The sequence below is a fragment of the Dipodomys merriami genome, unplaced genomic scaffold (assembly GCF_024711535.1).
Source record: "Dipodomys merriami isolate MVZ:Mamm:240054 unplaced genomic scaffold, mDipMer1.0.p SCAF_175, whole genome shotgun sequence".
Classification (NCBI taxonomy): Eukaryota; Metazoa; Chordata; class Mammalia; order Rodentia; family Heteromyidae; genus Dipodomys; species Dipodomys merriami.
This window is the reverse complement of record NW_027203104.1, coordinates 684,868-829,046: the sequence shown is the minus strand read 5'-3', so window position 1 is coordinate 829,046 and position 144,179 is coordinate 684,868. Positions and strand designations below refer to the sequence as shown.

Genomic DNA, 144,179 nt, shown 5'->3' with positions numbered 1-144,179 from the left:
GAGCTTCTGCATGGCAAAGGACATAGCTAGCAAGATCAATAGAAAGCCCATGGACTGGGAGAAGATCTTTACTAGCCATACAATGGACAAGGGTCTCATATCTAAAATATACCCGGAACTCAAAAAAGTAAATCCCCCAACAACAAATCTTCAAAGATACAACTGTCCACTAAAGAAGTGGACTAAAGACTTAAAGAGAAACTTCTCTGAAGAGGAAAGAAGAATGACCAGTAGACACATGAAGAAATGCTCAAACTCATAGCCATAAAAGAAACGTAAATCAAAACAACATTGAGATACCACCTCACCCTAGTTAGAATGGCTGTAACCAAGAACTCTAATAACAACAGATGTTGGAGGGGATGTGGACAGAAGGGAACCTTACTGCATTGTTGGTGCGAGTGTAAACTCGTTCAACCACTTTGGAAAGTAGTATGGAGGTTCCTCAAAAGACTCCACATAGAGCTCCCCTATGAACCAGCAATCCCACTTTGGGACATTTACCCAAATGATCACAAAGAAGACCATACTAAAGCTACCAGCACAACTATGTTTATTGCAGCCTTATTTACCATAGCTAAGCTATAGAACCAACCCAGATGCTGCTCAGTAGATGAATGGAAAATGTGGTATATATACACAATGGAATTCTATGCCTCCATCAGAAAGAATGACATTGCCCCATTTGTTAGGAAATGGAAAGACTTGGAAAGACTTGAGCCAGGCTCAAAGAAACATAGGTCCCATGGTTTCTCGTATATGCAATAACTAGTATATGTCTTAGACAAGCAGAAAAGGTCAGATAAGTTGATGTTAAGCAAAATGAACGCCAAGATAAGGACTCAAATGATTTTTCTTTCTTGTTATTGTTTCTAACATATTCATAAGATGATTTTTTGTTGCTTTATACATTCCTCCCCCACAGTATAACCCCTGTTTTCACTCTATTTGGTGTTGTTATAATTTGTGAAGGGGAAGGGAAAATATAGTTTAAATAGGGATACAGGTAGACCCACTGAAACAATGAGATGTACAAGGTTATGTTGAAAAACTAACTTTACAACTTTGGCAGGGGGAGGGGGGGAATTGGAAGGGGAAACAAAGGAGGAGGCAACAATGCTTGATAAGAAATATACTCATTATCTTGGCCATGTAATTGTAACTCTTCTGTAAAGTATTTTCACAATAAAAAATCATAAAAAAGAAATGTACTCATTACCTTGCCCATGTAAATTGTAACCCCTCTGTATGGTATTTTCACACACACACACACACACACACACACACACACACACACACACACACACACACAATATGTCATTTGTGAAGAAATGGCTGGATCTGGATGGATCTGGAAGAAATTATCTTAAGTGAAGTTAAGTCAGGCTCAGAGAGACAAAGAGCACATATGTTTCCTCATACGTATATATTAACATAAATTAAAACATATATAATGTCATGTGCATGTATGCAGAATTGTAAAATGGTATACACAGGGGTGAATTCCTATGATATAACTCCTTTGAACAGTTACCTGACAGTGTCACAAAATTAATTCCAGAAAGCTGAAACATGTTTTATTTTTCCTGAGGATAGTGAGGCTCAAGGGGGAGGGAGGCAGATAAATGGTGGAGGAATTGAAGTCATAACACACAGTGTACACATGTGAAAATAGAAACAGTAACCTGAGGGGAGAGGTGGGGTTGGAGAGTTGGAGAAGTATGATGGAAGGGGTGACATGGATCAAGATGTACTGGGGCCGGGAATTAGTGGTAGAGTGCTTGCCTAGCATGCATGAGACTCTAGGTTCAATTCCTCAGCACCACATAAACAAGAAATAATGATAACAATAATATAAATAAGTAGTACAACTACTTCAAGACAATTTAAGAAAAATACCCACCTCAAAGGCAGGGACTAAAAACATGTGCATCATTCCTGAGCTTGATGATTGACATACAGTAAGAACTGAATAAATGAGAGATAGGGTGCCCCAAACTCCTTTTTTCTTATCCTGACTTAGTCTCTGTGCCATTTTCACTCTTTCCTGGTGTATACACTTGGATAGGGAGAAGTTGATCCAGTTCTATGAAGGATCAAGACGTTGCAAATAACCAGGTGCTGGTGGCTCCTGCCTGTAATCCTATCTAGTCAGGAGGATTTTGGTTCATTGCCAGCCCAGGCAGGAAACTCCATGAGACTCTTATCCCCCATAAACTACTCAGAAAAAGGTGGAAGTGGTGCTGTGCCTCAAGTGGTAGGGCGCTCACCTTGAGCAAAATGAAGCTCAGGGACAGTGCCCCAGACCCTGAATTGAAGCCCTAGGAATGGAAAAAAAAAGTTGCAAACACATTCCTCTTTGTCTGTAGAGATGGAGAGGTGGGGCTCAAGGAAGTGAATCTGGTCCCATCCAGATCTCATGGTGGTATTTAGAGGGGGGGCATTTTATTTTTTTAATTTTTAAAAATTTCATTGTCAAGGTGGTGTACAGAGTGGTTATAGTTACATAAGTAAGGTAGTGCATAAGGTTCAACATTTCTTGTTGAACTTGTAACCCCTCACTTTCCCTCCCCCCAAACCTCCCACAGTTGTACAGATCATTTTCAACATAGTGTCTGGTGAATATCACTGTTGTATTTGTTCCCTTTTTGACCTTTGTCTCTTGGTGGTATGACGGTTTTGGGGCTGCAGTACAGAAAATTTGTTTCATTGAAGCCATTCCCTTCTGAGTGGAGCTGAGGAACTGCAATAGGGAGGTGCTTTGAGCATGGCTGTAGATTAGCACTTCAGTGAGCGATGGTAATCAGAATTCACAGCAAGATCTGATCAATATTCTCCTGGAATCTCACGAGAAGCCACTGAGCTTTGTCCAACTTTGTGTCCTTCCTCCGCCCCCAAGAGTCCTCTTCTTTATCTTTTATTTCTTCCTTTCCTTTCTTCCTTTCATCTCTCCCTCTTTTCCCTTCCCTTTTCTTCCTTCCTTCCTTCTCTCCCTTCCTTCTCTTCCTTTTTCTTCATTCCTTCCTTCCCTTTCTTCCCTCTTTCCTTCCTTCCTTCCTCTCTCTCTCACTCGCTGTCTCTGTTTCTCTCTCTGTCTCTGTCTGTCTGTCTGTCTGTCTTTCTCTCTCTCATATCTTATGCTAGTAGTAGGGCTTGAACTCAGGGCCTCAATCTCTCACTTGTCTTTTTTACTCAAGGCTGACACTCTATCATTTGATCCACAGCTCCACTTCTACCCTCTTGCTGATCAATTGGAAAACAATCTCTCAGACTTTCCTGCTGGGCTGTCTTTAATCTCAATCCTCAGATCTCAGCCCAGGATTACAGGTGTCTAGGATTACAGTTGTGAGCCACTGGTATCCGACTAAGTTCTCTAGTTTCTTAACTGTTCCTCTCAGTCTTTCAGAATACCCCCACACACCAATTCTTCCATCTTGTATCTTCATAACTTCCTGAACATGGAGGAAGGCATTGATACTGTATAATTATTTTTTTCATTTACAACACATTTACAGTAGGTAAAGCAAGATGGAATCCTCATTCTGAAGGAAATGCACTAACAAACCATTATTCAGTAAATGCTTTCCTAGAGGCAGGGAGTGAGTAGATGTAAGAAGTACCAAATTATGGCTGTGTGAAAGAGAAAACACTTTTTTGTGTGTGTGGACATGGGGCTTGAATTCAAGGCCTGGGAGCTGTCTGATCAATTTTGCTTAAGGCTAACATTCTACCACTTGGAGCAACAGCACCACTTCTGGTTTTCTGGTGGTTAATCAGAGACAAGAGTCTCATGGCTGGCTTTAAACCTCAATTCTCAGATCTCAGCTTCCTGAGTAGCCACGATTACAGGCTTGATCCATTGGTGCCCAGCAGGAGAAAGCTATTCTCGAGAAGCATATCTTGAACATGAGACAGTACAAATATGTCTACTTATATACAGGTTTCATTGCCTCACACCTGTAATCCTAGCTACTCAGGAGGCTGAGATCTGAGAACTGAGACTGAAATCAAGCCAATCAAAAAAGCAAACCAGGCAAAACGGAAGAAGTCAGAGCTGAGGTATAGCTCCAGTGGTAGAGCAATAGCACCAGATACCAAGTCCAAGTCTTGGTCTCAGACAAAAAGGCAAAAGTGGAGAGAGCTATGGCTCAAGTGGTAAAGCACCAACCTTGAGTGAAAAAGCTAAGGCATAGCACCCAGGCCCTAAATTCAAGCCCCAGAACCAGTGCAATAAATAATTAATTAAAATAATGGATTCATCCAGTCAACTGGTTAGTTCTTAGTCTTTGTTCAACTAACTGTTACTTAAATATGAATTCGTTATTCAGAAACCAACATTCCTTAACTGAGTTGTTTGGAGCATATATATGCATGTCAAATCTTCACTTTCCTACCGAAGGTCAGTGGCCCAGTAGAAGGAAAAGGGAATTTCTCTCATTTGTGTCTTTTAATTGGATGACCATAGTGGGAGGGAGTAAGCCGGGAAGGGAATTGAACCAGAGAAGACTCTTCACCTACAATGTCTATAGAATGAGAGCCCTGTGCTTTAAGTCTCCAATGGTGTGTGTGTGTGTGTGTGTGTGTGTGTGTGTGTGTGTGTGTGTGTGTGTGTGTGTGTGTGTGTGTGTGTGTCTGTGTGTGAATCTTGGGCTTAAATTCAGCATTGGGGCACTGTTCTTAAACTACTTTTTGCTTAAAACTAGTGCTGTAACCAAGTGCCATTGGCTCATGCCTGTAATCCTAGCTACTCAGAAGGCTGAGATCTGAGGTCGTGGTTCAAAGCCAGCCTAGGTAGGAAAGTTAGTGAAACTCTTTTTTTTTTGTTTTCGTTTTTGGGTTCAGTCATGGGGCCTGTACTCTGGGCCTGGACTCTGTCCCTCAGCTCTTCAGCTCAAGGTAGCGCTCTATCACTTGAGCCACAGCGCCACTTCCGGCTTTTTTCTTTTTTCTTATGTGGTACTGAGGAATCAAACCCAGTGCTTGAGGCATGCAAGGAAAGCGCTCTACCACTGAGCCACTTTCCCAGGCCTGGTGAAACTCTTATCTCCTATTAACCACCAGAAAACTGAAAGTGGTGCTGTGGCTCAAGTGGTAGAGAACTAGCCTTAAGCAAAAAAGGTCAAAGACTGTGCATAGACCCAAAGTTCAAGCTAAGCCTCAGGACTGAAAAAAGCAAAAAACAACAGTGCTTTCTCACTTGAGCCACAGCTCCACTTCTGTGCTTTTGGTGTCTAAAATTAGAGATGAGTGTCATGAACATTCCTGCTTATGCTGGCTTTAAAATGTGATCCTCAGATCACAGCCTCCTGAATACCAAGGATTACAGGCATGAGTCACCAGCACCCAGCAAGTCTTCAACATTTACCCTTAGTACTAAGCTTAGGCTTCCAAATAATCTAATGTTTCTGTCCTACATCCTTTCCCAATTCCAGATAGGCCCTTGAGAGCTCTTCTTTCCTGTGTCCAACCATTGTTCAGGCTTCACTCTAGAAAAATCAGTGCCTAGAACAACTGGAACTATTTCTGAGTGACAGCTCTCAGAGCTGGCATGTTACCCTTAAGTCACATTTTAAAACTTTCCAGGCATGTCCTAACAATGCTACCTCCTACTTTGTCTCTGGAAAATCACTGGCTTGGAGAAGGCAAATCTTCACTCACACATGACCATGTGACTACATGGTGATTAAAGAAAGATGTTCTTTTTCTTCTAAAATCTTTAGGAAATCCAGGAAATGTTTAGTTCCATTTTTTTAAATTCAATATTATGCCCCAAGTGATCGAGATGTAAGAGGGCTGGGAATGTGGCTTAGTGGTTGAGTGCTTGCCCAGTTTGCATGAAGTCCTAGGTTCAATTCTTCAGCACTACATAAACAAAAAAAGCTGGAAGTGGCAATAGAGTGCTGGCCTTGAGCAAAAGAAGCTCAGGGACAGTGCCCAGGCCCTGATTTCAAGCCCCAGGACTCGCAAAAAAAATGTAAGAGGACCACTTTATCTTGAAGTATTAAGGTATTAATGAAACAAAACCGGGCACACATCTGTGATCCTAGCTACTCCTCCACAGGCAGAGTTCTGAAGATTACAGTTCAAAATCAGCCTGGGCAGAAAAGTTTGTGAGTCTCTTAGTTCCATTGAACTGGCAAAACCTAGAAGTGGAGATTTGGCTCAAGTGGTAGGATCAGAAAGCTAAGGGAAAGAGCACAAGGCCGAGTGTAAGCCATAACTCACAGTTGCATGCATTCACACATACACATGCATGCATGCATGCAGTTTAGTGAAACAAAACCCACTCTACTCAGTGGGGCTGAGATCTGATGATTGCAAGTTCAAAGCCAGCCCATAGGAAAGTCTGTGAGACTCATCTCCAGTAAACCACCAGAAAACCAGAAGTGGTGCTGTGTCTCAAGTTGTAGAGCACTTGCCTTGATCTGGAGGGCTGAGGGACAGTGCCCAGGCCCAGAGTTCAAGTCCCATGACCGAAAGAAAAAAATAAAAAAAGGTCTCATGGTTACATCTTTCAGGGTAAAGACACTAAAGACTCATTTACTCGCTACTGTATTCCCTGGGTTTGATATATAGTAGTGATTAGCATGTTGAAAGAATCAGCCTTTTCAGTAACACCATATCTATTGCTCCCCACACACACCACCATAGAAGGGTTTTCCATCTGTCCCTTCTTGCACTGCCATCATTCATCATGCCTCCTCCTATTTCTCTGGAAGTTACCTTTTTTGGGGGTCGGGGGTCGTGGGGCCTGAACTCTGGGTCTGGGCGCTGTCCCTCAGCTCTTCAGCTCAGGCTAGCACTCTACCACTTGAGCCACAGTGTCACTTCCGGCTTTTTTCTTTTTGCTTATGTGGTGCTGAGGAATCAAACACAGGGCCTCAGGCACGCAAGGCAAGCACTTTACCCCTGAGCCATCTTCCCAGCCCAAGCTATCTTTTTCTGTTAACTGTATTTTTTTGTCTTTATTTTTGGTGCTGGGGATAGAACCCAGCACATTGCACTTTCTAGGCAAGCACTTTGTCACTGAGCTACATCCCAGCCCTCTGTAAGCAACCTTGAATGCTCCATCCTAATTTCCTCTCTGAGTAGATCTCTCTACTGTAGATGAACCCATTCAAACATTTTTCATTCATTCATACACTCACTCATAGCCAAGAATCAATCTTTTTTTTCCTTTTATTGGTCAGTCATGGCCCTGAACTCTGGGCCTGGGTGCTGCCTCTCAGCTCTTCAGATCAATGCTAGCACTCTACCGCTTGAGCCACAGCACCCCTTATGTGGTATTGAGAAATCGAACCCAGGGCCCCATGCATGCAAGGCAAGCACTCTACCACTGAGCCACCTTCCTAGCCCAAATTAATCTTATACTGTGTGCACAGTGTACACAGGCCCATCTCCCAATAAGTGTTAGGAATGCAGAGATAGGACACACATGGAAGTACTGTTGAAGATGTTACAGTCTAGAGAGAAGCTAGGGCCATAGATACCTAAAATCAAAAGCTGGATCCTCAGTAGGGATGAAGAAGGGTAAAAGCAAAAAGAACATTCTCAAGGGAGTCTCATCAAAAGAATTCAAAGTGAGCTGGGAATGTGGCTTAGTGGTAGAGTGCTTCCTAGCATTCATGAAGCCCTGGGTTCGATTACTCAGTACCACCTTCACAGAGAAAGTCAGAAGTGGTGCTGTGGCTCAATTGATAGAGTGCTAGCATTGAGCAAAAGAAGCTCAGGGACAGTGCCCAGGCCCCGAGTTCAAGCCCCAGGACTGGCAAAAAAAAAAAAAAAAAAGGAATTCAAAGCAATGGGATCATTTCATTTGTGTGTATTAGGACTTAGGACTAAGGAGTGTGGGCCAAGGAAAGAAGTGTGAGTACAGAGGCAGCTTTGTGTAGGTGAGTGCACAGTTATCCCAGTTGACCTTGGCTTCATCCTAGTTTGCCTGGCAATAAGCTACTTAGGACCAGGATGATCCATCCTTTACATCAACCAGAAAGGGTGCACCCGAATTCAATTCATGGGGCTGGTAGGAGGGCCTTCTGGTAGGGAGGACCATAAGTTTCCATGCACTCCAAAACAAACTGCAGGGCAGCAGATGTCCCCAGAATATTCCTATAAGTGGAGGGTAACACAAGTGTGGGTGAATGGTTCTCTATCACCTATGTGTTCCACCATTTCCTCACTTGGACCCTGAACTCAGGAAAGACCCTAACTACACAGAACATTTAAGCCTATCTCAGTGGGGTATGGAATTCACCAGCTTTTTCAGTTTTTCATTTCCCTAGACTCCCTCTCTTTTCCTTCTTTCATTCCCTCCTTCCTTCTTTCTTACTTTTCTTTTCTTTTTTTTTTTTTTTTTGGTCCAGTAATGGGCCTGAACTCTGGGCCTGGACACTGTCCCTCAGCTTTTCAGCTCAAGGCTAGTGCTCTACCACTTGAGCCACAGCGCCACTTCTGGCTTTTTTCTTTTTGCTTATGTGGTGCTGAGGAATCGAACTCAGGGCCTCTGGCATGCAAAGCAAGCGCTCTACCACTGAGCCACCTTCCCAGCCCCCCTTCTTTCCTACTTTTCATCCTTCTCTTCTTCCTTCCTTCCTTCTTTCCTTCCTTCCTTCTTCCTTATGCACACACACACATGTGTGTGCATATAAGTGTACATAAACATACACATGTATACCTTACATGCACATATATATACACACACATACATATGTGCATATACATATGAAAGTGGAAGCAGTTAAATTTAGTTGAGTGGGATTGGACAGATAGGAGGGAGAATGCTAGAATTGGTAATGCTGACCAAAATGTGTTGTGCTTATACATGAACATACTGACATATCACATATTGAATTGAAACTGCTTTGTATCCTTATTTAAAGGTAATAATAACTGAAAGATTAAAAATTAGAGTTACATTTTACAATTGCTAACTGCTGGTTTTGCTTCTGTAAACTTGCTTACGCTAACACTGACCCTTTCCCTCCCTAAAAATAAGTAAAAAGTTTCAGAGTCCAGATGCTGCCCCGGGACAAGGTCTGTGGTTAAAGATAAAGAACAAAAGAGTAAGGTTTTCTAAGTTCTTGTTTAAAAATTCCCCAAATGGGACCCAAGATAAGGACCATCTGGCGAGTCCAGCAAACTAGGTCAAACGTCAACCAATCACAAGCCTGTAACTATGTGAACTCCCCTCCAGGGTGACCGCTCCCCCAGATTTGCCCTGAGCCAACCATTTTACGAAGAGCGTTTCCCGCATAGCAAAATGATTGCTGGAGTACACAGTGACTTGTAAATGGACCAATCCCAGGGCACCTGGTGTCATATGCTAATTCTGTGGTTTTTGTCTTTAAAAATGCCTGTAACCGCTGCTCGGGGCTCTCTCCTGAACTGAGGCAGAGAGTCCATTTGCGCAAATGCTGAATAAACTCCTCTTGCTTGTTGCATCTACTGGTTTGGAGTCTTGCTTTCTGGGGCGCCCTCCCGTAGACGAAAGTATCCCAGTGAGTCTGGGGTCTTTCAATAACAATAATAATAGTAATATGAAATTGGCTTAAAATGTTTGGAAGTGAACCTAGGGCCTCTATTTCTTTGTATAACTAATCTGAAATTGTTCAGCATCACTGTGGCCTCAGAAGACTGTTCCAACTCTAATACAGCATCTGGAACATAATTGACATATGATAAATACATATTGGATAAAGAATCTTTAGGTGGTCTGTTGAGAAAATGTAGCCCTTCTGTCCTTGTTGTACATGTTATTTTCCACCTGCCAAGACAAACTCTCCTTTAGTAGGGAGTACCAGAAAGCCCAGCCAAAGGAGGCTTGAATGAGAAGGAATTTCTTGGCTCACATGAATAAATTTGATTGGGGACACGAATTTTTTCCTTAGGACCAAATTCCTTTCTTCTCTCCCATATGACCACATTCCCAAATAGATTTCCTCTAGGCTTGCTACGAAACTACCAAGGCTCCCTGTCTCACCCCTTTGCAACTTCAAAAACTCTCAATGTCAGTCACATTGGCTTTCATCATAAATTTGTCAAAACCCATAGAATTCACAATGCCACAAGTGAACTCCTACATGAACCTTGGGCTTTGGGTAGTTTTGCAGTGTCAGTATGAACTCACTAATTATAACAAATAGGTCACACAAATCAGAGCCACTGGTGTGGGAGGGAAAGAAGGGCATATGAAGACTCTCTGTACATTCTGATCTATTTTAACAACTTGCTCTAAATAGCAAAGAAGTCTATAACTAGTAAAATAGTAGGAGGAAAGCTTGGTACCAGTGGCTCATACCTATAATCCTAGCCACTCAGGAGGTTGAGATCTGAGGATTACAGTTCAAAGGCAGCCAAAGCAGGTAAGCCCATGAGATTCTTATCTCCAATTAACCACCAAAAAAAGCCAGAAATGGAGCTGTGGCTCAAGTGATTCCAAGCCAGTCTTAAGCAAAATAAACTCAGAGATCATGCCCAGGGCCTAAGTTCAAGTCCAAGGACCAGTAAGCAGGGGTGGGGAGAAGGTGGGGCGGGGGTAAAGAGAGAGAAAGAAAATGAAGACCATTACTTAGGGCTCTCTCTGGGTCTCCCACTTAAAAGCTGTAAGACTTTAGGCAGGTTAGTTAACCTTGGCTTCAGTTTTCTCATCTCACATGGGAAGCTGTTAGAACAGTAAGAATTATCTTTTCTGTCAAAGTGAGAATTGTTCTTCTTTGGAGCTAGAGAAATCTAGGGCCTGCAAAGCCAAACTAAACATCAATAACTTACTTTAGGGTATCCCACCCTATCTCCTGAGGTTTAGCCAAGCAAAAGCTTCAGAAGGCTTTGTCCAGTGGCCAATTGACTCCAGTATTTACTACATCTATTGTACTTATACCATATGTCTATTACATTTTAATTATGACTCCCTGTTACAAGTTCATTGAATTTTAGTTACTTCCTGTTCCTTACCAACATCCTGTTAATTTGTTTTTACCTCTTCAAACTAGCAGACAAGACTGTGAACCGAAATTCTGACCAATTGTCATGAGGGCCAGTACTATGTTAGGGAGAAAACCTGTGTAGACTGTCTTCCTTACTTGCAGGCATCCTTGGATTCTTGTCAGTTGCATCGCCTCCTGCAGAAGTAAATTTTGCCTCATCACATTCTAGTTGGTCTTTATTCCTCCATGGCACCCCAGTTTCCGGAGAAGTTCAACAATTCTCAACATAGGGAATATTGTCCTTCAAAGCCAGCACAGGCAAGGAATCCCATGAGACTTTCATCTCCAATTACCTACAGAAACAGCAGGAAGTAGAGCTGTAACTCAAGTGGAAGAGCACTAACTTTGAGCAAAAAGAGCTCAGGGATAATGCCTTGGAAGGCCTGGAATTCAAGTCTAGGAAGAGAATAAGAGAAATGGGGTGGGTAAGGGGAAGAGAGTGAGGGTTAGAGAAGGAGAGACAGAGGAAGAGAAAGAGAGAAAAAGAGAAAAAAAGGCAAAAAAATCTCAAAATATTTGTCATCTAAGGCAGGAGGCAAACGACAAAAGAAATCAGAAATTGGTGTAGGACACAGAATGGTAAATGACATTGACAAAAATGAGTGGATTACAATAACCAATAGTATTTAAAGGGTAAAATAAAAATATTAACCATGAAAAGGAGAAGCAGGCAGGTGCCAGTGGCTCATGCCTGTAATCCTAGCTACTCAGGAGGCTGAGATCTGATGACCATGGTTCAAAGCCAGCCCTGGGAGTAAAGACCTTGAGACTCATCTCCAATTAACTACCATAAAACCGGAATTGGTGCTGTGGCTCTAGTGGTAGAGTGCTCGCCTTGAGCTTAAGAGCTAAGAGACAGTGCCTAAGCCCAGAGTTCAAGTCTCATGGCCAACAAAATAAAAAAAAAAAGAGAAACATTGGTGCAATCTGAGAACAAATCCTGAGTGATTGCAACAACATTTTTCTGTATTCTGAAATCCTCTACTTTTTCACTTAGTCAGTGAACACTCTCTGGTCTTCTAATTTGTGCTGGGCATAGTTTTAACACTTGAAGACTGGCTTTTCCATGAAGTGCTTGTCTAAACCAGTCCCAAACTGTGTGATTAATACCTTCTTTCTTGCATTAGCATATGGTTATCATTGGACTTTATCTTTTTAAAATTACATTTTTATTACCTTTAGGTGTGCAAGGGAATTACCATTTAGCAAATCATTTTATAAATACAGTGTATCTATCTTTATATATATGTACACACACAAACACACATACACATATATATAACTAGATGGAAATTTTTGAGAGCCATGGCTAGTAATTATTACCTATATACCTTCTCCCTAGTTCTTAATCTCTTACATAATGAGTTCTCCATAAGAGAAGAACTGATATCATTCATTCTTCTTTTATTGAACTACTCAAATGTTTTTGAATATCTTATCTGTGCCAAGTAACATGCTAAGACCTGGAAAATGATGAACAAATAGCTATGTTGGAAGTGAACTATACAACTTGGTGGGGGGAGTGATTAGGAAGAATATAGGGAGGAAGTGACACTGTTCAAAAAGAAATGCACTCAATACCTGACTTATGTAACCCCTGGGTGCATCACCTTTAGAGTAAAAATAAAAATTCCAAAAAAAAAAATGAACACAAAGGAACAAATGAGCATAATCTCCGCTCTTAGATTGACACTCTCTATTTTTGTCTAATTAATCTTCCTTCCTTCCTTCCTTCCTTCCTTCTTTTCCCAGTCCACTGGCTTGAACTCAAGGCCTAAGCACTGTCTCTGAGCTTCTTTGAGCCACAGCACCATTTCCAGCTATTTCTTTTTATGTTGTACTGAGGAATCCAACCCAGGGCTTCATGCATGCTAGGTAAATAAATACTCTACCACTAAGCCACATTCCAAGCCCTTTATTTCCAGTTTCTGGGTGGTTATGTGAAAGTAAAAGTGTTATGAAGCCTTTTCTGTTGGGGCTGGTTTGAACCCAGATGCCCAGATCTCAGCCTCCTGAGTAAGCAGCATGACAGACCTCATCCACATACACATAGGCTGTGACAATCTCATCTCCAATTAATGAGAGAAAAAGCTGAAAGGAGAGCCTTTCTAGAGAGATATCCTTGACTCCAAGAGCTCAGGGTCAGTGCCTAGGCTCTGAGATCAAGGCTCATGACAAAGAAACAAACAAAAAAACTTGTATGCATAATTCACCCAAACACAGTTCAGTAAAATAAATTATGCAAGTATAAATAGATATTAATATAGAATTATCCTTAAGTATCTATCTATCTATCTATCTATCTATCTATCTATCTATCTATCTATCTATCTATCTATCTATCTATCTATCTATCTATCTGTGTATGTGTATATGTACAGACACGGAGAGAGAGGAGGGAAGGGTGTTGCAGGTGCAGGGAAAGCCTTAGGCTATCATTAGGTTAAAATAGTGATGGGAAGGGGCAGGACAGCCCACAAGAGCACTGTTCTCTGCCCTCTGGGAGTTGGTGTTTTACTCTGCAGCTGTCAGATTTGAAGACACTTCTAACTCTGCAAGTCCATTTTCCTTCCTTGATTCAGCATGTACGGGACTTGGTAGGAGGGAGCCAGTTGACCTGTCTCAATGCAATTCGCCACTCCAAGTAGAGACAGGGCCCTTTCCCTGCTGTCTCCTTGGCGGGCTTTTTCTCAGGCTGCCAATGATTAATGATTAGGCTTCCTCAGCCCTCAGGTTAGGGAGGCCTCAGGCCCTTTTTAGGTTAACAATAGTGAGCCAGTTTAGGGTGGGGGGAAAACAGGGCAGAAGATTGCTGCTCTTGGCCTTAGGGAATGGGTTTTTGACTCTCCAATTGTCAAATTTGAAGGCCCTTCTTCTAACTCTGCAAATCCATTTTCCTTTCTTGATTCTCCACATTATTGGAATTGGTGGGAGGCCATATAAACTGGCTCATTGCAAATCCCCACTCCAAGAGGAGAGGCAGGGCCCTTTCTCTGCTGCCTCCATGCACCTGAGTTAGGAACCTGGCTCTGCCCTCTTGGTTCTGGGGCCTTACTTAAGCTGCCTGAGAAGAGGAAGAGAGACTGTCTGCGTGCTCTGTGGCTGTGTGAAGGCAATGCTGGTGCCAGGCATGCTGCAGAAGGCCTCAGCCCTGGGAAGGGATCCCTTCTTTTTTCCCAAGGTCTGTGACCCATTTTATGTGTACTTTCTCTAATTTTTCAAGATGAATGAGAATTTTATATACATTTAAATAAATTTATGTATTTTCTGAAATAATTTATCAGTACTTTCTCTAGTACAAGGGAAGATATCCTTATTCATAATATGTTAACCAACACTGTCTAGTATATTTTAGGGAACCGTTGAATACTGTGCTATGTTTTGTGTTTCTTGTTTTTTGTTTTTTGGTCATGGGGCTTGAACTCTGAGACTGGGAGCTGTCCTCAGTTCTTCAGATCAAGGCATGTGCTCTACCACTTAAACTACAGTGCCACTTCCACTTTTTTGGTGTTTAATTGGAGATAAGAGTCTCAAAGATTTTTCTGCCTGGGCTTGCAGAAAAGTGATGATCCTCAGATTTCAGCCTCCTGGGTAGCTGTGCGATATTTTTATTGGATTTTTCTCAGTAATGATTCTCTTTTATATAGCTCTTACATAGATATTGTTATGTATATTTAAAGCATTATGAAAAATCTTCATGTTATCCTTGATATGTAAAATCAACTTTATACTTTGCTGACTGCTGAGATATATATTTTTGAAAGTGACCTCTCACTGTTATTATAAAGGGTTACAGTTGTGAGAGTCAGGTCAAGAGTCCATTTATTTTTGGACAGTGTTACCCCTTCCCTCACTGTCTCCTGGTTTTTCCCTCTCATCCCCTCCCACAAGGGATGTGTATTTGGAGCAAAGATTTTCCACATTCATTCCTAAATGAGTTTATTTTACAGTATGAATTCCCTGATGTTGGATAAAATGTGAAATACAGGCTTTGGCACATTATTAACATAGCTGTGTTTTTTTTTTCTCCACTACAAATTCTATTAAAACCAGATTTAGGAACTGTTCTAGAGTTTGTCCTCTACATGTATAGAGCTTCACTCCCACAGGAACTCTGTAGGGGTGAGGAGCGTTTGTCCTGAGATAAAAATCTTTGACATTATTTTTCATGAGGGCAGCTCTAGGATGAATTTGGGCTGATGTTCTCCAATGCATCCACTTTTGCCCCTCTTATAATTGCAGGCATTCTAAGATGATTTCAATGTCATGCAAGAAGTATTGAGGGGTGCTTCAAAGCTTTGTCACAGTCTTCACATTTTTAGAGTTATTCCCTGGTATGAGCTTTCTCTTATCTATCATTTGACGCTTCCTACAGGGCTTTTTAAAAAGTAGTTTATACTGAGAAGCCTTTTCTTGAGGATAGGAAAATTGAGGGATAAAATGTAAGGGTTGGGCTGAGAATGTGCCTTAGTGCTAGAGCGTATACCTAGCACACATAAAGCCTTGGGTATAATTCCTCAGTGCCACAGACAGAAAAAGCCAGAAGTGGTGCTGTGGCTCAAGTGGTTAGAGTGTTTACCTTGAGCTGAAGAGCTCAGGGACAGTGCCCAGGATAAGTTCAAGCCCCACAACCAAAATAATTAAAAAATGTGAGGGTTAATAGAAGCATTTTTCCTGTTTGCTAATTATGAAAACCTCTGGAAAATGAATGCTGACATACCCCAGAACTGGAGCCAGAGTTCAAGGTTCAATGTTGCAGACCCATATGCCCAGCCTCTCAGACTCTAGCATTATAAACCTTGTATCCTACAGGGTTCTGAAAGGTCAAATGTTTAAAAGATTGATATGCTCCCTAAGCCTTTTGGGACAAGAAGTTAATTCTATTTTAAATATCATTACAGTTCTTAGCAGAGCACCAGTAGCTCAAGCCTATTACCCTAGCTCAGGAGGTTGAGATCTGGGGATCACAGTGTGAAGCCAGCCAGGTCAGGAAAGTCTCTGACACTCTTACCTCCACTTGATCACAGAAAAAGTGGAGCTGTGACTCACATGGCAGAGTGCTAGCCTTGAGTGCTTATGCCCACAGTTAAAGCCCCAAGACCTGCAAAACATTTTAAGAAAGGAAGGAAAAAAAAGAAAGCCAGTAACTCTTTTTTGTTTGGATCAATCTATTTTTATCTTGGAAACTCCTGAGTAGCTACCAGGAAAGGCACCAAACTAGGGAATTGACTATGAGTGGAGGCAGAGTTAAAAGGGTTAAGTGTAACAGATCCATCTGCCCAGCCTCTCAGCCTAGTATTGTAATAATCATGTGTCCTACAGTAGATTACTGGAAGGTCAGATGTTTTAGAGCTTCCTGTGCTTCCTAAACCCTTGGTGATGAAATTACTTGCTTTCTAAATGTTATAAGAGTTTTTAAGCTATAGAAGCATGAAATAGACAACATTGACCAATCCTGGGTTCAAATAAAGTTTTCAGGATCCATCCTCTAGCTGTATTAGCCAACTCTTCAATGTAACACTTTATTTGAAGGACAAAAAACCAGTTTCAAAATTCAGGATAGGTGCAGAGACCTATACCTGCAGGAGGCAGAATGTAGACTCAACACAGAAGTGAACTGCAAAAACAATTTAATTAATTTCAAGCAGAGCCAGCAATGGGAAGAAAAATGAAACATTTGCTTCACCAGGGTCAGGCTTTTTCTCAGCCTGTTAATAATTAGACTTCCTGAATCTTCAGATGAAGGGAGGCCTCAGGCTCTCTTTAGGTTAACAATAGTGAGCCATTTAAGGGAGGGATGGGGACAGGGCTGAAGATTCCTGCTCTCTGGCCTTAGGGAATGGGTTTTTGAGTCTCCAATTGTCAAATTTGAAGGCCATTCTTCTAACTCTGCAAGTCCATTTTCCTTTCTTGATTCTCCATACCATTGGAATTGGCTCAGTGCAAATCCCCACTCTAACGAGAGAGGCAGGGCCCTTTCTCTGCTGCCTCCGTGCACCTGAGTTAGGAACCTGGCTCTGCCCTCTTGGCTCTGGGGCCCTAGGCTGCCTGAGAAGTGGGACAGAAACTGCCTGCCTGCTCTGTGGCTGTGTGAAGGCAATGCTGGCACCCGGCACACTGCAGAAGGCCTCAGCCCTGGAAAGTGATCCCTTCTTTCTTCCTGAGATCCACAGCCAATTTCATCTATCTATCTATCTATCTATCTATCTATCTATCTATCTATCTATCTATCTATCTATCTATCTATCTATCTATATCTATCTATCTACCTACCTACCTACCTACCTACCTACCTATCTATCTATCTATCTATCTATCTCCATTTGGCAATCCTGGGGTTTAACTCATGGCCTGGGCACTGTCTTCAAGATTCTTTTGCTCAACTAGCACTCAACACCAATTCTGGCTTTTTCTGTTTATGTGGTACTGAGGAATTGAACCCAGGGCTTCATGCATACTAGGCAAGCACTCTACCACTAAGCCACATTCCCAGCCCCCTCATCTTTTTTTTAATGGTTGTTTTTAAGTAGTATGCTAACATTTTACATCCCCAAGTTTAATTTTCTGAATACTGGTTATTTCTACTAACCCTGAACTTCTCTTCCCATGCCTGATTTGTGACTGTTCCTGTCTTTGCCTCATAAAAAATGTAAATAAAGACTGCTGAGAGCATAAGTGTACCATCATATAAGGATACAGGCCTGTAACACTGGAAGAGAAAAGCATTGGACCTGAAATGAAGATAATGATGCAGGATGAAGAATGACCATTACTGAAAAATAAATCAGTGAATAAAACCAGAGACATTGTATACCTTCTGTTTGCACTCAGGGAGGTAATACATACATAACTAGGTAGTTCACTCATATATGAGTTGGCCTTCTCTTCTTTTATTTTTCTGTGGCAGTCCTAGGGCTTAAACTCAGGGCCTGGATGCCGTTCTTGAGCTGCTTTGCTCAACTCTGATGCTCTACTATTGCCACAGGTCCCATTTCTAGCCATTTGGTAGTTAATGGACATAAGACTCTCACCATCTTTCTTGCCTGGGCTGGCTTTGAACCGTGATCTCAGATCTCGGGCTCTTGAATAGCTAGGATGCAGGTGTGAGCCACTGGTGTCCAGTATAATTTGTCTATTGTTGCATCATGTGTGCAGTACAATGTTTGGGGCTTGGAGGGTCACCCATTTTGGAATGGTAGTAACATGAAGTAATTTGCAGGCTGTTTATCTTCCTCCTGAACTGTTCAGGGTCTCTGCCTGTAATAACTTCACTCTGCCCTACCAGGGAAAAGATTTTGCATGCAAACCATTTGTAGCTCAAGCTGTGCTATACCCAAAAGTATAGCAAATGGAAAGAAACAAAACACTACCCAGATGCTGGTGGCTAATTCCTGTACTCCTAGCTACTCAAGAAGCTGAGATCTGAGGATGGGGTTTGAAGCCAGTCTGGGTGAAAACCTCAGTGAAACATTTACCTCAGAAAGAGCACTAGCCTTGAGCACAAAGAGACTCAGGGACAGCCCCAGGCCCTGAATTCAAGACCCACTACCACCAAAAAAATGCTCCGGGAAAGTACCCTGGCCCAGAGTTCAAGCACCACAACCAATAGCAACAACAACAACAAAAAAGCCTAGATGGTCAGTGTGCCCTCATGTGCTCACATGAACCCTGAAAAGCAGGGGACAACAGCACTCAGTCAGATGTGGCAGAAGAGGAAGGAGAGAAGTTCAGCCCTGGGAAGAGTCTGCCATGTTTTGACAAGCTACTCATGGTTCCTGATACAGGAGTGCAAGGACAGGAGAGGCCTCCAGAAACTATGGGTAGCCTAAGCTGCAAGCCAACTTTGTGAGCCTCCCTCTCTCCCCCCCAGCCCTGCCCATTCACCCACAGGGAACCAGAATCAGCAGGCAACTTGACTGAGCTTGGATTTCGCACCCAACCTCCATATATGCTCTTTGAATATTATCACTGGTACAAGTGAATAACATACTAGCTACCTGGCACACCCACAAGAGAAATACTACCTTTCTGGATGCAAAGAGGGGTCCTTCTCTCAACTGAATTCTTTTTTGGGGAGGGGGGATTGGTTGTGGGGCTTGAATCCTGGGCATGGGCCCTGTCCCTAGACTCTTTAGCTCAAGGCTAGCACACTACCACTTGAGCCACAGCACCATTTCTGGGCTTTTTTTTTTAATGTGGTACTGAGGAATCAAACTCAGGGCTTCATGCATGCAAGGCAAGCACTCTACCACCAAGCCACATTCCCAGCCCCAGGTTCTATTTTGAACACAACAGTACTCTTACAGGTCTACCAAAGGATTATATCTTCAAATTCTAGCACTATACTATGATTTCCCCCACCAAAAAAAGTGAAATTGGAGAGAAAGAGTATTCTCTGATAACATATGTTTACAAGGTATCACTAAAGCCACATTCTGTCAGGACTATTAATCAGCAAACATTTTATACTTTATTCCCAATTAACAAATACATACAACTGATGATAGGAGGATTGGAGGATTGTGGCTTGATACTGAAAGACCCTAGTCCCCTAGGATACTTTCGTCAATGGGAGGGCGCCCCAGAAAACTCAGACTCCAGGCCGGGAGATGCAATAAGCAAGAGGAGTTTATTTGACGTTTGCGCAAACGGACTCTGTTCCGAGCAGACAGGGAGCCCGAGCAGCGGCTACAAGCTTTTTTAAAGGCAAAAACCACAAGATTAACGCATAACACAAAGCATCCCATGATTGGTCCATTTAAAGGTAACCATATGCACCAACAACCACTTTGCCACGCTGGAAATTTTGTAACACTCTTTGTAAAATGACTGGCCCATGGTTGGTTTAAGGGGGGTTTACATGGTTACAGGCCCATGATTGGTTGACACTTGGCTCAGCTTGTGGTCTTGCCAGGTGGTTGTTGTCAAGGTTTGTCCCAGGGATTGCTTAATTAATATGGAACTGAAGAACATGTACTATCTATAACCGCTGTCCTTGTCCTGGGTGGGCTGATATCCGGACATCTGGGGCGGCCAATATCCTTGAGTCACTGCCCAGTTTTATCTCCCAGGGAAGGGGATCTGAATGCAAGCATATGTATAGAAGCAAAATCAGCAGTTAGCAAATTAGTAATGGTAATGGTAAAGTGAGGTTTTTAATTTTTAACCCTTCAATACCAGTCCAAGCAGAAAAATGTTCATGAGAATCTTCCATCAAAGACCAAGCTGAGCACGATGGCACATACTTCTTAGAGGTGACATGGGAAGGGTAGCTGGGATCATGGACCGAAGCCAGTTTGAGCAAAAAGCACAATACCATAGCTAACAAGTATATGGGAACAGAGAAAGGAAACAAAATAGGAGGTGTCGGGAGCCAAAAGTTGAGTCTCTCAACCTAATAGGCTTGACTATCTCACTGGAACATCTTGAGGCTGAGTTTACAGAATCCTACCCTCATCCTGCCCTAAGTAAACATCCTGCAACTGCTAACGACCACCCTTCCCCCTGCCCTAAGCAAACATCCTGCACTGCTACAGCCAATGAAAAAGCTCCCTTATTCCAAGCATATAAATACCCCTGTGTGAAAAATAAAAATTTGCAGCTTGATCAGAATCCCTGTCTTGCTGTCATTTTTTGTGTCTCTTGTCCCTTCATTCCTTCTTGCTTAGGTTCACTGCCTTTGTTGACGTCCTGCGGGTCGGGACAGGAGGAAAGGAAAAAGGGCTAGATACATTGGTGAAGTGGTAGTGCACTTGCCTAGCAAGCAAAGGGCACTTGTCTAGCAAGGATGAAGCCCCGAGTTCAAACTCTACTATCATCAAAGAGCAAAATAACCAAAAAACAAAAAAATCCAGCTGGGCACCAATGGCTCAAACCCATCATCATCTTGGCTATTCAGGAGGCTGAGATCTGAGGATTGCAATTCAAAGCCAACCTGGGAAGGAAACTCCATAAGTCTCTTATTTCCAATAAAATACTCAAAAAAGCTGGAAATGGCACTATGGTTCAAGTAGTAGAGTGCTCACCTTGAGCAAAAGTAGCTGAGGGACAGTGCCTAGGCTCCAAGTTCAAGCCCCAGGACTGGCAAAAATAAATCAAATCGGTTTCAGAACACAAGGAAGTTTTTATCCAAGATGTCTTGGTCATTATGTTGTTGATATAGATCTATGCATTTCAAAATAGTATTAAATGAGAAGAAGGGCCCTGTGTCAACTCTCTGGTAAAGGGATCAAACCCCAATTAAATACCAACTTGACAAGAATACCCCCAAGTTCAAACAAGGAGATGCAATATTGACTCCAATTTCTAGTTGCTGTGGATATATATATATATATATATATATATATATATATATGTAATATATATAATATGTATACATATATATAATATATATATAATGTTATATATTATATATTATGAAAAATATACCAAAGAAAATTAATAAATAACTTCTTCCTATATAAGTTTTGTTTTGTCATTTGTGGGCCTTCAACTCAAGGCCTTGGTGCCATCCTGAGCTCTTTTGCTCAAGGCTAGAGCTCCACCACTTGAGCCATAACACAGCTTCCAATTTTGAGTGGTTCATTGAAGGTAAATGTCTTAAGGGGACTTTACTGCTTGGGCTGGCTTCAAACATTAATTCTCAAGTCTCAGACTCCCGAATACTAGGATTATAGCTGTGATCCATAGGTACATGGGTGCTTGATGATTTTGCTAAAATGTGGGATTCAAAAAAAGGAATCACAGGATTTCTTTCACACACATCCTAGCTATTCAGGAAGATGAGATCCGGAGGATTATGGTTCAAAGCCAAATCATGTAGAAAAGCCCACAAGACTCCATCTCCAAAATAAGCAACAAAAATGCCAACTGGAGACCCAGCTCAAGGGATAGAGTCCCAGCCAAGTAACTAAGCTGAGCAAATACAAGGTTGAGTGCAAACTCTTGAACTATTCTTTAAAACAAAAAAACAAATTAAAAAAAAAAACCAAACAGGCCATTACAGCCAGATGGCTCATGCCTGTAATCCTAGCTCCTCAGGAGGCTGACATTTAGAGAATCCCAGTTTGAATTCAGCTGCAGCAGGATTTTTATTTCTAATGGAACAAAGAGAAAGCCAGAAGTGGGGCTGTGGCTCAAAGGTAGAACAAAAGGAGGTCAGGGACAGTGCCTAGGCCTAGAGTTCAAGCCCCAGAATCTGCCAAATAGAAAGGAAAAAAAAAGAAAACCAGTAATTCCATGTCTTTGTTTATCTATGGATGTATTTCTACTGATGAAGCTCCAGAATAGGTATGATGAAAGGCACCTAGCTAGGAAAATCAATATAATGATTTTAAATCCCAGCACTGCCAAATATATATAAGTGGAGTAAGTAGACAATTTTTACCTGATTTGTTTTTTGTGTGTGAAAGTCTGGGGCCTTAGGTATAATATTATATATACATATACATGTGTATATATGTATATACATATAGGCATATATAGGTATATATTATATATAGGTGTATATTATAAATAAATATATATATATATATATATTATTTTTGCCAGTACTGGGGCTTGAATTTAGGCTCTGGGAACTGGGCTTGAATTTCTTTTGTTCAAGGACAGTGAGCTCCCATTTCACCTACAATGCAACCACCAAGTTACCCAGCTCCTGAGTTCAAATCCCAGGGATGGCAGAATAATGGCAGGAATTCCCAGCCAGGGCATTAATTAATTAATTGATTGATTGATTAGCTAAGCACAGGGCTTGAACTCAGGTTGTGGCAACTCTCCCTCAGCTTGGATTACCCTAGGTTGGAGCGCAACCTCGACCCTCAGCCAATCCTGGTGTCCTAGGACCCAAGTTCAACTCCCAGCCTGACCAAAAACAAAACAAAACAAAACAAAACAGGGAATTACAAAAGCAGAAAGTTCCAGACAGAGATTTTACATTTTTTTTTCTTTGCATTGTGACCGGGCCTGAATGTTACAGCCTGGAAGGTGTACATGACCTTTCACTGCTGAAGGCTGGCCACCTACTAGTGAAGCCATAGCTGAACCCAGCATTTGAGTCCCTCAATTCGAATACCAGGACTGGCACAAACAAATGGTGGGAGATCCTAAAAACTCATTGCTATATCTATGAAGGCTAATGGAAAGTTACAAAGTAATAAGTACATTAATAGTTAATGATTCTATTATTAAATTACACAATTATACACAATAATTATAGAACATTGACTGATTTTTAATCAGTACTTTAAGTATTAAACCATGATAATTAAATGGAGGAATACTTTATTAGTTAATAATTGGTAGTAATATATAATTTACTAATATATAAACATCTCTCATTCTATATATATACTAAATCTACATATAAATATCTCTACCTATATATTATATATATGTATTTACGGCAATGTACATATTTATCTATTTATATATTGGCCACTCCTGGGGCTTGATCTCAAGTCCTTGGAACTACCCAACAGCTTAATTTGCTGGAGGCTAGTGCACTACCACTGACCCATTAATGAACTGGGGATTCTAGGCACTGAGTTAAAATCCCAACACTGCCAAAAATTTACAGGTGGAGTAAGAAGCCAATTTTTACCTTTTTTTTATAACTGTCTTGGATCTTACGTATAATATAATATATATATATATGTAAATGTATATTATATATTATAAATGTATATAAACATTATTTTTGCCAGTCCTGGGGCTTGAACTCAAGCCCTGGAAATCGGGCCTGAATTTCTTTTCTTCAAGGACAGTGAGCTTGCAATTCCCCCACAGTGCAAATGAGTTATGCAGCCCTAAGTTCAAATCCCAGGGATGGCAGAATAAAATGGCACGAGTTCCAAGCAAGGGCCTGTTTTTTTTTTTTTGTTGTTGTTGTTTTTTTTTTTTTTACCAGGCACGGGGCTTGAACTCAGGCCATTACAACTCTACCTCAGCTTCCATAGCCCAAGCCTGGGCCACAACCTCTTGACCCACAGCTGAATATGGTATCCTAGGACCGGAGCCAGTCTCAGATTCAGACACTCTTTTAATAAATTACCTTGGCATGTCACATCACTACACATTCCTACCTGCTGTTCTTGCTCTGCTCTGAGTCTTCTTCATACATGATCTCCATTTTTTCAGTAACTCAATGGTGTCAAACACCATTTCCTTTCCTCCTAGGTATATTAATAATAAATAGGTTTACAGGCTTGAGTACAGTGCTTTTACTTTATTGGGCTTTTTACTCAGAGCTTTACACTGTTTGTCATACTTGCTTGGCTGGTGCTTTACTAATTGGACCACACTTCCTGGGCCAAAGGGGTGAAATCTCAAAGACTTTCTTGTCCAGTCTGGCTTTGAACTGGGATCCTCAATATGCCAGCCTCCTGAATAGCTATGATTAGAGGAACGATCTCCAATTTGAGGTTAGGTTGAGCCTCATAGCAAGATCTAGTCTCTACAAACAAGCAAATGAAGAAGAAAGGATGAAGAGGAGTAAAGGGAAGAGAAGGAGGAAATAAAAGGAGTAGGAAAGGAGGAGAAGGAAGAGGAGGAGGAAGAGGGAAGAAGAGGAAAACAAGAACAGTCCATAGAGCTGTCTAATAGGATAGCTGTAATCTTCCACTGCTTAATTTTGGAAATGCTATTCCATGACTTTGCCACATTTTTATTGACCAAGTAGTGTCATGCTAGATCAAGTCCATGCTCAAATATAAAATACATATACCCATATACACACAAGAAGATGTATTAGCAATAGCACCTAATTCCACTTGCTCAGTATAAACAAACCATTTAATTATCAAAACAAGAAAAACATCTTCCAGGCAATTTTAAGGTCTGCATTATAAAAGAAAATGTTTAAGCAATATAGACCAGTGAGTTATCCTCCCATTCTGAGGTGGGGATACAAAAACCTAAGTAAACTAGTAATCAAAGAAGACTAGCATTTGCCTTTTCCTTGGTGCTCTGATTGGTTCTCACACTGGTGTACTGTTTGGGTGGAGCTGTCTGCATCAGGCACCTCTTCTTAGAATCCAACATGCTTGGCTTGAATAGCGACTTCATAGATATGTGTGGCCAAGAGCTACACATAACACCCTTTTCATTTCTCTTTCAGTAGTTTTTGAGGATCTAGAAACCACTGGAAAAAAGCGTTTCCCCAACTTTCAGAAGTTTTGAATCCCTTGTCCTGAGCAATGAAGGGGATGTGCCAAGTTGGGATGGTGACCTGGGGGAAGGGTACTTAGGACTAGTGGTCAGTTGTTGAATTATTTCTTGTACATATTTTTAATTATTGTTTCCATGCTAATTCTTTTATTTTTATTTCAAAATTGAAGGTCAGGGAAATGTGTTTCCATTTGCTATCTAATAATGGCTAAATCTAACCCCATTTCCTGGGGACCCACTCTATGCAGAGGAGGACAGCAAACAGTGCCTTGTCCCAGTCTATGGTGTTTTCTCACATTGTTTGTAGCACTTGTGTTTCATTGTTGCTAGTGCTTCTGTAAATTAATGTTACTATGGCCAATAATGTTTCTACTTAATTCCCACAATTTTATGTACTTGGTCCTTAACTTCTCTCATGAACTAAGGAAGGCCGATTCTCACTTTAAATTGTAGACAGAAACATTGCTTATACATAAATGGGAATGGATTCTTTCAGGAAGCATTTTTGTCATTTCTGATGTGTTTGTTCATTTGTTTCAGTTTATGTGGGAGAGAACTCAATCCTCCTGGAAAAATAGAAACTTAAAGGACCCCAATGAACACTTATTCCTTTTAGAGAAATCCATTGCTGGATGATGCTATGTATGCATTATGTTCTCTTCTTCAGAGGTTTTCTTTCTGTAATGGGGTTATTTCAAGCAAATGAGAACCTGTTTTGAATAACCTGTATATTCCCTGGTGTCTTTAGCCTCTTGATACTCTCAGGTCAGATGAATTCTGCAAATAGATCATGACAATATTGCATTCCTTTGATTAGATCTTTTGTTAGAGGTTGTACCAGTGCATTGGGACAAAGTATAATTCCACAAAAACACTGTCTCCTCCGAGAATTGTGGTTCCCTTTTTTTTTTTTACCCCATTCTGTAGCTCATGTTGCATCATCCTACATGTAATGTGGGGCATACTGACCTATGCCTAGTTGTGGTATCAGAGTATTACATTTGGTAGTTCACCTAATTGCCTTTTTGGCAGGCTGGTCTCAATGTAAGAGAAGTCTTCAACTTACAGTGGTGCAGACAAAGTACAGTTGCCACATTTCTAGGCATGACCATAGCTTCTGCTCGTATCAGGGCTTCTTTGGCTTAGTAGATGTTTCCTGAGGACCCACACAGTTGTGCCTTACACCTTGGGATATGTAAGTGAAAAATTTCCCAGTGTCTGGCCTAGAATGAGACTGGCTGGTGTCTAAATATTTGGATACCTTGGTAGATATAAAAGTCACTGCCTGCGTATCTGGGTCTTTTGTGACAACTTGTAACTTTGTTGGCCAAGCTCTTTCGTATATGGCAACAAGACAGTTTTGTCTAATTTCAAAGCATGGAAGTCTGTAGTTAGAGTTGAATTAAGCACATTGGTTGAATTTTTAGAATGTGGTCTAATGATTTTTCAACAACATAGTATCCTTGCTTAGATATTGGAATCAAATATAAATTATCATTGTTTTCCATATGAAAGGAAAGAGAATTGGAAAGGGGCTTAGAGGTAGAGTTGCCTAGCAGGCATGAAGCCCTGGGTTCAATTCCTCAGTACATTCCTCATGAAGAGAAAAAGCTGGAAGTGGCACTGTGACTCAAGTGGTAGAGTGCTAGCCTAGAGTAAAAGAAGCTTGGGGACAGTTCCCAGCCTCAGTTCCTCAGTACTGACAAGAATCATGGCAGGTCCCCATTCCTGTTACTAGAGTTTACTAAGGGATTGTAGACTTTCCGGCAGTTAGATTGGCATGCCTACCTAATAGAATCTTTCTAGAAGACTAGAAAGGAAAAACATAGGTGGGTGCTGCTAGCTCACGCTTGTAATCCTAGCTACTCAGGAAGCTAAGATCTGAGGATACTGGTTCTAAGCCAGCCTAGTGGCAGACTTTTATCTGGAAATAACCACCAATAAAGCCAGAAGCGGAGCTGTGACTGTCCTACAGTAGAGCACTAACCTTTAGAAAACAAGCTCAAAGGTAGCACACAAGCCCTGAATCTATTTTCTGAGACTTGCACAAAATAAAACAAAACAAAAAATCAACTATAAAAACTACCTGCCTCTCCAGCACAGAACTGAGCAGGTCAGTTGACTGGGTTGGCCCATGGGGAGTATAGTTGTTGCTGGTGCTGCTACTGCTGCTGGAGCAGGGGGAGGCTTGCTGCCCTCAGTCTTCCACTCTGTGTCAGTAATGCTGGGTCTCCAGAGAGGCAGGAGAGACACATGAACCTGGTGCCTTTCCTGTCACCCTCCTTCTGCTGCTGCTCAGCATGCAGGAAGATTGCAGGGTGGTGCTCAGGAGCACTGGCTGTCTTGACCTAAACATTTTGGAAGGAATGGTATGCAGTCAAGGAGCAAGGCCCTGGTCTTGCTGCTCATTGAGCATGCTGTACATTGCCCTCTCATTATTAAATGTTCTAACAGGGCTGCCTGAACCTCCCACCTCCCCTAGGTTAACATGATGGGCAGGATAGTGGGGTCTGGTTGGTTCAGAACAGGCTGGCTGGGACTTGGTGATGCTGCCTTAGTTTGCTTTAGCTAGGGATGGCACATCACTTGCCTGACTGAGGGCCTCTTCTTAAGATCCTCTGTAATAAGGTAGGCTAACACTCCTAGCAGTTCAGGGGAAAAGCATTTTTGTATTTTAAAGTTGCTGCCTAAAACCTGCTTTTTGAGTATAATCCATGACCTGACTTTATAGGGCACGTCCCCATGACCATGTAGTACAGCAGCACCTCAGGCTCCAAACATCCAACTTGGGGCCCTGGAAGCTCTGCTGCTTGAACATCTTGGGGCCCAACAGGCCAGAGTCCTGTACTCCCTGTCCAGCTCCTGCCCAGGCAGAAACCGTGTACTCAGCCCAAAGGCACATAACTTGGTTGTGCCCCTGCAATCTAGCAGGATATTTTCTGCCTTGATGTCCCTGTGTGCAATGCCATTGTGGCAGTATTTGACTGCCCTCAAGATCTGCCTAAACAGAGGCCTGGCCTCCTCCTCCTCCAGCCTGTCCACCTTTTGCAGTGGTCCACTAGGTCTCCTCTGTCTAGGTACTCCATCACCAAGTACAATCACTCCTCTGTTTCTACCACCTCGGATAGCTTAATGATTTTCAGGTGCTCCACAGACTTGAAAATGTCCAATGCCATGGCAAAGAAGGGGCTGTCCCATTTGTCCAGGAACTTCACGGCCACTAGGGTATCTGTGGGAAGTTGCTTAGCCAATTTGACAGGGGCAAAGCCCCCCTCACGGATGGTCCTCTGCACACAGTAGTGAGCCCTGAGGAGCTCCTCCTCTGAGGAACTAGCCTCAAAGCCCTGTAGGGACCTCGCCTCTCTACTCTTACTAGTCATCCTCCACAGCATCCTAGTGATGCTGTCTAGGGAGAAAATAAATGAACAAATAAAGAAAACAAAACCAAATATAATCAAATATAACAAAGCAGAATAAAATACAATAAAATGGAACAAAATGGAAAAAATGTAATAAAATACAATGAAATACAATGAAATAAAATATACAAATATATAATGTATATAATATATGGTATAGAATATAGAGTAATAGAATAATTTAAACAAAGTCTATAACTATTATCAACATTAAAATATAAATACATAGTACATGAATAAAATATAACTACTAATAAATATCTATCATGAAACAAAATCTAATGTGTAAATATAGAAAGAATGAATAATGAAAATGCCTAAATGCTACCTTATTGAAAACAACAAAAGTCCAAAAGTCAAAGCCAAATCACAATCCAAATCCACAAACCCCAAATCAAAGCCAGATCAACAAACCAAATCCACAAACCCAAGAAATCACCATGCAACTGAAAGACCCCAGACTCACTGGGATGCTTTCTTCAACGGGAGGGCACCCCAAGAACCAAGACTCCAAACCAGCAGATGCAACAAGCAAGAGGATTTTATTAGGCGTTTGCGCAAACGGGCTCCCTGTCCAAGGCAGACTGGAAGCCCCGAGCAGAGGTTACAGGCACTTTTAAAGACAAAAACCACAGGATTAGCATAAGACCCCAGGCTCCCCAGGATTGGCTCAGCTCTGCACGGGAAGTTTGGTAACACTTGTTAAAAACTAGTTGGTTCCCGGGGGGGGGGGGGGGGGGGGGGGAGGGGGGGGGAGGCTTCTCTGGAGGGGAGTCCACATAGTTACAGGCTCCCTAGTTTGCTGGGCTCGCCAGATGGTCTTTATTTTGAGCCCCCTTGCTGAGAGTTTTTAAACAGGGATTTAGAAGAACATACCTATGTTTGCAGACCTTGTCCCTGGGCCGGCCTGCATCTGGACTTTGTAACTTTTTAACTTATTTCTGGGAGGGGAAGAGTCAGTGTTAGCGCAAGCAGGTTTACAGAAGCAGAATTAGCAGTTAGCATATTAAAATGGACATGGCTCATATTGTAAAATGGACAGAGCCCCAATTTCAATCTTTCATTCCCTCCTCTTGTCTTTGGACTAATTTTAATCTTAAAATTTAGGGTGTCTCTATATTATCTTGTGGGGTGTCAGTTGTTCTCAATGCTTGGTATTTGGGTCTCAGAACTAATAGACAGACTGTGCTGATCTTTTCTTTTACAAGTCTGTTGAGTATACAAGGTCCGATTGTAACAAAAGTAACAGTACCAGAGCCCCTTACATTTTTTTTCCCCACCAGTCCTGGCTCCGTGTATCACAGTTAACTTAATTTTATACCAGCTGTACTTGTAAACTCCAATTTTAAGACATACTCATACCATCTGCAACATACTTAAACTTTCTGAGTTTTGTCTTAAAGACAATCCTTACTTTTCACATCCTTTCTTATCCAAAGGGGATACCAATTTTTCCCCAATTCCTTTCCCAAGACTTTCTTACTACCCCCCTCTCCTTTTCAGTTTATTACTTCCATTGATAACACACTCAGGTTATTACCATACCAGAGCCAAACTAGGCTGTGACCATAGAGTGGATTTCCAGTCACTATGCACTGAATTGCCTAAGGCAAGCAAGCCAGTGATATCCTAGTCCCCAATATCCACTGTGGGAAGAGGGGGTTTCTGGATATCACCTAAAAGAATGTCCCACAAGATCTTAGATTTAGCAGCAGTCAACCAGGAAGCAGACTCAGGTGATGGAATCAGGCAGTAATTCCTCCAGGTGGCTGTCAGACCGTAGTTCCGCAACAGCAGCAGCAGCAGCAGCCGCAGCCACCGGGTCTCTCAGTGGCTCCAAGGGACTGTCACGCCTCATGCTGGGCTGTAAATTCCTACACAGACTGGTTAAAGATACATTGCATAGGCTTGGCAGGTTTTGATCCTGCTGGTTTTTAAGATCTTTAAACAATAGCCCAGGACAATTTACCAAAAGCACAACTTTTTTACTAACAAGATATTTTTTTGTAAATAGACACAGAGGGCTCAGAAGGCTTAGTCTTGTAACCATTTCTGACAGAGGCAGTCTCCACACCTTGCACACCTACAATAGTTAACACTATTTTTATGTCTTTTTTTTTTTTACTATCACAGAGGACTGGCAAGTTTCTGTCTCTTACAAGGTAGATAGTCATGGACATTAGGCATGCTTACAAACTCTTTTTATGACCTCCCGGCTCTGACCAGTTTTGAAGGGCCATGCACAAGTGACTCTAGGATCTGACATTTCTGCCATCCAAGCAGTGGCTTACTGCCTCTGGATGCTCCTCCATTGCTCTTGTCCCAGGAGTGTCTTCTCCACATTGGGATAAATTCCTCATTGGCATTTCCCTTTTGCTGGCTGCTGGACTTGAACTCGGGCTTGAGCACTGTCCCTCAGCTCTACAGCTCAAGGCAAGCACTCTGACACTTTGAGTCCCAAAGCAACTCTGCTTGCTCTTTCAGCACTCTGCTGGCTGAGTAGAGGTGACAGTCTCACAGGAACCTTTTTCTGCCCTGGCTGGCCTTTAACCAGTTTCAGATCAATGAGTCTTATAAAAGGCCATTTTACTCCAATTAAAAGCAACAAGGAGGTCACCATAGAAGTAGCTTTTAAGCATGCTCTTACCTAAAACTTATTAAGAGTCAAAGTTACAAAATTACATCTGACAAACTTTTAAGAATCCTCTGTGCTTTGCTCTGGACTTTGCTGGAAACTTAAAAAAACAACCTATAAGAGCAAACTGGAATAGCAATCATTTTGATAATCCTAATTTTTCCTCTGTGCACATTGAGGCCAATGTTAAGAACAATTTTATTTTTAAACTTTATATCCAGAAATCCATTTCTAATTTTTTAAGGCCTTCCTAATTTTAATGTTAATACATCCAAGGGGAAGTTTTAGCAATACTAATACTAATCAGATCATCATATCACTCATTTTAACCATCATGTTTTCAGTCTGTATCCTCTTTCACCATGCGTGGACTCCTCCCAGGGCTTGTCCCGCCATGCGTGACCAGCTGAACTGCACTTGTGCTTATTTAACCCTTATCCCTAAAGATAGGTCTTCTGTTGGCTTCTAAGTTTTCCCTTTTGAATTTTTAAATTTAAACTCACCCAACTGTTACAGCATGCTGACAATTTTTATCTTTGAACATGTTCACAGACACACACAAAACACTCACACAGATCTTAAAGCGCGCAAAAATCAAAATCAGTCATACGTACACCTTCTAAAGTTTTTTTAAACAAACATTTAAGACAGTATTTCTTTTAAACTAGGTACCTTTGTTGGGCTTTATTTTCCCAGAGCTTGTTTGTCTAGCAAGGCAATTCACTAATTAGTCTTTTGATCCCTTCTGTTGGAGGAGGGCTGGGGGAGGGGGCCACTTTAAACTGGCCAGATTTTTTCTCCAATTTCAGACAAGAGCACTTTACAAATTGTTACATTGTCAGGACTAGCTGAAAAAGTCCAAACCAGGCCCACAGCCTTCTACACCCTCCCTGCTGGCAGCCTCCACAAGGAGAAAATGCAGCCTGAGGCTAGAAGGAATCAAACTAGCCTAGTAACCTTCCATGCCTCACAGGGAGGGTGGGCATAACAGGTCTGTGACCAAGTCCAGCTGGAACTTTTATTCCCCCAGAGATGTTCAATTAAATAACAAAAACACAGATAAACACAAAAACCAAGAATCCACATTTAAAACTGGTACCAATTCTTAAACAGAACTAGACAAGAACTGAAGGCTGAGTTGGGGACTAATGGGCCCCAATTTATCCCTACCGGAACTCTGTGCTGCTCCCACTCAGCAAGCTGAATCCAGAGTCTGCTGAGTGAGCCTGCCACACTCACCCAGAACTTTCCTACCCCAGAAAACATAAAACAAACACACACTAAAGTTAACAAGACAAACAAGTAGCCACAAAGACAAAATCAGGTCTCAGTGAATGGGGCCACATCTCGCCACCATTCACTTACCAGGGTGCTCAACCCCCCCACTCACCTCCGGAGGATTTTTCTCTTAGGTTCCTGCAGACGTTGACCCAGGGGCCTTCCAAGGCGGAGGAGAATTCCCAGTCATCTTGGGGCAAGGGACAAAAGTCCCTAGCGGCCGTCCCCTCAGACTGACAGGTTCTCCCCCACGCTCAGACCCCCCGGAGCCAAGGCCCAAGGCTGAGATCTAACTGGGGCCACTCGCAAGTGGTCAGTGGCAGTTTCATAATTGACAAACAAGCAAGTTACAAAAGAAGAACCAGCAGTTTTTGTTTTTAAATGAACTAGGACAAGGTCTCGGGTGTCCTAGGAGTGGACTTACTTGTTGTCCCATCTCTATAGAGAATACAAAACACTCATTAAAAACCAGTAACACTAAACAGAGACAAACAAAACCAGATGCTGCGCGGCAACCGAGTGCAGATGAGGAAGGAATTACAGATGGGAGTGGCTGGCCTCGCCTTAACTCCCCAGAACAGAGACACTCGGATCTCCTCCTTCCTCCAGACGACCCTGGAGCAGGACTCCAGGGCGGGACCAGGGTACTGGGCACGTCTGCTTTTCCCTCTGGCCCAAATACAGATTCAGACGACCCTGGAGCAGGGCTCCAGGGCGGGACTAGGGTACTGGGCACGTCTGCTTTTCCCTCTAGTCCAAATACAGATTTGGATCCCAGAATGCAAAACGAAAGTGACAAACACAGAAGACAAGAGAAACAAGAGCTCTATCTTACCTCCTACTGGACCTGGAATTTGGGGTCTGGGGGCGCCTGGATCCCGGACGAGCCCCCAACTGAAAGACCCCAGACTCACTGGGATGCTTTCTTCAACGGGAGGGCACCCCAAGAACCAAGACTCCAAACCAGCAGATGCAACAAGCAAGAGGATTTTATTAGGAGTTTGCGCAAACGGTCTCCCTGTCCAAGGCAGACTGGAAGCCCCGAGCAGAGGTTACAGGCACTTTTAAAGACAAAAACCACAGGATTAGCATAAGACCCCAGGCTCCCCAGGATTGGCTCAGCTCTGCACGGGAAGTTTGGTAACACTTGTTGAAAACTAGTTGGTTCCCTAGGGGGGGGGGGAGGCTTCTCTGGAGGGGAGTCCACATAGTTACAGGCTCCCTAGTTTGCTGGGCTCGCCAGATGGTCTTTATTTTGAGCCCCCTTGCTGAGAGTTTTTAAACAGGGATTTAGAAGAACATACCTATGTTTGCAGACCTTGTCCCTGGGCCGGCCTGCATCTGGACTTTGTAACTTTTTAACTTATTTCTGGGAGGGGAAGAGTCAGTGTTAGCGCAAGCAGGTTTACAGAAGCAGAATTAGCAGTTAGCATATTAAAATGGACATGGCTCATATTGTAAAATGGACATAGCCCCAATTTCAATCTTTCACAACCAACCAACTGAACTCCATCCTCTCAACTACCTATGAGGGTCCACCCATTACCACCCACTATATATACAACCATGGTTATTGTTACCTCACAATGATGTCTATGATGTCAGAGCTACCAAGTTACTGGCCTAGAGGACACTTTTTAGATGCATTTGCCTGGACTGGCCTTGCACTTAGGGCCTGGGCACTGTCCCTTAGCACTGTCCCTCAAACTTAATGCTCTACCAGTTGGGCTACAGTCCAAATTCTATCTTTTTGGTGGAGATTATGGGCTCAGGGATTTCCAGTCCAGGTTGCCTTTGTATTGGCATCCTTACATGTCAGCCTCCTGCTTAGCTGGAAGCCTGAAGCTTGCAAGACACTTTGAGTTAACTATAATTTGATTGCAGTCCAACTTTCTTAGTTGGTTATATAGATTGATATAAAATATTTCTGTCAATTGGAATCGAGTGTGGCTACTCCTATCTATCATTCTAGCTGCTTGTAGGATTAGAATAGGAAAGTGCAGTTCGAATCCAGCCTGGCTAAAATAGTCCATGAGATTTTGTAGCAAGGGAAGAAGCTGGCATCCTAGTGCATTCCTCTCATCCAGCTAAGCTGAAAAGTGAAAATAGGATGGGAATCAGGCTCTGCTTACAACAAAAGCAATCCCTTTCTCAAACACTTTACCAAAACCCACACCTGTCCTATTCTGCCTTATGCATATTGTTTCTGCTTTCATACTGCCAATGCTGTTAGAATGACTACACGAGCTACTTTGAACATTACCCTTTTCATTCATTCAGTCCAGATGAAAGTCAATCACACGTATGATATACCATTTAGAACACACTTGGGTTTATTTTTTTTTCTACATTTTCTACCTAGCTGACCCAAAGGCATCCTTCACACTTTCCTAGAAGCTTATTAGTTTCCTTATCAAAAACAAGGGCATCCATGGCTCAAACCTATAATCCTAGCATGTTATTAGTCTGGCCAGCTGACAATCACTCTTTCAGCCAGTCCAGGTAGGAAAAGCCAGGGGACTCATAGGTCTTGAACTGTCACTGGCTCAGAGTAGAAGACTGTTGGCCTTGAGTAAACTGCTCTAAGACAGAGTTCTGGACCTGAGGTCAAGAGAAATGACCCACCCCAAAAAATCCAAGGGAGCCCAGAGAGAGATGTAGTTCAATAGATTCAGCCTTAAACACACTAATTACCAAACCCCAAACTTTGTCAACAGTTGGGTGACCAGCATACAAGGCCTTCAGAAATGAATAATGCAATGTTTTCAGACAAATTGAGGAATATATTTTTACCTATCAATTTGCCCTGAAAAAAAATGGGATGCTCATAGTGAATTCCAGGTTGTTTAGAGCTTTTCCTTTGAGGTATGAAGAAAAGAAGACTCTGGCAATGTTTCAGCAAAATGGGCCTCTTTTTCTTTGCTACATAAAAAAGCAACTCATCATCCAAACCCATAGACAGTAGTGTATTAAGATACCAGTTGCATGCATTTGGCAGCTTATAACTTCACTCATATGGATGACACCCAGGGCCTGAAACATGTGAGACATGCCCTGACCAGCCTCTGCCCACACCTCACCCTAAAATGCTTTTTTAAATCCTGGTTTCCACATTCCCTATGAGGAAGACAGAACAGGGAGTTGACACTGATTTAAAGATGAGCACATTGAGTTCAAAGACACATGGCTACAGCCTGCTGTGGTCCTCCTATGTTTCTCCAAGTCACACCAACCACAGGATCTAGAATGTCAGTTAACTGAAAAGAACCCCTCCAGCTGAGGCTACTTGACAAACTACTTTCATGTTGAGATCATCGCTCATGTGATTATGATGCAGTGTCTGGACTGAGAGAAGACAGCACAGGGGAAGAACGGCTCTGGTGAGAGCATGTGGCTTCATCTTTGTGGGTGCTGGTAGTCTCTATCTCTCCTACGTGGAGCAGGGTCCTTAGTGGAGAAAACAGACTCTACAAATGGGGCTTGGCTAGGAGGGAGAGGTGAGGTCCTGTGTGTGTCTGACTGGCTGTAACTCACAAATCTTCAGGAGAGGCTTTACTAAAAATAGATGCTAGAGTCTAGTTTGGGGCTGTGGTTTTGTCCTTACAGAGTCTAAAGGAAATATCCCTAGTTCAGATAGGGACCTTACTTAGAACAGATCTTAGGGACTTGGGGTAGGGTCCTTGAGCCTTATAACCTCACCAGTGCCCACAAACCACAGGCTCTGGCTGTCCTTGCCTGTCCTGGTGGGTCTGTCCCTTAGGTACACATTTCGCCAGCCCAGCTGTACACACCTCTAACTCTGGCAGGGTACTGCCTGCAGCATTTTTCTTTGAAAACATCCCTTTAGTTGCTCCTTTAACCTCTCTATCATCTCAGACCTGTGTCCTGGAACTTTGTTTCTTGGCATCCCTTGGCTGTCTACCCCAACACTTTGCTGCTTACATTTTTTCATATTTGCTCCCAGGTACCTTGAACTTGTTCACAAACTAGTCCCAAAGAATCCCTTAGAGTCCTCTGTCCTACCTGGATTTAAACCACATAGGAAACAGAATCCTCTCAGTTGTTTCTCCAGCCTCTGTCTGGAGACTACTGATGCCACAAGCTAAATTTGGTGGGTTGATCTTTCCCATGAGGGGGGCATGGCTGGGACACTGGGTGATGAGGATGTGGATGTGGCTCAGTTTGTTTGGACTGCCTGCCTCCCTGCCTGGGAGGTTCTTTTCCTTGACCATAATGGATGAGGTGCTATTAACTTGGCATTTACAATCTAAAAGAAACATTAATGGAGACTCTCTCTTGACAACAAGTATACATTTACCACACTTCAGAGTGTAGTATCTGAAAACAATGATCCTCCCAAGTATCTAGAGTATAGAGCACACAGCAGTCCTGAGCTTCCTATTGCTTTATTGAGTACGATAAAATCTGGTCCTAAACACTGCCACTCTTTCTCATTTTTCTATTTCTCTGGCTCCCATCATAAAAAAGTGTTCTCTCCATTTGAGAAAACACTTTCTGAAATTTGTTCCCATGGGTTACTAGGTAAGAGAGGGGTTGAGTTCAAAATGGAACTCACTCTGCCTCCCACACATCCTAGCAGTTCACCCTTAGAAAAAGTTATGTTCTTTTTTATGTTATGTGAGTACCATATACAATGGAAACCAACTGGAGAGTAGATGTGTCTTAAAAGGGCAAGGGTTACACTAGGAATGAGCAAACAGCATGATTTTGGGCTGGATACCAGTGGCTCATGCCTATAATCCTAACTACTCAGAAAGCTGAGATCTACTTATGACCTCCAGAGAGCAAGACAATCCATCATGGCACAGACAGTGAAAGGTGGACAAAAGAAGTTTATTCACACCAGAAAGGGGTCTTAAGACTATCTTGTCCTGGGCTAGATATGCAGAACCAAAAGCAGCCTCAGCCACCAAACCTTCAAGCCTCCAATAGGCAGTCCTGACCCCTGATCTTTATTAGTTGGTCTGCAAATCTCCAACTCCAGACCTCCAGAGCTCCAAAGCTCCAGAGGGGAAGGCTTTTCCCATTCTAACCTTCCTCCTCCACTGCAGGCCTCTCCACTGTCCACAGCCTGCCCTGCTCTGCTCCAGGGGGTGCCTCTCCACAGGCCTCTCTAGTGGAAGGTCCCTAATGGCCCCAAATGACCTCTGGAGGAGGCCCCAAACGGCCCCTCGAGGAGGCCCAATAGCTTCCTCGAGAAGCCCCAAATGCCCTCTGAGACTGGCCCTGCTCTGGCAAGCTTTCCCTCTCCAGTCGCCCCCTCCGCTCCTACTGCTGTCCTCCCCTGCAGTCGCTAACTCATACTCCTCTCCTCAGGACTCCCGGTCTCCTCTGGACTGTTTTAATCAAGACCCCGGTTTTTTCCTACGCCCCCTAACTCCCCCTAACCTTGCCTCTGGCCACTGGTTTTTCTCCTGCTCCCCCCAGGCCTCAAGCAGCCTATATATACCCAGATAGGCTGGGCGCCTCCACAACTAATGGTTTCAAACCACCATTCATGCTTCTCCCCCAAGGGGCCCCTTCTCCCCTAATCGGCAGCTCATCATCTGGGGGCTCAACCCCACCCCCTCCAATAGCACACCGCACCCCTTTCTGCAGCAGGACACGCCCCTTTCCATGGCATGGCAAGCTCCTCCAGCCGCCCCCCCCCCCCCCCGTGGGGTGGTGACATCAGCCTCTCAAAGCCCTGCTCTGTCCAGTGCCAGGGTCTGTGGAGAGGTGAGGCTTGCCTCTTGATGCCCCGCCCCCTCCAGCAGGCGGGGCCACGGGCTATGCTGACTATTGGGCCTCACTGATTATCGGGGCCCCACATGTTATTACTGTTATTGCTAGGGTTCAAAGCCAGCCCAGGCAATTAAACTAAGAAACACTTATGTCCAAAAATCAGAAGTGATGGTATGATGATGAGTGATACAGTGTCAGCCTGGAGTGAAAAACCTTAAGGATAGTGCCCAGGTCCCAAGGTCAAGCCACATACAAAAATAAAAAGGAAAAATAAGTAAATATTTGAGAAACCTGTGATGCTGGATTAACTGTCCTGTTTCCTTGTTCAGCCAGGGGATGGTGCTGTGTTCTCCCTTCTCCAGCTCTAAGCCCCACTGCTCAAGATTGCAATGAACTGCCCTAGAGCTCTCATTTGGGGGTCTTGTCCCCTGCCCCTTGTTCTACTCAGCAGATCTGGGTAAGTAAAATCTCCCAGGAATTAGAACAGTGGAAGCATGACCCAAAGTTGGTGATGGATTTTACTGGGATGAAAGACAACTTTCACAATTCCCGATACCTGACCCACACAACATTATTTGGAAGGAATGAATAAGCGAGGAGACAGAAGTATTGTTCCTTATTCTGGCCTTTCAACTTGGATCAGGGCCAGCCTAACTGATCCTTTGAGATGAACCAGCTTTGATTTCTCTTGTGCTTGAGTGGCAAATTGGAAGTTGGTTGTCAAATCTGGAATATCATTGATAAATATTCATTAGACGTGGAAATACATGGAGATTATGGCTGTCCACAAGGGATAAGGACAATCACCTTGATCATGCCTAAATAGGACCTTCCCTGTCTAGAATGAGATGAAAAGTGATGCTCACAGATTCTGAAGTAGTCAAGGACTATTTCCCCTCTCATAAATATCTTCTTGCCCATGGAGCATCTTCTGTAATAAAGTCACTCTTATTAGATGTAGAAAGGTACACAGTATGAACACTTTCAGTGTATATTACAGCAGAAGTTCACCATGATAATATATCTCTCTTCAAACAGTCTGTTCTGTAGTCATTGGGGGCACACATGATCAGTCACTGGACAACAGGGGGATTTGGACACAGACAACAAAACTTTGGGCACAGACAAAATATTTGGGAGACAGAGCAAGAAGGAGACTAGGTCTCTATTGCCCCAAGGCTAGAAACAAAGTTTTAGAACTGAGAGACACTGAACGACCAATACAAAAAGTAAGGATGATTGAGTAGATTGCTAATGGAATAGATTTAATTATTCCAGAAGTATATGGATATTGAAGTCTCACATATTATACTCTATAACTTTATGGGCTATGATTTGTCAATAATATTAAAGCAGTTGAAGGGACAATGACATGGGAAGAGATAATAGACTCAAAGTCCTCACCTCCAATAGCAAGAGAGAAGAGTGAGTAATGTTACCAGAACAGAGTTCTCCTCAAAGTTACCCTGTCCTACCCTTCCCACTCCGAAACTGATTAAGATGTGTTGTGGTATCTGAGCACTTTGCTGACCCTTTTCTCTTCCTGCTTCTGTGTCTTACTTATACCTTCTATCTTGTTACTTATAAATAACACAGTATCTGGAAATGCTGGCCCTCTGCAGTGTGGACCTGGGAAGCACTTCTCTCTGTGTGTCACAGGGGCCTCCTTTGTGCCTCCTGTAGTCTTCTTGACTGAACAATGCCCAAACATTGCTCACTTCATTTGCACAAATTGCCCCTCTCAAATGCTTCATTCTAATCTTTGCTTTCTTTCCCAGTGATAACAAAGCTTGACCTAAAGTCTGCTTAACTTTTCATGCTACTCCCACCAATCAACCCAGACACCAACCACTTCCACTTCCTGGATGTGGATGCCATTGACACAGCCATCCTTGGATTTCCAGTGACCATCTCCATGCCGAGTCCTTGGCAAATAAACATGGCTACCAGATGGATGACAATCAGGTAAAAGCACATCCTCCACACTTGTGATATTTCTATAGGTGTGTCATTTTGCTATAATCACCATGGTCTACTATGAGGATTCATGAACTAGATTTATATGTCTTGATAGAAATCCCTTGTTTAAGTCATGAATATATTTAAAGAATGCATTTATTCCAAAGTATAACTTGTGTTACTTATGAGCATCAGATAATTAAACTCTGAGGAGTGGAGCTGCCCTTCCTCCCTCACCTCAGGATCAGAAGTTCACCTAGCACAGTGAAGTTTGTGATATGAAGTGTATGGCTGCCTTATTCCTAGAGATGGTTTCCTTAAATTTAGAGAGGACATGATAGACTCCATAGCCTGAGAGTCAAATATCTACATTTTTGCTCCTCAGAAAGGCCTAGGTGTGTTCATTAAACCTTGAGCGTATGATTTCATCACCCAAATTCCACAGTATTCTCTCTGGGTTTTTTTTTGGTGGGGGGGGGGCATCTGTCATGGGGCCTGAATTTTGGGCTTGGGTGCTGTCCCTCAGCTCTTCACCTCAAGGCTAGCACTCTACCATTTGAGCCACAGAGCCACTTCCAGCTTTTTCTGCTTATATGGTGCTGAGGAATCGAAACCAGGGCCTCATGCATGCAAGGCAAGCACTCTACCACTGAGCCACCTGCCCAGTTGCCACAGAATCCTCTGAAGCCATTTTATTTTTTTGGTTTTTGTTTTTGTTGTACAACATAGCCACAGATAGGGTATTTTTTGATCCAAACATGACACTACAATCATGTCCTGGCAGCTTAACTGTCCAGCACATTTCTAAGAAGAAATCTAAGGCCCCAAATCTTTGCTAAATTCAGTGATCACTGGAAATCCCTAAACAGCCTATGAAGTACTGGTCCCAGGAAGACGTAGGCATGTGTTCAGTGTAAATATCACAATAGTTATATAGAAAAACCTTTCTTTTTAAACAACAAAATGATTTTTCCCATTTCCTGCATTCTTTTTTGTTTTAAACCATGACTCAGGTAGGAAAGGAAAGCATACATTTGGGGAATAGGTTTTGGGTAGGAATCACAGCACTTATCTTCAACATGATAAACACTAGTGTTTTTTCTCCCACCATAAAATGTGCCATAATTTTTATCTGAACCTCACACTAAAGAATTTCTTGTTTTTTTGTTTTGTTTTGTTTTTGATTTTTTTTTTTTTTTTGGTTGGTTGTGGGGCTTGAACTCTGGGCTTGGGCCCTGTCCTTGCACTCTTCAGCTCAAGGCGAGTGCTCTGCCGCTTGAGCCATAGCACCACTCCCAGTTTTCTAGTGGTTTATTGGAGATAAGAGTCTCATGGACTTTCCTGCCTGGGCTGGCTTTGAACCTCGATCCTCAGATCTCAGCCTCTTGAGTAGCTAGGATTACAGGCGTGAGCCACCGGCCCCTGGCAAGAATTTCTTGTATGGAAAACACAAATGAAGAAACCGCTAGTATTGATGAAGATATCTTTTAAGTGGCCAGTCATGCTTTTCCTTCTAAAGATTAATCTATGTCTTCTGTAGTTGTTTTTCCTCATGGAATTCTATGCCTCCATCAGATATTGTCCCATTTGTTAGGAAATGGAAAGACTTGGAAAAAATTATATGAGGTGAAGTAAGCCAGGCCCAAAGAAACATAGGTCCCATGGTTTCCCATATTTGCAATAACTAGTATATGTCTTGGCCAAGCAGTAAAGCTCAAATAAGATGATGTTAAGCGAAATGAACCCCAAGATAGGGACACAAGTGGTTTTTTTCTTGCTATTGTTTCTAACGTATTTATAAGGTACCATGTGATTTTTTTGTTGTTGCTTTGTATGTTCCTCCCTCATTAGGTATAACACCCCTTTTTCACTGTATTTGATGTCTGTGTAATTTGGGGATTGGAAGAGAAAAAACAAAATGTTTAAATAGGGATACAGGTGGACCCTCTGTAACAATCAGATGTATAAGTCACTATGTTGAAAAACAAATTTTACAATTTAGGCAGTTGTGGAGGTGGGAGGGAAGTCATGGTAGGGGAAAAACAAACGAGGAGGCAACAATGCTTGATAAGAAATGTACTCATTACCTTGCTCTTATAACTGTAACCCTCTGTACAGATTTTCATAATAAAAAAACTTATTCAAAAAAGAAAAATGAAAAAAAAAGAAAAGAAAATTTTGGCCTGTGTCAAGGAGACCTAGGGTTTGTCCTATTCCTTCCTGTAATGTTTTCAGAATGTCTCCTTTGACTCTGTCTCAGGTCTTTGATCCATTTGGAGTTGATTCTGGTGCAGGGTGATATATAAGGATCTAGCTTTAGTTTTCTACAGGTGATTAACCAATTTATGGTAACTCCTTTGTACAACCATTTAGGGGCAATAAAATATTTTTTAAGGTTAGCTAAGCAGTGGTGGCTTATGCTTATACTCCTAGCAACTCAAGAGGCTGAGATCTGAGCATCCTGGTTCAAAGCCAGCCCAAGTAGGAAAGTCTGTGAAACTCTTACCTCCAATTAATTATCAAACAAGCCAGAATTGGAGCTGTGGCTCAAGTAGTAGAGAGCTAGCCTTGTTCACAAAAGCTCAATACCATTGCCCAGGCCCTGAGTTCAAGCCTCCAACTGTCATAAAAATAACAAAGCAAAACATATTGCTAATAATGTTGTTTTTATTAAAAGATTTCTCTTGCATCTATTGAAATGATAAGTCTGTTTGTATAGTGAATTGCAAAGGCTGATAAAAAGGATTCATATGTTCAGTTTAAATTCTCTTTGCACCCATCTTGTCAGATCGAATTTGTGAAGTCTTAATAGAAGGCTTATCTCTGATGAATATTTGCCTATAGTTTGGTAAACTATAGGGTTTTTTAATTCACTTAGCATTTTTATTCTTATTGAACTATTGTTTGAATTCTCAAGTTATGGGCTTAAGTGACCCAGCTGCTTTGGCTTCCCATAAAGGTTGATTCTAGGCATGGTAAAAATTAGAAATATATAGCCCATAAGTTTTATTCTTTTTAACATTAATGGAGTTAGAATTCAGATCCTTCTGATTCCTAAACAGATGACTCACCATTGAAGCACACTGCTTGTTTTTCTCCAGTTTTTCTCCATAGTTTTCCTCTCTGGCATGAGTTCTTTCATGACTCTAAAGGTGACCTTATCGACTGAAGGCCTGCACACACTGCTCACACTCCAAGGTTTCTCTTCAGTGTTATTTCCCATCTTTGACAGTCACTAGAGGAAATGAAAGCTCTCCCACACTGCTTGCATTCATAGGGCTTATCTCTCGTGTGAGTTCTTGCAATGAACATTTGTATCAGGTGGGATGTGGGATAATTTCAGGAACAGAGGAGACCTTCCCCGGTCCAATCCAGATGCAGCCCTGGAATTGTATGGCCCGAGGTCCATGTCAGATATTTAGAAAGAGACTACCACCCTACTTCAGCCATATAGATGAACAAGGTGACTCAGTTTAAAGGACAGGATCCATCGAAAGGTGCCTTAGTGCCAGGCATATTGCAATGCCAGGCTGCCTGCCAACCACAGAACTGTGGTGCAGCTGTGTGCTAGCCTCCTCTGCTGCTCGAGCTCTCACTTGTCCTAGGTCTGGGGGTACCACCTGTGTGGGTCGGTGGGTGCACAAAAGACCTGACTCCAGGCCCAACTTCTCCACTCAACCTTCCTGACTATAGGCATCAATGATGCACAATCAGAAGCCTCAGTTTCGTGGTCTGTGCAAAGGGAGGTGGACTGGGGCTCCTGCACGGGCAGTGAGAAGCCAGGTTGCATTGGACACAGGGCCATGCAATGTTACCATTGTGATTAATCATCACTGATGACAGGAGGCACACATGCTGCCCACCCCTGCAGCCATGAGTGCCACAATCTAGCCTGCCATCGATTTTGACATTCTTGGCATGCCTGTCTTCCAAGGAACTGAGAGGTTCAGACAGCTCTGGAGACCAGAAGCACCCCCCCCCCCCAGAGAGTGCAACAGAGACCAGCCACATCTTTGAGGACAAATCCTAGCACTTACCTAGGTCATGGCCCAGCTGGCCTCATTCCGTGTATATGCACCAGCAGCATCTATCACAGGGCTACCTCCTTATGCTGTTGTAAGAGCTGCCTAGCCTCCTGTGCCTTCTTCAGCAGCTGCACTGGAGCCACAGTTGTGCCTCATCCTCTAGCCTGGCAGCCTGGACAATGAATACCTCCAGGGAGCAGCTGCCACTGCTGCTCATCTGGATGCTGGGACCAGCCCTGTTCCAGCTGTTCACATGTAAACCATATGGCAGTAAATTTTGTTCCCAACTGATACCTATTTGTCCAGCCTAAGATTATTCATAAAAACTAGGTTCAGTATCATGTGTTCTGTGTTCTCTTACTGTGTGTTCTGCTGACATAGGGTATATTGATGTTTCCTTGAAGATATTCTGTCATAATTTTCCACAGGCTATTTAGACATTGAAATTCAAGAGTCCCACCTCTTATACTTGCCTATAATTTGACATTCATACGTCTTTCCCTCCATGTTGATTTATTTCACAGCAATTCCTCTTCCATGTACTTCTCACCAGGGAGTGGTGAAATTCTTCAACTACCCAGTTTTTGATTATCTACATTTTTGTGAAGGTCTGGAACCATTTTAGAAGTCACCAAAGTAGAATATATTTATTTATTTTGGTGGAAAATCAACACTAGTTGAAATCACGCCATTTGGATATATTTTTATTTGTACTACAATTACATTGATCAAGCCATAGTAGTAACACTGAGGCAGGCTTTTCTCTATACAATTCAAGCTCTGAAGTGCTTTGTATCTCAATAACTAAACACATTTGCTAACAGCGTAACACATTATGTTCCCCTTATCTCTACTTTTGTCCCTTTTGGATAATGCCTTCAAGACAAATAGACATTGAAGTCCTGGTTTTCAACTCTTTGAATAATAAGAAACTGGCATTATCTTTCAATGAGAGATAACAGTTATATAAAGAAATGAACACCAGGGGCTGGGAAGGTGGCTCAGTGGTAGAGCGCTTGCCTTGCATGCTTGAGGCCCTGGGTTTGATTCCTCAGCACCACATAAGCAAAAAGAAAAAAGCCGGAAATGGCGCTGTGGCTCAAGTAGTAGAGCGCTAGCCTTGAGTTGAAGAGCTGAGGGACAGTGCCCAGGCCCAGAGTTCAGGCTCCATGACCGGACCCCCCCGCAAAAAAAGAAATGAACATCAAATATAACATTGTTTAACTTAAACTTTTCCATCAGTGACTAATATAGTCAGTGTTATAGTTTTGTTTCCTGTTGTGTAGTTTATAAGACCAAGTAAAAACAGGCAGAACTGATTGGTTGACAGCTCAACAGCTCTCCTTTGCATTCTGTGGTGACAACAATGAGAATTTGAGAAATGCTGATAAGACAAAGAAGCAAGGGATGTTGGGTGAGGAGTGATAACCCTGGTCTGTAGAACTAAAGAGTTGATCCTTCTTTAATGGGATATTCATTTTTTTATTTGTATTTTTTCAATAATGACATTAGTCACACATAGAAGGAGCACAATCGGTTTATTTTGTACTTTAACATGAAAGCACTACAAAACATTTCTTAGAGGAAATGTACATGGATTTACTTGTTCCTCATCTATTTCTCCTTCTGGAAATGCCCCTAAACATAGCAGGCCAGGACACCTGAAATGACCATGGCAAGCAATCTGAGAATGATACCAAGTAGAAAACCTTAGGCTCCAATCAAATAAACCCAGATGTTTCTAATCTGTGCAAACATTTCCCTTTTCTTAGAGTAATATGAAAGGGTTTTAATTTTTCTTTAAAAAAGGAATGTTCTAAATAACTTTACCTTCCTGAGTGAGGGAGTTGAAAGAACTAGTAAGGTCTCAGAATCTACTGATCACTCATTCCCACTGGAACTATTTTCTCATTTGCGTCTACTATCTCTATCCCATTCTATTGTAGCTTTTTTTTCCAGGGCTGAGGACCAAACCCAGGGCCTTGCATGCGCTATGTTGGCACCCTTCTGCTGGGCTAAACCCCCAACCCCTCTCTATCCCATTCTAGACTTAACATTTTGCTTGAGATCAAGTTTAATGACTATAGGGAAACCCAACTGGAAGAAAATTCATATTTTTTTCTCTCAATACCTTCCATTCTGTTAAAAAAAATCTACTCAATATTCTAAAAGATCAATGTGTCCATTCATATAACAGTATTGTGATTCAAATATAAAAGCTGAAATAAAACTAAATTAAATTTCTTTCCACCTGATCTGCCTTGTGAAAGTTAAATTTTGTTTGTGACTCTAAGTATCACTATTCCACAGTACTGTGAAATATGTTAAATTTATGTAATCACCTAATAACATTTAAAGAAAAAAAGTAAGAGAAGGGATGGATTAAGAGAGATGGGTAACAATGTTGTCAGACACTTTGTACTCATATACTGTTTTGTAAAATGGGAACTTCTTTGTACAACTACTTAAAGATGATAAAATAAATAAACATATATTCCAAAAAACCTAAATTAAATTTAAAAAATCAAGCCAGAAAATGTGCCTAGCAATATCTGACATTAAAAAGATTCCACAAAAAAATTAAGCCACTAGACTAGAAAGACAAGAAAAATGCCATTTTTTCAGATAAGAATGACATATAAAGCTGCTATTAGCCCTAAATAGGGAGAAAGAAAAGAAATTAGAGTTAAATGTAGAAGAACAACTGCACTCATGCAAAATGACATACATTTGAGATTCTGTGCCAGATTCTGTATAAACATCTCTTTTAATTCTCATAAAATCATCTATTTTCACTTACACAGAAACAGGAAAAGGTACTTAAAGACTATTCAATTCAGAAAAGCAATGTTTGTCACTTTGTGATTGATGGCTTTGTTGATATGGAACCACACAGGGCTGGTGTGTGATGTAGGTAGGCCTCTACGGAGGCAGTACTGATGAGCAGAGCTGCCCACAGTCCTGTCACTTGTGAGATAGGTAGTTCTAAGACTGGGAATTGAGAAATATTTGGGGCTAGGTTTGAGGTCTTCTAAAATAGAAACTTCAAGTCTTGTATATACAATCGTTATTTTTTTCTGTAAAAAAAGCCATATAGTAAATTCAGTGACAACAAGGTTTAGTAGAGGAAACTGTAAAACAAAGAATTTTCAAGATGTAATGTGTTACAGGTTAGAGTAGAGGTGCATACTTCCATAGTAAATGATGACGGTAGGGGAGTTAATAGTTGATGACATACACTCCTGGTTTCTGAGACAACTGGCTGACAGAGCATTGTTGTCCACTATTTGTGAGCATATGGGAAAAGTACTTGTGCAGTATAACAGGAATATTGGGAGTTTTACATTTCTAAGTAATGCTCAAACTCTTTTAAAAATCATATTTTTAATCAAATTTTTCTCTTTTTTTTCCAAAAATGATCTGGGAAGCTGCTGGTTCTTTTCCATATGGGAAACATTATGAATACACTGGTAGAAGATGGGAAAGGAGGATGTGGCTCTGTGTGTGTGTGTGTGTGTGTGTGTGTGTGTGTGTGTGTGTGTGTGTGTGTGTGTGTGTGTGTGTGTGTGTGTGTGTGTGTTTATTTTTCTAGGTGCTTCCCATTCAGTTAGCTTGACTTCACACCTTCCATAAAATCTAAAATCCATTTGAGAATTTTCACCAAAAATTAAGATATATGTTTTAGAATGCTTGGTGACTATTCATTACCAACTGATTATCCAGTCCAAAAAATTGTTGCATGTAGGTTTCAGATAATCTAATTTTTTGTTTCATTGATGGCTCAATGCACACATCATTGTAACAAAGTCATAAAACAAGGTCAGAGTTTAATTTCACAATAATTTGGCATAGAGTCAAGGAGAGAAAAAGAACATGTCCCCTTAAGAGAAGCAGGCAGGTCCAAATCCCCAGGAGGGCTTTTTAAATAGTCTGCATCCAAGGCTTTGCTGATTCCCTAAAGAAAGTAGTACCCTTTTCTGCCTCCTCAATGGAGGGAAATACATGTTACTGGTGAGAGTAACATGTATTTCACAGTTGAGAATCATTGAGCATGTATATTTGTCTTTGGGACCTAACAACCTACAGAAGGATTATTAGTAATCTGAAATTGGACACAGCCACTGGGAAGATGTTAGGTTGATACTATTCAATGAGTATTTTTACCTTATAAGTGTTTCACTAACATCAACTAACACAATACTACCATAGAAGACTTTCAAGACCACTTTCAATGATAATCATGATTTCTTTTAAGTATCTCAGTAGGTCCTCAGGATAATAAGTAATAAGTATACCATATAATAGTTCCTAGAGCAAAAGGGAAACTGAGTCAATGTTTCTGAATTTGCACATTCTGTGTCTGCAATAAATGAACTTTGCCATGTAGTTAAAAAGCCAAACAATATGAAAATTTTAAAGCAAACATAATTTTTATATATTTATTCAGTGCTGATAGTTGTAGATGTTTTGCTATAGTCAAATAAAAGTCAAGTATACCTGCCTGTTTCTAAACTTCCAGCATAAATGAAACAACAGAGTTGATGTAGAGTATTTTGCATGATGTGAAAAGTAAAAGAACAAATTTGACGAGAGAGTTACAATGCTTTAAAGCAGTGTTTTCTACTCTTCTTAAGTATGAGGAAAACATTCTTTTTTTTTTTTTTTTGCTCGGTTGTGAGGCTTGAACTCTGGGCTTGGGTGCTGTCCCTGTGCTCTTCAGCTCAAGGCGAGTGCTCTACCGCTTGTGCTACAGCGCCATTTCTAGTTTTCTAGTGGTTTATTGGAGATAAGAGTCTCATGGATTTTCCTGCCCGGGCTGGCTTTGAACTGCTCCTCAGATCTCAGCCTCCTGAGTAGCTAGGATTAGAGGCATGAGCCACTGGTGCCTGGCTGGAAAACATTCTTTATAACTAAGAACTTCCTTAGACTCAACCACAAATGTTGTTGAGAAAAGTAATTGTGGATCTTTGTTGCGGTTCAGTGGGAAAGTGCTGAAGTTAAATTCCTGAACCCCTAGGTTCAATTACCAGCACACATGCACACATGCATGCTTGTGCACGCATCCACACACACACAAATCTCTTGTGACTGAATTTTATCAAAGTATATTCTAATCTAACATAGTTTGATTATGCAGGTTGCATTTGTAAATTGTCATCCATCATCCATAACACACACAAAAAGACACACACACACACACACACACACACAAAGAGTCTATTGAGAATATTGCAGCTCAGTGCATGTAAGTGGTAAACAACTTAATGCATCAAAGCTAATATTTAAACTGCACTATAGATTACAGAAACCTGTTGCTGTGTTGCTTTCTGAGTGATCGAACATATCTTTATTTGAGACAGAGACAAAGATTTATAGCTCCTAACAAGCACAAATCACCTAGAAATCCCCATAACTTCTTAGGTTCTTCTCCTACCTAGAAATCATACCTGCTGGCTTTCTCCTGCTCCTCTGAACAAAATATTCCCACCCCTTGAGTATTCTTCCCATTTCCATGGGCCAAGTATCAGCAGACCTAAGCCTAGGGCCTTTATCAATTTGCACAGCATCCTCAGGAAGGACAGGAGGAAGAGAGTTTGAAAGATGGAGAGGGAAGGGGGGAGAAAGGGGGGGAGAAAGAAGATCTTTGAAGTGGAGAAGGGAGGGGAGTGTAGGGAGACAAGAAGAGAGGGAAAAAAGAAATGTGGAGAAAAAGAAGAGGAAGGAGAAAGGAAGAAGAAAGAGAAGGGGAGAAATCTAATTGAGCCCTACATAATACGATTTAACCCTTTGCAAGAGCTCATCCTGATCTTAGTGTGCAGCCAGCAAGTTGGGAATCCACCTCTTAAGACAATGGCAAAATGTCTTAGATTTAGACTTTAGATCCTTCTCCAGCTCTACCTGTTTTTCTTCCTTTTTATGTGGTTGGAGATGGGGCTTGAACCCTGGACCTGGTTGCTGTCCCTGAGCTCTTCAGCTCAAAGCTAGTGCTCTACTACTTGAGCCACTTCTGGCTTTTTCTGTTAATGTGGTGCTGAGGGATCGAACCCAGGGCCTCATGCATGCGAGGCAAATACTCTACCACTGAGCCACCTTCCTGGCCCCCAGCTCTACCTCTTGACCTAGCCTCATCCCAGCTGGTCTCAGAGATGGCTCCATCATCTGCAGACTGGCATGCTTTCCTCCCAAACCAAGAATATAGCCTGAGTGGCCAACATCTGTGTGTGTGTGTGTGTGTGTGTGTGTGTGTGTGTGTGTGTGTGTGTGCGTGTGCGCGCACTCAGGGCCTGGATACTGTTCCTGAGCTTTTAGGCTCAAGGCTAGCACTCTACCTTGAGCCACAGCTTCACTTCCAGTTTTTTGGTAGTTAAATGGAGTTAAGTGTCTCAGAAACTTTCCTGCCTGGTCTGGCTTTGAACTGAAATTCTCATACCTCAGCCCCCTGGGGAGCTAGGATTACAGGTGGGAGCCACTGGCGCATGGCTACATCTTCTTTCTATACAGACCAACCAGATGCCTCTATGAGAAGCTCACAGACACCTCTGAGACTAGGTCTAGATAAGCCCTGTGATCACTCTCAACTCTTAGGCCAACATGGGAAAAATAGCCTAGATGGCTTCACATCCAGAGAATCATGTCTAATATATGCATTCTATGTCTAGTTAATACTGAGCACTCTCTATTCACACCATGGGCATTCTGAACACAAAAGATTTCTGACTGGACCAATTAGAGACATAACATATCTGCAGCTGAGGCTGTTGAGAGGTTGGAAGACACTGGAAAAGGTGTGTGTGCAAGGTGATGGGGTGGAAGGGAGAGAGAAGGTACAAACCACTCCTGTGGTGGGGATATCCTTAATTCATTTTCTCATCTTCAGTCTCCATTCACTCAAGTCAGCTGGAATGGGCTACTTGCAACAAAGATTACATCAATTCAGATCATAAAAACGTTTTTGTTTTCTCTGAAGGGCTGAATGACCATGATCATTCATCTCATTCTAGCTTGAATTTACACCAGCAGTTCCAGCAGGGACACACTTACATGCATGGTAAAGTACCAGGTGCTGAAAATGATCAATGATTCCTAGGCGAGTTACACAATTTAAGACATTCAGGAACTTATAAACTAGTTTGGAAGGCAGGGGTTATTTCAAGTACCTAGATACAATGTAATGTGAGACATACTGAAGAAAAGCCTAACAGGAAGGAGGAAATTTAGCAATGTAATCTGCTTCCTCAAATATTATGCTTACTTGTCCTCAATGCATTTGAAGCTGAAGAATACAAAGTTGAAAGGGAAAACTCAAGCGCCACTTCATAAAGAAATAAAAGTCATGAACTTGCCTGCCTGGGCCAGCCCGGAAGTGGGATCCTTAGATCTCAGCCTCCTGAGTAGCGAGGATTATGGGTATGAGCCATTGGCACCCAGCTTTTGCCTAGCTTTTTATTGGTGGGTGACATGGGGGGAAGGGTCTCACAAACTTTTTCCCTGCAGGCCTTGAACTGCAATCTTCTGATGTCAGCCTTTAGAGTAGCTACGATACAGTTATGAGCCTGTGTAAGTGGATGCAAATACTGACAAGACGTGTGAAACAAACAGCCAATGTTAACTTACAGTATCTACTTCCTGGTTTCTGTGAACTCTAAAACAGTTTTCTCCCTTTCATCCAGCAATGAAATCACATCAGATGGAATTAATTTACAAAAGGTGGGCTATGTTTATTTAGAGCCACAGCAGCTGACTCAAGTGTGGCTCAAGAGCACAGAGAAACCACTTCTCCTGGCACTGCCCCTCCTGGCTTTTCTTCCCATAGTGCTCAGCAGCTCTCCTTGGTGTGCTAAAGCTTAGGGTCCCACTCATAGGTTTACGAGTTTCTCATTGAGGGCGATCTGGGACTGTGTGAGGTTGGCCAGGTAGGTCACCATCAGTAGGTCATTGATATTGCTGTTGAGCATGGTCTCAAAGTTGTCTGGAATGATTTTGGGTACTTGGTTAACCAGACTCATCAAAAAGCGGCCCACAGTATTGTCAGCTGACACTTTTCCAGACAGTACGTCCTCCGCATATTGCAGCCCCAGAACAAGTGTTACTTAGGTCCACACATATATATGCATGGCTTCTTGTCACTGACAGCAGTTAATGTTCTGTAAAGCTTCATGAACATTCATCAGAACCAGAGTTTAAACTCAGGGCCTTGAGTTTTCTGAGCATGTTAACTGACACTATCATTTGGGCCATGCCACCAGCCCAGCTTTTTGCTGGTTATTTTGGAGATGAAATCTCATGAGCTTTTCTCTTGGGTCGGCTTCAAACTGGTCCTCTGGATCTCAGCCTCCTAAGTGTCTAAAATTGCAGGCATGAGCCACCAACCCTGGCTCCTATTATGAACAATGATACTTTTATTCTAAGAATAACTTGCTATTTTCAAGAAGTATTTCTATATTAAAAAAAAAGAAAATAGGATAAAAAAAGAAATGAAAAAGGACTGGGCACCAGTGGCCCATTCCTTTAATCCTAGTTACTCAGAGGCCTGAGACCTGAAGATGGAGGTTCAAAGCTAGTTTAGGCAGGAAAGTCAGTGAGACACTCTAATATCTCTAACCACTGAAAAAGCCAGAAGTAGAGTTGTGCCTCAAGTGGTAAAGCACCAGCCTTAAGTGAAAAAGTGAAGGGACAGTGCCTAGGCCCTGAGTTCCAGCCCCAGTATTTGTATAAACAGAATGGTAGAAAGATAAATTTTTTAAAAAGGCTGTCCTCTGCTTGTGAATGAAGTCAATTGGTACAATTTTCTATCACCTTCCTTTGGCATTAATAATGTAACAGAAGTATGATACTCTTTAAATCCAACGCCTTTTTCATCATTGTGTAGTGCAGAATGTAAACTTTGCTATGATCACAAATAATTAAAAATGTAGATGATTCTACCCTTGAGAATTCTCCTGAATACTATTATTTTAAGAGAGAGGAAGAAATGGAGAGAATGGTGGAGGTAGAGAGAGAGAGAAAGAGAAAGAGAAAGAGAGAGAGAGAGAGAGAGAGAGAGAGAGAGAGAGAGAGAGAGAGAGAGAGAGAGAGAGAGAGAGAGTCTGTAGCTGTCATTCCTAACAGATTGCCTGTGGTTGTTCCTGCTAACTTGTGAGAGAAGAAATATTTCCACTGAGTTTCAATTCTCAAGTAAATAAGGAAGTAATATTGCTGAATTCCATTCTGGTGACTTAATATTAATTTGGCTGAGGAAGTGGCTATTTGCAGAAACAGTTCTGGGATAACTGAAATGGGAAAGAAAAACCACTGATGTACAGATGGTTATTGTTTTTTTGTTTTATTCCAATTATACTGGAATATTTGTTTCCTATAATTAAATATGTGCCAAGCTGTATTTACAACTCATCCAATTCACTCTGCCTGTACTGTCATACTAGAAAATGGAGAAAAAAGCCTACAAATGGACACACACATTAACAAAGTGACATTTTGAATTGGCAAGGAGAAAAGCAAGAAAATGAAGAGCAGATTGTTAGCATGAATCTACCCAATGCCAAGAACAAGCACAGTTTTTCTGCTTGAACCCAAGTAGAGTTACAGGTATTTGTAACATTAAAAAGCTGGTGATAGTCAAACCCATATGACCCATATGACCATATGACCATTTCGAGGAACATTAATTTACAATATTGAGATTAAAATAATCCAGGCCAGGTGCTGGTGGCTCATGCCTGTAATCCTCGATATTCAGGAGGCTGAGATCTGAGGATCTCGGTTCAAAGCCAACCCAGGCTGGAAAGTAAGTGAGACTCTTATCTCCAATAAAACACTAGAAATCCAGAAGTGACACTGTTGCTCAAGTGGTAGAGTGCTCACCTTGAGCTGAAGAGTACAAGGACAGCACCCACGTCCAGAATTCAAGTTCCATGACCGACAAAAAAAAATAAACTAAAAAAAAATAATCCATATGCCTCCAGTAGAATATTGGAGCCACCACACAGTGCCTTACTAGCATTTGGATAGAATCAGCTCAACATATTTTCTGGTACCCTGTGAAAGATCTTCAGCAATTATTTAGAGCTTTGCTTTAAATTTAAAGTTATTTTGATTGTATCTGTGACTTCAATCATTTTTACCATAAATACTTGTTAAATACATACAGCAAGTAAAGGACAAAAACACATAAAACAGGTTTAGATTTATCATCGCTCCACTCGCATTTTTTTCTGTAGCCTGAAATACCTTCCTGTTCTTGAACTCAGTAGATGAAGAACTCCTCATTCTACCTCCAAATTATATGGCCACTAAATGCATTGCTTGCATGATAGTCACACAATTGTGTGTGTGTGTGTGAGGGGGTGTTATGTGTTGGTACTGGGGCTTAAACTCCGGGCCTAGGCACTGCCCCTTACATTTAATCACTCAAAGCTCTAGCATACTCTATCATTTTAGCCATAGCTCTATTTCAAGGGTTTGGTCATTAATTGGAGATAAGAGTGTCATGGACTCTCCTGACTGGGCTGGCTTTGAACTATGATCCTCAGGCCTCAGCCATCTGAGAAGCTATGATTATAAATAGGAGCCACCGGTACCAGGTACAGGTCTACTTTTGTAATCCCATAATCACAGGATCAGGTGGCTAAGTGGTTAGGAAAATGGGCTTCCAGTCAAGTAGTCTTATCACTAGGGCAATACTGAACTCAAATGGCCTTAGTTTTTGCATCTGTTGAACAAGGTTATTATTTTATTTTATTTTTTGGGGGATCCGGTCGTGGGGCCTGAACTCTGGGCCTGGGCACTGTCCCTCAGTTCTTCAGCTCAAGAATAGCACTCTACCACTGAGCCACAGTACCACTTCTGGCATTTTTTTCCTTTTGCTTATGTGGTGCTGGGGAATAGAACCCAGGGCCTCAGGCATGCAAGGCAATTGCTTTCCCACTGAGCCACTTCCCAGCCCTGAGCAAGGTTAGTAACAGTAACTACTTCATAGGCTAGTTCTGAAGTTAGATGGATGTGAGGTTAGATGGATGGAGGTTAGATGGATGCTGTCACTATTATTCCACCTCCTAGATGCTTTTCAATTATGCGCTCCTGTCCCTCACTCACTATCCTTTTAATCTAAATGGCTTTTCCTAATACCAATCTTACCCTTCTTTGCTGTATTCAAACACTATCTATTAGAGACGGTGGTTTTAAACACAAATTCAAGCAAGTCAAACAAATTAAAGTTTATGGGTGGCAGGGCACTGTGGCTTACACTTGTAATCCTGTCTACTCAAGAGGCTGAGAGTTGAGGATTACAGTTTGAAGCCCAGCCTGGACAGAAAAGTCCATGAAACTCTTATCTCCAATAAACTACTCAGAAAAATCTGGAAGTGGTTCTGTGGTTCATGTGATAAGGCATTGACAAAGGCCAGGCCCAAAGTTCAAATGCCAGGATAAGGTGATTTTTTGCTATCTATGTGATAAGCCTAAAATTCCAGTTTAGAAGCCTGGCACTAGTGGCTCACACCTGTAATTCTAGCTACTCAAGAAGCTGAGATCTGAGGATCATGGTTCTGAGCTAGCTTGGGTAGGAAAGTCCATTAGACTCTTAGCTCCAATTAACCAGTAAAAAGCTGAAAGTTGAGGTATGGCACAAGTGGTTAAGTGCCGGCTTTGAGTGAAAAAGCCAAGCAAGAGTGGGAGGCCTTGAGTTGAAGTCTCATTATAGGTGTGCATGCAATACACATACACAAACACTACATTTTAAAAGTTCCAGTTTAGCCCCCATTATTCTCCAGGAAATCCAGATAGCATGATGGGAAGGAACCAGAGCACTGCAAGAGTGCACAAAAGTGCTTGTTGACATGGATTTAGAAGTCTGGTGGTGTCTTGGTGGCACCTGAGTGACTAATTATGGCTGATGTGTTCTAGTGGTGTTAGTTTTCTGACTTGGATGCTGATTATCATTATACTCCCTTTCTGTGCTTAAATTCTGTGCTTAAATTTGAGCTCCTGTTATGACACAATGGATTAACTACATTTGTTTTTCTATTCTCCTTAAATAGCTTTTCACCTGTGAGACTCTTTTTTTTTAAATTTAATTTAATTTTATTTGTGAACATAATGTACAGAGGAGTTACAATTACATGGGCAGGATAATGCGTACATTTCTTACCAAGCATTGCAGCCTCCTCCTTTGTTTACCCTTCACATCCCTTCCCAGCCTCCCCCCTCCCCCCCATCCCAATCCTTCTCCTTCCCCCCCTTCCCCCCCTCCCCCCCCTGCACCAACGTGGTAAAGCTCACCTGTGAGACTCTTAATCTTCAGTGAAACACAAAACAAACAAACAAAAAAGCTGGAAGTGGAGCTGTGGCTCAAGTAGCAGGGCCCTAGGCTTGAACAAAAAGCTCAAGAACAATACCCAGGCCCTAGTTCAAGCCACAGAAATGGGGTAGCAGCCATTTCTAGAATGGCTCAAGCCTATAATCCTAGCTATCCAAGGAAGTTGAAATCTAAGGATCCAGATTTGAAGCCAGCCTAGGCAGACAAATCTGAGACATATCTCTAAAGAACCAGCCTGGGTTCAGTTCCCTCAGCTGACAAAAACAAAAACAAAAAATAAAAATTTCAGGGGAAGGTTTAGGAAGATGGCTCTTCTGAAACCACCAAACAGGTGGAAAACATGGATTATCTTCTTTCCTCTCCTGTTACCCTTTTTGTTGTTCTTTTCTCTTCTTTCTCTCCTTTGCTCTCTCTCTGTCCCAACAAATTTGGATTTTTGGATAAGCCAATTCTCTTTACCTTTGAAAACTTCAATTTTCCTCATATTTAGAACCTTGTACCTTTCTACCTCCACAAGTTTAGACTTCACACATTTATATGGCTCGGGGATAAATAATGAGATACATCTTTCCGATGAGGGCAGGGATCATCTTCAAAACCACAAATCAAAGCATATCACTCTTCTACTTAGAAACCTACCATGATTTCCGATTAAGTTCCACAGTAAAAGTTAAAACCATCCCGAGCTGGGCACTGGTGGCTCATGCCTATGATCCTAGCTACTCAGGAGATTTCAGGATCATGGTTTGAAAAGAGCAGGAAAATCTGTGAGCCTTGCCTCAAACTACACACACATACACACACACACACACACACACACACACACACACACACACACACACACACACACACACACACACACACACACACACACACACACACACACAGAAAAAAAATTATCCCAGCTCATAAGGCTGACAAGGAATTGTGTCCAAGTCCCTGGCCTCATCTAATTTATCTTTTTGCCCTCCCCCCCTCTTTTTTTTTGGTGCCAGTCCCGGGGCTTGAACTCAGGGCGTGGACTCTGTCCCTGCGCTTCTTTTGCTCAAGGTTAGCACTCTACCATTTGAGCCATAGTGCCACTTCCAGCTTTTTTTATGTGGTACTGAGGATTTGAACCCAGGGCTTCATGCATGCTAAGCATGCACTTTACTACTAAGCCACATTCCCAGACCACCCTGCCCCCCACCTTTTTTCAGGATTTTGTTTTCCTTTGCTTGGATTCTAAAATTTGTTAGTCTTCTACAGACTCTGAGACTTCAGAAGTTCTCCCTGTTCGGGTATCACAGATTGCCACTAAATAGAATCTTATTAAAATACTGGGGTTTAAAAATATAGGGGGTTAACCTGGTACCCCAGGCTCACACCTATAATCCTACCTACTGAAGGTGCTTAGGTCAAGATTAACTGCAGATTCCATCTCCAAGTAAATGCCAGCAAAATGCCAGAGTAGAGGTGTGACTCAAGTGGTAGAGTGCTGGCCATGAGCAAACAAGCCAAACATGAGTGAGGCCCTGGTACATTGAAAAAAAACATAGTTGAGGTTAAGAGACTCAAACTCAATGCTAATTTAGTATTGAACTTCCTTTCTTGTTTATAAAACCATAGATAATAATTTCTCAGTTCTAAAAAGGCCTTCGCAGTAATTTCCTTTGCTGAATGTTGCTTACATGATGAAAACATGCAACTGTCTGTCACTCACGCAGTGCATTAACCAAATACTTTGGTAAAGTATGATTCCTCATACTTTGGCTAATAATTAGATAACTTACACATATTATACTCTGGCTCTCTAATTTTTTCACACTTTGTCTTTTACCCCCTTTCATTTACTGGGACAATAGGAAACTGATGTACCCCAGACCAGATGGGGATATTGGGGCAGCTGGGGCAAGTCTTTGCTCTCCTCAGCCTTAGCTACAATAGCCACTGTTGGTAAGGTCATCAGTCATTTCATTATCGTCTGTGCATTTTACAGATTTGTGTTACAAAGGACTTTGTTAATAATTCCCCTTCCACATTTATTCAAGGGATTTATTGTATGAAAACAAGTAATTATGAGGTGATAGACACCACTACTGGAATTAGTAGCATTTTTATTAGAACAAAGTCTAAGAAATTGCTAGAAATATTTATTCTTTAGTGTATGATATATCAGCATTTTTTAAAAATAAAAAACAACCTTTTTTTTTTTTTTTTTTTAACTAAGGAAATAGTCCCAAGGATTAATTACCCTGGCTGTTAAAAATAATGTGTCTTGTAGCCATCATGATTTTAGACATACGCACTTTGATATCTCATTTTGATATTTTAATTTAGTTTGGGTAACAAAAAGCAATGCATTGTTATTTTTCTCAAGAACAAGGTATTTCAAATATCATTGAAAAAACAGAGACTTCCCTTGGGATGCCTAGTCCCAGTGAAATTTCAGTTGAAGTCAAGCATGCCAGAGGTCAGTACATGGAAATGTTAAGTCCTGGAAACTTCGGATTTCATACAAAGGATATGCGGACATCCTAGAGCTGTGGTGTGGTGCCAGTTAGAGATCTATGTATTGTGATTGCTCATGTCTCTCTATTGTGTATCAAAATAATTGCAAAGGACTGCTAGATATTAAAATTATATGGCCTATATGTCAAATATGAGAATTGCTTAGCACTTTATTTGGTAACCAGTAATAGCTGAATTCAACTCTGTCAGGACAAAAAAGCATTTTGTTCATTTAGAGCAATTTTTTCCTTTTCTTTTTTGAATACTGGGCATCGACCCCAGGACACTGCACTTGCTAGGCAAGTGCTTTGCCACTTAGCTGAGCTACATTCTAACTTTCTCTTGCTCTTTTTTTGCATTTGGATTTTCATGAAGGTTTATGGAAGTTTGTCTTGATCAAAAGGAAACCTGCATTTCCTTAAACCATACAGAAAAATTTTGAAGACCGTGTTTGTTTCCTTCAACTCACAGGGACCTTATTGCCTCTTGTTTAATACTCTGTGCCCATCTCTATCATTTTTCTCTGGAAGCAAACTTATTCTACCTCTCTTTCTCCATCTTCAGAGTTATGTTGAGTCTTGGCATACATACCCATCAGACACTAACAGGTTCCACTATCACCACTTGTGGATACCTAAGAGAGAACTGGAATGACCTACATTTGAGTCCCTAGTGCATGAGTCAGTAGACTGGAGAGATACCTTTTTCAGACACGGCTGTATATTTCTCCGTATATGATGCATTGATCTTAATGATGTCATCAATGAGACTACTTTGGCTGTGACAAACACACTATGTGTCTAAAAATGAGTTCATTTTTCTTTGAAGAACACTAGAAATAGACTATTGCATGTGGTTTTGGTGAATGTTGTAGGGTGCTCCGGTATCTTCGTTTTCTTAGTTGGTTTCTTTATGGTTTTGTAACTGTTGTCAGATCATGCTGTGAGTGCAAGTATGGTATTCTCAAACAGATAAGCTCAAATTCAGGAGTTACAGAGACAAGAAGTTTCATTTCTCTTCGTGCCCCAGCAACTTTCCTCTCAGTGCCATTGGCTAGAATGGTTTAATGTCTAACTCTGATGCTAAGAGATATTGGGAGATTAAATTGTTAGCATTATCATAAATTTTATCAGGAGTTGCTTTTAGTGGGCAAGGAAAACAGGAGTTAGAAGTATGTCTGGATAATAAACAGCAGTGTCTTCATAATACTTGAAAGATATCTGTCACTCAGGGTCATGTTTTAAGAGTGGAATGCAAACCAAGGTGAAACCTGGGAAGAGTGGGCTAGATAATAAAATGGCTAGTATTAATGTCTTAACAAGTTAGAGACTTAATGGATCATGAATATGAAAATGTAAGGAAAGGAGATTGGGAGAATATGCCCTTTTTACACCTCTGAAGGCTAGCATGGAAAACAGAGTTTAGGTTTATTATTTGTGTCTCATGGGGAGAGAATGCCCACTACTCAGTGGAAGTAACGTGGGCTTAGATTTTAGTTGAATAATGAGAAGTGTACCAGAATAGAATTGATGACTTTTTTATAATAAGACCTTTCCCATCTCCTAAAGTTCCTAAGGAGGGAGATTAATTTCACTGCCAAGGAAATTGCACCTGACATTAGTCTTTTGGTAACTTCAAGAGGCTACCAAAATTTTGTTATGTTTCTTTAAGGATGTTGTCTTCTGCTTCCCCTGTGTGCCTGGGTGATGTTACTGAACCTTTTTGGTCAAGGCTAATACTCCTTCACCTGAGCCACAACTCTTGTTTCTGTGATGATTACTTCTTTTTTGGTGGTTAATTGGAGAGATGAATCTGCCTTGGCTAGACTATCTTGCCTAGGCTGGCTTCAAATTGTGACCCTCAGATCTCAGCCTACTAAGTAGATGGGGTTACAGGTGTGAATCACTGGCATCCAACTAGCTATCCTCTTTGCTTGCTTGCTTGCATTCCTCTCTCTCTCTCTCTCTCTCTCTCTCTCTCTCTCATGTATGTTCTGGCACTGGGGCTTGAACTCAGGGCTTAACAACAGTCTACATTGCCCCCTTTCTCCCAAAGCTGGCACTTGACCCATGCCTCCGATTTTTGCTGGATAAATAAATGGTGATAAGAGCCTCACAAACATTTTTGCCCTGGCTGTACTTCCATTGTGATCTTTAGATCTCAGCCCCTGAGTAGCTAGGAACACAGGCGTGAGCCACCAATGGCCCAGTTCTGCTTTCCATTAATTGACAGTTATGTGATATATATATATATATATATATATATATATATATATATATATATATATGTATAGTTCAGATTCATACTGAAAAATTTTAACTTACTATAAAGATAGGGGTTGCAGTTACATAAGTCAGGTAAAGAGTACATTTCTTTTTGGACAATATCACCCCTCCCCCTTTCTGTTAGGCTTATTTATAGTTAGTCTATTCTAGCCTTCATTCTTAAGGACTAGTTTATCTTTTCTGCTTGGCCCTGATTCCTCTGAATTTACTCTTAGCCCTCAGGCGTTCGATGAAGTCTGTTCACTTTGGTTGTCTAGAAACCAGATGTTTCAGCCTAGCTTGAGCTCTGGGGATTGTGTTGCTTACTACTCATGTAGTTCCTCTCCAAGCTGTGTGGTTTTACCTAGTGCTTAAACAGGGTATTATTCAGATAAAGACAAAAGGGCACATCTGTAGATTCTTGGAACATTTTACTTACATAGCTGCATCCTCTGAAGTTTTCTGACTTTCAAGTGGTAGCTGCTTCAGCCTTCCCCGACTCCAGACATGATCCCTAACTTCCATTACCTGTGAGTGTTCTGTTGTCTTTAGGTTCTCCTCTGTGTGTTAGGGTTTGGAACTTTTCTCTAGGCAGAAAGGCTAGCTGTAGGGGTAGGGTTGACTTTGTCTTTCTTTTCTCCTGGACCAAAGTCTTGTTCTGTCTTTTCTCCAGTGTCTGAAAATAGTTCTTTCTTCTATTTTGTCTGGTTTTATAGTTGCTGTGTAGGAAGGTAAGTGTAATATCAGCTTATTTATAGTACTTGAAAGCAAAAGTTCTCTCCATAGTAGAGTATTTGATATAATATAGTTAAATTATTTGATGTACTTGTTGATCTAGTAAGAGATGTTTAAAGGCAAAACAGAACTGATTATTTTTGAAACATACTCATCTTTGTAATGTATATTCATTCCCTTACTAAGAATCAGCATATTCTTCTAGAACAAAGTTGAGATACAATTTGTATACTGTTTCTTTTGCTATATGACATTGTGCTGAAAAATAATGGTTATGTTTATACTATAGAATTATAGTTATATATATACTATGTAATCACAGTATATTGTAATACACAAATACAGAATATTTCCTGTATGTATTGGCTTACCTGAGGGAGTTCCTTCATGCCAGTTTGAAGCCACACCTTTGTGTCTGTTCATAGCCTTTTCCAGCCATTGATCTGTTTCTGACTATAGTTTCCCTTTTTGTCACTGAAATTGTTTACACTACTGTTGTGTAGATCAATACGTTTTTTTTTTTTATTTTGCCAGTTCTGTGGCTTGAACTCAGGACCTGGCACCATCCCTGACCCTTTTTGTACTCAAGGCTAGAGCTCTACCACATAAGCCACAGCACCACTTCCAGCTTTTTCTGAGTAGTTTATTTGAGATAAGAGTCTCATGGACTTTTCTGCCTGGTCTGGCTTTTGAAATGCGATCCTCCAATGTCAGCATTTGATTAACTAGGATTACAGGTGTGAGCCACCAGCACCCAGCTAGATCAATAGATAGATAGATAGATAGATAGATAGATAGATAGATAGATAGATAGATAGATAGATAGATAGATATGTATAGATATTGTAATGGGGCTTGAACTCTGGGCCTGGGCACTGTCCTTCAGCTCTTCAGCTCAAGGCGAGTTCTCTACCACTTGAGCCACAGCACCACTTCCAGTTTTCTGGTTGTTTATTGGAGATGAGTCTCATGGAGTTTCCTGCCTGGGCTGGCTTTGAATCTCAGTCCTCAGATCTCAGTCTCCTGAGTAGCTAGGATTACAGGGGTGAGCCACCAGCACCTGGCTAGATCAATAATTTTATATTTGAAATGAAATGAAATGAAATTTTAAGACTGCTTATCTTATTAACCTTCATCTTAAAATATTTTTAAGAATACTGTAGGCAAAAATGGCTCAATTTTTTTTTTTTTGGGTCCAGTCGTGGGGCCTGAACTCTGGGCCTGGGCACTGTCCCTCAGCTCAAGGCTAGCGCTCTACCACTTGAGCCATAGTGCCACTTCCGGCTTTTTTCTTTTTGCTTATGTGGTGCTGAGGAATCGAACTCAGGGCCTCTGGCATGCAAGGCAAGCGCTCTACTACTGAGCCACCTTCTCAGCCCAAATGGCTCAATTTTTAAAAAATAAATCACATAATAATAAAGCAGAAAGGTCAATGAACCTTCCTTTTGTGTTTATACATCTCCCTTTTGTAGGAGAAACCACTGTCAAAGTTAATGAAAACTCCTTACTAGTATCTGTGCCATTTGATGTCCTCTCCACCTTCTCCCTTGCTGATGAGAGCACAGTGAGTAAGAAATGCAAGCTGCTTTACTCCCTTCCATTCCTGTAGTGGGTTTCCATCTCTTTCCATTCTTTTCCTGCAAGAGTCATGGGACTGCATACTATTCAAGGGTGCTAGTCATTTGAGGATAAATCCCTTCTGAGTAGTAGAGTAAAAGCTATATATAAACTTTCCCTAAAAATATAGGAATATACATTGGAGAGTTACAGAGAGACCATGCACATAGCATTTTATGGACCGGAAATTCTGAAGGTTTTTTGGCCTTAGAAAATGTCTGATTTACAAAAATATTTTTTCTCATAATTTTACTTTTTTTGACATGGGGCTTAAACTCTGGGCCTGGATGCTGTCCCTGAGCTCTTCAGTTCAGGCAAGTGCTCTACCACTTGAGCGACAGCACCACTTCCGGTTTTCTGGTGGTTTATTGGAGATAAGAGTCTCACGGGCTTTTGTGCCTTGCTGGCATTGACCTGTGATTCTCAGATCTCAGCCTCCTGAATAGCTAGGATTACAAGTGTGAGCCATGGGCACCAGGCTCTCATAATTTCATTTTTAAGCAGAAGGGAAGAATGATCGTTTAAAATGAGAGATATTTACACAACTGTACATGATTAGAAACATTTCAAGAGAGCATAGAATCTAAATACCTTTCGTACATAAAGGTAGTAGCTCGTGTGTGTGTGTGTGTGTGTGTGTGTGTGTGTGTGTGTGTGTGTGTCCCAGTCTTGGGGCTTGAAACCAAGTCCTGGGTGCTCTATCTGAGCTTACTTCCTCAAGGCTACTCTCTACCACATAAGCAGAAAAAAGCCGGAAATGGCACTGTGGCTCAAGTGGTAGAGTGCTAGTCTTGAGCTGAAGAGCTCAGGGGCAGTGCCCAGGCCCAGAATTCAGGCCCCACAATGGACAAAAAAATACAATAAATAAATTAAAAGGCCATAAGAAAAGATGAAGTCAAAATGTGGTATATATACACAATGGAATTCTATGCCTCCATCAGAAAGAATGACATTGCCCCATTTGTTAGGAAATGGAAAAACTTGGAAAAAATTATATTAAGTGAAGTAAGCCAGGCCCAAAGAAACACAGGTCCCATGGTTTCCCTTATTTGCAATATCTAGTATATGTATGAGTCAAGCGGAAAAGGTCAGATAATGTGATGCTAGGAAAATGAACCCTTAGATATGTATTTTAATGCTTTTTTCTTTTATGCATTTGTTTCTAACGCATTTATAAGATTATCTCTTTGTTGCTTTGTATGTCCCTCCCCCACAGTATAACCCCTGCTTTCACTATATTTGATGTCAGTATAACTTGTAGAGGAGATGGGGAAAAACAAGTCGTTTAAGGATACAGGTGGACCTGTTGCACAATGAGAAGTACAAGTTGTCATGTCGAAAACGAAAACGAGCTTTACAATGTTGGTGCGGTGGGGGGGGCGGCGGGGGGAGGGGGAGGCAGGGGAGGATTGGGGGGAGGCTGGAAAAGGATGTGAAGGGTTAACAAAGGAGGAGGCTGCAATGCTTGATAAGAAATGTATGCATTATCCTGCCCATGTAATTGTAACCCCTCTGTACAGTGTGTTCACAATAAAATAAAATAAAATAAAATAAAATAAAATAAAAAATGTAAAAAAAAAAGAAAAGAAAAGATGAAGTCACAAAAACCCTGAGAATAAAAGAAACTTGAAACCTGTGGTTGAGGCATAGGAAGTACTGCTAAGAAGAATACATTGTTGCAAATATGGCCAAGTAAGATTCAACCATGGAGGAGAAGGGGGAGTAAGGAGGTAAAGCCAGGTACAAGTGGCTTTTCTCTTCCTTTTGTGGATTTATCACATTTGTATGCACAGTTCTTTCCTTTTATTCAGGATTCCCTGCACTAGGATCACTGGGTCACAGGGCATCTCTCCATTCTCTCTCACTTAACTTGGTGGTGAAAATAGGAGCAACACCTGGTGAAAATCCACTTCTGGTAGGAGTTACCAGTAGTCACTACCATCGATGAGGTAAAAGAAAACATCAACATTTCCTATTAGGTCCTCATCAATTGCTTTGTAATCCAAAGTGATGAAGGGTAGGGGCTGGGGAAGTCAGCTCAAGTGCAAGATACCCTGCAGAGGAAGAGGGATCTAGTTAGAAGCTAAAGGATCTCAGTTTGAACTCTAGTACTTCTCTTTAAAAACCTTTAACTAGGGCCTGAGAATGGGGCTTAGTGTTAGAGTGCTTGCCTAGCATGCATCAAGCCTTGGGTTCAGTTTTTCACTACCACATAAAAAGAAAAAGCCAGAATTGGGGCTGTGGCTCAAGTGGTAGAGTGCTAGCCATGAGTTAGAAATCCTTAGGGACAGTGCTCAGGGTCTGAGTTCAAGCCCCAGGATTGTTTTCTCTCTAGATAGATAGATAGATAGATAGATAGATAGATAGATAGATAGATAGATAGATAGATAGATAGATATTTCCATAAATAATCTGTTATAGTTATAGATAGATCTGTTATCTATAGCAGATAGATAATCTATAGTTTATCTATCTATATCTATATCTATTGGTAACTAGTTGTCATTTATATTTATGATTTCATGACACCAAAGATTTACTCAACATAACCTCATTACTGCTTGTATTTCAATCTTGGTGTGTGTATGTGTGTGTGTACCTACACATGCATGCTGGAGCTTGAAGTTGTAGATCTGTACTCTTGTTTGGCTTTCTGTTTTCTTTCTCTCCTTTTCTCTTTCTTTCTTGAGGTGCTAGTTCTAGGCCTTGAAATCATGGCCTAGTTCTAGTCCCTGAGACTTTTACCCAAGGTCAGTGCTATACCACTGAAGCCACAGCTCTACTTTGGCTTTTTTTCTTTCTTGTTGTGGATAATAGGTGAGAAGAGTCTCATAGATTTCCCTGCCCAAGGTGGCTTTGAATAGTGATCCTCAAATCTCAGGCTTCTGACTTTCTAGAATAGCAGGAATGAGCCACCAACCAATACCTAGTTTGTTTGGCTTTCTTGGTTTCCATAGTACTCTGTCACTTGAAGCAAACCTTCAGCTTGGCATTTTGCTGCTTACTGGACATAAGACCTCATTCATTTCTCTGTGTAGTCTAGCTTTTAGCATTGTAAATTTGCTGCCCTTGTTGTGTGTTGACATCCTTGGTTTCTTATGTGAAATTGTTCATAATCTCATTGAAGAAGTCTTGTGTGTGATGAATTGTGTGATTTTGGAGGTTCTCTGTCTTTGATGGTTTAATTACAATGTGTTAAGTGATCACAGTTTGTTCTACTTGAAGTCTCTTGGGCTGCTAAATGCTTGAATATATAGGCTCATGTTATAAATCAAAATTGGAAACGTTTTGGTCATTACTCCTTCCTATTTTTGCCTGTCCTGGGCCTTGAACTCAGAGCCTACCTCTGTGCATGAGTCTCTCTGTGCTCCCCCTCCCCACTTGTCAGAGTTGATCATTTCCATTTTGCTCTGTTCATATGTGTTCTGGTTGCCAAAATTTGCTGCTGAACACCTCTAGTCATTTATTTCAGTTATTTCTTACAGGTTTTCACTTTTGTGAATTCCTGGTTTTACTGCAGTTCAAATGTTGGGCCTGCACAACAACAGGAAATGATACCTGGAAGTTGTGTGAGTGGCTCAGACCCCTTTACTTCTATTCTTACTGCCTTATCCTCTTTCCTGCAATCCACACCTGTGGCCAGTTGGGGCTTTCTTACAACTAGCTGACCAAAGCACAGCACTGGATCTAGTTTACTACCAGTTCTTCAGGCTTTCTCTAAAAGATGGCCTCTGAAGTCTTAGATTTAGAACTCTCTTGGCTTTCCATGCTGTCTCCTCTCTCTGTACCACACACACACACACACACACACACACACACACACACACACACACACACACACACACACACACACACACACACACACACACACACACACACACACACACCAGACATTTAAGCCATGATTTCTTAAGTAGAACTATCTTTTGATACTTTAAATAGTCCAAAATACTTGATGTGGGCACAAAGTAAATAGTTCATATTTTCTTTTTGTTGCCAGTCCTGGTGCTCCATCTCTTTCTTGGGTGCTATCCCTGAGCTTTTGTGCTCTACCATTTGAGCCACAGTTCTATGTCCAGAATTTCATGCTTATGAAGGCCCAGGTTTGATTCCTCAGTACCACATAAACAGAAAAAGCTGGAAGTGGTGCTGTGGTTCAAGTGGTAGGGTGCTAACCATGAGCAAAAAATGCTCAGGGACATTGCCCAGGCCCAGAGTTCAAGACCAAGGACTGGAAAGAAAAAAAAAGGAGATAAGAATTTCACAGACTTTCCTGCCCAGGCTAGATTTGTACCATAAACCTCCTAAGTAGCTAGGATTTCAGGTATGAGTCATGGGTGCCCAGTTTAGGCATCCTACTTTAATAAAGCTTCCTCAGCCATTATTGTGCAGAGCTCCTGTCCCTTATTGTTCAAGAACTTATTAAAGGTTTTGCCACATTCTTTACATTTGTAGTCACTACATTTCTATTATTATTACTTCCCCCCATCACTGCCTCACTCTCTCTACCTTTCTCTCTCTCTGCCCTTTTCTTTTTTTCTTTCTCTCTCTTTCTCTCTCCTTCCTGGTGGGTTTTGAACTCAGGGTCAGGATGGGGTCTCATTGGTTTAGTTCTTTGTTTTCTTAAATCCGATGGCCTATCATTTGAACAACTTCAATTCTGGCTTTTTGATAGTTAACTGGAGATAAGTGTCTCATGGATTTTCCTTTCTAGGCTGGCTTTGAACCACACTCCTCAGATCTCAACTTCCTGTGTCACTAGGATTACAGGTGTGAGCCATTAGTTCCCAGCTTCAAATAATATCATTTTTAGTTTTTTTTTTCCTGAAGTCATTCACAGCTAAGTAACAATGATGCTAATTTTCATTAAGGAATTAAGCCTCTTCAAAGCTCCTTAAATTCTAATTGTTTTTGAGTTTTCATGTTTTCTCCAAAACCTATGGACTAGGCAAAGTATATATGTGTAAATACATATTACCCCATCTGCCTAGCCCAGCTTGGCTACTGCCAACTTACTTATTCTCCCTAACATTTGGGAATGCTGCTTTCCGTGGAGCTCAGATGTGCTAACCTAAGGATTCAAGCATACTCGGTAAGGATAAATCAGCCTTCATGAGGCCTCCTGTCCATGGAAGAGCCATGCTCCAGGGAAGAGTTTGTTCCCAAGAAGAAGGGATGCAGATTGGAAAGAATGACCTGGTGTGCTGTAATTTGCACTGTGAATTTTATTGCTCTTTTGAAAACCACAACCACACAGATAATTGTTCATGAGGCCACTGCAATCACAGCCCATCTCCACTGAATTTTTTTTTGCCAGTTGTGGGGCTTGAAATCAGCCTGAGCACTGCCCCTAAGCTTCTTTTGCTCAAAGGTAGCATTCTGCAACTTAAACCCATCACTACTTCTGGCTTTTTCTGTTTATGTCACACTTCATGCATGCTAGGCAAGCACTCTACCACTAAGCCACATTCCCAGCCTTCACTGATCTTTTTATGCATTCCATTTTTCACATGTTGAGTAGAAACCTTGTACAACACCAGGAGCAGAGTAGAGAGGGACTTATAGCCTATAACAGACCAATGCAATCAAAGTAGTTACCTAGAGGGTGAAATGTGTTTTCAACCTAGATTTTAAAAAGCCTAATTTAATTGGGGTTGGGAAAAGGATTTCCTAAAAAGATGACCTCTAAAACAACAGGCCTTGCTTTAGGGCTTATTAATGTTCAATGTCCTATGGGTGTGGGGTGGGGCTGTGGTTTTAAGTCACAGATTCTGCTCCAAAGGAATTCATAGATCCATAGAAAAAAAGACATTCTCAGAGAATGATGAGAGACTGAATCATTAAGTGCAAATGGTTTAGTACTAAGTGTTATAAATAAAATAAAGAAGGAATTACTCAGAAAAATGAATCTATGAACAGAAAATGGACAAAATAGTCTTAACTGAGTAATGAGATGAGACCTTGGGGGTGTGCCCTGCTTGGGAGGTGAGATGATTGGGAGAGACAAAGGTATGCCATCATGACTAGAACATGAGACGGCTTTGAAACATGTATTCTAAAATCTAACAAACCTGCTCCAACAGTGATGTCTAAACCACCTTAGAGTTGTTTCATCAGTACATCCAAACTATGCTCAGCCACAACCATCCGCTTTAGCATTGGTTCATCAGCTTATGCATTTGTGGTTCCTTTGCTATGGACCAGAGATGGAGCGTGCAGACCCAGGGCAAAGTCAGCAGATCCTAGATGGCTGCTTCTGAACATGCCCTGTGGTTTGTTGATAACTGGCTTACACTTACACCCAAGACAAGCTCCTTGGCTGTAAGCCGTGGAAAGATGACAGAGGCAGGAAAGTCAGAAGAAAAACAGTAAGTCTGATCATGGAAGTCAGGAATCTTCCATGTAGGCACAGTACCTAGGCCGTGGGTTCAAGCCTCAGGACTGGCACACATAAAAAAATAATACAATAGTTGTAGCCAGTTTCAGTGAATGTAGTATTTGGCCACACCTAGTGATTAATGTGGAGACTAAGAACAAAGTTTGGGCAGTGTGCTTGCCTCTTTTTCCTCCTTTGGTGATATTCTACACTTTCCAGGCTTTAAATGATCCCTCCCCCCTGGTGATCACCAAATGCAATTTCTTACTCAAAATGCTCTTTCCCAAGCTTGGGGACTTAAAGGCCTGTCTACTAGACAGCTCCAGTTAGCCAGGCTATCTCTCAATAGTGAAGCAAAATTATTTGCCTAAAACAGAATTTGAGATTCCTTTCCCTGCTTGCTAGAACATTTCTCTTCCTACCATCTTCTCATTGTAATAGTTCTACCATCTATCTTTTTATTTGCTTCAGCCAAAAGCCTACATCATCTTTGGAGCAAGTTCTAATGTCTCATTTTTCAAAACTATTTCCACAAGCTGGGCACTAGTGGCCCACACATGTAACCTTAGATACTTGGAAGGCTGAGATCTTAAGGTCACAGTTCAAAGCCAACCCCTACAGCATAGTCAGTGAAACTCTTATCTCCACTTAACCACCAAAATGGCCAACAGTGCGGCTGTCACTCACATGTTCAGCATTACTGGAGTGAAAAAGCTAAATGAGATTGCTAGGCTTTGAATTCAAGCCCCAGTACCGGCAAAGAGAAAAAGAAAAAAAACAAAAACAACAAACAACAAACACTACTTCATCTATACTTTTTTTTCATTGTAGACATTCTAATTTACACTGACCTGTACGAAATGATGGCCACACAGGGCTCCTGGCTTTCACTCATCATTTATTCTCCACATTGCCACCATGGTGAACCTTGAAAAGCACATATCACATAGTGATTCCTCCTGCTATAATCCACAGTAGAAAGTTCTAGAAGAAACCCACACTGATTGCCCTTGCTTATATGACCCTATGTGACCAGACTCTTCTCTGTGTCATGTGCATCTGCCACCATCCCTCTTCACTCATTTCATTCCAGTGACACTGGCAACCTTGATGTTCCTCAAACACACCATCTCCCACCTCACAACCTTTGCTCCTAGTGTTCCCCTCTGCCCCAAATCATCTTTCCCCAACTCTTTCCTTCATGACTCCTTTGTGGCACTCACACCTTGATTCATTAGTCACCATTTTCGGAAGCTTTTTTTGATCATCTTAAGGTAGCTGCATCCAAGGTTGTGGTTGAGGCAGAACTTAAATATCTCCATTTCTCCATTTTCTTTTGTTTCATAGTGTTTGCCACTGTTTGGATATTTTGGGGGTCATGGGGCATAAAATATGGGCCTGGGCACTGTCCCTCAGCTCTTCAGCTCAAGGCTAGCACTCTACCACTTGAGCCACAGTGCTACTTCCCACTTTTTCTCCTGATGTGATGCTGAGGAATCGAACCCAGTGCCTCATGCATGCGAGGCAAGCACTCTACCACTGAGCCACCTTCCAAGCCTGTTTGGATTTTTTAACTGTTTCTTTGTCATTTAGTATCCTCATCTAGAACATCAGCTCTATGAAAATGAAGTTTCTATACATTTTATTTCCAGGCCATTCCTAGTCATTGAAATAGAGCCTGGTTCCAAGTTTGCCTTCATTAAATAGTTGATGCAGGGCTGGGAACATGGCTCAGTGGTAGAGCACTTGCCTTGCATGCATGAGGCCCTGGGTTCGATTCCTCAGCACCACATAAGCAAAAAGAAAAAAGCCGGAAGTGGTGCTGTGGCTCAAGTGGTAGACTGCTAGCCTTGAGCTGAAAAGCTGAGGGATAGCACCCAGGCTCAGAGTTCAGACCCCACGACTGGACCAATAAATAAATAAATAAATAGTTGATGCATCATCCCCAAAGATGGTGGATACCAATGGCATGAACTTTCATGAAATCGTTGAGCACGCTGGCCTCAGTTTACCTCTTTGTCTGAAGATGAAATTAATATACTATATTTTCAGAATGTAATGGGAGTCATTATAATCAATGGAGAGGCTCAAGTCTTTACCAATCATTGTGACACGAATATTAGAAGACTCTCTTCCATTTGAATATTTTAGTGGATATACTTATCAAATGAATGTCAGTGCTACCTTCTGTGATATTACCCTGGACAGAAGCCTTTTGTTGATAGCATGGAGTATCATTATAAGCCTACACTATTATATCTGAGTAGGAAATAGCAAATGTGCTGTGAAATTATAAAGGCAAATTTTCATGTGCATCATACTTTTTTTTCTCCTCTCTCCTCTGTTATGAATCCCTGTGTAGGACACCCAGCTGGTGCCAGGTTGGCTCCTAAGGATTTGACAGCACCTGAAAAAATAAGGGAATGGGTGGGGAAGCGGGGGGAAGATATTGAAGGGATGACACAGATCAAGGTACATTGTAGACATGAATTGCTTGTTTTTTGGTTTTGATTTTTTTGTTTTGTTTTGTTTTGGTCATGGGCCTTGAACTCTGGGGCTGGGTGCTGTCGCTCAGCTCTTCAGCTCAAGGCTAGTGCCTTCCCACTTAAGCCACAGCACCACTCCTGGCTTTTTTCTGCTTATGTGGTGCTGAGGAATCGAACCCAGGGCCTCATGTGAGTGAGGCAAGCAGTCTTCCACTGAGCCAACTTCCCACCCCGAATTGCTTGTTTTGAATTCCAAAACATTCACTACATAATCTAAAGATTAAGAAAACTGAGGGCAGGGGTGGTGAGAATGGTGAAATGGGAGACATGGTTCAAAAGATACTGCACCCAGGAACTGCTCTGCTGCATGGCCGCATCTCTGTACAACTACCTAACGAAAACACACACAGACACAGACACACAGACACACAGACACACACACACACGCACACACACACACACACACACACACACACACACACACACACACACACAGTGAAAACGAGAATGAAAAACTTAACCTGGGAAAAAGGGGCACAGTCACTTCAGGCCCCTGATCAGAGTAGAGGTTGATTTTCAGGGGTGCCCTTAAATTTCTGAACTGGGCAATTGCCCACCTTGAAAGAATGAACTTGTGTCTTTGGGGGTTTGGGTTTTTAATGCAGGACATGCAGTACACAGAAAGGATCCCCCAGTTAACTAGGCACCACCTTCTGTTCTGCTGCTCTGTTCACCTGCTTCCAGCACCAATAAGCTGGGGAAGAGGAGGACCACCTAGCCTGGAGGGGCCCAGGGCACTGACCTGGAAGCTAAGACTGTGTTTGTGAACTGGAGCCAGTGGCTCACCCCTGTAATTGCAGCTACTCAGGAGGCTGAGATCTGAGGATCTCAGTTCAAAACCAGCCTGGGAAGGAAAGTCCATGACACTAATCTTAAACTAACCACCAGAAAACTGGAGTGGTGCTGTGGTTTACAGTGGTAGAACATGAGACTTGAGCAGAAGAGCTTCAGGACAGTGCCTAGGCCTTGACTTTAAGCCCCAGGACTGACAAAAAAATCATATTTGATGTTTGTGGAACTCAAGTTCAAGGTCCCAGTTGATTGGGTGTGTCTGGCTTTACGGGGGTCCAGCAGGTAGAAGAATTACTATATTGTTCTTTTTTTTTTGTCAGTCTTAGGGTTTGAACCCAGGGCCGGGGCACTGTGTCTGAGCTTATCTGTGCTCAAGGTTAGCATTCTACTACTTGAGACACAGTGCCACATCCTGCTTTTGCTGTTTACTGAGGAACCAAACTCAGGACTTCATGCATGCCAGGCAAATAATCTACCACTAAGCCACATTGTGAGCCCTGAAGAATAATTAGTATAATAATAAGTATATTTATAATATTTTTATACTTCTATCATTATATTTCATTTACTATTGTAGCATGTATATTTTATCTATTATATATAACATATTTATTTGTATATTTACTAGAAATTATATAATATATAATGTATGTATGTTATAGAATATAATATGTAACATATTAATACATTTTATAAAAATGTTTTATATCATTACACTTATAGCATTACTATAGTAATTATATTTATAATTCTAATATTTTATAATAATAATTATTATGCTGGAAGAAAAACTGGGGTGTCTCCAGAGGACAAGAGGGTCCTGAGAATTGAGAGGGGACCCACTGGGCTCCTGTGCTTCCTTCCCATGAGTGACCATCACTGCTTGTGTTGGTGTTTGTGTGTGTGTATATGTGCTTATGTGTGTGTCAGTGTCAGTACTGGGGCTTAAACTCAAGGCCCTGCCTATTGTGGCTGAGCTTTTGCTCAAGGCTGGTGCTCTACTATTTGAGCCATTGCCCCACTTCTAGCTGTTTCCAGTGGGTATCTGGAGATAAGATCTCATGGACTTTCCTCCCAGGGCTAGTTGCAAACTACCATCCTCAGGCCACACCCACCAGAGTCACTAGGATTACAGGTGTGAGCCACCATTGCCTGGCCTGTTTGTTTTGTGATGGTACTTGGGCTTGAACTTAGAGCCTGGGCTTTGAGTTTGTTGAGCTTGTTTTCTCAAAACCAGCACTTTGCCCCTTGAGCCATATCTCCACTTCAAGTTAAGTGTCTCAGCCATTCTTGCCCAGAATAGCTTTGAACCAGGATCCTCAGACCTCAACCTCATGAGTATCTAGGAATACAGGTATGAGCCACTGGCACCCACTTTGTATATTTCTTAAATTAAATCCTATACTCTCTCACTCCCAACCTTCAAGAGCTTCTGTTTCAGAATAAAATCCAAAGTCTCTACCATAGTCTAAGGGACCTTATCTTGGCTAGTGGTTCTCAAACACATCTAGAGGCCTTCTTTGAAGCAGGCACCAGGAGGGCCTAGCCCCTGACTCAACAGGTCTGGGCTGGACCTGCTAAAGTTCCTGGATGAGATCACTGCTTCTGGGCAGAGACCACACTTGTAACTCATTGCTTTGCACGAGCTTCCCACTGCCTGTCCTACAGCAAGCATATCCTCTACTCCACACGCTGATTGTGATACAGCCACACTGGTCTACTGCCTCTAAGACAGGCCAGACACCCTCAACTTTGAGCTCATGACCCTACCTGATTCTGGGGCCTGGATGAGTTGCCTTGATCTAAGTCACTTTACCACATGAGGCTTTTCTGAACTCATACTTCACTGTAAATTGCCAACACTCCTCCCTAGCACATCTCTCAATCTATTTTTCCATCATATATTTAAACATATTTATGTGTATACATTCTCCACCCTCCCCCACCCCCACACACTAAAGCATAGACCTTCAAAACAAAGCTTTTCTTTTTCTCCTTGCTCTAGTGTGTCTAGAACCTAATAAACTCAATAGATACAAAAGAGTGAGCTGGGTACTAGTGTCACACCTGGAATGCTAGCTATTCAGGAAATTAAGATCTAGAATTACTTTTTTCCATTTATTTCCCATTTTGATTAAAATTTAACCATTAAAGGAACTTTAAAAAAGAATTAAGACTTCCTTATTTTCTGCAGGTTTCCTTCACTCCCTTTCACCTAGTCTACCTCAACCTGTGTCCCCATGGGAGCTTTGGCATCCCAGAAAATCTGCAGTCCCCCAGACCCTAGGTAAATTCAGACAGAATCCAGCATTGCCTTTAGTCATGTGGTGGGCAGAGCAGAAGGCATCTACCATGTGTGCTACCCAACACCTCTCATCCACACCTGTGCCACTTCCATACTCCCAGCCACACGAGTAGCACTGTGTCACCATCGCTTACACTGGTCTAGGCATGGGCTTCCATGGTCATCAGGACAGATGTCCTGAAAGCTATTTTACCTGCACCAGGTGACATTTCCCGATCTGGGAAATCACTAGCATTGGAGCAAGCCAGGGCTGCTGCAACCGCACTGCAGGATGCATCTCTCTGCAGCAAAACCTGGGGCCCTTCCTTCCCAGACACAATGGAGATCCTGGACAAGTCCCCTAGATGATTCCATGAATGTGTCCCACAGCCCTCATCTGTCAGAAATGAACAAAGAGTACAGAATTGTTCATTTTCTTTCTTCATAGAAGGGTGCACTATCATCCTGGCCCCCATAGCAAGGCAGCACACCAAATGGGGGGATCCACTTGGTTTTCATCCCAACCCAGAAATGATATTGTCCCTTTTCCTGTTGCTCAGGAGTCAGGATCACATCTTTGTAAACAATCGGTTACCAGGGTAATAGGGTCATAGAAGGAAGACAGAAGGCATTCTAACCATCAGTGGACCATCCCTAGTCAGGAGGCAGTGTACTTTGGGAGGCCATTGCTCAAAAACAAACATCCTCTTTACCTGCTAATGAAACTGCAACTCCACTGCACCCCATCTTTCTCATTACAATAACAAAAACAAAGAAGAAAAAGAAAAGAGTGTTTTGGACTTTCTTGCCAGGACTGGCTTAAAATGAAAATCCTCAGATTTCAACCTCCTGAGTAGTGCCAAGCTTTTCCATGAGACAATTCTCTCAAATTAACCACCAAGAAAGAAGCAAAAAGAAATAGAGAAAAGTCCAGACCTTGAGCTGAGGCTCAACTGGAAGATCATGGACAGCACCCATGCCCTGATTTCCAGCCTATGACCAGCACATCATCATCATCATCATCATCATCATCATCATCATCATCATCATCATCATCATCATCATCATCATCATCATCATCATTATAATGTGAATAAAAAGAATATAAGAGCCTATTAAGTATATTAAAATTGAGTGAGTCAGGCATTTTTTAGTGGCTGACATATAATTCTAGTTAGGAGCATGAAATCTCAGGATAGTGGTTAAAAGCCCACCTGGGATGGAAATTCCATTGGGCTCTGATCTCCAACTAACCAGCAAAATGCCAGAAGTAGAGGTGTGGCTCAAGTGGTAAAGCAACAGCCTTGAGCAAAAAAGCAAAATAACAGTGACCAGGCCCAGATACACAGAGTAGGACAACTAACAATTAATTAATTAAATACAAATACATAAATAAAAATCAGAATGGAAGATGAGCACAAAGAGCCAATTACAGATCTTAAAATGAGCAGAGAATTGGTGGCTCACACCTGGAGCTCAAGCTACACAAAAGACAGAACTTGAAGATCTCGGTTCCAAGGCAAACCAGGCAGAAAAGTCCATTAGGAATTTGTGAATGTGTATCAGTCCTGGGTCTTGAAACCAAAGCTTGAAATAGAAATATTTTTCTTAAAGGTAACACTCTACCACTTCTTCTCTTTGGGGGATTAAATGGAGATGAGTCTAACGGACTTACCTGCCTGGGCTTTCAACTCCAATCCTCAGATTTCAGGTGCTGATATAGTACCCTCAGCTTCTTATCTTCTATGAGAATTTTATCTTCCATGACCTGCCAAAAAGTAAAAGAAGCCAGAAATTGATCTGTGTGGCTCAAGCCACAGAGACTGCTTGCTTTGAGGGAAAACGAACAACAGAAACCCTCATACGCAGTGGCCCTGCTCTGCTTTCAAACCCAGGAAGTGATCAGGCCATATGTTCAAGCCCTAAGATCACCACCACCACCAACAAAAGAATGGCTCAGGGACAGGGACTAGGCCCTGAATTCAAGGTCTAGAAACAGCATCAAAAAGAAAAGAAAAACAAATTCAGAGACTGTGGCTAGGCTCCAGAGTTCAAGCTCTAGAACCAGCACCAGGACACACACACACACACACACACACACACACACACACACACACACACACACACACACACACACACACACACACACGAGAAATGAACAATATAATAAGAAGGAAAAAGAAGAAGAGAGAAGTCAATGAAATATTTTTAAGTAGTGGCTCATGCCTATAATCCTAGCTACTGTGGAAGCTGAAATTTTAGGATTGTGGTTCATAGTCAGCCTGGGCAGGAAGCTCCATGACACTTGGTTTTATGTGTGCCAGTTCTGGGGCCTGAACTTGTGCTGTTTTGCACAAGACTAGAACTATTCTACTTCCTAGCTCTTGGTGATTAATTGGAGCCTGCCCAGGCTGGCTTTGAACCACCATCCTCTGATTTTAGAGCCTGGGTAATGTCTGTGTTTTCCCATGAGAATCTTTTTTTTTTTTTGGTTGGTCATGGGGCTTGATCTCAGCCTGCACACTGTCCCTCAGCTCTTCAGCCAAGGCTAGTGCTCTACCACTTGAGCCACAGTGCCACTTCTGGTTTTCTGGTGGTTTATTGGAGATAACTGTTTCATGGACTTTCCTTCCCAGGCTGGCTTTGAAATGCAATCCTCAGATCTCAGCCTCCTGAGTAGCTAGAATTACAGGCATAAGCCACTGGCACCCAGCTTTTTTTTTCTTTTTTGTGGGTCGTGGGGCCCACTCTAGGTCTGGATGCTGTCCCTTAGCTCTTCAGCTCAAGTTGAGCACTTTACCACTGAGCCACCTTCCCAGCTCTGCCATGAGACACTTATCGCCTATGAATCACCAAATTTGCTTTACAAAGCCAGATGTTGAGATGTGGCTCAAAGTTTACAGCCTGTCAGCCTTGCTCAGGACAGGGGAGAGACTCCCACACAGTGACCTTGCCCTGATTTCAGGTCAAGGAACAGTAATCACTCCCTGTGTTCCAGCCCTAGGACCAGACCCAAAAAATAAATAACTCCCCATTTTCACTGTATTTGATGTTGGCATAATTTGTGAAGGGGAAGGGAAAAAACAAATTGCAGTAGGTGGACCTACTGCAACAATGAGATGTACAAGACATTATGTCGAAAAATGAACTTTACAACTTTTGCCTACGGGGGGAGGGTCGAGGGGGGATGGAGAATGTTGTATAAACAAAGCCATCAATGAAGCTGTGGCTCAAGCTGTCACAGTCTGCTAGCCTTGAGAAAAAAACAATACAAAAAAATGCTTCATTCACAGTGGCCCTGCCCTGACTTCAAGCAGAAGAGTGGCCATGTCATGAGTTTAAGCCCTAGCACCAAAAATAAATAAATAAATAAATAAATAAATAAATAAATAGAGCCAGAAATTTATCTATGGCTCAAGCCATGGAGACTGCTAGTCTTGAGAAAGAAAGGGAAAAACCTCAGACACAGTGGCTCTGCCCTGATTTTATGACTAGCAAAAGTGAAGGCCCTATGTTCACAGCCGTAGGACCAGCAATAAAGAAAAAACAAAAAAATAATACAAAACAACAACAACAACAACAAAAAACTTGGCAAAAACTTGGCAAAAAAGCCCAGATCCTGAGTTCAAGTCATAGGAACACACCTAAAATAAATGCAGAAAGAAAGAAAAATACATAAAGAGCCACAATTTGAACTGTGTCTTGAGGTGGGAAGCCTACTAGTCTTGAGAAAAAATTAGGAACAATGACCAGACCTTGAGTTCAAGTTCTATAACAAGCTCCAAAAAAAACAAAAAAACTCAAAACAAAAACCTCAGAAAGAATGACCAGGCCTAAATAATAAGCTAGATGGCATGAACTTATAAAAAAGAAAAAAGGAATAAAAAATTAAGTGAAAAGGAGGGCAAAAATATTAGAGGCAATTCAAGATTTTAAAAATATGGTTCACACCTATAATCCTACCTGCTCTGATGGCTGAAATCTGAGCATTTGTGTTTTGAATCCAGCTTGGGCAGGAGACTCCATGAGAATTCTTTTCACTTGTGCTATTCCTGGGCTTGAACTTGAGGAGTTTTGCTCAAGGGTAGATCTCTACTGCTTCCTACCTATTGCTGGTTAATTGGTAAAAAAGTCTCATGGATTTTCATGCCTAAGATGGCTTTGAAACTTGGCTCTCAACTTTCAAGACTCTGAATCATCATCTTGGCTTCCTGTAGTACTCTTTTCCTTTCTGTACTCTTTGTCAGTTGTGGGGTTTGAACTCAGGACCTGTGTGCTGTCCCTGAGCCTCTTGTACTCAAGGCTTGTGCTCTACCACTTGTGCCATAGCACCACTTCTGGGTTTTGAGTGGTTAATTGGACATGAGTTTCACAAGGGGACTGGGAAGGTGGCTCAGTGGTAGAGCGCTTGCCTTGCATGCCTGAGACCCTGGGTTCGATTCCTTAGCACCACATAAGCAGAAAAAAAAAGCCAGAAGTGGCACTGTGGCTCAAGTGGTAAAGTGCTAGCCTTGAGCTGAAGTACTGAGGGACAGTGCCCAGGCCCAGAGTTCATGTCCCACGTCTGGACCCCCCCCCCCAAAAAAAAGAAAGAGTCTCACAAGGACTTTTCTGCCTGGGCTGGCTTCAAACTGAGATCCTCAGATCTCAGCCTCCTCAGTAGTTAGAGCCATAGGACATTTATCTCATATTAACCACCAAAAAAAAAAAAAATGATGAGCTATGGTTCACGTTCTAAAACTTATATCCTAGAGGGGGGAAAAACCCAACAACTCAAGAAGACTGGCAGGTCAAGCCCTAGGATCACCATAAAAAATAAAAATAAAAACCAGGGCTGGGAAGGTGACTCAGTGGTAGGGTGCTTGCCTTGGATGCATGAGGCCCTGGTTTGATTCCTCAACAACACCTAAGCAGAAAAAAAAATAAGCTGGAAGTGGTGGTGTGACTCAAATGGTAGAGCACTAGCCTGGAGCTGAAGAACTGAGGGACAGCACCCAGGCCCAGAGTTCAAACCCCATGACCAACCAAAATAAATAAATAAAAGCCAAATACAAAGAAATAAAAACAACAATCAAAAATAAAAAGGAAAAGTTGTGCATTGGCCAAAGTTGTAGTGCCCGCTAACTTGGGGGGGGGGGAGCATGGAGACTGGCCAGGCCACTTTGAAGCCCTGGGACTAGCACAAAGAACAACAACAACAAAAAGGCAGAAAGTGAGCTTTGGCTCAAATAGTAGACTATCAGCTTTAAGCCAAAAACAAAAACTAAACAAGACTGACCAGGCCCTGAGTTCAAGCCCTAGGTCCAGAACCAAAACATAAGAAAAACTTAGCTAGGTGCCAGTGGTTTACACCAGTAATCCTAGCTACTCATACTCAGGAGGCTTAGTTCTGAGGATCACAGTTTAATGAAAGAAAGGAAAGTCCGAGAAATATAATAAACTACTCAGAAAAAGCTGGAAGTGGTGCTGTGGCTGAAGTTGTAGAGTGTTAGTTAGCCTTGAGCAAAAGAAGCTCAGAGAGGGCTGGGAAGGTGGCTGGCTCAGTGGTAGAGCATTTGCCTTGCATGCATACGGCCCTGGGTTTGATTCCTCAGTACCACATAAGCAAAAAGAAAAAAGCCGGAAGTGGTATTGTGGCTCAAGGGGTAGAGTGCTAGCCTTGGGCTGAAGAGTTGAGGGAAAGTGCCCAGGCCCAGAGTTCAGGCCCCATGACCGCACTCCCCCCCCCCCAAAAAAAAAGAAGCTCAGGGACGGTGACCAGGCAGAAGAGTTCAAGCCCCATGACCGGCAAAAAGAAACAAAGAAAGGGCTGGGAAGGTGGCTCAGTGGTAGAGTGCTTGCCTTGCATGCCTGAGGCCCTGGGTTCGATTCCTCAGCACCACATAAGCAAAAAGAAAAAAGCCAGGAGTGGCACTGTGACTCAAGTGGTAGAGCGCTAGCCTTGAGCTGAAGAGCTGAGGGACAGTGCCCAGGCCCCGAGTTCTGGCCCCACGACTGGACCAAAAAAAAAAAAAAGATTAAAAAAAAAAAAAAGAAACAAAGAAAAAAGAAAGTAATTAAGCTGTGGCAAAAGGTTTGAAGCCTGCTAGCCTGGAGAAAAAAGGTAAAAAATGTAAACAAATTAAAAAGTAATTATTCCCAGAACCACACACTCCAGTGCACTTTTCCCTACATCATTAGTGTGCAGACAACCAGCCCAATGCCCCTGCTATATCCTATGTCTCAATGCCAAAAATTTCAATTATTTGAAAACTGCCTTCCAAGACTTCCCACATGGGGACCACATAGAGAATTATGGACCACATGGCAATTATTGACCTCAAAAATATTTATTAACATGATTTCTTTTATTCTTGTGATTTTTCTATGTCCTTCTCATCATTACTTCCCTAGCACCTAGCAAATTACCTAGAATTAAGAGACATAGCTGTTTACTGAACATCTACATGTATATTTAGGATACTAAGCTAGTTTCAATGGGGTCATCAACACTGAACAGTTTTTACAATGAGCCTCATACTTTGTAAAAAACAAAACAAAACAAAACACATTTAACCCTCAAGAACTCTACATTTGTCATTGGGCAGTCACTCATACCTGTCATCTTAGCTACTAAAGGGAAGGAGGTGCTTGTGTTGTTCAAAAATATTGATGTTATAAAGATAAGGAAAAGCTGAGAAATTATTATAGACTAAAAGAGATCAAGTATATACAACTACATATAATTCATGATCATGTATTGATTTAGTACTGGAGAAAAAAATTGATAGGGACAGAATTGAGTCAATTGGCAAAACTGGAATATAGACAAAAGATTAAGGAAAAGTATGGAATTGTGATTAATTTACTGAAGCTGATAATTACACTGTGGCTATGTAATAACGGGACATTTTTGTCCTGAGATCAAGATTAAAATATGTAGGAATAGAGGACTACGAAATATACAAGTTAATCTCAAATATATGTCCACAAAGAGAATATACATGCAAGCATAAGTGATTAAATGAATGAAGAAAAATGTTAACCAATTGAATTTGCATAAAAAGTACAAAAATATTGTCTATATTCTTTTTGAGACTTTTCCTAAATTTGACCATTTTTAAACAATACTAGATTGAATAGTGAAGAGATGCACTTGAACTGAAGAAGATGAGTTCCTGAAGAATGTTCTGAGAGGAGAATGCAAACATTGGGGGATAAGATTAAAAGATCAAGTGTTAATATGAAAATTATGGAAATCCAAACATTCAGACTACAACAATAAAGTACCAAGAGTAACAAAATTCACATGCACAGAAAATAACTCAGGCCTACTGTGGGTTGAGGGAAGGCAAGAGGCATGAATGGTTTAATGGCCCCAAATTTTTTTGAGGATGATGGATATGTTTGGGATAAGATAAAGGTGATGGTTCTACAATACTGGAAATGTACTGAATGTCACTGAATTGTGGTTATAATAATAAATGTATTACTATTTCCCTATAAAGAGTGAAAAATCATCCCAGTTTAGAGGCTACTGTTTCCAGGAAACTCTCTGACATTATATATTCACAGGAAACTGTATTCTTTCTTTCTTACATTCAGTAGATTTTTAAATATGTATTTCTTTAAGTTTTTTTTTTCTTTTTCAAGTAGAACCTTGATAGCATAGGCCGGCCTGGAATTTGCATTTCTGCTGTTTTGTTCCTTGAGGAATGTCTTTCTTCTACCCAAGACATTCCATAATAAAATTTATATTCTAATAACAAAAAAAAAGACCAGTGTTATGTTCCTTACCCTACGACTTAGGAAGAAACAGGACATCCTGACTTACATCAGCTCCCTCTGTCCAGAAAGCATGTGTGCCTGGGGCTTACTGGTTTATAGAATGTCTCCAGAGCCTGGAAAAGATAGGCATAAAAGGAAAAAGCATCTCATGTCTTGTGCATGAGCAGGCAACCAAATATATGTTATATTAAATATTTCTCTGGATATAGAACCTCCCTGCCCACTTTGACCTTGGATATGCACATAGCTCACAAGTCACCAGCGAAGAGCAAGGCTTTGCCAAAGGCTCTTACTTCCGTATGGTAAATGGTCACTATCTCAGTGTCACAAATAAATGAGTCAAAATCACAAAGAAGTAATAACTTACCCTGGCAAGTTTGTCTGGTTTACAGGAGATGTTCAGCTGGGAAAACAGCTCTGTTATCTCTTCAGAAAAAATCTTCATCCCCTGAAAAAAACAAAGTCGCACATGAAAAACATTCCAGCAAAACTGCTGAGGATCACAAGAAAGGTGAGAAGGAAGAGGAGTAAGGCAGCAGAAGTATTCATAACAATTTAATGAGCATGGAATATGAGTGCTTATAGAATTTTTTCCTTTCCTTCTGAAGGTTTTATGATGCATTGTTATCATTATCCAGTCTTTCACTATTAAACTTAAATGTCCAATTAAGACAAACATTTCTGAGACTTCTTCCACCACTGGTTAAGCTGAAGCTACAGGTGTTAGGAATAATAATAATCACTCGGCCTTCTGAGATTTCTGGGCAGACTTTGTGGCTTTGCCAGCTCCAGCAGACTTCTTGTCCACAGCTTTGATACCACACACAGCAACTGTCTCCTATCACAAATAGCAAGATGACCCAGAAGAGGATAGTCAGAGAAGCTCTCCACATACACAAGGCTTGCTGGAACCATATGAACCATGACAGCATCAGTAGACTTCAGGAATTTGGGACTAGCTTCCAACTTCTTACAAGATCTGCATTCAAGCTTCTCTTTCCAGTCAGTAAACTTGCAAGCAATTTAAGCTGAGTGACAATCCAGGACAGAGGCATAGTTAGCACTGATTTGGCCTGGATGGTTCAGGAAGGTCACCTGAGCAGTGAAGCTAAATGCTTCCTTGGGTGGATCATTCTTGTTGTCACCACCACTGTTGCCACTCCAAACATCTTTGGCTGACATGCTTATAGAATTTTTTTGTGTTTGGGGCTGGGGGTTTAGCCCAGCAGAAGGGCTCCCGCCTGGCGCGCGCAAGGCCCTGGGTTCGGTTCTCAGCCCTGGTAAAAAAAAAAAAAAATTTTTTTGTGCATAGCATGTCGATAGATGTTCTTAATGGGCTTATAAGACAGGTGAGCATTATCACACTTTGGCTATAAAGATAATGAAGGCTGAAAGAGGTCAAGAATCTCCACAAGATTTCTTAGCAAAGATTAGTAGTTAAACCTTGGCCTCCACTCTCAATGCTCTTTGCATCACATTATAGAAGAATGAATAGAGAGTATGAAGCAGATATTGTATAAAGAAAATGGAATTCAGGGATGGGAATGTGGTTTAGTAGTAGAGTGTTTGCCTAGCATGCATGAAGCCTTGGTTTTGATTCCTCAGTACCACACAAACAGAAAGAGACACAAATGACACTGTGGCACAAGTGCTAGAGCACTAGCCTTCAGCACAAAGAGGCTCAGGGACAGAGCCCAGGCCCTGAGTTCAAGCCCCAGGACCAGAAAAAAAAAAGAAAAGAAAAAGAATAAAAGAAAATGGAATTCAAGTTGGGACAGTAAGATTCCAGGAGAATCCAGGTTATCCAAGAAAATGGGAAGAGTTTCAGACAGAGAAAATGAGTACCAAGATTAGGGGGTGAAAGCATATCAGGAAGTTTAGTATGATCACAGCATTTAATGTAAACAAAGGAAAAAAGCAACAAAGTAGGATCCAGCAAAAACTGGGCCTTTACACCCTAGTAAGATTTCAAAGTTTCTACTAAAGAGATGAGGAACCACTGAATGATTTTTAGAACAGAGACAAGTAAGATCAAATTTAAATCAAAGGAAAATCATTTTAGTGGCTGAGTAGCAAACTGATCAGCACGAATCTAGGAACAAAAAAGGAAGTGAAATTGAGGCAATAATCCATGATCCAAGTAAGACATGGAGATGTTTTAAATCAGGGGGAGAAAGGATTAATGTTGGAAGGGTGCTAAGGAAAATGTTGAAATTATCCTGATGATGGGAAAACAGAACACCTCACTGAAAAAACATGCAAACCTATGGGTAAGTCAAGAGCAAACTATACAGTATGTTCACAAATAAAATTAAATTAAAAAAAAAAAGAAAAAAAAGAGCAAACTATAATCGACAGCCAAACAAACTGTCAGGAAATATTCCTTCTCTCTTTACACACGTACATCCTATCCATTCACCCCCTTTGAGACCAGCCTAAGGTTTTAGCCTTTAGAATCTATGTATTTCCTAATGAGCAGTCTATAGCTTCAAAGGGCAAATTATTACTGCTTTATCTGGCCATTGTCCCCAAAAATTCCCAGAGTTGGGGGGAGGAATGTATCATGGCTCATTTGTCCTTCTCCCTTGGCATTTAAGAGAAAGAATTAAAATGATTTAGCAATCCCAAGTATAACATGGAATGTGAAGGTGATCTCATTAATACCATCCTTACACATAACTCATTTAAGCAACATTTAACTATATCCTAATATGAAAAATATCTAAAACCTGACTTGTAGGTTGTCATCCAACTAAATCCCACTGGGTGCAAAAAATTAATCTGAAAACATAATGACATACTTATATCACAAAAAATTGACAAAATGATCCAATAGCATGCAGAAATTTTTTCACATATTCATCTCATTCTGTTCTAAAAATTATTTAGTGTATACTTAGAATGTAAATATTATTTCAATATATACATTTAATTTACAAATGTTCAGATATACAATGTTTGAGTGTTAAATAAACTTTTTTGGTAGATGTTATGAACAAAAAGAGGCAGGTCACTACTGTGGCTCATGCCTGTAAACCTAGCTATTTGGGAGGTTGAGAATGGAGGATTATAATTTGAGGTCAGTCTTGGCAGCACAGTTTGTGAGATCCCCTTCTCAGCCATAGCCTGGTACAGTAGTATGTGCTCATCCTCCTACACTAATGTGAGAGGCCAAAATTAAGAGGATCTCACTTCCAGCCCAGCCTGGGCAGAAAATTTTAGGAGATTTCATCTCAACAGAGACGCTGGACACAGTGGCAAGTGCCTGTGATCCTAACAATGACAGGAAGACTGAAATCGGTAATTGTAGTTCAGGCATGCATCCAGGAAGGAAACCAGACTCGCCCTGAAAACAGTCAAGGGAAAGCAGGGCCCAAGGCATGGCTCAGTGGTAGACTGCCTGCTTACTAAGTTTGAGTGTGCTGAGTTCAAACCCCAGTACCATCATAAACAAAGGAAAACAATGGTGGAAGATCGCTAACAAATACTCTCCACAGAATTAAGTATATATTGGGTAGGAGTGTGGTCCAGTATTAGGCTAGGGGTGTAACTCCATGGTAGAGTACTTGCCCGAGGCTTTGCATTGGGTGACTGGCATTGAGGTGAGGAGAAATTGAATTGAAAATATGTAGGATGGTAATGAGCTACTCAGGAGGCTGAGACCTGGAGGATGGACGTTTAAAGCCAGCCAGGCAGAAAATTCTCTGTAGATCTATCTCCACTTAGCAAGAAAAAGACAGACTGATGTCTTGGTTCAGATTAGTAAGACATCAGGTGAGTTCAAGCTGTGGTCCTGGCACCAAAAACAACAATAACAAAATAAATAAATAAAAGAATAAAGTGTTGGCTTTGGAGGGACTTTGGAAGAAGGCAGGACTCTCCCAAAATCGGAAAACATATTCTTAGGCAAAGGGATGGCAAGGACCAAGAATGCTGATAGAAAAAGTTGACCAACACTACCACAACAGCAGGTTCCTACCTTTATCCCCCATTAGCTCTTTCTATTTTTTCAGCTTCATTAAGATATCATTAAATGCCAACATCACTGCTGAATTCACAAAAAAATATAACTGAGAAGGGCTGGCACAGAGTGAGAAGAGTTGGACAGGAGTCTGTTTTCAGAGTCATTTCTGGTGAACGTACTAGACAAAAATAAATGTACTCATAATCTTGCCCATGTAATTGTAACCCCTCTGTACAGTATTTTCACAATAAAAAAAATAAAATAAAATAAATCCAACTGTTTAGAAAATCCCCCAGAGTCCTCTGAATGGTATTTAAAGATCAGGATTCCCATTCCTACACAGAACAGATGCTGATTACATGAACAAATGCAGTTAATTGCACAAAATAGTTTATAAATAATACAACTGTCATATTAAGGACTAATTAGAAAGAATGCAACTATCTAAACACATCACAATGGCTTTATATGTTTCCTAAGTTAAGACTTCTAAAAAGCAGATTTTTTAATCTATTATATCTTTGGAATCATGAAAATAATTACCATCTCTTGCTTATGATTATTATGCCACTTATTGAATACATTATTTCTTTTTTTTGCCAGTCTTGGGGTCTGAACTCTAGGCCTGGGCCCTGTCCCTCAACTCTTCAGCTCTTCAGCTCAAGGCTAGTGCTCTACCACTTGAGCCACAGTGCCACTACTGGCTTTTTCTGCTTCTGTGATACTGAGGAATCGAACCCAAGTCCTCATGCATGCAAAGCAAGCACTCTACCACCGAGACACCTTCCCAGCCCCTGAATACAGTATGTCATTTAGGACTTATTTTAACAACCTGTAAGGAATTAGATTGGGTTGCCTTACAGATGAGAAAAGAGCTCAGTATCGCAGGTCACATGGCTCTAGTAAATGACAAGATCTTCATTTTGACACAGTGGATAACTCCAAAGCCCATCATAGTTAACTGCCATCTCAATACTTCAGAACAACATTAAGAACTATGTTCAAAAAACTTTATTCTTTTTTTAGTGCAAGTCCTGGGGCATGAACTCAGGGCCTGGGTGCTGTCCCTGAGTTTCTTCAGCTCAAATCTAACACTCTATCACTTGAGGTACAGCTCCACTTTGGGCTTTTGGTAGTTAATTGGAGATCAGAGTCTCACAGACTTTGCTGGTGAGCTGTCTTTAAACCCAGATCCTGGACTCAGCTTCCTGAATAGCTAAGTTTACAGGTGTGAGCCACCAGTACCTGGTCAGAAAACATTTTCCAATCAGGAATCATGCTTTTACATAGACTAAGGAGTCATTTAGTAGTAATATGTTATTCAACTGTCTAGTCTGACTTCTTAAACACAATGCTGAAGACAACAAACAAAAAAGAAAATGTCCCAGTCTGATAAAATCCATAGTAAAGGAGTAAGAAAAGTCCCTCACTGAGAAATGTTCGCTCTCTCTGTAGAAAACTTGAAGACTAGTTATTTTACAGTTGATTAGAAATAGAAAAAATCAAATGAGGTTTAGAGGATATCAGTGGCAAGCACATTGACAGTTCAAAAAGTAAAACAGAGAGCCATCTTTAAAAGCACTGACATTTGGAAATTTTTAATCTGGCAGTTCTCAAATATGCTAGTCTCAGGACCTCTTAATACTCTTAAAATTTTGAGAGCTCCCAAAGAGCTAATTAAAAAGGTAAGGTGGCTCAGTGGTAGAGTGCTCGCTTTGCATGCATGAAGTCCTGGGTTCAATTCCTCAGCACCACATAAGCAGAAAAAGCCAGAGATGGCACTGTGGCTCAAGTGGTAGAGCGTTAACCTTGAGCTGAAGAGCTGAGGGACAGTGCCCAGACCCAGAGTTTAGGCCCCACAATGGACAAAAAAACAATGTAAGTAGAGCCAGGAACTGGTGGCTCTCACCAGTAATCCTAGCTACACACTCAGGAGACTGAGATTTATAGATTGCTATTAAAAGCTAGCTTGAACAGGAAAGTCAATGAGATTCTTATCTCTAATAAACTACTCACAAAACAAAACAAAACAGAACCCCAGAAGTACAGCTATGACTCAAGTAGTAGACTGCAGCTCAGGATCAATGCCTAAGTGCTGAATTCAAGCCCCAGGACTGGCACAAAAATAAATAAATAAAAAATAGGGGATACACATGCATGAGCACGCACGCACACACACACACACACACACACACACACACACGAGAGAGAAACAGACACAGACAAATATGTTAAAAAGTAGAATTCAGACAATGAGCAAAGCATCAGGTATTGAGCCCTAGTTTCAAAACCCAAACAAAAGAAAAATTAGAACTCAAGTGCTTATGGTAGCTTTGTAAACTTAAGAAAAAAAAACACTGGGGATGGGAAGGTGGCTCAGTGGTAGAGTGCTTGTCTTGTATGCATGAGGCCTTGAGTTCAATTACTGAGCACCACATAAGCAGAAAAAGCTGGAAGTGGTGCTGTGGCTCAAGTGTTGGGACACTAGCACTGAGCTAAAGAGCTGAGGGTCAGCACCCAAGCCCAGAGTTTACTCCCCACAACTGACCAAAAAGAAAAAAAAAGAAAGAAAAAAACACTTATTAATATACATTTATTGAAAAATAACTGTATTTTCCAAAAAAGGTAAAATTTCAGCAGAATAATACTATTGTTTTACATCTTTAATAAATCTCTTTATCCTTTAGCCTAATGAAAAACACCTGTATTCTCTTATCTGCTTTTATACTCAGTCTATTGGGTTATGTTGTTTTAAGTATATGAAGAAAATCTACCTTACAAAGTCACTTAGTTAGAAAAGGAAGAAGTATTTTAGTAGCCTTCTCAGATTATCAGTAAAGCTAATGCTGGCATATTCCTTAATACTACACTAAAACTCAACTATTGGTCATCTCCTAAAACTTAGTTGTAATGAGATACATAGCAATGGGCCTGAAGCTATACCATAAGATTTTCTGCATGGATGTATTAAATTAAAATCCATTAGTCTTCTTTTGCCTGTACATGATTTGCTAACATCACACATTAAATAATGGGAAAATACTCACACTGAGTCATACAAATCTTCCAAATGCTGACCAACTGTCCTGAAAACAATGAATATAGCTGTTATTATCAACACAGATTTCATCAGCATAGTCTGTAAACAGCACTGGGAAGCTACAAAGCTCAACAGAGCAATAAATACATTCTACAAAATTGAAACTTAGTTTGAATGTGTATCATGACTCATACATAGTTACTTTTCTTGTCATAAAGGCTCATTTCATTCACTTTCAAGAAATGTTCACCAAACAGAATTCTAGTCTCTATGACCACTTGTATACTTCAGAGTGAAAATGTCATTCCATGGCAAAGTAAATAGTTCAATTAAACGCTACAAATGGGCCAGGCACTGGTGGCTCATGCCTGTAATCCTAGCTACTCAGGAAATTAAGATCTAAGGATCATGGTTCAAAGTCAGCCCAGGCAGAAAAGTCTGTGAGACTCTTATCTCCAATAAACTACTCAGAAGGAGCCAGAAGTGGTGCAGTGGTTCAAGTGGTAGAGCACTACCCATGAGCAAAAAAAAGCTTAAGGCAAGCCCTGAGTTCAAATCCTAGGACCAGCTTAATAAAAAAGAGACAAAACTGAATTCATTGGATTCTACTTTCTTAAAATAGCCAATTAACAAAGAATATGTCTTAGAAATATATCTAATTAAATGTTAAAGTAAAACAACCCTTAAGATTCATTTGTCCAGAAATTACATTTTATATTAATTGCCACATTACCTAATTACTGTAAAAAATGAGCAGCTTTAAAATTCATATTTTCTAAGAGACACAGTCTTTAAATTGTGGAGGCGGGGAGGGGGAAGAGTGTCACTCACATTTTAGGTACTACCACCTTTCCTGCCTCAATTCAAGATGGGATTAAGGGTCCCACAAGTCACGAGGTACAGATGAAGTATCCAGAGATATAAAGAAACATCAGTCAAACTGAGGACGAACTCTGAAAAGAGCAATCTTTAACTGTAATCACTGGCAGGAGTATATGAACAATATCAGTATGAAGGATGCTAAGAGGAGTCTGACAGGAAAAAAAGATGACATAAGCAACAGGCTGACATGTCTGAACAACTAGACCGGGGGAAAGTTGCAAAAAGGATTCTACATGAAAATTCTCACTGCAACGAAAGAGAGAGATGCAGGGTACCAGTGACTATCCCGTCAGGCAGCTACTCAGGCAGCTGAGATCTGTGGGTCATAGTTGGAAGCCAGCCTAGGAAGAAAACTCCATGAGTCTCCTATCTCTAATCACAAAAAAAAAACCTGGAAGTAGAGGTGTGGCTCAAGTCCTTAAAGGCCTAACTTTAAGCAAAGAAGCTCAGGGACAGCAAGCAGACTTTGAGTTCAAGCCCCAGAACCAGCACAGGCGTCATGCGCGCACACATACACACACACAAATTACTCTAGTTTACTCAAAGGCAAAATATAAATACACTGCATCTTCCCAATCAGATTCTGAATTTTCATATTGCCTTTTTTCTCTTCTTTCTCTTCCTCATAAAATTCTGCTAGGGAAAATGTGTCTGAGGTATTCTAATTCAAATATTATAGCCTCTAATTCTTCTCCACTCAGAGAATTAAGGACAGATTTCACCTGAATGAAGATAATAAAATATTGTGTAAATATTAATGAAAAATATCTCACAAGGAGAAAAGACTGAAGAGCTCATGCCAGCACAGCTCTGTGTTTGTGTGTGTGTTGATCCTAGGGCTTGAACTCAAGGCCTGAGTGCTCAAGTCTAGCAATCCATTATTTGAACCACAGCATGACTTCCAGCTTTTTGGTGGTTAATTGGAGATAAAAGTTTCACAGACACTCTTACCTGAGCTGGCTTCACACCATAATCATCAGATTTCAGTCTCCTAAGTAGCTAGGATTGTAGTACTCAGTTCTATTGTTTTTGCAGGTCCTGGAGCTTGAACTCAGGGCCTGGCAGCTATCCCTGAGGCTCTTTGTTCTCAAGGATAGTGCTATACCATTTGGAGCTACAACAGATTTCCAGCTTTCTGAGTTGTTTATCAAAAATAACCTGTCTGGCCTGGCTTTCAACTAACCTCAGATCTCAGCCTCCTGAGCTAGGATTAGAGCCAGAACATTTTTTTAATAATCATAACAATAAAGGGTAGATATTATAGAAAAGTAGATAGAATTTGTATTTCCAAAATTAATATAGGCCAGAAGATAACTGAAAATTATCAATGCTTAAGCATGACTTCGAAGCCCAGACAGAAAAAGCCATGAAACTCTTATCTCCAATAAACCACCAGAAAAAAATACCGAAAGTGGCACTGTGGCTCAAGTGGTAAGTGCCTGCCTTGGGCTGAAGAGCGGAGGAGGAGGAAGAGGGGGGGGAGGGGGAGGGGGAGGGGGAGGGGGAGGGGGAGGAGGAGGAGGAAAGAATGGCTTAGATTATCAGAGGAGATGAACTAAAAGGAAATTATATACAAATTAGCAGCTATAACAGGCTTTTTGACAACTAAAAACCCATGACACTGGAGAAAAAACAGAAAATGAAAGACTAAGGTGAAAGAAAAGGATATCTGATATTAAGACCTCTGTTCTTTTTCTATAATTTTAAGAGAAATACATTTGACTTACTCAATATTTCTAACAATTAAACAGTAGGGGATTTTTTTCTATTATAATATTTCCAGCGACCCACATCTCCTTCAGAGACACATTTCATCTTCCAAATATACAAAGTGAAAAGAAACCATGCAACGTTTCTTCTTTGAAGACTCTTTTCAGCTGGGAGTTTGGGATTGGAATTACCTTTTTTTCACTTTCTTGGGAAAGCATCTCTAGAACTTCTAGATGTTCTTGAAGTTCATCAAAGGGTAGCCCACTATGAGATTTCTTATCTGTTTCCATGGCTACCTCATTGGAGGTCCTTAGCTCTTCTTTCTCTTATAAAACCTAAAACGAGATGGAAGCATAGATGCAGCAAATAATAAGAGCTCAAGGGTAAGTTTTAAGAGTGGAGAGAAACAAAGCTGAGACAAGTTCCAGTATAGAGTGCTGCTCTTCATGCCTGGTATAGCAAATCAAATTCACTAAGGATCAGGAGCTGCATGGGAAAAAAAGAAGCTAAACAAAATTTGATGCTAGACAGCATCACCCAAGGAGCCACATGCACTTCTAAAAGTGGTTTCAACATTAACCTAATAAGCAATCTTGATAGCGCTCAGGGTTTTTCACTGCACTGACAGAGGCTACTGCAGAAAGAAAAGAGCTGTTCATTTGTATAAGCATTACAGCTCTCACTGCACATCCAACCCATAAAAAATGCCTTAATTTTATAATGCATTGAAAATTCTTTGCAAGGAAACACACTAACAAAGTCCCAAGGTAACAAAGGAAAAAATTCAAATTAAAAAAAAAACATACCACATGAACAATAGAAAACAGCAATCAAACCAGTAAAGGTAACAGTACCTGAGACAATGTAGAATTCCGGTACATCAGATCCTTGGTCATTTTAAATACAGGATCCCCTTCTGCTATTACATCTATTGTCTTCACAACGAATTCTAAGGCATCTAAACCCCCACTAATAATGTCCTTTCCCTAGAAAGCAACATAAATGTCATTACTACAAAACTGGGAAAACACATTTGCATGTTTTGTGGGGGTTTTGTGTCAGTCCAGGGGCTTAAAAATCAGGGCCTAGGTGATGTCTATGAGCTTTTTTTCCTCAAGGATAGTACTCTACCACTTGCACAACAGCTCCACTTCCTGCTTTGTTTGCTGGTTAATTAGAGAGAAGAGTCTTGCAGACTTTCCTGCCTGGGCTGGCTTTGAACCACAATCCCCAGATCTCAACTTACTGAGGAGCTAGGTTTACAAGCATGAGCCACCAGTGTCCAACCATTTATATGTTTCAATTCTTTAAGAGTGATCTACAATACTAAGCACTGGGAAGAATGTGGAACAGTAAGAGTAATACACACTGCATGTAGAAACATAGTAGGTTCTCCTCTTTGGAAAACTGCTGCCAGTATCTACTATAGCTGCATATGTACAGTGGTTCATCAGAAGACATTACAAGGCTGGGAATGTAGCCTAGTAGTACAATGCTTGCCTAGCATGCATGAAGCCCTAGGAACAATTCCTCAGTACAACATACACAGAAAAGGCAGGAAATGGCACTGTGGCTCAAGTGGTAGAGTGATAACCTTGTGCAAAAGAAGCTCAGGGACAGTGCCTGGGCCCTGAGTTCAAGCCCCAGTACTGGCCAAAAAAATATATGTATATATATATATTCAGAGTAGCAGTATTTGTAATAGCTATAACATGGAAACTATTTCAATGCTTAAAAACTGTGGAATAAATAAAATATAACATAGTGACAAAATGGAATACCACATCCAAAATGCAACATGGTCAAATGATACAAAAATGTTGTGAAAGAAGTTAGATACAAAATGTACTATAAGTATATAAAGTATAAAAGCAAACAAAATAAATATAAGATAAAAGTCAGGACTATAGTTATCTTCCTAGAAGAAGGGGCATACTATCTCTTAAAGAATCTGAACAAGTTCACATTATGAAAATGCACTGTTTTAATTTACAGTATGAAAATTAAGAAAAATATAAAGCATAAAGCTAAAGTATAACCAAGTATTGTAGTACATGCCTATAATGCCAATACTCCAGCGACTAAGGCATAAGTATTGTAAGTCTGAGGCCATCCTAAGCTACATTCATATCCAGTTCAAGGATGCCAGGCTACACAGTGAAAAGAATGAAAAGAGAATCCAAAGACACAGTGTATGCCTGTAATCACAGCTGCTTACAAAGTAGAGGCAGAATTGTAGCCCAAAGCCGGCACAAGCAAAAGCCAGTAATTGGATCCAAAAACAAACTAGCTATTTCTGCTTTCTAGTTGCCATGATATGATTGATTCTGCTTTGCCATGCCTTTCCTGCCATTATGAACTGACATCTCTGAGAACATAGATCAAAATAAATAACTGCTCCCTGTAGATAGATAGATAGACAGAGAGAGAGAGAGAGAGAGAGAGAGAGAGAGAGAGAGAGAGAGAGAGAGAGAGAGAGAGAGAGAGAGAGAGAGAGAGAGAGAGAGAGAGAGAGAGGGGCAGAAGAAAGGACTAAAGATGTGGCTCAAGTGGTACTTCATATTGCCAAAATAAATAAACAAAAGTTACAATAGCCAGGCAGTGGTGTCTGGTGACTCATGCCTGTAATCCTAGCTTCTCAGCTACTCTGAAGACTGAGATCTGAAGATCACAGTTCAAAGCCTCCCAGGCAGGAAAGTCCATGAGATTCTTATTTCCAAATAACTTCTCAAAAAATTTAGGGAATAGCGCTGTGGCTCAAGTGGTGGAGCACTAGCCTTAAGTACATAAAGGGTCAGGGACAACACCCAAGTCCTGAGTTCAAGCCCCACAACTGGCAAAAGAAAAAAATATTGATCTACACATAGTAAACATTTTTCTAAACAAGAGGAAACTATAGTCAGAAACAGATCAATGGTTGGCCAATGCTGTGAACAGAAAGGTGTGGCTACAGACTGGCATGAAGGAACTCCCTCAGGTAATGAAAATATTCTTATATCTCAGTAAGCCATAAAAATATAGAAAAATATTCTGTGTCTGTGTATCACAATATACTGTGATTATACAGTATAAACATAATTATTATTTCTCAACACAAAGTCATATTGCAAAAAAAGTTTTACTGTATGCAAATTATAACTCAACTTTGTCCTAGAAGATTATGCTGATTCTTAATAAGGGAATCAATATATATTACAAAGATGAGTATGTTTCAAAAATAATCAGTTCTGTTTTACCTTTAAAAATCGTATACTAGATCAACTAGTACACCAATAATTAAACTATATTATATCAAACACTCTATTATGGAGAGAACTTTTGCTTTCAAGTACTATAAATAAGCTGATATTACACTTGCCTTCCTATACAGCAACTAGAAAACCAGACAAAATAGAAGAAAGAACTATTTTTTGACACTGGACAAAAAGACCAAAAAAAAAAAAGACTTTGGTCCAGGAGAAAAGAGAAACAAAGTCAACCCTACAGCTGGGTTTTCTGCCTAAAGAAAAGTTCCAAACCCCAACACACAGAGGAGATCCTAAAGACAACAGAACACTCATGCACAATATAAGTTAGGGATAAAGGCTGGCATCAGGGAAGGCTGAAGCAGCTACCACTTGAAAGTCAGAAAACTTCAGAGGATGCAGCTATATAAGTAAAATGTTCCAAGAATCTACAGATGTGCCCATGTGTCTTTATCTGAATAATACACTGTTCAAACACTAGGTAACCCCATACAGTTGGGAGAAGAACTAGTGTAAGTAGTAAGCAACACAATCCCCATAGCTCAAGCTATGCGGAAACATCTGGTTTTTAAACAATCAAGTGAACAGACTTCACTTCACACCTGAGGAATAAGAGTGAATTCAGAGGAATCAGGGCTCAGCACTAAAGATTAACTAGTCCTTAAGATTGAAGGCTACACTAGACTCCCTCTAAACAAGCCTAAGAGAGAGAAGAAAGCAGTGACATTGTCCAAAAAACAAATCGTTTAAATAGGGATACAGGTGGATCCATTGCAACAATGAGATGTACAAGTCGTTATGTGGAAAAATGAACTTTACAACTTTGGTGTGGGGAGGGGAGGATTGGGTGGGGAGGGTGGGGGAGGATGGGAAGAGATAGGAAGGGGAAACAAAGGAGGAGGCTACAATGCTTGATAAGAAATGTACTCATCTTGCCCATGTAATTGTAACCCCTCTGTACAGTATTTTCACAACAAAAAATAAAAATAAAAAGGATGAAGAAAAAAAAGGAAATGTACTCTTAGCTGGGTACCAGTGGCTCACACCTATAATCCTAGCTATTCAGGATGCTGAGATCTGAGGATTGTGGTTCAAAGCCAGCCCTGGCAGCAAAGTCTGTGAGACTCTTATCTCCAATAAACCATCAGAAAACTAAAAGTGGCATTGTGGCTCAAGTAGTAAAGCACTAACTAGCCTTGAGTTCAAGAGCTGAGAGGCAGTGCCCAGGCCCAGAGTTCATGTCCACGACTGATAAAAAAGAACTGTACTCTTTACCCAACTTATATAACTGTAACCCGTATCTTTTAGAAACAGTTAAAAAGTTTTGAAGTATGAATCTGAATTGGGAAAGCAGGACTGGGCCACTGATGACTCACGCCTATGGTCCTAGGTACTCGGAGCTGAGATCTAAAGATCACAATGGAAAGCCACCAGGGCAGAAGAATCTGTGAGACTTTCATCTCCATTTATTTATTCAGCAAAAATCAGAGGCAGGGTTCAAGTGCCAGCTGTGGGGGAGGGGGACAAGGTAGACTGTGAAGATGGGAGTTCAAACCTCAGTGCCAGAACATACACATTAAAAAAGAAAGAGGCCGGGCACCAGTAGCTCACACCTATAATCCTAGCTACTCAGGAGGCTGAGATCTGAGGATCACGGTTCAAAGCTAGCCCGGAAAAGAGAGACTGTGAGACACTTATCTCCAATAAACCACTCAGAAAACCGGAAGTGGCGCTGTGGCTCTAGAGCTAGAGTGCTTGCCTTGAGCTGAAGAGTGCAGGGACAGGGTCCAGGCCCAGAGATCAAGCCCCATGACAGACCAAAAAAAAAAAAGTGAGGAAGAAAGGAAGCAAGCAAGCAAGGAAGCAAGCTAGCTAGCTAGCTAACTATCTGGATGCCAGTGGTTCACACCTGGAACCCTAGTTATCCAGGAGGCTGAGATTTGAGGATCACAGTTTGAAGCCAGCCCAGGCAAGGTAGTCTAGTCCAGGCAGATTTATCTCTCCAATTAATCACCAAAAAAATAGAAGTAATTATCACAGAAGTACAGCTGTTGCTCAAGTGGTAGAGTGCTAACCTTGAGCAAAAAGGTTCAGGGACAGCACCCAGGCCTTGATTTCAAGCCCCAGGAACACCACACACACACACACACACACACACACACACACACACACACACACACACACACACAGAGAGAGAGAGAGAGAGAGAGAGAGAGAGAGAGAGAGAGAGAGAGAGAGAGAGAGAGAGAGAGAGAGAGCAGAAGACAACATCCTTAAAGGAACATGACAAAATTGCAAAAAAGATGACCGAGTGATTTCATTGGTATCTTTTATCTCAAACTTCTAAAAAGACCCATCTCCGATATAATTTCCTTCACAGTGAAATTAATCTCTCTCCTTAGGAACTTTAGAAGATGGGAAAGGCTTTAAGATGAAAATGCCACCCATTCTATTCTGGTACACTTACTATTCAACTAAAATCTAAGTCCATAAAACTTCCACTGAGTAGTGGGAGTTCTCTACTCATGAGACATAAGTAAACACAACCTAAACTCTGCTCTCCATGCTAGTCTTCAAAGGTATAAAAAGGGTATATTCTCCCTATCTCCTTTCCTTAGATTTTCATATTCATGATCCATTAACTCACCAACTTTTTAAGACATTAATACTAGCCACTCTTCCCAGGGTCCTCCATGATTTTCATTCCCCTCTTAAAACATGTCTCTGAATGACAGATATCCTTCAAGTGTTTATGAAGTCACTGCTGTTTACTACCCAAAAATACTTCTAACTCCTGTTTTCTTTACCCACTAAAAGCAACTCCTGATAAAAATTTCTGATAATGCTAACAATTTAATCTCCCAATATCTCAAAGCATCAGAGTTAGACATTAAACCATTCTAGTTGCTGGGGGGCATGAGGAGAAATGAAACTTCCTGTCTCTGTAACTCATGAATTTTAGCTTATCTGTTTGAGAATACCATACTTGTAGTCACAGCATGATCTGACAACAATTACAAAATCATAAAGAAACCAACAAAGAAAACTGAAGATACCAGGACCCTACGTTCACCAAAACAACATGTAATAGTCTATTTCTAGAGTTCTTTAGGGAGAAAAATAAACTCATTTTTAAACACATAGTGTGTTAGTCACAGCCAAAATAGCCTCACTGATGAAAGCATTAAGAACAGTGTCTCATATATGGAGTATTTTGTAGCCATGTCTGATAAGGGTATCTCTCCAGTCTACTGACCCATGCACTATGGACCCGAAGGTATGTCAATCCAGTTCTCTCTTAGGTATTCACCTGTTAGTCTCTGATGGGTATGTACGCCAAAATGCGATATAACTCTGAAGATGGAGAAAGACAGATAGAATAAATCTGCTTCTAGAGAAAAAAGATAGAGATGAGCAAAGAGTATTAAATGAGAAACAATACGGGCTGTGAGAGATGAAGAAAACAAACTGGTCTTCAAAACTTTTCCATACGGCTTAGAAGTTCAAGTTTCCTTTTGATCAAGACAAACTTCCAAGAATAAACCTTGGCACACGCCTAAATTTTCTTAAAAGAGACCCAGAAACACAACAAATCAAAGGAAGTTTGGAAAAATGTGATTACATGAAATTGCAGACCTTCTGCATGGCAAAGGACATAGCAATAGCAATAGAAAGCACACCGATTGGGAAAAGATTTTCACTAGCCATACAATGGACAAGGGTTGCATATCTAAAATACAACTCGAACTGAAAAAATTAAATCACCCAACAACAAATCCTCAAAGAAACAACTGCCCAAGACTTAAAGAGAAACTTCTCTGAAGAGGAAAGAAGGATGGCCAATAGACACATGAAGAAATGCTAAACCTCCCTCCCTAGTCATAAAAGAAATGTAAATCAAAACAACATTGAGATACCACCTCACCCCAGTTAGAATGGCTAGGATCAAGAACTATAATAACAACAGATGCTGGAGGGGATGTGGAAAGAAGGGAACTATTCTGAATTGTTGGTGGGAGTGTAAACCTGTTCAACCACTTTGGAAAGTAGTATGGAGGATCCTCAAAAGACTCTACATAGAGCTCCCCTATAACCCAGCAATCCCTCTTTTGGGCATTTACCCAAGTGATCACAAACAAGACCATACTAAAGCTACCAGCACAACTATGTTTTTTGCAGCATTATTTACCATAGCTAAGATATAGAAGCAACCCAGATGCCCTTCAGTAGATGAACGGATCAAGAAAATGTGGCATATATACACAACGGAATTCTATGCCTCCATCAGAAATAATGACATTGCCCCATTTGTTAGGAAATGGAAAGACTTGGACAAAATTATATGAAGTGAAGTAAGCCAGGCCCAAAGAAACATAGGTCCCATGGTTTCCCTTATTTGCAATAATAGTATATGTCTAAGACAAGCAGAAAATGTCAGATAAGTTAATGTTAGGTGAAATGAACCCCAAGATAAGGACACAATTTTTTTTCTTTCTTGCTATTGTTTCTAACATATTTATAAGATGATTTCTTTGTTGCTTTGTATGTCCCTCCCCCACGGTATAACCCCTGTTTTCACTGTATTTCATGTTGGTCTAATTTGTAGAGGGGAAGGAAAAAAATAAATTGTTTAAATAGGGATACAGTTGGACCCATTGCAACAATGTCAAAAAACAAACTTTACAACTTTGGCACGGTGGGGGGGAGTGATGGAAGTGGGGGGAACGGGAAATGGGAAGAGATGGGAAGGGGAAACAAAGGAGGAGGCAACAATGCTTGATAAGAAATGTACTCATTACCTCGCCCATGTAATTGTAACACCTCGGTATTGTATTTTCACTATATATATATATATATATATATATATATATATATATATATATATATATATAAAATAAACCTTCACCTTCATAAAAACCCAAATGCAAAAAAAGAATAGAGAGAGGAAAGGCTAGAATGTACCTCAGCTCAATGGCCAACCAGTTGCCTAGCAAGTGCAACATCCTGGGTTCAATGCCCAGTATCAAAAAACAAAAGGTAGAAAAATAAATTAACAAAAAACAAAAGGCAAAAAAATAGCCCTAAATGAACAGAAATAATTTTTGGTCCTGTCAGTTTTAAATTCAGCTATCCCTTCTTGCCATATTAATATCTAAGTAATTCTTATATTCAACATATATGGCAATATAATTTTATTATGCAGCAGTCCTTGAAATTACTTGAGATAGAGAGTAGAGAGATATGAGCAGTTACAAGACACAGATCTCTAACTGGCAGCTGGATTCACAAGGCAACACACCACAGCTGTAGGATGTCCCCATGTCCTTAGTATCAAAAATGCAGAAGCTACCTACTCAATCCAGAGTATCCTAGGACTTAATGTTTCCCTATCCTGACCTTCAGCATCTTGACTTCAGCTGAAATCTCACTGGGACTAGGGATCCCAAGGGAAGTCTCTGCCTTTTCAATGATGTTTGAAGTATCTTGTCCTAGGGAAAATCAAAATATGTTGCTCTTTATTACCCAAACTTTCCAAACTAAATTCCAAAAATGAAATATCAAAGTGTGCATGTCTAAAACCATGAAGGCTATAAGACAGGTTATTTTTAACAATTAGGGTAATTAATCCTTGAGAATATCTCCTTAGTATAACATTTTTTATACAAACCCCAGATATATCATCACTAAAGAACAGACATTTATAGCAATTCCTAGACTTCATTCTAATAAGAAAATGCTACCAATTTTACTAGCAGTGTCTATCATCTCAAACAAAAAAAACCTTGAACAAATGTGGAAGGAGAATTATTAACTAAGTCCTTTGTAACACAAATCTGTAAAATGCACACAGACAGTAACAAAATGACTGATGACCTTACCCACAGTGGCTACTGTAGCTGAGGCTTAGGAGAGCAAGGACTTGCCCCAGCTGCCCCAAGATCCCCATCTGGCCTGGGGTATATCTTTGGAAAGTTTCCTATTGTCCCAGTAAATGAGAGGGGGAGGGAAGACAGAAGAAAGTGTCAAAAATTAGAGAGCCAGAGTATAATATACATAAGTTATCTAATTATTAGCCAACATATGGGGAACCTAATAATATTTGCTTAATGCATTGCTTGACTGACAGACAGTTGCATGTGTTCAGTATGTAGGCACCATGCAGCAAAGGAAATTACTGCTGATGGCATTTATAGAACTGAAAAACTATTATTTATGGTTGTAAAAATAAGAAAATAAATGTAATCCTAAATTAGCATTGAGCTTGAGTCTCTTTTTTTTATTGTGAAAATACTGTACAGAGGGGTTACAATTACATGGGCAAGATAATGAGTACATTTCTTATCAAGCATTGTAGTCTCCTTCTTTGTTTCCCCTTCTCATCCCTTCCCATTCTCCCCCAGCCCCCCCACCAAAGTTGTAAAGTTCATTTTCAACGTAACGACTTGTACATCTCATTGTTGCAATGGGTCCACCTATATCCCTATTTAAATGATTTGTTTTTTTCATTGAACCAGGGCCTCACACATTTGGCTTGCTTGCTCATGACTGGCACTCTACCACTTGAGCCATACCTCTAGTGTAGCAGTCTGCTGGCATTTAGTTGGAGATGTAATCTGCATTTCATCTGGACCTAAGCATCCTCAGTAGCTAGGATTACAGGTGTGAGCCAGGAGTACCTGATAAACCCCAATATTTTTAAATCACAATATTTTAATAGAGATTCTAGCTGGGCGCCAGTGGCTCATGCCTGTAATCCTAGCTACTAAGGAGACTGAGATCTGAGGATCACGGTTCAATGCCAGCCCAGACAGGAAAGTCCATGAGACTTTTATATCCAATAAACCATTAGAAAAACCACAAGTGGTACTGTGGCTGAAGTGGTAGAGTGCTCATCTTGAGCTGAAGAGCGCAGAGATAGTGCCCAAGCCCAGAACTCAAGCCCCACAACCCACAAAAAAAAAAAAATAGAGATTCTAGTCAGTGGCTGTCTGTGATACCTGAAAAGGGAAAACTTCTGAAGTCTCAGGGTCCCTGGAAGACCCAACATCTGGTCTTTTCAACTGGACACTACAGCTACCATTAAGTCTCTTGATTGGCATGTTGGTCAACAGATTCAGTATTCTTCACAGACTCAGAATTCTCCACTGACTCCCAGTTTCTATCTTCAAGGATAGGACTTGCTTCAGTTATCACTGGAGTCTCAGGATCATCTTTATCAGAAAGTCCAAGGGAAAAAGTGATTGAGGTCAGATTTTTTTAGTATAAATTATTTGTCTAAATCTATTGACACTTTCAGAGTCACAGGCAGGAACATTAGTAAATTAATACAGGCAAGATCCCACAGATCTTCCCCCAGGTTCTCCTAGTAACAGCTTTCATAACTGAAGCATAATTCATTGTGACAGAATCCACCAATCTTCAGATTTCAACAGATTTCAACTGAAATTCTGTCACTTAAAGAAGTATAGATAGAATTACATAGCATGTCACTTGTTAAGAATTTTTTACACAGCATTTAAGTCCCTCCAGACCCATTTGTATTGTATTAAGACTTTTTTTTATTGTTTCTGAAGAGTCCATGGTATAAATGTACTTTGGGACTATCACAGAAATAAAATGATTCAGAAAGGTTTTGTGCAGGTGTTATGGGAACAAAAGCTTTCTCTGGGAAAAATGTCTACTCAGTTTAGTTTTAAATGTTACTGTTAGGCTGGGCATGTACCTTAGCAGTAGAGTGCTTGCCTAGCATGCATGAAGCCTCAGTACCACATGCACAGAAACTGGCACTGTTATTCAAGTGCTACAGCGCTAGCTTTGAGCTAAAAAGAAGCTCATGGATAGTGCCATGGGACTGAGTTCAAGCCACAGGACTGTCCAAAAACAAGGTATTGTTCTATTCTTTTCCCAAGTAAAATATCATTTTACTTTCCTAGTGGCAATGTATGAATAATCAAGTTCCCCTAAATTCTGATCAATCTTGTGTTGTCACTATTTTGATTGAACAATTCAGATTGGTATGTAGTGGTACCTCATTGTGCCTTTTAAATTGCATTTCTCTAAGGGCTGGGACCAAGGCATCCTTTTATGTGCTTATTTGCTGTGTATATACTCTTCAGTGAAACATTTATTTGTATCTTTTGGTTATTATCGAATCATTCCAGTTTGGTTTTTATCATTATGTAACTACAGAGATTTGAGAATACTGTATTTTTTGAGATTTAACTCCTCTACTATGTGGCTTGCAAATATTTCATGCTAGTTTACAGTTTATCTTTTCCCTGTCTTCCTAGGGTCTTTCCCTGAGCAAGTTTTTCAGTGTGGGGAGGTTCATTATCTATTTCCCCTTTTACTGACTATCCTTTAAAGCCTTTAGTAATCACTTCCTACTAAAACTCTTCCAGAGATTTAATCTATCCAAAAATATTTCTGTCAGAACAGTTTTTTAGGGTTTTGTCCCTATTTGTAGTGGTGGCCCTAGGGATTAAAAGATGTTTCTAATCCTTTTGCTTTTGTTTTTTAGATAGGGTTTCCCAATTTGTCCAGGTGAGCCTCAGACCATGAATTTCTTACCTCTGCCTCTAAGTATCTGAGATTACAGACATAAACTACCATGCTTGCTACCTCGGAAACACTAACTTTTTGTGGTATGCTCTTAAATCTTAATCCTCCTATCTCCTTCTATGGAGTAGCTAGGATTATAAGTATGAAACACTTTTCTGGGCCTTTTGTTAGTATTGGAACATTTGATGTTACAAAAGAGATGACGATTGACTTATATTTTATACTTATTTTTTTTTTTTGCAGTGTGAGCAATAGAACTCAGGACCCCACATATACCAGGGAAGAGCTCCACCATTTGGCTATATCCATTGACCTCCTACTTCAACATTTTTTTTGCCAGTTCTGGGACTAGAACTCAAGGCCTGGCCACTGTCCTGGAGCTTTTTGTGCTCAAGGCTAGCACTCTAACACTTGAGAGCCATAGCCCCACTTCTGGCTTTTTCTGTGTATGTGGTACTGAGGAATTGAGCAACAGGCTTCATGCATGGTAGGCAAACACTCTATCACTAAGCCACATTCCCAGCACCTCAGACCAACTTTTGAGCAGCAATTCAAATACCCAATCTAATTCCTTCCAGAAGAGCTCTTTGGGAATTAAATCAATATCATATTGGCCCTTCAACAAGGAGAAGAACCAAATAGCATGAGAGAATTAATATATTTCCTCCTCTTTCCTTCACCCTCTTCTTTTGTGCTCACTCTCTTCATCTTTCACCCTCCTTCACCCATACACACAGGTATGTATAAACCTGTTCTATAGAGAGATTGACTACATGCAGGAAAGAGCCAATATATGATAACAAATGTTTCAAATAGATTTTTAAAACATACTAACAACTAATAAGGCAGAAAGACCAGCACACTACTATAATTAAGATATATACCAAAAATGCTAACAGAAAGGAAAACATCCATTTGAATCAGAAGACATGATTCATACACAAAGTACCAAACACAAATCTAGAGCTTGGATTGTCAAACCTAGCCTAGAGATGTTTTTAATTTATCTATAAAGTGTCTAAACTTTTAAATGAGTTCCATGTTTAAAAACCAGTCTTCATAAGCCAGGCCCAAAGAAACATAGGTCTCATGGTTTCCCTTATTTGCAATATCTAGTATATGTCTGAGTCAAGCAGAAAAGGTCAGATAAGGTGATGTTTGGGAAATGAACCCTAAGATATGTATTCAAATGATTTTTTTTCTTTCATGCGATTGTTTCTAACACATTTATAAGATAATTTCATTATTGTTTTGTAGGTCCCTCCCTCACAGTATAACCCCTGCTTTCACTGTATTGGATGCCGGTATAATTTGTGGAGGGGAAGGGGAAAAACAAATCGTTTAAATAGGGATACAGGTGGACCCATTGCAACAATGAGATGTACAAGTTGTTATATCGAAAACGAACTTTACAACTTTGGTGCGGGGGGGGGGCGGGGAGAATTGGGTGGGGGGAGCAGGGGGGATGGGAAGGGGTGGGAAGGGGAAACAAAGGTGGAGGCTACAATGCTTGATAAGAAATGTACTCATTATCTTGCCCATGTAATTGTAACCCCTCTGTACAGTACTTTCAAAAAAAAAAAAAAAAGAAAAAATCAAAGGAGGAGGTAACAATGCTCAATAGGAAATGGACTCATTACCTTGCTCATGTAACTGTAACCCCTCTGTACAGTATCTTTACAATAAAAAATATACAAAAAAAACAGTCTTTATACAAAAGTGCAAGTGTCCAATTTCCCTTGAAAACTGGAAACAACGGCTCTATACTGACTGGTTAATAACTACCTCATGCCAAATAGCTACTGGTCCTTTTAGGCAACGCTCCTGCACCTCAAAACTGGCACTCAAGAGAGTTCCGGGAAGATGGCGGAGGAGAAGCTGGAATCTGAACAAGCTCTCACATAGAAAGTAGTTTTAGAATTCCAGTGAACAGTCCTAAGCCAGAGAATCACACCAAGTGTGCCATCACAGGACAGAGAGTTAGACAAGAGAGGGGAAGCCAAGGAAACGCATCAGCTGCCGCTCCGGCGGCGGGGTCGCGGCGGCGACCACCGCCGCGGAGTCATACCTGAGACACAGAGAGTCGGGGACGAAGGAGCCAGACGCAGCAGAGGAGCAGATTCTACTCAACACCAACAAGAACCGACAAGGAGCGAACATCTTCATCCTGCTGCTTGCAGACCAGAGACGACCCAGGATCCAAGACTCGGCGTGAGTACAAGCCCGACATCCTCACTCCTCAGGGAGCAGAGGAGGGAAGGCCACCCCTCCCCCCCCAGCACTGGTGATCTCCATCTTGGATACCGACAAAGCTCGGAGGAGCTGCTAGCTCCAGCTCAGGCCTTGGAATAAAATGAGTCATTTAGCAGGTCACAAGAACTTAACGGCGAAGTGACCTGCCAGACTCAGCTCCATCCAGGGAAAAGTCACCCAGCTCAGGCGCCAGCCATCGGAGTGGCTTGTCTCACTGGGTAACCAGAGCCAGAGGCTGCCCCTCCCTCTAGCAGCCACCACAATCAATTGAAAAACAGAAACCCTGAGAATGGCTCCAGGCTGGGCGCTGTGAGCTTTATCACAAAATAGCCCCAGGGAAAAGCTACTGTTTGTTGAAAGGCCTCAACTCTACCCAGAACCTAGCCTCATCACCACATCCCCCTCTTTTGTGACTCTCAAAGCAGACCACCCTCCCAGAAAACTAACCTGGGAGGGGGATCTCAAAATCTTGGGTAAAGCAGAGCATTTTTCTGCCTCTTCCAACCAACCGACTTAAGAAACCAATCAAGCCACAGGACCTCAAGCTGACCAGAGACTCCAACAAGAGACTGGTTGCAGACAAAAGGGAGATACAGGATTCTCCCCACTCCTCCCCCCCCCCAAAAAAAATCAAAAGACTTTTTTTTCTTTTTTTTCTTTCTTTTTTTTTTCTTCTTCTTCTTTTCTTTTTTTTGCTTGTTTTTTGTTTTTTGTTACTATATATATATATATATATATATATATAAATTTTTTTCCCTTCTAAAACTTTTATTAATCTTTAATTTTTGCCTCTTCTGAAAAAATAATTGTTTTCCAGTAACTTTTTTTTTTCTCATCTTATAATTTTTATTTTAGGAATACGTGAATGAGAGTTTTTCTTTCTTTTCTTGTCTTCTTTCTCTTTTTCTTTCTTTCTTAATTATCTTTTTGTTTTTTATCTAGATCTACTGAACTTCTGATCTTTTCTTCTCCCTTTCCCATCCTTAAAGATTTTCACATCTCCTCTATGTCCCTCCCCTTCTCTGAACATATTCACATTCCTCTCTAAATAGACGGTCTTTTAACCTCTATAATAACATTAATTTTTACGTTTCTATTCTTTTTCTGGTCTCTCTTTATTCCCCTTTCCGTCTCTTCTTTTTCTCTCTCTCTCTACTTGCATCCTACCCAACCCATTTCCTGCACTGTGATTAGGACATAGTTAACTCTCCCTGTGCCTCCCCACACCAATCTATTCCCATTTTTTACCCACATCTCTCCCTAATCCTAATAATTTCTGGTTTTCCAAATTCTTTTCTGCGGTTCGAAGTCCTTTAACATATAGTCGTTTGTTGTTGAATAGATGTATCTGTTTAACTAGATTGTATCTGTAGACTATTGATGGTACAAATGCAAACTTTGGTTGATGGTTGCCTTAAGATAGTGTTCTAGCACAAAACTGGTGCAATCTTTATCTCAAATGGGCCGAGTAAGCCGGAAAAACACAAGAAAAATGGCAAATTCGGGTATCTCAATTCCCAACCTTGATAATCAGGGATTAGAACAGATAAAGAATAATCCAGAGAAGAGTTCCCAAATAGCTCTACAAACACTAATAGCAAACATGATAAATGAGAAGTTTGACAATGTACAAAGGACTCTGTATGAGCGTGATAGGGAGAGAGAGGAGGCATCCCAGAAGTTTATACAGGAATATCATAAGCGTGAGGAAGCTTCTCAAAAACTGATACAGGATTTGCATGAACAACTTGAGAATACTCAAAGAGAAAGGGAGGAATGGCGTGAGCAGGCAGAGAACACTCAAAGAGAACTGCAGGAATCCCACAGAAGGGAGGAAACTAATCAAAGAGTAATTCACGAATTAAGAGACCAGGTAGAGAATACACAAAGATCACTAAAGGCATTCATGGAATCCATTAACAAAGAGCTGAAGGAAGTCAGGGAGACCACAAAGGGAATGCTGAATGGAACCCAACAGAAGGAATGGGAGTCCAAAGAAACCATAACCAATCAACTAAGTGATTTGAGAACAAACACTGAACACCAAATTAAGGAAGTAAAGAAATTCATACAAGACCTAAAACAGAGCTTCAACAAAGAACTTGAAGCCATCAAAGCTGACCAATTAGAAGGAAAAGAGATAAAAAACAAAGTAGAGAGTCTTGACAGCAGGTTAGACCATGCAGAAGATCGAATCTCAGGGATTGAAGACAGCCTAGATATTATAGAGAAAGAACATACAACCATCCAAGACAAGTCCAAGAAATATAATAGGTCTATCCAACACCTGGAAGACACCATCAGAAGGCCCAACCTAAGGATAATGGGTGTAGAGGAGCACCTAGAAACAGAAGTTAATGGTCTAGGAAATTTGTTTAACAGGATCCTAGCAGAGAACTTCCCAAACATACAAAAAGATAGGCCTATTCAGATACAAGAAGCTTTTAGAACCCCAAATAGACCAGACCAGAATAGGACATCCCACTGTCACATTATAATCCACACAGGATCAACCCAGACCAAGGAAAAGATCCTTAAAGCTGTCAAGGAGAAAAGGTTAATCACCTATAAAGGGAAACCAATTAGAATTACCTCAGATTTCTCAGCAGAGACAATCAAAGCAAGAAGAGCCTGGAATGACGTATGCCATGCCCTAAAAACAAACAACTATCAACCAAGAATACTGTACCCAGCTAAACTCTCCTTCATAACTGAAGGCCAAATAAAAACCTTCCATAGCAAAGAAAAATTGAAACAATACATCTCCACCAAACCAGCCCTACAAAAGATTCTTAAAGATGTCCTACACATAGAAAACCAACAAGACCGCAACAAAGGCCAAGAAACTGCACCCAAACTGAGAATCCAAGAACCTTAGGAAGAACCCAGCTTTCACAGCCCCCAAGAAGGTGGATAACATGGCAGGAACTCCCAAATACCTCTCAGTCCTATCTCTTAACGTTAACGGACTGAACTCTCCAATTAAGCAACATAGACTGTCTAATTGGATTAAAAAACAAGACCCTTCTATCTGCTGCCTGCAGGAGTCACATCTTGCCCGTAAAAACAAACATATTTTCAAGGTTAAAGGCTAGAACAAAATCTACCAAGCAAACGGCCCTCATAAACAGGCGGGAGTTGCAATCCTAATATCAGATAAAATAGACTTCAAATTAAAATTCGTGAGAAGAGATAAAGAAGGTCGCTACATACTAATTAAAGGATCTCTCCTTCAGGAGGATATTACAATTCTAAATATCTATTCGCCAAACAATGGAGCACCCAAATTTATCAAAGAAACACTACTTTCCCTCAAATCCCATATAGATCCAAAGACATTAATTGTTGGGGATTTTAACACACCACTTTCCCCACTAGATAAATCAACTCAGCAAAAACTCAACAGAGAAACCGCAGATCTAAACAGCTGCATAGATCAACTAGACTTAACAGACATTTACCGAACATTTCACCCAGCAGCATCAGAATACACGTTCTTCGCAGCAGCACATGGAACGTTTTCTAAAATAGATCACATTTTAGGCCACAAAGCAAACTTGTCTAAATTCAGAAACATTGAAGTTATACCTTGCATTCTCTCTGACCACAAGGGAATAAAATTAGAACTCAACACCAAAAGCCACCAAAGAAAGTCCGGTATCACATGGAGGCTGAACAACACACTGCTGAATCATGAGTGGGTCATGAAAGAGATTAGAAAGGAAATTCAAATGTTCATGCTATTCAACAAAAATGAACACACAAATTACCAGCTCCTCTGGGACACAGCAAAGGCAGTACTCAGAGGCAAGTTTATAGCTCTGAGCTCCTACATCAACAAATTGGAGAGATCGGAAACTAGCAATTTAATGACACATCTAAACCTCCTTGAAAAAGAGCAGCAAGATAAACCCCAATCCAGTAGACGGAAAGAAATAATCAAAATTAAATCAGAATTAAATGAATTAGAATCCAAAAAAACTATAGAAAGAATCAACAAAACAAAGAGTTGGTTCTTCGAAAAACTTAACAAAATTGACAGACCCTTAGCAAACCTTATCAGAAAAAGGAGAGAACACACCCAAATTAATAAACTCAGAGATGAGAATGGAAACATCACCACGGAAACAACCAAGATTCAGAACATTATAAGGGAATACTTCTCAAAACTTTATGCTAATAAGTTTGAGAACTTGAAAGAAATGGACCTTTTCCTAGCAAATATTGACATGCCAAAACTAAACCAAGATGAGTTAAACCAGCTTAACAGGCCCATATCAAGCATTGAAATAGAAACAGCAATAAGAGACCTCCCAGCTAAGAAAAGTCCAGGACCAGATGGTTTTACAGCGGAATTTTACAAGGCCTTCAAAGCAGAGCTCACACCAATACTCCTCCAACTCTTCAATGAAATTGAAAGAGAAAGCTCACTACCGAACACATTCTATGAAGCCATCATAACCCTCATCCCAAAACCAGGCAGGGACTCATAAAAGAAAGAGAACTATAGACCCATTTCTTTGATGAACATTGATGCAAAACTTCTCAACAAAATTTTGGCCAATCGACTTCAACAATTCATCCAAAAAATCATACACCATGATCAAACAGGATTCATTTCAGGGATGCAAAGCTGGTTCAATATACGCAAATCAATTAATATTATTCATCACATCAACAGGAGCAAGAATAAGAACCACATGGTTATCTCAATAGATGCAGAAAAAGCATTTGACAAGATCCAACACCCCTTTATGATGAAGGTTCTGGAAAAATTAGGAATCCATGGAACATTCCTCAATACAATAAAGGCTGTATATGACAAACCTACAGCCAGCATTATACTCAATGGTGAAAAACTAAAGCCATTTCCTCTTAACTCAGGAACAAGACAAGGATGCCCACTCTCTCCACTTCTCTTCAATCTAGTATTAGAATGCCTAGCTACAGCAATAAGACAAGATGCAGACATAAAGGGGATCCAAATAGGGAAAGAAGAAATAAAACTCTCCCTCTTTGCAGATGACATGATCTTATATTTAAAGAATCCCATAGACTCCACTCCCAAATTACTCAAGCTGATTCAAAACTTTGGCAAAGTAGCAGGTTATAAAATTAACCCCCAAAAATCAATGGCTTTTCTATATGCCAACAATGAGAAAAGTGTGGCTGAAATTAGGTAAGCAACTCCATTTGTAATAGCCCCACAAAAAACAAAATACCTAGGAATTAACTTAACCAAAGAAGTGAAGGACCTCTATGATGAAAACTTTAAAATCTTGAAAAAGGAAATCAACACAGAACTAAAAAAATGGCAAAACCTCCCATGCTCCTGGATTGGCAAGATTAACATCGTGAAAATGGCAATACTTCCCAAGGCTATCTACAAATTCAACGCGATACCTATCAAAATTCCACCCTCATTCTTCAAGGAAATAGAGGAGGCAATCCAAAAATTCATATGGAACAATAAAAGACCCCGAATAGCAAAAACGCTCCTCAACAGAAAGAACACTGCTGGAGGAATATCAATACCAAATTTCAAACTCTACTATAAAGCCATAGTAATCAAAACAGCTTGGTATTGGCATAAGAACAGACCTCAGGACCAATGGAATAGAATTGAAAACCCAGAAATGAACCTACAGACCTATAGCCATCTAATCTTCGATAAGGAAGCTAAAACAATAGAATGGAAGAAAGACAGCCTCTTCAGTAAATGGTGCTGGAAAAATTGGTTAACTACATGTAGAAAACTAAAGCTAGATCCTTATATATCACCCTGCACCAGAATCAACTCCAAATGGATCAAAGACCTTGAATTCAAAGCAGACACTCTGAAAACATTACAGGATGGAATAGGAGAAACCCTAGGTCTCCTTGGCTCAGGTCGAAATTTTCTGAATAGAGACCCGGAAGCACAACAAATCAAAGAAAGGTTGGACAAATGGGATTGCATAAGATTGCAGAGCTTCTGCAGGGCAAATGACATAGCTGGCAAGATCAATAGAAAGCCCACCGATTGGGAGAAGATCTTTACTAGCCATACAACGGACAAGGGTCTCATATCTAAAATATACTTGGAACTCAAAAAATTAAACCACCCAACAACAAATCCTCAAAGAAACAACTGCCCAATAAATAAGTGGGCGAAAGACTTAAAGAGAAGCTTCTCTGAAGAAGAAAGAAGGATGGCCAATAGACACATGAAGAAATGTTCAACATGCCTAGCCATAAAAGAAATGCAAATCAAAACAACATTGAGATATCACCTCACTCCAGTTAGAACAGCAAAAATCAAGAACTCTAACAACAACAGATGCTGGAGGGGATGTGGACAGAAAGGAACCTTACTTCATTGTTGGTGGGAATGTAAACTTGTTCAACCACTTTGGAAAGCAGTATGGAGGTTCCTCAAAAGACTTCACATAGATCTCCCCTATGATCCAGCAATCCCACTTTTGGGCATTTACCCAAATGTTTACAAACAAGACCACACTAAAGCTACCAGCACAACTATGTTTATTGCAGCATTATTTACCATAGCTAAGACATGGAACCAACCCAGATGCCCCTCAGTAGATGAATGGATCAAGAAAATGTGGTATATATACACAATGGAATTCTATGCCTCCATCAGAAAGAATGACATTTCCCCATTTGTTAGGAAATGGAAAGGTTTGGAAAAAATTATATTAAGTGAAGTAAGCCAGGCCCAAAGAAGCATAGGTCCCATGGTTTCCCTTATTTGCAATATCTAGTATAGGTATGAGTCAAGCGGAAAAGTTCAGATAATGTGATGTTAGGAAAATGAACCCTTAAATATGTATTTTAATGTTTTCGTTTCTTTCATGCATGTGTTTCTAACGCATTTATAAGATGATTTCTTTGTTGCTTTGTATGTCCCTCCCCCACAGTGTAACCCCCGCTTTCACTATATTTGATGTCAGTATAACATGTGGAGGAGATGGGGACAAACAAGTCGTTTAAGGATTCAGGTGGACCTGTTGCAACAATGAGAAGTACAAAATGTCATGTCAAAACCAGCTTTACAATGTCAGTGTGGGGGGGGGAGGGGGGTATAATTGGGTGGGGGGAGGGGGGTAAAATTGGGTGGGGGGAGGGGGGAGGCGGGGAAGGGAAGTGAAGGGTAAACAAAGGAGGAGGCTGCAATGCTTGGTAAGAAATGTATGCATTATCCTGCCCATGTAATTGTAGCCCCCCTGTACAGTATGTTCTCAAATAAAATAAAATACAATTAAAAAAAAAAAAAAAGAAATGTATGCATTATCCTGCCCATGTAATTGTAGCCCCTCTGTACAGTATGTTCTCAAATAAAATAAAATACAATTAAAAAAAAAACTGGCACTCAAATTCAATTCACTCAATTATGTTAATTTTATTAGCCCCATAGACATCTGCAAATGCCTGTCATGAGAGGTGCATAGGACTATGATAGGTGAAAATGCCAGAGAGAGAGAGTTCAAAGGTATAAAAACAATCCATGAGAAAGCTCAAAGGTATACATGATACCAGGTGCCTGGAGCCATTAAAATACCAGGGAGAAAAACAATCACAAGGCATGAAACCAGAAAACAACTTTTTAAGACACCTTGGAGCTAAACTCTATATATATACGTGTGTGTGTGTGTGTGTGTGTGTGTGTGTGTGTGTGTGTGTGTGTGTGTGTGTGTTGTATACTATGTGTAATTCATGTACTATATGTAATACATACAAAATATATCATTGTAGAAATGTAATTCATGTAACTTCATATGAGATTAGGACATACTCTGAAATAGGAAACAATGGTAATCTCTATTCTTTGGTCATCATCATCTAAATTTGAATCTACATGATTTAAAGATCATCTAGAGGTGCTGGAAAGGTGGCTCAGTGGTAGAGTGCTTGCCTTGCATGCATGATGCCCTGGGTTTGATTTCTCAGCACCATGTAAGCAGAAAAATCCAGAAGTGGCACTGTGGCTCAAATGGTAGAGTGCTAGCCCTAAGCTGAAGAGCTGAGGGAGAGTGCCCAGGCCCAGAGTTCAGGCCCCAGGACCGACCAAAAAAAATAATGTAGAATGTGCTAGACTGGAAGACAATGAGTTTATTTTGTTTATGCGTTAACATTATTAGTAGAAGGAATGTAGATACTCTACTCTCAATGAATTCATCATCTCACAGCAAACATAAATAAGTAACAGGTAGGTGAAAGTGAAATTGCATTATTTAATGGTTTCCTAAGTTTTCTGGGTATTTTATGATGAATTGGAAGAGAATACGCAAGTGAACTAAGAAAAAAATAAGCTAAAGGGATTCATATTTTTAAGGAAGCAAAATGCATATGCTTTGTGTCTTTCACACCTACCACACAACCTCAGGCCACCTTTTCTTTCCTTTTCCCTTCTCAGCAATCAAGGCCACCAGCACCTATCCTGGGACTTACCTTGCTCCTGCTGACCATAACGTGGGGAGTACCATGCACCCAGCCAGCACCACAGCCACTGCTGACACCTCCAAAGCATGCTCCCAATGCCTGGGGAATGCTTCCCCCTGTGGGGTGGGTCTGGCCGGGTATACTTCTGGGTCCTGCTTCTTCTTCTATCTGATGCGGCTGGGGGTCTGGTTTGTTGAGTTTGGGCACCAACTGGGTAGTTTAAATGTTGGCTGACCATAGTCCCTGGAGTGATGTCGGCTGGGAAAAGGAGACTGGAGGTGTCCGACTGCCTTTATGTTTTTGAAGATCTGACCATCTGACAGGTACTGAGTGCCAAGTACCCTCCCACACTATCCCAAGGTCAGGGGTCACCCAAGCCACTGACTTGGCAAGGCCTAAATGGGCAGAACAGGGCCATCCAGGCCAATAACAAAGTGTTTGCAAGGACGCTTAGTTATATGAATGGGACAGGAAAAGGTGAGGGAGGACTAACTAGCAAATGCAAAGGCCTTAACAAATTTTAGCAATTCAAGAAAAGAAAAAGAAAAAAGCTGCAAAAAACGGGGGTCAAGTAAATTGGAATGTGGCTTAGTGGTAGAGTGTTTGCCTAGCATGCATGAAGCCCTGGGTTCGAATCCTCAGTGCGACATACACAGAAAAAGCCAGAAGTGATGCTGTGGCTCAAGTGGTAGAGTACGTTCCTGGAGCAAAAAGAGGCACAGGAACAGTGCCCAGACCCTGAGTTTAAGCCCTAGGACTGGCACAAAAAAGTGGGAGGGGGATTGCAAAAAGATAAATAAGATGAGGTCTGGGACTTGGACACCATGTCTTGTCAGGCTTATGAGACAGGATGAAGTTTTTTTGTTTTATTTTCTGTGTGTGTGTGTGTGTGTGTGTGTGTGTGTGTGTGTGTGTGTGTGTGTGTGTGTGTGTGTGTGTGTGTGTGTGTGTGTGTGTTGTGTGTGTGTATGTATATGCATGATTAACTGGCGATGAATCTCAGATTTCCTTGCCCAAGCTTGTCTCAAACTATGATCCCTAAACCTTAGGCTCCTGAGTAGCTAGGATTATAGGCATTAGCAATCTGCACCCAGCTCAGGATAGTTTTAACTCTTAATATGGAACTTAATGGGAAATGGCAGTAGGTTTCTAAGCAGAAGAGTAAGATGCTTTGATTTGTGGTTTTTAAGATGACCGCCCCCCCTTCCCTCATCAAAAGATGCATCTCATTATTTATCCTTCAGCAGTGTAAATGTGTGAAGTCTGGACTTGTGGAGCTAGAAAGGCATAAGATTAAAAATATAAGGAAAATGGAACTTTTCAGAGAATTTTATTTTACTTTTTGTCAGTCAGTGGGGCTGAACTCTGGGCCTGGGCGCTGTCCCTCAGCTCTTCAGCTCAAGGCGAGCACTCTACCATTTGAGATACAGAACCACTAACAGTTTTCTGGTGGTTTATTGGAGATAAGAGTTTCACGGTCTTTCCTGTCTGGGCTGGCTTTGAACTGTGATCCCCAGATCTCAGCCTCCTGAGTAGCTATGATTACAGGCATGAGCCACTGGCACCTGGAGAGAACTGGATTATCTAAGAATCCAAACATGTGGCTGGGTATGAAACTCAGTGGTTACATATCTTGCCTAGCATGTGCTAGACAGAAAGAGAGCATAGAGAAAGAAGGAAAAAAACAAGAAAAAAGGAGACAGGAGAGGAGAAAAAGAGAATCCATGTTTTCTACTGCTTCAGTGTTTTCAGAAGAGTCATGCTTATAAATAAACCTTCCCCAGAAATTTTGTTTACTTTTATGTTTTTGTTTCTGTCAGGTGAGGAAATTGAACCCAGGCTGGTTATTTAGAGATAAGTCTCCTATTTGTCTGCCTGGGCTGGCTTCAAATCGGGATCCTCAGATCTCAACTTCCTTAGGTAGTTAGGATCATAGGCTTGACCACTCTAGCTCTGGCCTCTTAAGCTTCTGTTTTATCTAGTAGCTGCTACCTTCCTCTTACCTCCTTTCTGGGGCTTGAACCCAGGGCCTGGGCATTGCTCTTGAGCTTTTTTGTTCTAGACTAGGGCCCAGCCACTTGAACCACAGCTCCACTTCCAGCTTTGTGTGTGTGTGTGTGTGTGTGTGTGTGTGTGTGTGTGTGTGTGTGTGTGTGTGTGTGTGTGTGTGTGTGTGTGTGTGATTGAAGGTAAGAGTCTCACAGGTGCAAAGCTATTTAAAGAGAACAGTAAAACAAATGTAGTTAAACCATTGTGTCAGAACAGGAGCTCAAAAGATCATACAATTTAAGCAAAGAAAGGGATTATAATGATAATTGCATCCAAATCAGAAAACTAACACTACTGGCAACATCAGCCCTAATTAGTGGCTTAGGTACCACCAAAGACCCCATCAGACTTCTAAATCCATGTCAACAAGTACTTTTGTGCACTCTTTCAGTGCTCTGGTTCCTTCTCATTATGCCATCAGAATCTCCTGGAGAATCATGGGGGCTAAACTGGAACTTTTAAAATTTCATGTGTGTGTACATATATTGCATATACGCCTATAATGAGACTTAAACTAAGGGCCTCCCACTCTAGCTTGGATTTTGGTACTTAACCACTTGTTCCATACCTCAACTTTTAGGTTTTTACTGGTTAATTGGAGCTAAAAGTCTAACGGACTTTCCTGCCCAAAGTAGCTCAGAACCATGATCCTCAGATCTCAGCCTCCTGAGTAGCTAGGATTACAAGTGTGAGCACTAGTGCCAGGCATCTAAACTAGAATATTAAGCTCATCTCATACATAGTGAAAATCACCCATAAACTTTTTTTTGATGCTGGGGTTTGAACTTTGGGCCTGGCCTCTGTCCCTGAGCTTCTTTTGCACAGGGCTAGTGCTCTCCCTACAGGGAGATTTTTTTTTAATGTTTTTTCATTAGGTCTTGATTACAAAGTCCTCCCCTTGAAGAAAAGGTGCTGGATTCATGGACAGAAGCTATGACTTTCACCTTCCTTAGATTTAACATAGTAGCAGATAAACAGAGACACTAAATAAATGCTGCTTGATACCAGTTCCATTTTGTGTTGCTTATGTTAAACCTAACTCTCTTTGTGAATCTCAGTTTGGAAGGAAACCATCTTGCAGGGTACTTCAAGTGAAGAAAAGCTTATAGGCAAATCAACAATATCAGGCTAGGTTCTCAAACAGAGCTTGAGGTTGAAGCATAGGCACTTCACCAGCTGGGCCATTTAGAGATGAGGGAGAAGATCTTGCTGGGATACCAACCTAGACCATATCCTTCTCAACCATAGTATCTGGTTCCCATCTGTTTCCTAAGTTAAACCTGCACAGAGATACCCTTTGAAGAAAATCTCTTTGCAATTGAACTATAGACTTAGGTTATTTGCTAATTACCATGTAAGAAACAGTGGCCTCATCCTGAAAAAAACTGGCAAGGATCACCTTAAGTAGGTGAGCAAAGATACACCCAGGCAATGAGACATCAGAAACTGATATGAGGTACTGAGCTTTCTCATTCAGTCATAAAACTGGGCATAAAAAACAAACAAACCAATATCAGCCTAGCTAGGTCCCAGTGGCTCACCCATGGAACCCTAGCCACTCAGGAGGCTGAGATTGAGGATATTGGTCCAAAGGCAGCCCAGAGAGAAAGTCTGTGACATTCGTATCTCCAGTGAACACCAGAAAACTGGAAGTGGTGTTGCAGCTCCAAGTGGTAGAGTGATAGCCTAGAACTAGCACAAGGATAGCAACCAGGCCCTAAGTTCAAGCCCCAGGACCAACCAAAATAAAAAAAAAAACACCCACTGAAGTCATACTGGGAAGCTTCCCACAAGATCAGTTTCTGCCCTTTCCAAAAGTGTCAAGCTCATGCTAAAGAAAAGACAGTGGAAAGGTCACAGACTGGAGGAGGCAGAGGATGTCTGACAGATCAAGGGAAAGCAAGATCCTGGATGGAGCCTGAGTGGGGATGCCACTTCTGAGGCTTAAATTCAAGGCCTGGGTGCTGTCCCTTAGCTTTTTCACTCAAGGCTGGCACTCTACCACTTGAGCCACAGCTTTACTTCAGGCTTTTTGATGGTTTGAGGGAGAGAAGAGACTCACAGACTTTTCTGCCCAGGTTAGCTTTGAAACTCAATCCTAAAATCTCAGCTTGCTGACGAGTTAGGATTACAAGCATGACCCAACAGTGCCAGCTGTATTTTCTGTTTTATCTTGCAATAAAAATAAAAAGATTGTGTCCAAAATACATACTTGGGAGGGAACAAAGGAGAGGCTCTCCTTCTACTACTAACTCTAGCCATTTTTGTCTTGTGCTACAGTTACAGGGCAGGGCACATGGATAGGGTGTGGTTCAGGCACAGACTCAGCCTGCCTAAACACGAAGGTAAAACTGAGGTGTACCTAGTACTGGCAATAGCTAGTGGGCTTGTTTGGCCTTCTAGTGTAGAGAACAGAAGAAAGTAAAATGAGGAAATAATAGTTGAGGGCACACTATCTATATCTCATTATGCCACAACAACATTTTTGTTCTTAACCAATCAAGCAAAAGAGAAAAGGTCCATGTTTCTCATGAAGGATTAATACCACCTCAGTGATCACTTCTCACTCCTCTTTACAAACAAATCCTGATTTGTCCCATCATTCATCCTGTTGATTTCTGTGTTTACATGGGGTCTGGTGCTGCAACAGCCAACTTAGGACGATGAACTTTAGCCTGGGGAGAATATACCCAGTATGGCCAATTCAAAAGGTGGTAGGAATATAAATATAAGAAGATAGGCTGGGTGCCAGGGGCTCATGCCTGTAATCCTAGCTACTCAGGAGGCTGAGATTTGCGGATGACAGTTCAAAGCCAGCCCTGGCAGGAAAACCTTTGAAATTTTTTTTTTTTTTTGTCGGCCGTGGGGCTTGAACTCTGGGCCTGGGCGCTGTCCCTCAGCTCTTCAGCTCAAGGCGAGCGCTCTACCTCTTGAGCTACAGCGCCACTTCTGGTTTTCTGGTGGTTTATTGGAGATAGGAGTCTCACGGTCTCTCCTGCCCGGGCTGGCTTTGAACCGCGATCCTCAGATCTCAGCCTCCTGAGTAGCTAGGATTACAGGCGTGAGCCACCAGCGCCCGGCATCCTTTGAAACTCTTATCTCCAATAAACCACCAGAAAACCAGAAGTGGCACTGTGGCTCAAGTGGTAGAGTGCTATCTTTGAGCTGAGTTGCTCAGGGACATTGCATAGGCCCAGAGTTCAAGCCCCATGACTGAAAAAAAAGAAAAAGAAAAAAAAGAAGACAGTACTGAGCCACTGAATTAATGAATTCTACAATCACCCTTGTGCCATGATTATTATTATGTGAAATAATAAATCATCCTATCACTGAAATGACTTGGGCCTTCTATTAATTACACCTAAAAGCAGCCAAAATTATGCATGAGTCCTAAAGGAAAATAAAAGGAACCTAGAAGTAATACGAGAAGAAAAATACAGGTGAAAAATAAAAATAAAGACTAACATACATTAAGTGCATAGGACCCTGAAAAATCTCCCAGGTCTGCAGAAACTCAACTGGAGTTTCAGAAGCCAGCTCCAATTTACATTTATCATCTAAGTCTATCTGCTATCAAGTTCTTACAGGCAGTGATCCCTGGGAAGAGAAAGAAAAACGAAAGGGAAATAAAATTGAACAACTGTCTGTGGAGAAACCAGCTGTACATGATCAATTTCCTTCCATGGAATCTCTATTTATCTGAAGGGAATTTCTTTATCAGATCCCTGGCCCCAAGTCAGAGGAAGGTGTATGAGGAGGAGACAGGACAGGGCAGCCAAGAGATGGAAAGTGACTCATCTGGGATGGAAGCAAGAGCTAGCATGTGGTAGAGACTGAGCCCAAAGCTGAGCCTGACTCTGGATCCAGAACCTTCCCAATGTACTGTCATGCCAGAAATGAAAGCAAGCTGTAAAGCCACCAAGAGCTGCTTCTAAGCCATTCTGAACACAAGCTGGTATTTCTGCTATTAGTAGTAAAGGACAGTGAAACCAGGGTGGGCCACTGTCCTCTGTTCCTCCCCAAATGGCCATCACCTGAGAGAAAAGTGCCCACATTCACCCAGGCATCTCACCGGAAACCCCAGGTATAGTCAAGTGCACTTGAAAGCAGGAGCCCAAGAAGCAAAGCAGGTGGCCTGCATCCAAATTCAAGAAATATACCTCACTCAATTGTCACTGTGGCCAGGCCTGCGCTTTTCCAGCCAGTCCCCTAGACTCTAGCCGAGGACAATACCTATTAGGATGAGACCATATAAGACATGGGTGAAGGCCCTGTCTGAATGCCATTGCCATTAAGAACAGTATTATAGATAGGTGCCAGTGGCTCATGCCTATAATCCTCATAAGGAGGCTATGAGATCTGAGGACCACACTTTGAAGCCAGCAGGAAAGTCAATGAGGCTCCTTATCTCCAATAAAGCAACAAAAAAGCCAGAAGTGGAGCTGTAACTCAAGTAGCGGAGTGCTAACTTTGAGCAAAAAGCTGAGGGACAACTTCTGGGGTGGGGTTGGGGTGGGGGGAAGACTATTACCACAAGTCCCTCTAGGATAGGTACTCTTGCTTTTGCCCATTTCCTTCAGAGCACTATATAGCCCTCACCTTACTGACTTGCCTCTTCCTCTTTTAACACAGGACATTCACTTGGCCAGTTTTCCAGGGCTACCTGGCTATCTTCTAGCCTCCCTAGCAAAGAAGCTTTTTCTCTGGGAATTTAACCAAGGTGCCAATACTGTCTGTGATTGGTTAACTGTGCACAGTCCAGAATCAAGTATACCTGGGGTCCATCTGGCTTGGCCATCTATTGTTGTAGCTTACCGCATATTGTTCAACACCTGTTTTCTTGTCATAATTCTTGCTCATAGGTCATAACGGTCATAATAAAATAACTTATAGGGTTACTTGTGTACACAAGCACACCACACACTGCAACAGTACTACAAAGGAAACAAGGCAACTCAACAGGGAGCTTCAGGACTCAAACATCTACCACATTCTAAGTATTTCCTGTTTCTTCTTAAGTAATTATTAATATTATTCCTATTTTGGTGCCAGTACTGGAGAGTAAACTCAGAGCTGAGGCACTGAAACTCACTTAGCTGGGGACTGAACTATCCCTTAGCTTTTTCTGCTCCAGGCTAGTACTCTACCATTTGAGCCAACCTCCAGTTCTGGCTTTTTGTAGGTTAATTGGAGCCTCACAGACTTTTCTTTCCAGACTGGCTTCAAACCAGGACCCTCAGATCTGAGACTCCTGAATTGCTAGGATTACAGTTGTGAGCCACCCACACCTGGCTACAATCTTTTTTTTTTTTAACTTGAATGTTTTTTTTTTATATCTCTTAGATATGGAGATCAGCAACCTCTGCTGCCTTCATTTTTCTTAGCTATATTTTCTCTTTCTAACTCCTTCCTTAAATGATTCTTTATTTTTTATATATTTTTATTTATTTATTTTATTTTTTGTCGGTCATGGGGCTTGAACTCTGGGCTTGGGCGCTATTCTTCAGCTCTTCAGCTCAAGGGTAGTGCTCTACCGCTTGAGCCACAGTGCCACTTCCGGTTTTCTAGTGGTTTATTGGAGATAAGAGTCTCACGGACTTTCCTGCCCAGGCTGGCTTTGAACCGTGATCCTAGATCTCAGCCTCCTTAGTAGCTAGGATTACAGGCGTGAACAACCGGTGTCCAGCCCTTATACAATTTTTGTAGGAACTTCATTCTGTATCTGGTAAGAGGAACCATAATTTCACCTACTAATAAGTAGGTTGTCACAGATAGCAGTCTGTGAGCATGAAGCCTGCTTACTGAAACAGGCATGTCCTGCAAGGGCAGAGAGAGAGGGGGCCAATGAATGAGACCCCAGGAGTACAAGGCATCTGTTCCCTGATCACACTAAGAGCTCCCTGAGGACAGAGATAGAATCCTCAGATCTATTACCCCACATGGACAATAGGCTGATTCTATGCATGACTTATGTCACAGAGATCTTAGTATCCAGGGTGGCTCCTCTGTGCCAGGACAGGAAGGAAGGAAGAGGACAGGGTGCCTCATAGACAGGCAGCTCCTGAAGCAGCTCATCAGGTGACAAAATGAAGACAAGAGTGTAATGAGGAGACCATCACACCCTCTGGAAGGTTCTCCCACCAGAGGCCAGCAGCAGAGGAAGACAGATAACTCACTGTGGGTGAACATGGGCACCACACTGGGAAGGCCCAGAATGGTGAGCCAAAGAAATATAGGAAGGGGAAAGCTTTGGAGATGTATGGTTAAGACTCCAAATATCAGCTCTAGCTTTTACCAATCTTGAGATTGCTCCTTATGGGCCTCAGTTTCCTCATCTGTACAAGGTGGAAAATTATCGTCTCGACCAAATAAGAGGACAGGGGAGCCCTTGTTCCACAGAAAGAGAGACATAAATGGTAGTCATGTTATGGAGATTTTTTTTTCTGAAGGTAAAAACTAACCTCCTAGCCAGATATTAGTAGCTCACACCTGAAATCCTAGCTACTCAGGAGGCTGAGATCTGAGGATCATGGTTTTCAGCCAGCTCAGAAAGAAAGGTAAGTCCTTGAGATGCATAACTCCAAATAACCCCCAAAAAGCCAGAGGTGGAGCTGGGACTGAAATGGTAGAACACTAGCCTTGAGGGAAAAAAAGCAAACAAACTAAAAATCTCTTGACCTTGCATTTAAGACCTAGCCCTGCATTCACACCCAGCAAGAAAGAAAAAAGGAGGGAAAAAGAAACACCTCTCCTCAAACAAGAACACAACCTATGAGGTTTTCAGCTGAATGCAACTAAAATAAAAATGGGAGAACCAATTGTTTCCTGAGGCTGACTATTTATGAGGCCAATTTTCAAGTGATAACAAGTCCCCACAGCAGCATACATACAGCCTGGAGTCCAGAAGAGAGGGAACACACCCAACCCAAACTTCGTGGAAGCTCCACAGACACTTGTGGCACTCAATCAGAGCAATAATCAGAGCAATAATCCACATGATGATCAAGATAAAGTGTGATGGATGGGAGGAGAGAGAAGATGCAGGTGGAAAGGAATTGCACTTGTTTTTTATTTCCTCAAGAAAAACTTCTGCCTGAAATAGATTAATTCCATCTACATATTAATGTGGATTACTAATTAATGACTTGAAAATGCTTTCAACACAAAATGCTAAGCAAATGCTTAAAAATAAAGAGTCTCTGGGTATGTCTCCAAAAGAAATATGTTAGCTTCCTTAATTTTCTCTCTCTTTTGTAACATTTAAAATATTATGGTTTGAAGGAAATGGAAGGGAATTATGGAAATTCACTAAAGCACAAAACCAGGAAATTGGAAAGCCTGGTCAGGTAACTAACTTCCTTGGAGCCCCTATGAACACTCACTGCACATTCCCCAGTGCGCTGAGAGTACTGTTACACACATCTTAGCTGAAGTTCATTCTTGGGATGCTTAAGCACAGATCATGCCTTGCGTTTCTTCATAGCCCTGCCACACAACATTGTACCAGGTGCACAGCAAACAGCCAATAATGTGTTACATCACCAGGGCTTCTCAAAAGAGATGGGCATGCCTAGCTACTCAGGAAGCTGAGATCTGACAATAGAAGTTCAAATCCAGCACAAACAGAAACATCAATGAGGCCCTTATCTCTAATGAATCAGCAAAACCCCAAATTGGAGGTATAGCTTAAGTGGTAGAGCACCAGCCTTGAATGAAAAAGCTAATAGACAGCACGCAGGCACTGAGTTCAAGCTCTAGTACTGGCACAGAAAGAGACAAATGGGGGGTGGGGGGAGCAAAGTTTAAAAAAGGATGAAAAAAGATTCTTGACATTGGAGAACTATGAAGGCCCATGGACTAGGTGATCAAGGTCAAATTGACCATAAAAATTCATCAACTTTGTGCTAAGAATGGCATTTACTTCTCTAATTTTCTTCTCCCAAACCCATGAACTTCCATCTAAAATCAAAACCACATGAGATGAATCCCAACAGATTCTAAGGCATGTCTGACTAGGGCTCCTCAAACCATCCAAGCTGCCCCAAAACAAGGGCAATCTGAGAAGCTGTCATAGCCAAGAGGAGCCCAAGGAGCCATAGCAATTCAATGTGAAGAGGTTTCCTGGAAGGATTTTACAGAAGTAGAAAAAAGCCTGAGAAGACCAAGAGCCCAGCTAAAGTCTCACAGACAAAGCAGGAACCCCAACCTTCCCTCAGATCCTCTTGGTGAAGACATTCTCACTGACAAGGCCTATGTAAATTTGTCATTGAAATGCAAATCCTCCTTCTCTGGAACACAAGTCCTGTATAATTTGGCACTGAAGCACCACATGGACCACAGAGCACCATGTAGCAAGAGTCAAAACTGAGGCCTAAAGTGGGAACCAGTGTCTTTCCAATTTCTAGTTTAGGATCTGGTGCTCTAGTGAGGTTGATGCTTCCACACTGGCCAGATCCAAAACTCTCCTTGCTATCCTGGACACTCCATGAACCAGTTTAGGACTCTTGAATAAATTTCTGTCAAATCCCAGCTTCTGGTCTTTGCTAGAATTGTGGCTGGTGTGGTGCAAGGAAATATGTGTATTTAGCTACATGTCCTTTTGCCATGGGTCACTATGCCAGGGCTAAACAGAAAGTCCATCCCTGGCAGGGTAAGGATCCAGACATAAACAAACAGCTTCCCAGGGGCTGGGAAGGTGGCTCAGTGGTAGAGTGCTTGTCTCAATTCCTCAGCACCACATAAACAGAAAAAGCTAGAAGCAGCTCAAGTGGTAGAATGTTGGCATTGAGCTTATGAGCTAAGGGACAGCACCCAGGCCCAGAGTTCAAGTACCAAGACCAGAAAAAAATAAAAACAAGCAACAACAACAACAACAACAAAAACAGTTTCTAACTAGGGTGTGTGGAAAAGGCAAAGTTCTGCCAGGCTGGCGAGATGGCTACACTTCCCCTGTGCAGGCCCCATCCATCAGCCTCCCTGAGGGATCTCAGCTACTTGTAGGGCACATTTTCTAAATGTGAACCTGTTTCTGTTATGAGAATCAAAGTACTCCAGCTGCAAGATCATAAATACTCAAAAGTGACTGCTAATATCAGTGGCAGTTTGCAAAATGCCAAATTGGATCAAGAAGTGGATGTCATAAATTACATTCCTTGCTCTCCCATAATCACAGAAGTATTGTACAAGGTTTTGGAGTTTTTTATTTTATTTTTTTTCCAGTGGTTTTCTTTTTCTTTCTTTCTTTTTTTTTAATTGATGAGATCTTCTTTCAATTAGTTCATAGGGGCTCCCTGAGATTTCAGGCAGAACCTTGAAAATTACTTAACAGTAGCCTACAATTCCAAGCCTACAAACAAGTCAAAAATATGCTTAAATTAGCCAGGTGCCAGTAGCTCATACCTGCAATCCTAGCTACTTAAGGAGGCTGAGATCTGAGAATCACAGTTCAAAACCAGCTTAGGCAGGAAAGCCCATAAGATTCTTTTTTTTTTTAATTTAATTTTATTTGTGAACATACTGTACAGAGGAGTTACAATTACATGGGAAGGATAATGCGTACATTTCTTACCAAGCATTGCAGCCTCCTCCTTTGTTTACCCTTCAAATCCCTTCCCAGCCTTCCCCCTCCCCCCCAATCCCAATCCTTCTCCTTCCTCCCCCTTCCCCCCCACTGACATTGTAAAGCTTGTTTTGGACATGACAACTTGTACTTCTCATTGTTGCAACAGGTCCACCTGTATCCTTAAACAACTGGTTTTTCCCCATCTCCTCCACAAGTTATACTGACATCAAATATAGGGAAAGCAGGGGTTATACTGTGGGGGAGGGACATATAAAGCAACAAAGAGATAATCTTATAAATGCGTTAGAAACACATGCATGAAAGAAAAAATATTAAAATACATATCTAAGGGTTCATTTTCCTGACATCACATTATCTGACCTTTTCCGATTGACTCATACATATACTAGATATTACAAATAAGGGAAACTCTTTAAGTCTTTCGCCCACTTATTTATTGGGCAGTTGTTTCTTTGAGGATTTGTTGTTGTTGGGTTTAATTTTTTGAGTTCCAAGTATATTTTAGATATGAGACCCTTGTCTGTTGTATGGCTAGTAAAGATCTTCTCCCAATCCATGGGCTTTCTATTGATCTTGCTAGCTATGTCATTTGCCCTGCAGAAGCTCTGCAACTTTATGCAGTCCCATTTGTCCAACCTTTCTTTGATTTGCTGTGTTTCCGGGTCTCTATTCAGAAAATTTCGGCCTGAGCCAAGGAGACCTAGGGTTTCTCCTATTCCATCCTGTAATGTTTTCAGAGTGTCTGCTTTGAGTTCAAGGTCTTTGATCCATTTGGAGTTGATTCTGGTGCAGGGTGATATAAAGGATCTAGCTTTAGTTTTCTACATGTAGTTAACCAGTTTTGCCAGCACCATTTACTGAAGAGGCTGTCTTTCTTCCATTCTATTTTTTTAGCTCCCTTATTGAAGATTAGATGGCTATAGGTCTGTAGGTTCATTTCTGGGGTTTCAATTCTATTCCATTGTTCCTGAGGTCTGTTCTTATGCCAATACCAAGCTGTTTTGATTACTATGGCTTTATAGTAGAGGAGATTCTTATCTCCAATAAACCACTAGAAAACCGGAAGTGGTGCTGTGGCTCAAGCTTTAGAGTGCTGGCCTTCAACGGAAGAGCTCAGGGATAGTGCCCAGGCCCAGATTTCAAGCCCCACGACCACCACGACCAACAACAACAACATATATATATATATATATATATATATATATATATATATATATGTATATGTGTATATATATATATATATATGTATATGTATATGTGTATATATATGTATATGTATATGTGTATATCTATCTATCTATCTATCTATCTATCTATCTATCTATCTATCTATCTATCTATCTATCTATCTATGTTTAATGGCCAGATGCTAGCGGCTCATACCTGTAATCCTAGCTACTCAGGAGGCTAAGATCTGAGAATTACGGTTCATAGCCAACCCAGGCAGGAAAATCTATGAGATTCTTATGTCTAACTAGAAAGAAATGTAGAAAGTGGAGGTGCACCTTTAGTGGTAGAGCACCAGCCCTGCATGAAAAAAGGTAAATTTACCATTCTTGTACATATGAAAAAATTCAGGTCCCAGGCCACTCAGGTATAGAAGGACAAACTCTGAGATGTGAATACAAGCTAACTTTAGAACTCAGGGCTTGGCTCTCACCCTGCTACACTCCCAGTCAAAGCAGACTAAAGAAAGATGAAGACAAAACCATCAACAAAACCATCCCTATGGCCATGTATTGTGGCACTCAGGAAGCAGAGGCAAGAAGAATACTAAGAGTATGAAGCAAACATTGGCTAGATAGACAGATCCTGTCTTAGAAAAACAATCCTTGTGCACAGGAGCAGCCTGGGAACCATGTGAGTATCACATTATGGGAACCTGTCATTATTAGCTCAATGAACAAAAGGAAAACTTTTAGAAAATAGCCAAGATCCCTATATGAAACTGTGGACACAGAGGCCTAGCTTTGCCACACACTGTCTTTCTGGCCTTCATTCCTTTATCATTTAAATGGCCCAAATACCACCTTCTGGTTGTTAAGACAACTTTGTTGAGATCACATTTGTGAAAAGTTCTTTGAAAACCTCAAAATGCTGTATATATTGTGTTATTAATGAGAATCCCTAAAAATTGTTTGGGTCAAGTTGCTAAAATTCATTCTCTCAAGTCCCCTTTACAGGGGCAGAAAAGAGGTGAAAAGAGATGAAAATAACTTACCTTAAGTTCCAACACTGAAAAGGAATGTTATATACATGGCAGGAAGTCTGGAGTGTCATTTGCTCTTCCTGCACACACATACACACACACACACACACACACACACACACACACACACACACACACACACACACACACACCTCTTCAGCAAACAAAGGTGCTAGACAAGTAATTGCTAGGTCTCAGAAAGAGGACACTAGCACTTTTAGGCTCACTACAACACTACTGTGACCTTTGTCCCGGAGGGGAACTTCCAGTACTAGGAACACAACTCCTCCCTTACAGATAACATTGGGGAAAGGAGAGGGTCAGCAGCCCAGTATTGCCAACAGTCTAAGGAAATAACTCCCAGTTCCTCGTACTTGCAGAATCCTACACACTAGACCATTTTCCTCAGTCCCCATCTCCTCTATTTTCTGACATTCAGTAACATTGTGGAAGGATAAGTTACAGAATCCTAGAATCAGGGATCATAGGAACTCAGATTCTAAAGACTGCCTACTCTAACTCCTCCTATCTGGCACTCCAACTTCCTCCAGTTTCAACTTTGAATTCTTCCAAGGATGGGGAGCTCACTACTTCCAGGACCAGCTGACACTCTCCCCCACATACCCATACGGCATGTTACAGCAAGTACCTAATGTAGCAGGGATGAGGCACATGGACCTTCCTCAGGACTAGCTACAGAGTAGAGGGGCCCAGTGCAAAGGGAAAACAGCACCTTTTGTTCAAATATTAATACTTTCCAGATAGCAACAGGAGAAGGTTAAACTAAGAGTAAGCCTTTTCATGTGTCAGCCCTAGAAATTGAACTCAGGGCCTGGGCACTGCCCTGGAGCTTTTTTTGTTCTAGGCTAGCACCCTACCATTGAACCATAGCACCACTTCCAGCATTTGTTGTTGATATTGCTGTTGTTGGTTGTGAGGCTTGAACTCTGGGCCTGGGCACTGTCCCTCAGCTCTTCAGCTCAAGGCAAGCACTCTACCATTTGAGCTACAGTGCCACTTCTGGTTTTCCATTGGCTTACTTGAGATAGGAGTCTCATGGCCTCTCCTGTCCAGGCTGGCTTTAAACGGCCATCCTCAGATCTCAGCCTCCTGAGTAGCTAGGATAACAGGCATGAGCGGCTAGCACCCAGCCTAATTACAAGCCTTGCTTCTGATGTTAAAGTCAGTGGGCCTGAATTCATCTATTGGCTAATACTACTAGTCATTTTCTTAGTTGAGGTAATGATATCTATTTCTGGGGCATAAATGAGTTAACTCTGTAGGAATCTTAGAATTCAGAGTAAACACCATTTTTATGCCTCAAAATAAGTACTACAAGTTGCATTTTAAGATGTACACTGAGGGCTGGGAAGTTGGCTCAGTGGCAGCGCGCTTGTCTTGCATGCCTGAGGCCCTGGGTTCGATTCCTCAGCACCACATAAGCAAAAAGAAAAAAGCCGGAAATGGCACTGTGGCTCAAGTGGTAGAGCGCTAGCCTTGAGCTGAAGAGCTGAGGGACAGTGCTCAGGCCCAGAGTACAGGCCACATGACTGGACCCCCCCGCCCCCAAAAAAAGATGTACACTGAGGGGATGGGTAGGTGGCTCAGTGGTAGAATGCTTGCCTTGCATGCATAAGGCCCTGGGTTTGATTCCTCAGCACCACATAAGAGAAAAAGCCTGAAGGGTGGGCACTGTGGCTCAAACGGTAGAGCACTAGCCTTGAGATGAAGAGCTGAGGGATATGATTATGGAGGGCAGGGATTGGAGGGGAAAAACAAAGGAGGAGGCAACAATGCTTGATTAGAAATGTACTTATTACCTTGCTCACATAATTGTAACCCCTCTGTATAGTATTTTCACAAAAAAAAACTTATTTTAAAAAAAGGGCAGAGGGATAGAGCCCAGGCCCAGAGTTCAGAACTCATGACCAAAATGTACACTGAAATGCATGCTGAAAGTTACACATTTAGGTACAGAGAAAGTTTGAGGAGTAATCTGAATATCACCTCATTTCAAAGATGCAGACTGCTCTTCAGCTGCTGGCTCCTGACACCTCTGCAGACCATGTAGGCACCAGGCAAGAAGAATCAGAACCATCACTGAGGCTGGAGCCAGTTTTGTGGGATCCAATGTTGAGGTGCTGGAGGGCAGGGAGAGGCTCCTTAAAAAATATGAAATTAAGGCACTCTCAGAATACATCAGTAAGTGATGACATGTCACCCCATCTGGACTCTCGATTGCAAGGTCATAAAAATGCCTGTGGCCCCTACACCAACAAAGAGGAGGATCCACCAGTGTATCAGATGGCCAACTGTTAAGAGATTCTCAAAGTGGAAGGGAAGGGGCTCAGGCCTATGGTGAATCTGACAATGGCCACCATCCAAGCTCAGAATGTCGAAAGTCATGAATTAGACTGAACTGGTAAAGAAAGTAGTGCTAGACCAGTATTGGTGGCTCACACCTGTCATCCAAGCTACTCAGGATGCTGAAGGCTGATGATCATGGTTTAAAGGCAGTCTGTTCAGAAAAGTCCACGAGCCTCTTATCTCCAATGAACCAGAGAAAAAGCTGGAAGTGGAGGTGTGGCTCAAGTGGGAGAACATCAGCCTTGAGAAAAAAGCTGTGTTGACAAGTGATGCCTGGAGTTCAAGTCTCAACACCAGAAGGGGAAACAAGGAAGGAAAGAAAGGGGAAGGGAAGAGGGGGGAAAGGGAATGAAGGAAGAGGAGGGAAGGAAGGAAGGAAGGAAGGAAGGAAGGAAGGAAGGAAGGAAGGAAGGAAGGAAGGAAGGAAGGAAGGAAGGGAAGGGAAGGAAGGAAGGAAGGAAGGAAGGAAGGAAGGAAGGAAGAGGGAGGGAGGGAGTGAGGGAGGGAGGAATCCAGGACACAAGAACTGTCCTGGGATATGGAAGGGGCTAGTGTGGATATGAGACATGAGTTTGAGTTCCAGCATCTCTTGAACAGGCATCTTGTTCTTCCCCATAGAGCCTTCCTGCTTCACAGCTGGCTGCCTACCTGGCACCCTGCCCCCTCTGGGCTTGTCTCCACAGAGCAGCTGCAGCTGCCACCCTGGCAGAACACAGAATCGTGTCACCTCCTGCTTCACTACCTCTGCAGGGAAAATCCAAAGTCTTCACCTTCTGTTTGAAGGCCCTGCACCTTATCAAGTGCTACCTTCACTGCTCAAACCCTAGGAGCTGGCCATCAGGGCCAGATAGGACAAGCCTAGGTGGGACGAGCTACTCTGCCTGCAACCTCTTTCTCACCAATGTCCCAAGCACTACTGCTCCTCCAGATATTTGCTTATACTTGCTTTCTCCAGCTCTGAAGACAGAAATCAAACCCAACTCAGCTTAGCACCTGCTAGCTAGGAGCTTCCATTGTATTCTCCCCAATGTATCCTGTGGCTATTTCCATCAGGTCTTGCCATTCTGCTCCACTGTTACAGCCCAGCCTTGCTGCCTAGCTCTGAGGGCAGAGATGGGGGAACACCCTGACATCTTGATTGTCCTTTTCAGAAACACGGCAGGCACTTGACCAGTCACAAATTGATGAATGACTGCTACACAATGCCAGAGGTAAACAAGGGCTGGGGTACAAAGACTGACTGGGGGGGAATTTTGAAAAAGCCAAATCTCTGGAAAGTCGAAGTGTGGCTCCAGTAGGAGAGCACCAGTAATGTGCAAAAAGCTAAGTGGGAAGCCCTGAGTTCAAGCCCCAGTACCAGTACCAACCAATCAATGAGAAAAGAACTACAATGTGCTCTCAGTGCCTCTGGTGACCTGCAGGATAACCCAACACCAGGGCTTTGGTGCCACACACTGTCTCTAAGAAGCCAGCAGAGATAGCAGACACCATCTCCTTTTTGTTGAGGTTCCTGTAACACAGACTCTTGCAGGAGCAGCCTAAATTCATTTCTTATTCATTTCCTTGGAACACCACTGCTGCTAAACTAGGACAAATCCTAGAACAGGCCTCCCACCTGCCCACCCACCTGAAAGGCAAAATGGATTTAACCTAACACCAGGGGATCTCATCTGAGAGCATCCAATTATCAAAGACGAAAAAAGTTAAAAGAAAAAAAAAAAAGCCCAGGACAGAAAGGATAAATCTGGAGTCAAGATGTGCTCCATCTCACCAGGCCCAAAGAAACATAGGTCCCATGGTTTCCCTTATTGCAATGACTAGTGTATGTCAGGGACAAGCAGAAAAGGTCAAAAGCTATGTACTATGACCAGATAAGAGGATGTTAAAGGAAATGAACCCCAAAATAGGGACACAAGTGGTTTTTTCTTTCTTGCTATTTGTTTCTAATGTATTTATAATGTACCATGTGATTTTTTTTGTTGCTTTGTATGCTCCTCCGCCAACATATAACCCCTGTTTTCACTGTATTTGATGTTGATGCCCTGCATCTTGTATATACACTTTTCTAATTTGGGGAGAGAAAGAGAAAAAACAAAATGCTTAAAGAGGAATATAGGTTGACCCATTGTAACAATGAGATGTACAAAGACACTATGTTGAAAAATGAACTTTACAATTTAGGCGAGGTGGGGGTGTGGAGAGTATGGAGTGTAGTTTGGACGTGGGAAGGAAGGGATGGTAGGGGACAAACAAAGGATGGGGCAGCAATGCTTGATAAGAAATGTACTCATTACCTTACTCATGTAACTATAACCCCTCTGTACAGTATTTTTACAATAAAAATGTATTTAAGAAAAAGATATGCTTCTTCTCATCAATGATGCTCTTTTCATTTAGGTGTTTTCATATCTATTACTTCAACTATTCTTATAAAATTTTCCTGCAAATACTCCAAATGATAGAACTCAGAGATAATTGTCCTCATTTTACAGATAAGGGCAGTGAGACTCAGAAAGGCTAGATAAGTGAGCTGAGGCATGGTTCAAGTAATAGAGCAACTGAATAGTAAGCAGCGGGATCTGATTTCAAATGCTAGTACCATCAAAAAAGGAGACAGAGAGGAAGGAAGGCATGGAGGGAAGCGAAGGGAAAGAGGGAAGGAGGGAAGGAGGAAATAAGGGGAGGAGGGAAGGAGGGAAGGAGGGAAGGGGTCAGGGCTGACATGAAAGGAGGGTAATGAATGATTCCCCCACACTAACCATTCTACAATTATTCGCCATTCTGCATTCCAAAGGAGTTTGAAAGAATGGTTTGATAGTACCTACAGGGTTTCAACTGTGAAGGGCCTGTGCTTGCTAGGCTGGTACTCTACCAAAGATTGTTACTCTACCACTTCAACCATACTTCCAATACTGCTTTTTCCTGTTTTTTTTTTCAAGATAGGAATCTATTCACATCTTTTTAAAAAATTAATACTGGTACTGGGGCTTTGACTTAGGGCCTTGTGCTCTCAGTTGGCATTTTTCCTCAAGTCTGCTGTTCTACCACTTGTACCACACCTCCCCTTCTGGCTTTTTAATAGTTAATTAGAGAGAAAAGTCTCACAGATTTTTCTGCCTGGGCTGCTTTCACACTGTGATCCTCAGATCTCAGCTTCCACATTAGCTAAGATTATAGGCATGAGCTACCAATGTCCAACGTTTTTCTATTCTTCAACAGCAGCTCCAAGGACTCCTTGAGATTTATCTACCAGGTAAGAAAGCTTTCTTCCTAGGAAAATTCTGTCTTCATCTTCTCAGAGCCTGTCACCACCTCCCGCACAGCCCAGGGGAACCTAGTCCCAGACTCCCTATGTCAGTGAAATGAGCTCCCTTCCAATAGTTTAGTACACTCCTTCCCCTCTCCACAGCTTAGTATGCTCCCTTCCTAGGCAACACTAGGCCCATTTAAAAAGGCAGTAAATAATCAGCCTCCACCCCCCTTTACAAACTTGGGATGGCACTTCTCTGGGGCAGCTACTACCGTATAAGGCAACAAGAGCCCCTTAGTGTGACCTTCAGGTCTGGGCAAATGCAGGGCCTCTTACCTACTATTTGGACAGCAGCCTAGTCTGCCATGATGAAGCCCCTGGACCTCATGTCCACACCAGGTCTCCACCTCCTAGCCACTTGTATCACCTCTTAAACCACCGAGGTTATACAGGTCACCTCAGACAATACCTGGAGATTCTTCTCTCTTCTCCCCTGTGAGAAGGGGTCTTGCCAGCCCCTCTCCCAGCAATAAACCTTCCTTTGTTCTCTGTACATGGCTGTCTGTGTGATTCTCTGGCAAAGTGCAAATACTGTTCTTTTTACCTAAAAATCATTTACCATTCCTCTAAATTACCTATACTCCCCCACTCCATGGTGCAGAGCGTAGGTTAAGTGTTTTTTTGTTTTTAAATCTCACTGGATTGTGGATTGATCATCTCCCATGGTTCTTCTAACAACAAAATAGGATGAGTGTATCTTTGTCTCCAGTTGGTTGATCTCAGCAGACTTAAACTTTGGAAGGAAAAAAGGTTTCTCTGCGTCCTATGTCCTTTTCAGAGACCACCTTATTCTGAAGTACCAGTCTGGTTAGTTCCTTAACAGTATTCTTAATTTTTGGGTGCCAGTGGTTCATACCTGGAATCCTAGCTACTCAGGAGGCTGAGATCTGAGGAGGTTGAGCGCTAGCCTTGAGCTGAAGAGCTGAGGGACAGTGTTCAGGCCCAGAGTTCAATGCCCATGACCTATCATCAAAAAAAAAAAAAAAAAACAACGAAAAAAAGAGAAACAACCTGAGAAGTCTGTGAGACCTTACCCCCAATTAACCACCAAAAGCCAGAAATGAGATGGGGCTCAAATGGTAGAGCATCAACCTTAAACACAACAACTAAGGGAAAATGCTCTGGCTCTGTGGTCACACCCCAGTACTGGCACAAAACAACAACAAAAAAAACCGCAGTTCTAATAACCACTGTCATATTTATTAATTTGCCTGTTTACCACCTAGATGTCTCTTCTACAAGAATGTAAGGCACATATCTTGATGGTTATGTAGCTGGTACTACAATAAATATACTGAATGAATGGATGAATGACTAGATTCATCAAACAACCAATGAATCAATCTTATTTGCATTTGACCACTGTCTAAAGCCCACAATACTCATTTGCAATAACCAAATTAGGTACAATAGTCAAATAACCTCATGAAGTAGGATAGATAATAGCTTTCTATTTTTCTTCAGCATAAAAACAAAACAAATGCACAGACATGGAGGGACAAAGGATGAACAAAAAGCAGTGGTAAGCCTGGCGCCAGTGGTTCACACCTGTAATCCTAGCTAGTCAGAAGGCTGAAATCTGAGGATCACGGTTCAAAGCCAGCTGGGCCAGGAAAGTCCATGAGGCCCTTATCTCCAATAAACCACTAGAAAATGGGAAGTGGTGCTGTGGCTCAAGTGGCATAGTGTTTGCCTTGAGCTGAAGAGCATAAGGACAGTGCCCAGGTCCAGAGTTCAAGCTCCACAACCAACAAAAAATAAATAAAAGAACAGAGAGGAAAGCTGAAAATATATGAAGGCAGGAGCCAGCTCCTCCCTAGAGCCTCCCTCTGTTACCATCCATTCTGATTTTCACTTTCTCAGAACTCTCTAAGAAGTCTGTCTCCCTTCTCATAATCAGTTATAGAGAAGAGCATAACTTTTCTGGAAGATGTAAACTTCTAGAGTGTAGATCAGGGGCTGCACCTTGGATCCCTTGTACCATTCATGATGTCAGGCACACAACAGGCTCCCAAATGGCCTCCAATTCTGTCACACTCCTCCCCTGAAGAGCTGGAGTCTGGTGCTCTTTCTGCACAGAGGCAGCATTTCAGGTATATTTCTAACTAAGAGAAGAGAGTGTCAAGTATCATGGACATGTTCAGACTACATTTAGGTCAAAGAAGGAATGGAGCTGTCAGCTTGATCTCTTCCTCATTCCTGAATCACTTGCTCTAGGGAAATCAAGCTACAACACAATATTGTAAGCAGACCACTGAGCTCCAGTTGAGACCCCAGAAGGATGAAGAGCTAGACATCATGATTATAATTTCACACTACCGAGACCACTTCATACAGCAAAGTGCAAATCCCTGACCCACAGAAACTATGAGGTGTCTGTACTATAAGTCACCAGATTCTAGAATTTGTTAGGAAAGGTCAGGAGAGCAGTGGAAGGGAAAGAAGGGGAGGGGAGAGAAAGGGGAGGGAAAGGGAGGAAAGTTCTCTAGCAAAGGCTAAATCACAGAGCCCTGACATACTCTGCTCCAGACAACTCTGCTGGAAACTCTAGTTCCACCTCTTGCTCTTCCTTTTCCAGCCCCAAAGCCCCCTGCAACCACACAGCCCTCCTGGAACTATGCCCTTCCTGCCCTTTTACCTTTGCTTTTTCCTGGGGGAGTGAGGAGAGGAGAGGGTCCTTTTGTTTTTCCTAACATCTCTGTTCCCTTTTATTTTTTCTATTCAATGCATATTTAATTTTGTATTTTTCATAGCCTTCATATATATTGGCTGTGACCATTCCCCACATTCACTTGATCATTTCCCCCCACACCCACCTCATCTATCTACATTTAAAGTTTTGAATCAATAGACCAATTCTAAGTTTGTGTGTGGGCTGGGAATATGGCTTAGTGGTAGAGTGCTTGCCTAGCACACATGAAGCCATGGGTTCAATTCCCCAGTACCACATAAACAGAAAAATAAGAAGTTTGTGTGTATATGTGTGTGAGTGTGTATGAAAGTGACAAAGACACTGACAGAGAGAGAGAGACAGAGGGGGAGAAAAAGCATTCCATGTAGTAAGAGGCAGGTGGTTTTCATGCAGTCAATGCGGCTGGGAACAGAGGTGGGGAAGACAGGACAGGAGTGGACCAAGCATAGTTTCCTACAGGAGAGCCAGGGACAGTATTCACATTTCCAGAGATCACTATGACTGCTGAGTAGAGAAAGTCACAAAAATATCACAGTTCAAGCACACCTTTGCCTCGATTCCAAAATCTAAAACATTAATAACTTTTTAAATAACTCATTTAGCAACAAAGCCTGACCTAAAAAGACACGTGTATTAATAGTCTTTATTTACCCAAATTCGTGTATTGTCTGAATACATTTTGGCCATGGGGGAAAGGAGGTGTCTGATCACAGGGAACCAATGTTATTCCACAATACACTGTATGCACTGTGCCAACATTTGTAATTAAAAAAAAAATTTGTGTGGATGTTGCAGACTCAATGCTTGGATCCCTGCTGCCAAATTCACCAATGTGCCAGCATTTGGGGTGATTAGGTCATGAGAAGGGAGCCCCAAGAGTGGGAGTAGTGTCCTTATAAGAAGAAACAGGAGCTCTCCCCTGAACACTGTCATCACCCATAAGGACAAAGCAAGAAAGCAATTAGCTGTAAACTAGCACCTTGACCATGACTTTAACCCTGCCAGCCTTGAGCTTAGACTTTCAGCTTCCCCAATATGAAAAATAAAAGATTCTGTAAATCCGTTGTTCTAGTTCTGTTCTCTCAGCCCACACTGACAAAGACCACCGATTATCAATATTTTACTTCTCAGCTGCAACACAACCTTCATTGTCCACTATGCAGAATGCATTACAGCCTTTCAAGGTGTTTCCCTTCCATCTACCACAGTTGGTGTGAAGCAGAGGTTGTGAGACCCTTCAGGAGGAGGGTGGTGGCCAAGCACCAAGTCCAGCTTCTGGCAGAATACCTGCTCTATCTAGCTGTGCACAGGATGGAGATCAACATCATCCAGCACCAACATCTCACATCACCAATTTCCTTCCCTATGCCCTAGCAGGGCTTCCTGTAAGTTCTCTGCCACAGGGTAAATAGCATGGCTCTGCCCTCTCCAAGTCCCACTAGACCTCTTTCTTGAGAACACTGCCACGGCCCTGAGTAGAAGGTGTTTAGAACCAGTTCCTCAGCCCTGGGATATTGTACTCCCTGGCCACTCAGGTACTGGCTGCTCCTACAACTGATATTCCTATGTCGTCCTTTTTTTTTTTTTTTTTTTTTTTAAATTTTGGTGCTAGTCCTAGGGTCTGAACTGAGGACTTGGGCCCTATCCCTGAGCTTCTGTGGCTCAAGGCTAACACTCTACCACTTTAGCCATAGCTCCATTTCTGCTGCCCATCTGACTTCCAATTGCCATCCTCAAATCTCAGCCTGCGGAGTAGTTAGGATTACAGACTTGACCAACCAGCTAGTTAGCAAATCTTTCATTAATCTATTCTCTTGTCTTATAGTTAAAAAATCCTCTATGTTAACCTGGCTGAACCCTAATTCTGAATTCTAAAGTGTGTCCACTACAGAGGGTCTAGGTTAAGAGAACCTACACTATGCATAACAATGGCATCTCTATCACACTTACTAGGCACCAGGCACTATTCCAAGTGATGTGTGTGTGTGTGTGTGTGTGTGTGTGTGTGTGTGTGTGTGTAAACTCATTTAACCCTAAAACCTATTCCCTGAAGTACTAAGTATATAATTATGTCCATTTTATTTGGGATCGTCAGTGCTAATCAGCCAGGACAGAAAAGTCTGTGAGATTCTTTTCTTTTTTTCAGTTGTGGGGCTTGAAGTCTGTGCTCTACTGCTTGAGCCACGGTGCCACTTCTGGTTTTCTAGTGGTTTATTGGAGAAAAGAGTCTCACCGTCTTTCCTGCTCGGGCTGGGTTTGAATTGAGATTCTCAGATCTCAGCCTCCTGAATAGCTATGATTACAGGCGTTCTCTGTGAGATTATTATCTTTAATTAACTACCAAAAGAGCCAGAAGTGGAGCTGTGACTCAAGTGGTAGAGCACTAGCCTTGAGCAAAAGAGGTTAGGGACAACATCCAAGACCAAAGCTCAAGTCCCTGGAGAGGAACGCCCCCCCCCCAACAACAACAAAAATTAAAGAAATGACAAAAGAAAGAGATTAAGAAATGTATTCAGGCTGGACACTGATGGCTCACACCTGTTAATCTTAGCTATTCAGGAGGTTGAGATCTGAGGATCATACTTTAAAGCCAGCTTGGCCAGGAAAGTCCATGCTAGATTATTAGACTTTCCCAGAAAACCTCATAGACATCCAGGTACAGAGAGTAAGAAAAGCTTATTGCCAGGAAAGGGGCCAGCAAGAACCCTTCTCACAGGGGAGAAGTGAGAAGCAGCACCAGCTATTGTCTGAGGTGACCTATATAACCTAGGAGGTTTGGGGTGGGCTAGAAGGGGCCAGGAGGCAGAGACCCTGGTGTGGACATGTGGGCCAGGGGCTTCATCATGGAAGACTAGGATTTATGTAGATAGATAAGGGGTCTTTCAACTGCCCATACCTGAAGGTCACTCTAAGTGGCTCTTGTTGCTTATATGGTGGTAGCTGTCCAAGAGAAGGCCATCTCAGGGTAGAGTGTTTTGGAGACTGATTATTTACTGCCTTTACCAAGTGGGCATGGTGTTGCCTAGGAAGGGAGCATACTAAGCTGTGGAGAAGGGAAGGAGTATACTAAGCTCTGGGTTGGGAGTTCCTTTGCTAACTGTCCATGAGACTCTTCTCTCCCATTAGCCATCAAAAACCCAGACACAGAACTGTGGCTCAAGTGATAAAGCTCTATCCTGGACCAGAAAAGCTTAGAGAGCACCTACGTTCTGAGTTCAAGTCCAGGACCAGCACCAAATAAATAAATTAATAAAATAACTAAACTCATATAACTAAGAGTGATGCCTGGATCAAGCCAGGACAAAATGGAGTTTTTGAAAAGTTGGTATTAAGGCAGAATGAGAATGAAGCAAGGAGACAGGTGGTAGTAAGGAAGGCAGTCTGAAAGGTACAATTTAGCCTTTACTGGGCTCTCAAGGTCATGTTTGAAATTATCTGTCTAACAGCAGTCTAGCAGGTCCTCAAGGTTATAGACTGTGTCCCTCTTTCTAGGAATGTCAGGTACTTAGCAGAGTGCCAGCATGGGACACATTCAGTATTCAGTAAAAAAAAAAGGATGGATGACTTACATGTAAATGAAGCAGAACCATAGACTCAGACAGCAGCCCTCCAACAGGCTGAGACTTCACAGCAAGGCCTGGACATAGAGTGCACACATCCTTCCCAGGATATCCTGGCCTTCTCCCTGACTCACCTGACCCAGGTATAAATGCCTGACAGAGGTGAAGAAAACAATTACCTGGCCCTCTGTTAATACTTGAGACAGCAAAGCTGGCTGCATGACTTAGCTACTGAACATGGTGTTCCATGAAAAGCAAAGTAGAGCCTAGGCAGACCCAGCCCTACCTGTGGCCCAGCTTCTCCCAAATCTGGGGACCTTGACTACTCCTTGCTGTTTCCCGTCTGGATTTCTGACTGTACTGTACCTCTGCCTAGAATCACTTGGCTTCCCACCCCTTCTCTAGTCTTCAGGGCCTGGCTGAACCATCATACTCCCCTTGAAAAGAATACTCAGGGCTTCCTCTTTCAGGAGGCCTGGCTCTCCCATGCACTCACACACACCTGTACTCACAGCAGCCAGAGAGACCACACTGCATTCTGGGGTTAGGACTTCAGGCTCTGAAGGCCAGTCAGCATTTCAGTAGCCAGCTGTGTGGCCCTGAATGAAGCATATCTCTTGCCCTATGCTTAGTATCCTCATCTATAAAATGGAGCAATTATTGTCCATCTATTATTAGGTTGCTGTGATCATGAGCAGGTTACCACCTGCAATCCTAGTTAATGAAGAGGCTTGATAAGGAGATCACACTTCAGATCAATCCAGGCAGAAAAGTCTGCAAGGTTTCATCTACATTGAGGGAAGTGTGTACCTGTGATGTCAGGAAGAGCATGAGTCTAGAGTAAGTGAATCACATTCAGGCATTCACTCAGGCAGGAAGTGAGATCCTATTTAAAAAAACAACTAGTAAAAAATAGGGCTAGAGACATGGTTCAATTGATAGAGCACCAGCCTAGCAAACATGAAGTTCTAGAGTCGAAACCTTAGAACTCCTATTCCCCTAGAGAAAAAGAACAATATTATAGACAGTACTTAACACTGCACCTGGCAAAACAGTCAGCCACAACGATTATATATGAATGTCCTGAGCTCAGATGTTGCAGATTACTCAGTATCTGGACTCTTGCAGGTGGGCATGGTAGATGAATGAAAGGATCCATTCTCCCTCTGCATCAGCTGCTGTTATCCCTGGATCCATTGTTTCCTTCATGGCCATAGTCACCTTCCTGAGACATCTGTGCTTTGGTCATCCTCTGCTTACAACCATCCACAGCCACAAGAATCCTGCAAGTATGTTCTACATCTAATATTAGCTTTGAGTTTCAGTTGAAACACTATATACAGCAAGGAAAGGGTGATTTTTAATTTTATTTCTTCTTGTCAGTATGGCTTTTATATTTTCTGACTTGGCTAATGGGTCATAGTGAATCCCATCAATGGGAATTTAGTTACTGAACTTATTACTTGTTATGGCTAGAAATGTTATTCATGTAATAAATACCAATATGGGAGATAACACACACACACACACAAACACACACACACACACACACACACACACACACACACACACACACACACACACACACACACACACACACACACACACACCCCTTCCCATAGCCTCCCAACCTCCTGAAGTCCAGCTTCTATAGCCCAGTCTTCAGGGCACTGTGACTAGTCCCTTACCCACCACTGCAATTACTCTCCAGCAGATATTAACAGAATTTTCCATAGCTCTGTCTCACCTGTTATAGCTGGAATAGGACCCCCTACCACATGAGAGGCCCAGTCATACTGTGTACATATGACTACAGTCTTGATCTTCCTAAGGACCACCTTAAAATTTCCTCACTACTTTAGCTAGGCAAGAGTGGCTCATGCCTGTAATCCTAGCTACTCATTAGGCTGAGATCTGAGGGTCTTGATTCAAAGCCAGCCAAGGCAGAAAAGTCTATGAGACTCTTTTCTAAATGAACCACCACATAACTAGAAATGAAACTGTGGTTCAAGGGGCAAAGCAACAGCCTTGAGCAAAAAAGCTAAGGGACAGCATTCAGGCCCTACGTTCAACATCAGTATTTGCATCAAAAACAAGATGAAACAAAACAAAAGCAAAAACAAAACACCTCATCACTTGCAGAAGCCTTTTCAGATCACCACAGCAGGATCTCTTCTTGGTACAACACTCAGCTGGTCCTCTCTCCCAGGGGGAATTATCCTATGTCCTGCCTTGTTTGCTATAGCGCTGTGAACCCTTTTGTGTTCCCTATTAGACTGAGAGTATTTGGGTTTGTTTGTTTGTTTGTTTTTGCCAGTCCTCAGGCTTGAACTTGGCCTAGGTGCTGTCCCTGAGCTTCTTTTGCTTAAGGCTAGCACTCTACCACTTGAGTCACAGCACCACTTCTGGCTTTTTGTATTTATGTGTACTGAGGAACCCTGGGCTTCATGTGTGCTAGGTAAGCACTCTACCACTAAGCTATCTTCCCAGCCCTGGGAGCACAGGGCTACCTACCACACAGTATTTAGTTTGGATCCAGAACAAAACTGTTTGTGTCAATGTAGCTGGAACTCAGATCAAACTGAGAGATATTGCAGTCGAGTAACAAAGAACAAGGACCATGTATTCACGCACGGGTATTCAATGCTTCTGGTGGAGATCTATCAATCAGGAGAGTGGCTTTAGTTAAAGAACTTGTATGGGCAGTGGGCTTCATTAATCATCTGTGGAAGGGAGGATCTTTTCTAAGAATTAAAAAAGGAACAGAAGGAGCTAGAAGAGATTAAGACAGTTATCTTTGCCTCTGGGGTCCCTTGGTATGCTATGGCTGACGGTAGCATAGCACCGATCTCTGCCTCTGTCTGCAGGGCTAGTCTCTCCAGCAAAGTAGGATTAAGGCCCCACTCTATTCTAGCAGGAAC

The 144,179-nt window shown here is 41.5% G+C and overlaps 2 long non-coding RNA genes and 1 pseudogene across 4 annotated transcripts; 1 reads left to right on the top strand and 2 right to left on the bottom strand.

Annotated features, from left to right (window-relative positions):
• The first annotated feature begins 35,761 nt into the window (after positions 1–35,761).
• On the top strand, positions 35,762–64,975 carry LOC138829661 (uncharacterized). Of its 3 annotated transcripts, XR_011372686.1 has the most exons (5): positions 35,762–35,860; positions 38,555–38,682; positions 40,004–40,190; positions 63,484–63,575; positions 64,845–64,975. It is a non-coding gene; the product is annotated as an uncharacterized lncRNA (long non-coding RNA). The 3 variants fall into 3 exon arrangements; XR_011372685.1 differs by lacking the exons at positions 63,484–63,575; positions 64,845–64,975 and adding an exon at positions 44,119–44,491 and having other exon boundaries at positions 40,067–40,190; XR_011372684.1 differs by lacking the exons at positions 63,484–63,575; positions 64,845–64,975 and adding an exon at positions 44,119–44,491.
• Positions 61,717–76,188, bottom strand: LOC138829662 (uncharacterized). The gene is made up of 3 exons (XR_011372687.1): positions 75,841–76,188; positions 70,856–70,931; positions 61,717–61,995 (listed from the first exon to the last, which is right to left on the bottom strand). It is a non-coding gene; the product is annotated as an uncharacterized lncRNA (long non-coding RNA).
• Positions 76,189–82,836: 6,648 nt separating this feature from the next.
• On the bottom strand, positions 82,837–115,726 carry LOC138829684 (protein FAM114A2-like; annotated as a pseudogene).
• Positions 115,727–144,179: the final 28,453 nt, after the last annotated feature.